General features: G+C 36.0%; 8 protein-coding genes, 2 long non-coding RNA genes, 1 other non-coding gene and 1 pseudogene across 26 annotated transcripts in view; 4 read left to right on the top strand and 8 right to left on the bottom strand.

Annotated features, from left to right (window-relative positions):
• Nucleotides 1-4,272: 4,272 nt before the first annotated feature.
• Nucleotides 4,273-4,929, top strand: LOC126731471 (uncharacterized). Its single transcript, XM_050435091.1, has one exon. It carries the CDS (start codon nt 4,273-4,275, stop codon nt 4,927-4,929), a length of 657 nt encoding a protein of 218 aa, XP_050291048.1.
• A 2,165-nt stretch (nt 4,930-7,094) lies between these two features.
• Nucleotides 7,095-10,875, bottom strand: LOC126717705 (xanthine dehydrogenase 1-like; annotated as a pseudogene).
• Nucleotides 10,876-14,074: 3,199 nt separating this feature from the next.
• LOC126717714 (extensin-2-like) lies at nt 14,075-27,663 on the top strand. Its single transcript, XM_050419568.1, has 2 exons — nt 14,075-15,574; nt 25,194-27,663. Exons 1-2 carry the CDS (start codon nt 14,104-14,106, stop codon nt 27,242-27,244), a joined length of 3,522 nt encoding a protein of 1,173 aa, XP_050275525.1. The 5' UTR covers nt 14,075-14,103; the 3' UTR covers nt 27,245-27,663.
• A 19,401-nt stretch (nt 27,664-47,064) lies between these two features.
• Nucleotides 47,065-47,148, bottom strand: TRNAL-CAA (transfer RNA leucine (anticodon CAA)). The gene has a single exon. It is a non-coding gene; the product is annotated as a tRNA-Leu (tRNA).
• Nucleotides 47,149-51,277: 4,129 nt separating this feature from the next.
• LOC126717639 (uncharacterized) lies at nt 51,278-60,732 on the bottom strand. Of its 3 annotated transcripts, none has more exons than XR_007652683.1 (4): nt 60,236-60,732; nt 59,113-59,172; nt 52,887-53,036; nt 51,278-51,600 (listed from the first exon to the last, which is right to left on the bottom strand). It is a non-coding gene; the product is annotated as an uncharacterized LOC126717639 (long non-coding RNA). The 3 variants fall into 3 exon arrangements; XR_007652682.1 differs by having other exon boundaries at nt 52,970-53,036; XR_007652684.1 differs by having other exon boundaries at nt 52,970-53,036; nt 60,347-60,732.
• A 6,475-nt stretch (nt 60,733-67,207) lies between these two features.
• LOC126717619 (extensin-2-like) lies at nt 67,208-68,843 on the bottom strand. 3 transcript variants are annotated; one of them, XM_050419457.1, is made up of 3 exons: nt 68,077-68,843; nt 67,884-68,010; nt 67,208-67,749 (listed from the first exon to the last, which is right to left on the bottom strand). In XM_050419457.1, exons 1-2 carry the CDS (start codon nt 68,747-68,749, stop codon nt 67,910-67,912), a joined length of 774 nt encoding a protein of 257 aa, XP_050275414.1. In that variant the 5' UTR covers nt 68,750-68,843; the 3' UTR covers nt 67,208-67,749; nt 67,884-67,909. The 3 variants fall into 3 exon arrangements, with proteins under 3 accessions (XP_050275414.1, XP_050275422.1, XP_050275410.1); XM_050419465.1 differs by having other exon boundaries at nt 67,884-68,103; nt 68,182-68,843; XM_050419453.1 differs by having other exon boundaries at nt 67,884-68,842.
• A 9,583-nt stretch (nt 68,844-78,426) lies between these two features.
• Nucleotides 78,427-79,933, bottom strand: LOC126717573 (extensin-2-like). 9 transcript variants are annotated; one of them, XM_050419440.1, is made up of 4 exons: nt 79,621-79,933; nt 79,549-79,569; nt 78,897-79,494; nt 78,427-78,753 (listed from the first exon to the last, which is right to left on the bottom strand). In XM_050419440.1, the coding sequence occupies exons 1-3, from the start codon at nt 79,838-79,840 to the stop codon at nt 78,923-78,925; spliced, it is 813 nt and encodes a 270-aa protein (XP_050275397.1). In that variant the 5' UTR covers nt 79,841-79,933; the 3' UTR covers nt 78,427-78,753; nt 78,897-78,922. The 9 variants fall into 9 exon arrangements, with proteins under 9 accessions (XP_050275397.1, XP_050275350.1, XP_050275372.1 ...); XM_050419393.1 differs by having other exon boundaries at nt 78,897-78,984; nt 79,033-79,933; XM_050419415.1 differs by having other exon boundaries at nt 79,549-79,933.
• Nucleotides 79,934-85,436: 5,503 nt separating this feature from the next.
• On the bottom strand, nt 85,437-99,829 carry LOC126717558 (xanthine dehydrogenase 1-like). Of its 2 annotated transcripts, XM_050419368.1 has the most exons (14): nt 99,423-99,823; nt 97,747-97,846; nt 97,507-97,615; nt 95,238-96,740; nt 94,608-94,850; nt 94,150-94,464; nt 92,701-92,940; nt 91,209-91,493; nt 90,869-91,090; nt 89,027-89,188; nt 88,184-88,318; nt 87,688-87,924; nt 87,113-87,286; nt 85,437-85,969 (listed from the first exon to the last, which is right to left on the bottom strand). In XM_050419368.1, the coding sequence occupies exons 1-14, from the start codon at nt 99,550-99,552 to the stop codon at nt 85,727-85,729; spliced, it is 4,098 nt and encodes a 1,365-aa protein (XP_050275325.1). In that variant the 5' UTR covers nt 99,553-99,823; the 3' UTR covers nt 85,437-85,726. The 2 variants fall into 2 exon arrangements, with proteins under 2 accessions (XP_050275325.1, XP_050275334.1); XM_050419377.1 differs by lacking the exons at nt 85,437-85,969; nt 87,113-87,286; nt 87,688-87,924; nt 88,184-88,318 and adding an exon at nt 88,623-88,957 and having other exon boundaries at nt 99,423-99,829.
• A 4,174-nt stretch (nt 99,830-104,003) lies between these two features.
• Nucleotides 104,004-108,908, top strand: LOC126717553 (uncharacterized). The gene is made up of 3 exons (XR_007652646.1): nt 104,004-104,593; nt 106,126-106,187; nt 107,580-108,908. It is a non-coding gene; the product is annotated as an uncharacterized LOC126717553 (long non-coding RNA).
• Nucleotides 108,909-109,973: 1,065 nt separating this feature from the next.
• LOC126717545 (1-acyl-sn-glycerol-3-phosphate acyltransferase 2-like) lies at nt 109,974-116,427 on the bottom strand. 2 transcript variants are annotated; one of them, XM_050419343.1, is made up of 11 exons: nt 116,080-116,427; nt 115,064-115,186; nt 114,233-114,272; nt 114,048-114,121; nt 113,441-113,500; nt 112,377-112,454; nt 112,129-112,287; nt 111,665-111,790; nt 111,244-111,336; nt 110,657-110,743; nt 109,974-110,573 (listed from the first exon to the last, which is right to left on the bottom strand). In XM_050419343.1, the coding sequence occupies exons 1-11, from the start codon at nt 116,158-116,160 to the stop codon at nt 110,352-110,354; spliced, it is 1,143 nt and encodes a 380-aa protein (XP_050275300.1). In that variant the 5' UTR covers nt 116,161-116,427; the 3' UTR covers nt 109,974-110,351. The 2 variants fall into 2 exon arrangements, with proteins under 2 accessions (XP_050275300.1, XP_050275310.1); XM_050419353.1 differs by lacking the exon at nt 116,080-116,427 and adding an exon at nt 115,328-115,470.
• Nucleotides 116,428-132,600: 16,173 nt separating this feature from the next.
• Nucleotides 132,601-138,173, top strand: LOC126717540 (polyadenylate-binding protein RBP47B'). Of its 2 annotated transcripts, none has more exons than XM_050419329.1 (8): nt 132,601-132,877; nt 134,726-135,206; nt 135,417-135,487; nt 135,563-135,693; nt 136,082-136,178; nt 136,701-136,859; nt 137,456-137,556; nt 137,662-138,173. In XM_050419329.1, exons 1-8 carry the CDS (start codon nt 132,680-132,682, stop codon nt 137,750-137,752), a joined length of 1,329 nt encoding a protein of 442 aa, XP_050275286.1. In that variant the 5' UTR covers nt 132,601-132,679; the 3' UTR covers nt 137,753-138,173. The 2 variants fall into 2 exon arrangements, with proteins under 2 accessions (XP_050275286.1, XP_050275275.1); XM_050419318.1 differs by having other exon boundaries at nt 132,602-132,877; nt 135,408-135,487.
• Nucleotides 138,174-138,996: 823 nt separating this feature from the next.
• LOC126717533 (origin of replication complex subunit 1B-like) overlaps nt 138,997-144,179 on the bottom strand; it is an 8,558-nt gene continuing 3,375 nt past the window's right edge. The window contains exons 9-16 of the mRNA XM_050419305.1: nt 144,144-144,179; nt 143,792-143,970; nt 143,524-143,638; nt 142,212-142,282; nt 141,530-141,625; nt 140,870-140,946; nt 140,305-140,388; nt 138,997-139,347 (exon numbers count right to left, since the gene is read on the bottom strand). The exon at nt 144,144-144,179 is cut by the window's right edge and continues 22 nt beyond it. Of these exons, the coding sequence (XP_050275262.1) occupies nt 139,284-139,347; nt 140,305-140,388; nt 140,870-140,946; nt 141,530-141,625; nt 142,212-142,282; nt 143,524-143,638; nt 143,792-143,970; nt 144,144-144,179 (722 nt within the window). The 3' untranslated portion in view covers nt 138,997-139,283. The remainder of the gene's footprint in view (nt 139,348-140,304; nt 140,389-140,869; nt 140,947-141,529; nt 141,626-142,211; nt 142,283-143,523; nt 143,639-143,791; nt 143,971-144,143) is intronic.

Below are 144,179 nucleotides of genomic sequence, written 5' to 3'. Positions count from 1 at the left end.
TTTGGCTTGCTCAGAATAGATTGCATTATCTATTTCTCAAATGAAATGGTCAATTGTGTGATATACAAGGCATTTTATGGACATTTGGTTAAGCCAAATTGGGAAAATTTATTAGCCAGTTTTTACCTCTTAGATATAAGATCAAAGTTGTGTAATCGATACATAAGTGTGTTGGAAAGAAAATACTTACGTACTTTCGGAGAGTTAGCGAAATAGTGCTTCCTTCTTTCACATTCACGATGAATCTCACTATGAATTTAATGAGTAAACTTCACTATGAATATGAAAGGAAAGAACACTATTTACCATGTGCCAAGAGTACCTAAGAATTACTCGAATTGGTAGAGTTTGGTGTTAATTCTACAGAAATTATGGATTGGAGGGTGTTTTGAAATTAAATGCTTGAAAGAGTTATACATTCTCATCTATTCCACTATTCATGCAACTTTGGGAAAGGATTCCTAAATCCTAATGCACACATGCTTCAATAATTTCTAATGGACTTTGAGTGCACGCGCACACACATTAAAAAAAAAAAATAAAAATAAAAAAAAGGATTTCTGATGGCCTGAATATGACTTATTTTATAAATGAGAGTCAAAACTCAAAAAGGGCATGGATGAAGATATATTGTAACTTTTATTTTCAAAGTTTTCATCCTTTACATTTCTTTTTCATTCTTTATCCACATACATTGTATACGTTTTATTAATATATTCTCCAAATAATTGTTAGGTAATTGCTTTATTTTGTCCATATTTCCAACCATGGAACTTTGATTTTATGCCTTCTTGATTTCTTAGGTTACACACCTGTGGGATTTGAAACCATTAACTCAACTTTTTTTTCTTCTATGAAGAGGAAATTTACTTAATTATATAAAGGCAAAAAGTCAGTAAAAATCATTGGATAGCTAACACTCTAGGAATTCGCATTTGAGTTAAAAACTTATTGTTAAAGTTTGATTTTAAGTAATTGTACATGGATCATTGAAAGTTTGAAACCATGAAGATTAGCTAGTCAATCGGTAATTATTTACTTAATTATATAAAGGCAAAAAGTCAGTAAAAATCATTGGATATATAGCTAACACCCTAGGAATTAGCATTTGAGTTAAAAACCTACTGTTAAAGTTTGATTTTAAGTAATTGTACATGGATCATTGAAAGTTTGAAACCATGAAGATTAGCTAGTCAATCGGTAATTATTTACTTAATTATATAAAGGCAAAAAGCCAGTAAAAATCATTGGATAGCTAACACCCTAGGAATTAGCATTTGAGTTAAAAACTTATTGTCAAAGTTTGATTTTAAGTAATTGTACATGGATCATTGAAATTTTGAAACCATGAAGATTAGCTAGTCAATCGGTAATTATATCCTGTCAATTTTGAATATGATGTAAAAGGATTCGTGAAAATGAAATTCCATTTATTCCATGGCTCCGTTTGGTGGGGCGTTTTCTAAATGAAAACTAGCGTTTTTTTATCAAAAACGCTGGAAGCTATGCATTTGGCATTACATTTTTTGAAAAATTACGTTTTTGAAAACTCTGAAAATTTACGTTTGCAAAACACAATGGCAGATAGCTTTTTAAAAAACCAGGTAAAAAACGCAACTATCTTAATCTGTTGAAGCTTGAAATTCCTAAAATAACCTCACAAATACTGAAGTCTTGCCTGCTACCTTTCTATCATCTATCACCTCTAGGCCTTGCCACTATCTAATTCTGCTCGACTTTGATGAAATTTCTTCTCTCTAGCTTTTTTCATTAATTGAATATTCTAGGCATGCAAAAATCACTGTGGTATGGGATCAGGTTGTAGGTGACGCAAAGAAGATGAGTCTAGAGAAACTTGGATGCAATTGAATGAATTTTTTTTTTGAAATTACTAAGGTTAGATGCGGACCATGTGCTTGGCAGTAGAGGATTTTTGCCCAGCAATCCAGCAAGTGAAGGAGAAGCTTGAGGCAATAGGAGATAGACATTGGGAAAGATAAAAATTAGGTGTCCTTGTGTAATTTTTTATTATTATAATAACAAAAATAAATTAAACTATTAAATGGAACCATATTATTATTATTATTATTATTGTTATTATTGTTACTTTCTTTATTAAATTTTGTATGGGACGTCTTCTTATTATTAAATTATTAAATAAAAATATATATATTATTATCATTATAGCATAGCTTGTCATGTCCTTTTTTGTAATTTTTTCTGTGGGGGCCAGCCAATCAACAGGCCCATTAAGGTCAGGATCGTTGGGCCTGCGGCCCATCCGAGAATGCACATCCATCTAAGGAGACCAGGTCAGGTCATAAGGTTAATTACCGAGGGAGGGTGATGGTCAATATCACGAAAGTAGAGTTCCGTGTTCGTCCGAGGACGCCATACTCCTCGGCAGTATGCGTCCGAGAACGATCAGGACGCGGTCTTATTACAACCGGACCTCGGAATTACGTCACCACTAAAGATGGGATAACAGACCAAGGGTAAGAAAGAAAAGGCAAACAAATATCTATAACTACAGCAGCCTCCGCATTAATTATCTCTCAACCAACTCTCTGGCCGCATTAATGTGGAGGTGATGCCTGAACAGTAAGGAGGCAGCCTTACAGCTGCCCATAGGAAGTTCCAGGAGGTGCTAGATGGGACAGAAAGAAATCCCCCGAACCCAACCTACACGTGTGTGGTGAGGATGGAACACAGAGGGTGGTATATAAACTGAAAGAAGAACATGCAAAAGAGAGGATCGGAACAAAAGAGAAAAGAAAGAAAAGCATAGACTGAAGAAGGAGAACGTAAAAAGAAAAAGACTTGTATCGATTACCAAAACAAAACGATCGTTGTACCAGCTCTGAGCCTTCAATATACGTGAGGGTGAACCTTTTCATTCCAAAAAAGTTAATCTAGTTCTTAAACACCCACGCTCTATAAATTATATTGTTTGGGCCTATTTACGTGCGAATCCAGTATCGTTTTGGGTCGTTACAAATCAAGTCCTTACAATTGGCGCTGTCTGTAGGGAGAGCTTGTGTTAACTTAAAGGACTTCCGATGCAGCGTTTCTGATGGAGGAAGTGGGTCCACATCACCCCGCGGTGGGACCGCATCAGGAGGATGTCAACCTGCACCAGGCAGAGTCAAGGGGCTCCCAGCATGGTGATCCTCGAAGGAGTCCCGAATGGAGAGAAGGCCATGAGGGGAGTGTACATATAACTCATACCACCAGGAGCCACTCTTGGGGGAAGAGTCACGTCTCCTATGTGAAGCATGATAGGAATCTGCAACGTGAGATTGCAGATTTGAAGAGAGAGTTGCGCCATGCACGGCGGGAACGCTCCCTACCTTGCTCCGAACCATTATCTGAGGACTCGGATGGAGCTAGTTATAGGTGGAGATCGAGAACTCCGCCAAGCGAGACTTTCTCCTATGAAGAGGAGCACCGCCATCGACGTAAGCGTAGAAGTCCACCTAGCAGGGACTTGGGAAACGACGCCATGAACAAAGCCTTGAGTCAAATTTCCAAGTCGCCCTTTACGAGAAACATAGACGATGCGATTCATCCTCGGCGATTCCATCAGCCTACGTTCTCTCTATATGATGGTCATTCAGATCCGGTGGAAAATGTAAGCTATTTCAGTCAGAAGATGGCCATCTATTCCAGAGACGAGGCTTTGATGTGCAAAGTTTTTCCATCGAGCTTGGGTCCAACGGCGATGAGGTGGTTCAATGGCTTAAGGGCCAATTCTGTTGGATCTTTCAAAACACTGACTCGGGCTTTTGGTGCTCGCTTTATTACATGCAGCAGGACTCCTCGGCCCTTGGGATCTTTACTGACTCTATCTTTGCGAGAGGGCGAGACTCTCAAGAACTACTCGGATAGGTGCTGGGAAATGTTTAATGAAATAGAGGGAAAGAACGATGCTGTCGCTATAACCACTTTCAAAGCTGGCCTCCCAGTTGATCACGATTTGAGGAAATCCCTGACGGGTAAACCTGTCACCAGTGTGCGCCAACTGATGGACAGAATAGATAAGTACAGAAGGGTAGAGGAAGATCAACTTCAGGGAAAAGGAAAGGCCAAGGCAATCCCTCAGGAGATGAGGGATTTCAGGTCGGACCGTTATAATAGCATTGACCCCGGAGGGATTTTGTTAGGCAGTCGGGTTCGGCGGACGCCCAGGTGGTCAATGCAATATTTCGAGAGCCAGTGCAGTAGGTTTTGGAGAAGATAAAGAATGAGCCATTCTTCAAATGGCCGAACAAGATGGCGGGAGAGCCTAGGAAACGCAACCCGAACTTATACTGCCACTATCATCAGGATCATGGGCACACGACGGATAATTGCAGGAATTTATGGGATCACTTGGAACAATTGGTCCGTGAAGGGAAATTAAAACAACTCTTGCATCACTCCAGTGGAAGGGCGAGCCAAGCAGGTTCAGAGGTGCGTGGGGACGCTTCATTAAGACTCCCTCTGGGTACGATTAACGTTATCTTTGCGGCCCCGGGAAGGACTGGATCTTGCCCCTCCAGAGTATTGTCGGTGTCCCGATCCCCGGCCGAGGATCATTCCCAAGCATTGAAGAGAGCCAAGGTGCGTGTCCCCCTGATTCTAGGCTTTTCAGATGAGGATATGGTTGGGACCATACAGCCCCATGAGGATGCTTTGGTGGTAACGTTGAGAATTGGCGAGTACGATGTCAGAAGAGTGATGGTTGATCAGGGTAGCGCTATGGATGTGATGTATCCAGACTTGTACAAGGGGCTAGGTTTGAAGCCAGAGGACTTAACAACCTATAACTCTCCTCTAGTAAGTTTTGAGGGAAGGTTGGTCACTCCCAAAGGACTAATCAGGCTGCCCGTGCAATCAGGTACGGATGTGATGGAGGTTGTACACCCAATTCACATCATGATAGGTTAGCTTTAAGTCCATTCTCTTATTCAAAGCGTCTATACTTCCCAGGACCCTAAACATGTTTGGAGCACACTGGGTGGGGGATAGCCTAAAGAAATTGAGGTAACTCCTAGTGATACTACCCATGGGGATAGTCATCCCGCCCTCTATAAAGGCAATCATGGGAATAACTACTTCCCCAGTTTGTCTGGCATCAACCCATTCCCCTTGGGCTGCGTACCTCATCCCTACCGTTGAGGGGATTTTGTACTTAGAGCAAAAGTTTCTAATACCTTCCTCGGATTCAACGAGACATCGAAATGGATTCTTTTGTTTCCCCATTTTTCTAAAAGACTTAGCAGAGAAGACTGTTGGGTTTGAAATAAAAGTGGTAAAAACTTCGAGAAGACTTACAGGTTCAAAGGGAGGACCTCAGACAAAGTATGATTATTTGTAGTCGCTAGGAAAATAACGAAAATAGAGAAAGGCAGGTTCAATGTATGAACTCTGGAACCACGTAATCATTGAAGGTAAGGTACAGGGTTAATTTGAGAACGCTTTTGTAGTCATATGAGGATCGTGAGCGGTAAAAGTTCCTGCTCACAAAACAAGGGAGGCCCTCTACCATTTGATTTAAATCTCACCGTCGAACGTGGGAGACAAGGGCGTTGCCAAAATTTAATGCTGCCAAAATCGGGATGCTGAAGCGTCAGGGGCATGCCCCAAAACACGCATAGGTACGGGCTTATGACGTCAAAATCCACCTTCTCTCCCGAAGGGTCGAAAAGTAGGATTTTGAGAGGTTATTGTGGGGGCCAGCCAATCAACAAGCCCATTAAGGTTAGGATCGTTGGGCCTGCGGCCCATCCGAGGATGCACATCCGTCCGAGGAGGCCAGGTCAGGTCATAAGGTTAATTACCGAGGGAGGGTGATGGTCAATATCACGAAAGTAGAGTTCCGTGTTCGTCCGAGGACGCCATACTCCTTGGCAGTATGCGTCCGAGGACGATCAGGACGCGGTCTTATTACAACCGGACCTCGGAATTACGTCACCACTAAAGATGGGATAACAGACCAAGGGTAAGAAAGAAAAGGCAAACAAATATCTTTAACTACAGCTACCTCCGCATTAATTATCTCTCAACTAACTCTCTGACCGCATTAATGTAGAGGTGATGCCTGAACAGTAAGGAGGCAGCCTTACAGCTGCCCATAGAAAGTTCTAGGAGGTGTTAGATGGGACAGAAAGAAATCCCCCGAACCCAACCTACACGTGTGTGGTGAGGATGGAACACAGAGGGTGGTATATAAACTGAAAGAAGAACATGCAAAAGAGAGGATCGGAACAAAAGAGAAAAGAAAGAAAAGCATAGACTGAAGAAGGAGAACGTAAAAAGAAAAAGAACTGTATCGATTACCAAAACAAAACGATCGTTGTACCAGTTCTGAGCCTTCAATATACGTGAGGGTGAACCTTTTCATTCCAAAAAAGTTAATCTAGTTCTTAAACACCCACGCTCTACAAATTATATTGTTTGGGCCTATTTACGTGCGAACCCAGTATCGTTTTGGGTCGTTACAAATCGAGTCCTTACATTTTCAAAACAACAATTTTAGAACATGTTTTACCAAACGCTCAAATATAACTTTAAAAACTGAGTTTTCAAAATACTCATTTTTAAAAACACTATTTTTTTGAAAATGCACTTTTTAAAACAGCCTATCCAAACAGACCTCGTATTAAACAGAGAAAACGCATAACATTGGCACCAACTAAAGTCGGAGAACAAAGACAAGCAATAAATACATTTGACTCAGTACAAGGAATCATTGTAATGTTTTTCTTGTTTCATATCAATATCGTGGCCGATTAAATGTCTCACCAATTCAAGCCTCTCTGGACTGCAACCATGATGTAATTTGCTTGAAATATTCGAAAATAGAGCCATTGAAAACAATTTAGTGACAATAGACAATTTGCTTGAAAGGTTCCAACTAGAGCTAATTTTGAACACAATTTAGTGACAAGAGACAATTTCTACCAACTTCAACTGCCCCCTCCTTGACAATTCTCATGATGTCATGCCACTGTGTCCCTTTTCCCGGAGCTCGTTTGTGAGAATTTATTTGCATTGAATTATTGGATTAGAAAAATGAGTTTAAGCAAAAATATAGTTCTACTTAGAAAACGTAAAAGTTTAAAGTCGTATATAACTAGATAAGTTGAAATTTTCAGGAAAGAGATTGTAGCACCCAATACATATATATGCTAGGCTGTTTTGACTGATCAAGAAAATGACTGCTTGTAATTACATTTTGCAATTGTAAGTACATCTTGTACCATAGTAAACAATGAGAATACCATTATTTAACTTACAAAAAGGGTGTTCCCCTTGCTCTTCCCTAACTAGCAGAGTCAGTTTATTTTATTTTATTTTGAGGAAGCTTTGTTAAAGATAAGTAAACTGTACAAAGTGAGAATTTTAAGATATGCTAAATTGAAATAAGACTATTGCATCAAACACTGAGCTTAGGGTGGAAATCAGAGCTAATAAATGGTGCAGTGAACTCATCCAAACAAGCCATCCGGATGCGTTCGGGTGTTGCAGGATTATCCAGAGGAAACCAGTCATTACAACCCACTTCTGCTCTTGCAGCAATAATGGCATCTTTGATGGCAAAAAAGACAGCTGAGGCCAGAAAAAATGGAGGCTCACCAACAGCTTTAGATGAATGGATGGCCTTCACATTTGGATGACCCTGTTGATTAACACAGAAACACAGGAGCCAGAGAAGTAAAATGTAAGCTGGTATAGATTTAAGTGAATACCAACAGCAAACTCTAGAAAAGCAACTGAAGACAACAATTTACTTTTGACATAAAAATAACAATACAAAAAGTTAAAGCCCTAAAAAGTTACAGCCAAAGTTAATAACTTAAAATTATAAACTTAATTTACCAAATGGGAGTCATCATTATAATGGAGGCAATGCAAAGATGGTTTGAAGGCTAGGTAACAAGCAGTCTAGCATTCACTTGGTTTATTAAAATATGGTGTTTGGTTTAAGAATATGGTCTTCTATAGTCTATCTAGGGTTTTCTTATAAATAACTAATTTTCATAATATAACAAGGGAGTGTTTTCTTGAGGTTCAATTTAAAACAATTTACTATGGATTCAGTAGTTCCATACTGGTTATATAATTGATGTAGGAGCACAATTAGAAATTATTTCAATATTTTATTTTGGATTTTCATAGGATTATTTCAAACTTTAAGTTTTTACTTTTTAATTATTTATTTTTGAGTTATGATAACACCCAAGGGTTACCATGTGACTGTTCTAGATGGTGAAGCTGCATCAATAACTAGATTCATCCTTTCCTAACAACTTAAGCTTTTGGTACAAGTGATAATTTATAAATGTTTAAGTTGAATCATTAATAAATTTGAGTGTTACTCTTCTTGTTCTTTTTTCTATTGCAATCTTTCTCCATTGATTTTAAAAGAGCCAACACAATAGATTAATCAAAACGACATCACAAAATCATAGTTCTACAACCTTCCCTTGGACACCTTACCCACCCCCAAAGTGAAAGATAAGCCATGCCATAATAGCATCTCATTTTCTCTCTTTGTAATAAGATGCAGTAACTTCAACACCTATTTTTGTGTTGTTCAAATCATGTAAATAACCGTGAGCATTTTCATGTCTTAACTCATTTTTAAATCAAAATATCATTTCTTGTTAAATTTTTAATATTCATCCGAATCTCTATGTTCAAATAGGTTCTTCATTATAGAGGTGATTCTGAATCAAATAAAAAATAAAAAACGCAACCCAGCCCCCTCCCAACTCCCTAACTTCATTCCCAAAGGCATTTGAGAAGCAATTAGTTGAGTGTACCTTCAGAAGTGAAACATTGAATTTGAAGGGGACATCATTAATTCATAGAGGGAATTTTGTAACTTCCAGGTCCGCATGTGTAAAGGCATCCTGGTGGGATCCACTTATGAGCTGCATCTCCCCACTTTAGTTCTTCTAGGGCTACCCAACCTAAACCTTGTATAAAGGCTCCTTCAATCTGTTAGAAAAATCAAAGCATACACCAACTCATCAGAATATAAATTAAGACCATATTGGTTTCAAGTGTAACAAACTCCAACAGAAGAAAGGTTCAAAGTGCAAATAATGATCATAAAAATGTCCACACAGCAGACAGAATGTATGAATAATATCAGCAACTATCAAAGAAATGGCACTGGAGTTCAAACATCAGTTTCCCAAGTTTACAAGACTATAACATATGAAGCAGGACTGGCATTCACCTCGAAGTCCAGAACAAAAGGATTTCAGTACATATATTTAAATGACTTAAGTATTAGGAGGCTGAGGAACCGATATATATATATATATATATATATACAATTTAAAATATAATATAGGAGAAAATGAAAAAAGGAAATTAATTACAAAAAGAAAAGAAGAGTCTGTCCAAGGAAAAGCACCTGTCCAACATCAATTGCTGGATTGAGAGAATATCCAAGATCCAAGATGACATTTGCCGCCCTTGTGTGAAAATCTCCAGTCAATGTGTCAATTTCAACCTCAGCAAATGCAGCACCATATGTGAAATACTTGAATGGGTTTCCTTTACCAGTCTTCCAATCAAAGTCAAGTTCAGGGGTGATATAAAATCCATGTGCTGAAAGGTCTATTCGTACCATATAGCATGCATTCGCCAGCTGAGAATAAATGAAAACACAACATAATTTTCTCATCAGACTGCCCAAGAGAACAAAGGCTCTCAATAGCAAAGAACATTTATATATCTAAAATAGCATTCATGTTAAATAACATATACTCCTTTTTAAAAATTTGTTTCTTTCCTTAAAGAAAATATAGAAAAGAAAATATAGAACTCATTCAATCTGTAAAACAAATAGATCATACATTTGATGATTTGATCATCCAGAGGATAAGGCAGTTATACAAAACTATGAAAACAAAGGTACCTTAGCAAACGAGTCAAAATTATGTTCTGAAGCAATAGGCGCCATACGTGCCTTTATTTGCTCGCATGCATCCAAAACTGCTGATCCATATATATCAGAACTTGCAGAAGCAGCTGTTGGTGATGAATTAGGGACCTGATTTGACAGCATGACAAAAACAACATACATATATGTTTATAATTTTATACTGTATATGCATATATGCATGCAAGTATACATTTATGTATGAAGAATAAGATGATTCAATACCATTATTTAATACAAAAGAAATCCGCAATCTATTTCTAGTTTTCACACAGAATCTTGGATGGTTTCATTTCCACTTTAATGTTAAGAAATGTTACCATTCCATGATTCTAATGGAGACTGATGAGAGAACATTCCAGGTTGAACCACTGGCAATGTAGAGAGTTTAAGAATCAATTAGAAAGGACAAGCACTTCTTTTTCTTTTTCTTTTTTTTGAATTATTTGGAAAAGGAAAAACAGAACAAGTGGAAGGGGCTACTCCTCTCTAAATATGGGTTGCAGAAGATATTTTATGATGCTTGTTACCCATACAGCTGTCACACGTCAGATAAGTAACTATGCGCAAATCACATATGTTTGATTCCCTTTTCATCTCACATTAGTCAATGTTTTTGTTAAAAAAATATAAGAACAAGTATTTTACAAAACTTCCATTTTATTCATTTTTTCTAGCACTTTCGATAAAAGGATACAGCCATGCCAAGTCCCACCAGTGATACCAATGATTATTTTCTGCTGAACATGGTCTGGAGTAAAACTAAACAAGACGTAAAACCTTTAACAAAACATCACTTATTACCTTGTCAGTACTTGTCTCAGATATAAAGACAGAACTGAGAGGGATATTGAAGGCAGAAGCAGCAATCTGAGCAATTTTTGTGTGTAAACCTTGCCCCATCTCAACACCTCCATGTGTAACTAATACATTTCCATCGGTATAAACATGAACAAGAGCACCAGCCTACAGTTATTAGGCAGATTTACATAATCAGGATCTGATGACATGATTCTAGAATAAACATAAAATGCAAACCTCATAGCCCAAAAGCAAGAACGTCATAACAAATTCAACCAGTAATAATAGTTCAGCAATCTATAAATTTTCAAAACTGATGGAGTACCATGAAAGCAACCACTATAGACATATATACAGGGCATCCCAAAACAAATTCTAATATCCAAGCAGCTAGGAATAACTGAAACAAAGGGGAGAATAAGAATGTAGAAAGGAATTCGCAGTGCGTCACCCTCTGTGGGGAGAGAATATTGAAGCAAAATTTTGGAGCAGTAGCTACTCATCTCCCAGTTCATATCCAGGGGAGTTTAATCTTGTTGTGCTGGCAGAGGTTACATAAACTAAGTTACAAATATTGGAACTTCACTCTAGAATTATCCGAGGATTGTTAGCGCTAATCACGTGCTTTGGGTTGGCAAATGACTTCTGGATGGGATCGTATCCTAAGATTTTGTGAGCGGCTCTGACTTGACCATCCTCGTCATTTACAAAAACCGCCGCTTGAAGAACAGTCTCCAAATTCACCCGGTTGACCAAATGAAAGTGTCAGTGAAAGGCGTGTGGATCTAAAAAAAAAGGCATGTACATGGTTAGTAACCGAACCACACCAAATTAAAGACGGCGCAAAAGATTGGCACCCTCCTACTCTCTACACCCCACCTGGTTCTCCCTCCACGATTGGGCAAGGAAGGCCATCATGCTATTCCCCAGATACGACAAGAAAGTCCTTGTTCAAATCTTTGTTGGACTCGGGGAGGCACTAGATTAGCCGAATCCTATCGTCTCTCGTCTTCATGTAGTAGGATTTGCCCCTCAAATTTTGGAGGTTGTAGCACCAATTTACGTCATGATGGTTTAGTCTTAACCCCATTTTTTTGTTTAAAGCATCCACACAACCCAAAATCCTAAACATATTAGCAGCCATGGGAATTCCTAAGGGGTGGGAGCTAATCGGAAATGCCTAAGGTAACTCCTCATTACCGGCTCCATGGGAATTCTCATACCCCCCTCTACGAAGGCGAGAAGGGGAATTACTACCTCGCCTGTCCTTCTCTTAAGATGCCACTCCCCCTCCTTGCAGTGCCTCAAACTTACGTTGAAGGGAATCCTATAGTCGGCGATGAACTTTTCCATCGCCTCTTCGATCTCAACCAATTTTTTCAATTTAACCATCTTTAGGAACTACTGAACAGACTCAGAGGATGATGAGAGAAAGAGAGGAATAAGAGAAAAAGCACGAGTTAATGAGAGCAGAAAACTTACAGAAAGGAGAAAAGGTTCCTCGGACAGGCTTTTTGTGCTGGAGATAGACTTGAATTTGGATGAAAGTTTGACTGAACCTAGGATATGTGCGCTAGAACTCTTAAGTGTGAAAGTAAAGAGACAAATCAGTTCCAGAAATTATTTATACCTCCCATCAAAAGTAACTGCACGAATTTTCCCGCCCATAAAGGTAAGGAAATCTCTACCGTTAGATTACCATCGCGCCGTTGAACGTGGGAAGCACAGAGCCGCCCGCATTTAATGAAGACACGTTTCACCTTCCAAGGCTCCAAGAACGTATCTCGGGCAGACGAAGAGTCTCTGGAACTGATAGATGACAAGGATTGACAAGCTTTGGTAGAGGCCTGATGTCATCAAAACCCTCCTCTCCGTCCGAGGATCCGGACAGCAGGATTTTGAGGGGCTATTGTGGGGCCAGAGAGTTTGTGGTCCCGGCCCACTTTCCATTAAGGCCCAAGACCCGTGCCGAGGAGAGTAGTTGCCGAGGACAAGCGGCGAAAGTCCAAATGGCCTAGAGGTGCAGCCGAGGATGACCCTGTCCTTGGCGTCCCAAGGCCTAAAAGGGGAAGAACGACACATCATCAAAAGGCAGTCTCCAAAGCGCTCCCAGAAGAAAAGGTGAGTAGAATAGGACTCGCACGAGAGTACAGTGTGGGAGTGGTTCAAGGAAAATACGTCACATCCGCATTGAATGCGCCAGCAAACGTCCTAGCTCCATTGATGTGAAAAGACCCTTAAAAACATAATTGTTATTGTTGTTGTTGGTCTCTCTCAAATTAAAAAATGGTTAAAAAGTCGAGGAAAGTGAAAAATGAAGTTATAATTTCATATCACAACACTAATTGGTGTGAGTTTTACTTAGGTGTTTATCTCCCCAACAGTGACAATGAATATAATATATGTCATTTCACCAATATAATAGATTTGTTTGACTTTTTTTTTTCTGTAATCGGTGATACATTAGTTTAAATAATTTTTCCAACGAACAATGACATGATACTCACTCCCCTCATATGATAGCGGGCTTTACTAATTAAATTCATGAAATTATACAACATTAATGTGAGAGGAGTGAGAACTTCGAAAATACCTAATAATATTTTGTACTTATGCTAATCCTAAATTAGTATTTATGAAAAATGTAATATGAACTAATGTTTGTTAAATCAAAATTATTGCACCGACACTTTTGTCAACAAAACAATATTTGTAGAAAATAGCTATCCAACACAACCACCAAGACAGTAAGGTTTGTATTGTGCATGAAGACTGTTCAAGTCTTACTGAAAAACACAAGGTAAATATTTGCCAAAACACAATAATAAAGGAGCCGACGGCAGGTCAAGTAGAACAATATTGAAAGCTATTGCTATCTTTAAATGAAGGGGCCAGGTCTTATTAAGACAAAGTCTCTCTTAAGCCAACTTAGATTTTGACTTTAATTCTAAATTTTTATATACACGTTTGTCCTACCCTTATGTCTTACTATATCGTGGAAAGACAAATACCCTTTAGCTTTCAATAGAATGTGCGTATAAATTGATAAAAAATTGTATCTCTAGCCATCATCCAGCCAAACACCGCCTTTACCTACTCTGTACATCTGGACTACGTTCATGAAAATGAAATTGAGCTACGTGGTGGGAAACTTCTAAGCATATTGACTGTCAATATTTTAGATTTGATTCATTAAAAAGAGATTTGGAATGATGTTTAAATCATTGACACAGCCTGTAAATGGAATAAACAAAAACATCATTTTCAAGAATGATTGTGGAGTTCACTATATAAAGGGTTGGCATTCATCGTTAGCCATACAAGTCTAAAGGACTAATCCTTTGGCAACTAGAGTTGAAATGGGTACCTCGAGACATCTGGGGCAGTGGCCTCAGCTGGTTTATGCTTTAGCCTTTTGCATTATAGCTACTAGTGTAGTAGCTGATAAGCCTTACATTTATGCTTCACCTCCTCCACCAGAGCATTCTCCTCCACCGCCTTATTACTATGAGTCACCACCTCCACCATTGAAATCTTCACCACCTCCCCCTATCTACTACCATAAGTCTCCCCCACCACGATCTCCATCACCACCTCCTCCATATATTTACAAGTCTCCACCTCCTCCATCTCCTTCTCCTCCACCACCTTATGTCTATAAATCACCATCTCCTCCACCACCTTACATTTATAAATCACCACCACCACCTCCACGATATGTTTACAAGTCCCCACCTCCTTATGTTTACAAATCACCACCACCACCACCATCTTCACCTCCTCCGCCTTATGTTTACAAATCTCCTCCTCCACCATCTCCATCACCTCCCCCTCCATATGTCTACAAATCCCCACCACCTCCATCTCCATCTCCACCTCCTCCATACATCTATAAGTCTCCACCACCACCCCCACCATCCCCTCCTCCTTACATTTACAAATCACCACCACCACCATCTCCATCACCACCTCCTCCCTATGTTTATAAATCTCCACCACCACCATCACTCTCACCTCCTCCTCCTTATGTCTATAAATCACCACCACCACCATCTCCATCACCTCCTCCTCCATATATTTACAAGTCACCACCACCACCATCTCCATCTCCTCCACCTCCATATGTTTACAAGTCACCACCACCACCACCACCATCTCCATCACCTCCTCCACCCTACATTTACAAGTCACCACCTCCTCCATCTCCATCACCACCTCCTCCCTATATTTATAAATCTCCACCACCCTCACCACCTCCTCCTTATGTCTATAAATCTCCACCACCACCTTCACCTTCACCATCCTCTCTTCCTCCTTATGTTTACAAATCGCCACCACCACCATCTCCATCACCCCCTCCATCTTACATTTACAAGTCACCACCTCCTCCCTCTGTCTATAAATCTCCACCACCACCGTCACCCTCACCTCCTCCTCCTTATATTTACAAATCACCACCACCACCATCTCCATCCCCTCCTCCTCCATATGCTTACAAGTCACCACCTCCCCCATCTCCATCCCCACCTCCTCCCTATGTTTATAAATCTCCACCACCACCCTCACCCTCACCCTCACCTCCTCCTCCTTATATTTACAAATCACCACCACCTTCATCCCCATCACCTCCTCCTCCATATGTTTACAAGTCACCACCACCACCATCTCCATCCACTCCTCCTCCATATGTTTACAAGTCACCACCTCCCCCATCACCATCCCCACCTCCTCCCTATGTCTATAAATCTCCACCACCACCCTCACCCTCACCTCCTCCTCCATATGTTTACAAATCAACACCACCTCCATCCCCATCACCTCCTCCTCCATATATTTACAAGTCTCCACCTACCCCATCTCCATCCCCACCTCCTCCCTATGTTTACAAGTCACCTCCTCCTCCATCTCCTTCACCTCCTTCTCCTTATGTCTATAAGTCAACACCTCCTTACGTTTACAAATCACCACCCCCACCTTCTCCTTCACCTCCCCCTACCTACATTTATAAATCTCCGCCATCCCCATCTCCTTCTCCCCCACCTCCATACGTCTACAAATCTCCCCCACCCCCATCTCCCTCACCACCACTTCCTTATTACTATAAGTCACCTCCTCCTCCATTAAAGTCCCCACCACCTCCAACATACTACTATAAGTCTCCACCTCCTCCTTCTCCATCACCACCACCTCCATACTACTATGTTTCTCCTCCACCCCCATCTCGTCATCACTGGCCAATTCCTCCATACTTCCATAACTCACCACCGCCATTTGAGCATGAACATCCACCATACTTCCACAAATCACCTCATCCACCTTCTGATGAGTCTTCCTCACCCCCATATTACTACAAATCACCCCCACCTCCAGAATACTATTAAGTTTAAATTTACCCTTTATTAAATGATCAATTTGAATTGTTTGAATAATAATCAGTTTCGTTTGGATTTTATTTATCGTACAATTCTTTTTGCAGATTTGAATTTTATATAGGAACAAGTGTCTTCTATACAATAAAGGCATGAAATGGAGAGTCCAAATGATCTCTATGTATGAAGAACTCAATTGTATTATTTTCTGTAACCAATGAATGACTGAAATTCAAGTTCTTTAAGAAGTTCTATGTATATTTCTGATTTGCCCAACTACATGTAATTTTTATTACAAATGTCATCTAAGCATTCTGGTTCTTGTTGCAATATGCAAGTTTTAATATATCTTAAATCCCAAATCAAGTTTGTTTTATACAACTGCAAGTGATTAAGATTCAATCAAGAAGACCCTGGTTTGTATAATTTTTATCCATGCATTCTAAGTGCGTTCATTTGAGTTTAATCCACCGCCTTATGATAATGTATTTCCTAATGCTTTTAGCTATAAATCTTGCCTATCGATCTAGAGGACGTGCATGTCTACTTTTAGACGAGGAAAGACTAACTTATTTTGATTTTTATCTTAGCAAGTTTAAAGTATCATGAAATAGATTACTAACAGTTATGGTTTCATGTCAATGGCAGACTATACACACAACCCTAACTCACTTTGTATCTCAAAAATGATCGTGTGATTGGTGACTTTCTTTTTCAGGCAATGTGGGTATTGTAGCAGCATTACATGAGGTTCTTTCCAGTATATTTTTTTTTTCCTTAAGATAGCGACCAGTCGTGAAGGGTCTTCAGTGATAATCCTATTGCACAAATGGCAATGTACCCTCACTCCAAACCACGGAAAATTTGTTTGTGTTTCTGAGATCTTACAATATGTTATTAATCTTGCAGTACAAGTTTTTCTTCCCTAGACCTCCAAAAATTTTGTGCATGGAAAGATGTCTGTTAAATTATGAGACTCAGGGCAAATAATGTGTAAATAAATATGATTAAGTAGAGTGCTTGCACCCACTGTCCATCGCGCGGGGGGGGGGGGGGGGGGGGGGGGGTGTCTTTCTCCATAACCAACTACCATACTCTCTCTCTCTCTCTGGTAATAAATGTTTAACTCTTACACTAAATATAACTTGAACTCATATATGTGTGTGTGTGTTTTTTTTAGAAGAACTCATATATGTGTGTAATTGTTTTTAATTTTACCATGCATATGCATGAGTTATATTCTAATTTATTTTTATATATACTACCTCATAAGTTTTTTATTCAATTATTGTTTTAAAAATTCAACAATTAGAATTGTACATTGTTTTCGTTCTTAACATATACGTCAATTTTTGTGCTAATATGATGTTATTTACTTATTGATCCATAAATTCACCAAGTTTTGTATATAATTTTAATAGACAAAAAACTAAGAATATTAACATAGGTTAATTGCACTTTCCCCCCAAACTGTGGGGCTATTTTCAGCCATTAACTATAAAATAATGTTTCTAAAAAAAAAAAAAAAAAAATCTCCCTACTGTTAATAATTTCAATTACATTCAAGTTATCTCACAAAAAATTATGTCCATGAAACTTGCACATGACCCCGCTGTCATTTATAAAAATGTTGTTCTTAATCTGTACATCAAATATTTCCCCTTATTTCATGTCTGTTTGGAAACAATTTATTTAGCTGAAACTGAAAACTTTTTGCTAAAAGTACTATAGATAAAACTAAAATGTAGTTGAAATAGTACAATGAGACTCATAAATAGTACCAAAAAGTGTAATGGTACCCATAAATAGTAAAAAAAATAAGTTGAATAATAAAAAAAAGCTGGCCTTTTAAGCCACTGCCAAATGCATAATTCGTATCTATTTATTTTTTATGCATGAAGGAAATGTGAGAATGTAAATTTAATTCATTGAGTCACATATTTCGAGAAAACTGTATATTCCATTAAAAAAAATTTAATTGAAATTTCTAACCGTTAGCGGTAATGTATATTTTATCAATTAATCAAGAAGACATTACTCGATTATATAGTTTACATGAGTGGAAATATAATTATTGATTTATAATTATCTTGATATTTTGTATCTATAGAGGATATAAGGAGACAATATAATTTAAATAGAATTTATTGAAAAGCTCATCTAAATAATTATTAATTTATAAATATCTTGATATTTTGTATCTATAAAGATATAAGTAGACAATATAATTCAAATATAATTTATCGAAAAGCTCATCTAATTGAGAGACATTAAATGAAACTAGAATACCTTTGGTATATTATATGAGAATTTTAAAATTATCTTATAAAAATTCATTAATAATTATCACCAAATCATTCAAAGTAAAATTCTTGTTATATTATACACTATATGTTAGGGTTCATAGATATGTTAGCCAATCCTAGTGCCAAAACATAGTTTCATTTAAGCCATATATCAATAAAATTGTGTTAGGGTTGAGTCGAATTTAAAAGCTATTTAAGGATGATAAGTCTATGATCTTTTGCTTGTATCTTTACACTATAACGAACTTTTTTTTATTGAAACTTATTGTATTGGAAAGTAAACATCCATAGCTTCAAAATAGATAAAATTTGACACAATTTGGATGTTAAATGGGTTATATATGGTTGTTTGAAGTTCAAAAAATTGTGCAATCTCTAGTCAAACAAAAACTTTGTTCAACATTTGCGGCAACTGCTTCTATGACCATTGAGAAAGCCTTTTTTTCTCTTAAACCTAAATTGTGAGAAAACTCTCATCGTGAGTTGGTCGGTCAAACTTCAAACCATATAAATTCTTAAACCTCTACAAATGTGTTCGTTGATGTATTAGAGTTCTTGGTTGACGCAGACAAGTTCTTTTATGATGGAAATTGCATAGAAGAGTTCGAAAGTTCTAGAGGTGGGAGGCAAATCGGTCGCTTGCTAAGGTTGTAAGTCGTGTCTAGTCTACTATGGTCTTGTGTGTTAGGTTCTACATGTGTATAGATACATTGGCAATCATGTGAGCACAAATTTGTCAAGATATAGGTTACTAAATCTATAGATATGATTAAACGATACTCAATATGCTGGTATTTAGTGTACAAGAATAGGAAAGAAGCTGATTCAAGGATTTGGATTTTTCACAGCTTCGATCGATCAAGAGAATTTTCAATTGATCGAAGATCGCAGATCATCAAACATAAAAAGCCCATAACTTGTCCGTTTAAAACCCAAATCATAATCTGTTTGTTGCAGTATTTAAAGGACATTTAAGCTAACCCTAGAGAGCTTTTTGATTGAAAGAGAAATGTCTCTTGTGCCTCCTATTGTAGATCTAGGGTTTTTGTATCCAAAACTCTTTCAAATCTTCTACCGGTGTTATTCTTTGAAGAAACTCAAGATTTGGTGGTGTAGAAGTTGCTGCCTCATTCTAGTCATCAAGGGTGCTAGAGATGTAAATCTTCAAGGGTGGTCTTAGAGTCATAGACTAGAGGTCTATGTGAAGAAAAGTTTCAGATATCAAGCGTATTGAAGATCAAAGTGTGGATTGGAGGTTCACATTTAGAACAGATCCATATCAAAGAAGACCGAAGGTTTAAGAGCTAGGTTTGATAATCATAGTTAAGGTTACTACAAATTAAATATTCTTGACTGTAAATTTCTATTTGATAGCGGATTGTTCTTCTTGAGATTGGCCCCCCTAGATTTTTTACTTTGAAACTAGTTTGTTTTGTTACTTTTTCTAGGTCATCATATCATTATCTTATTAGAGGTGGCAAAATCTGACCAGACCCGTGAACCCGACACGACTAACCCATTTATAAATAGGTCATGGGTTAAGACTAAATGAGTTCGGGTCATATTCGGGTCGGCATGGCTGACCCGTTTACTAAACAGGTCGTGTTCCTGTTCAACATATGAACACGTTTGACCTGATTAGCTTATAAAGGTAATTTTACCAATTTACCCTTATAAACCTAGGTATATAAGATTACCTATTCTCTTATTCTCCTCCCTCACTACTAGATCTCAGTCACACCTCTCTCACTCTGTCTCTTCGTTTTTATCATCAGCCTTAACTCTCTGACTTTTCTTCTTCTCCTCAATACTCCAACCGCTCCTCTTTCTTATCTATAGATTCTACTTTATTTAAAATCAAAACTCTAGCCGTCCCCATGTCTCTCAACCCTCTACTCTATTTTCCCTTCAAATCTCTAGCTGCCTCCACTACCATCTCTTCTCCTCAAAACTGTAGCTACCTCTCAGCTCTCTCTTCTCCTTCACGGGTTCACAGCTTCACCAGTTCACCTCTTTCTTCAGCTTTCAACAGACGAGTCCACTAGCAAGGTATATGAACAATGTCTATTTCTCACACTCATTTACAATTTTACACACACCACTTTTGCAAAAAAAAATTGTTACTTTTCCAAGTTGAAAATCATGAATTATTTTAGTTCAAAAAAACAGAGTGAACGGTTCTATCATTGTCAAAAGTTAAAGCATTAGATATTAGATCTGTCATTACTAGATCAGCTTGATTAGGAAGAGAACTGAAATGGGAAGGGAGATTTGCTCAGTTCTATTTTTTGTAAGAGAGACTGAGAAGTGAGATTCTCATAAAGGAAAAACAAAAAAGAGACAAAGAAGCGGGGAGGGAGATGAACTGAAAAGACTAAGAGAGCTATGTTGTGTTTATGTTATCTATTTGGGGAAGAGATTAGAGCATGAGATATTTTATATTTTTTATACAAAAAAATTCCACAGCCATACACCTGTTTCTCATCACATGACTTTCTCTTGTTTTATTAGATGAATGTCTACCACATTTCAAACTTTAAAGTATCTTTGTTTTGTTTGTATGAAATAAACTTTTTTGTGTTAAACTATCATGTTGATTGTTCAGTACTACTATTAGATCTGTTTGTTTTTTTTTTTTTTTTTTTTTTTCTAAATGTTGATTTTAAAATAATTGGGTCTTGCTCTATGTCTATGATTACTTTTCTGGTTTTTTTTTTTTTTTGTCCTCTTAAAATAAAATAATTGAAGATCCATTCGCTTTTTTTTTTTTTTTTTTTTTGGTGTTAATCACTATACTGTTAACCATTTAGTACTAATATTAGACTTGTTTCTTTTTTGTTGATTTTAAAATTATTTGTCGTGATTTATGATTTCTTTTCAAGTTTATTTGTTTCTGTCATCTTAGAATTACTAATTTTCTGCTTAATAATTTCTCTTTAAATTTTTCTAGATGGAAAAAGATGAGATGCAGTGTATTGACACTAAAAATGAAGGTGAAGACATTGACTTAAAAGATAAACTTGATGGACTGGCTGAATTTCCTCCACCAAAAAAGTCTAAGTCTAAGACTAAGACAAATAATAAAAACAACAAAAGGAGGAGGACTGCAAGTGTTTGCCATTTCTTTCAGATGCTTCCTACAAAAGATGGAGAATGGCCTATTTGCAAATGCAAAAGGTGTGGAAAGGAATATATTTCTGTTGGAGTATATGGTATTGGAAATTTGATGCGTCATTCGAATGTATGTTGAATAAGAATGAGCACAAAGAAGACACCTCTTCAATGGAACCCTCAATCTCTTCTAATACAGTCTCTTAATTTGGATGTCTTTTAGTTTTTGTTCTGGCACTTGGATGGTTGGACTTAAATTTTGCCATCATGTGTATTTTGATATGCCATGTAATCATTTTGGTTTTTTAATCTTAAACTATGATTTCTTTTAGTTTTTGATATGGCACTTGGATGCCATGTAAAAATTTGTTTATTTTATTTTATATATTTTATTATGGAACTTTGACATATTATTGAATTTGATAGAATGGATTAGAACCTTTTGGACTAGTAATTTGATTTTGAAGGAAGAAAAGAATTATTTGCTTTTATTATTATTACTAGATTTATGATTGTAAGTTGTAATGGAATGTCTAATTATTACTTGATTTATGGTAATTATATAATTTTTAGATATATGAGATTTTTTTTTTTTTTTTTTTTGAAAAAGAGATATATAGGAATTGATAATAGGTTATTTGGGTTAGGCATGACCTATTAATCAAACAGGTTATTCAAGTTAGTTATGACCTATTAATTAAACAGGTTAATAAATAGGTCATTTGTGTTGACCATAACATGACCTACTAATTAAACGGGTTAAACGTGTCATGTTGGGTTACCTATTTAATAAATAGGTCGTGTTAGGGTTGAGGAATCCTGACCCATTTACTAAACGGGTCGGGTTCGTGTTGACCCATATAACATAATACTCACAGCTCAACCCGACACGAACCTGACACGTGAACATGAATTGCCACCCCTAATCTTATTTACTTCTCCGTTGCAAGATATGTTTGATATGTTTAACCTGAGGCTTGTCTAATTGGCTTAACTAATAATTAGACCATAAAATCAGGTTAAACATTGTTTGTTTAGAGGTTTAAAAACTAACATTGTGATTATAGACTATAGATTGATCCAATTATTTCTTATACAGTAAATATTCCTTGTGGGCTGGGGTTGGTTATCCCAAGAATGGTTTTTTCTTTGAAGAGTTCTTCAAATGTTTTCCACTTCATTATCAAATTAATCTCTCCCTTACTTATTATAAGAAAAAATATATATCAACATTTCTTGAGATTTTTTTTATGGGAACATTTATAGAGAATTTTAAATAATTTTGTATGAGATTTGACATTGGTAGGATAATATAAATGAAAAGTGTAGGGGGGGGGGGGGGTGTGGGGGAGGGGAAACGATCGTTTATTTTCAAAGTAGATCCGAAAGAGCAATAACTTGCGGCATCTTTGCGAGGCATATAGACTAATATGGAGTACAGATTCAATGGGGAATAAAAGATAAACAATTTTCTTTTTGCAAAATACTAAACAAACTTTCGAGATTCAATGGGAACCAGAGAGGGCAGCTATTGAAGAAAATAATATACATCTTAAACAAATTAAGAACATATTTTTTTTTTGTTTCTTGTTGGTCTCTCACAAAGTCAAATTTGTTAGAAAGTCGTAGGACAAGTTGAAGAATAATGAAGTCAGAAGTCCAGATCACAACTGTCTAGGTATGCACTGCACCACTAGCTAGGTCAATGGTGATTCGTAGGTTCTTTCAGATTCTACAAGAATTTCAGAGAAATTCCATGATACCTTGGATACGTAAATCCTAACTTATCGTAATCTTTTTAACTTCTATTTTTGCTGAATCATTTTTTTTTCTTCACTTGATAATTGAATGAAGTTATTAAAAGTTATGGAGCACTTTACAAAATGTCTCCTAGCCCATTCTTAGGCCTCTAAATTTCAAGCTGTTTATCTGATAATGAGAAGCTCTTTGGAAAATAAGAAAAAAAAATTATTTACTCTAAAATGTTTCACTAATTGCACTTTGCTATATATATTTTTTCTCATAAAATAATAAATGTATTAAAAAAAATTAGATTGCAATTGATGGATCATAAAGTGAAACGTTAAAACTTAAAAGTGAGACAAAAAAAACTTTTATTCAACAAACAACAAATAGGATAAACCAAGCTATCTAGTTTAACAAATTTGGAATTTCACCATCTACACTAAAAAAACTGTGCTTATGACAATAACAAAACTCCAGCCTAGTAACTAAAATTAATTCTTGCGATCCGTATAAACATCAGCTGCTTTTCACCTTCCCAATTTTAATTTATGTAAAAAATTAATCAAGAAAAAATCCTTCATTTTTTTTAAAAAAAAAACTTGGCATAATCAATAATGCATGTAAGTTAAAGCAAAATCATTGCACCGACATTTCAGCCAAACAAAAATATTATTTGTAGAAATTGCCACCTAACACACCCATCTAAAGAAGTTAAAGTTATGCTTTGATTGTGCATGAAGACTGCTTTCAAGTTTTACTTAAAAACTTATCATAAATTTTGCTAAATCACATTTGTGGAACCGACACAGGATAATGTAGGAATTTTTTTTTTTTTTTTTGAAATTATTGATATGTTGCGTACCCATCTGGATAGAAAGTTAAGCAATGTGCATGAAAGGTTTAACTCTTAGCTGAGGAATTGAAAGTCTGTCTATATTCTATAGCAACTATTCCATCAAGGAAAAAAAAAAAAAAAAAGGTCTCTGTCTATACCAAGGTTGCATATTGACTTTAGTTCCTTTCATGAGTCTCTTTCATCCAATCCTCTTCTGTCTTCCTACAGGTTTGAAGGACGTGCTTTAAATTAAATTGATAAGAGGAATTTAAAAATAGAGATTACCCAACCATAGCACGTTCCTCATGTCCACTTTGACTTCATTCGTGGGAATGAGATTCAGGTACTTAGTGGGAACCATCTATTGGCAGCACGTAATAAAAAACACATTGCTAAAAAACAAAACCATGTTGACATAAATAATTAATTAGAAAACACAAAATCATTGAAATATTTGGGAAATTATTGTTTTGAATCATTAACACAGCCTGTTAAAGGATTAAACAAAATTATCATTTTCAAACAATGATTAATGGAGTTCACTATATAAAGGGTTAGCACCCATGCAAGTCTCAATAGGAGTTATCCTTTCACAATTAGAGTTGAATTGCAAGAAATGGGTACCTCGAGACACTTGAGGCATTGGCCTCCATTGATTTACGTTATAGCATTTTGCCTCATTGCAACTAGGGTAATTGCTGATAAGCCTTACATCTATGCTTCGCCGCCACCACCAGAAGAAGACTTATCACCATTACCACCAAAGCATGAAGACCGCCCACCACATAGTCACCATGACGAGTCATCACCTCCGCCATTGAAATCTCTGACCCCACCCCCAGCCTCGTACTACTACAAGTCTCCCCCACCACCTTCTCCATCACCTCCTCCTCCATACATTTACAAGTCCCCACCTCCTCCCTCAGCATCTCCCCCACTACCCTACATTTACAAATCACCACCCCCACCATCACCCTCCCCTCCTTCTCCCTACGTCTACAAATCACCACCACCACCATCACCTTCACCCCCTCCTCCTTATATTTACAAATCCCCTCCTCCACCATCTCCATCACCCCCACCTCCTTATGTCTATAAATCGCCACCTCCACCATCTCCATCTCCACCACCTCCATATGTCTACAAGTCCCCTCCTCCACCATCACCATCACCTCCTTCTCCATACATCTATAAATCTCCACCACCACCCTCACCATCACCACCTCCTCCTTACATTTATAAATCACCACCACCACCATCTCCCTTATCTCCTCCACCATATGTCTACAAGTCCCCACCTCCACCACCACCATCACCTCCTCCTCCATACATCTATAAATCTCCACCACCACCCTCATCATCACCACCTCCTCCTTACATTTATAAATCACCACCCCCACCATCTCCCTCACCTCCTCCTCCTTATGTCTACAAGTCCCCTCCTCCTCCATCACCATCACCACCTCCTCCCTACATCTATAAATCTCCACCACCACCCTCACCTTCACCACCTCCTTACATTTATAAATCACCACCCCCACCATCACCATCACCTCCTCCTCCATATGTTTATAAGTCAACACCACCACCATCTCCATCACCTCCTCCTCCTTACGTCTATAAGTCACCACCTCCTCCATCTCCTTCACCCCCACCTCCTTACGTCTACAAATCACCACCGCCACCATCACCTTCACCTCCTCCTCCTTACGTTTACAAATCCCCTCCTCCACCATCTCCATCACCTCCTCCTCCTTATGTCTATAAATCCCCACCTCCACCGTCTCCTTCACCCCCACCTCCTTACGTCTACAAATCACCACCTCCACCATCACCTTCACCTCCTCCTCCTTACGTCTACAAATCCCCTCCCCTACCATCTCCATCTCCTCCTCCTCCTCCTTATATCTATAAGTCACCACCTCCTCCGTCTCCTTCACCTCCACCTCCTTATGTCTACAAATCACCACCGCCACCATCACCTTCACCTCCTCCTCCTTACGTTTACAAATCCCCTCCTCCTCCTTATGTCTATAAATCCCCACCTCCACCGTCTCCTTCACCCCCACCTCCTTACGTCTACAAATCACCACCTCCACCATCACCTTCACCTCCTCCTCCTTACATCTACAAATCCCCTCCCCCACCATCTCCATCTCCTCCTCCTCCTCCTTATATCTATAAGTCACCACCTCCTCCGTCTCCTTCACCTCCACCTCCTTATGTCTACAAATCATCATCACCACCACCATCACCTTCACCTCCTCCTCCTTATATTTACAAATCCCCTCCTCCACCATCCCTATCACCTCCTCCTCCTTATGTCTATAAATCTCCACCTCCACCATCTCCATCTCCACCTCCTCCTTATGTCTACAAGTCCCCTCCTCCTCCATCGCCATCACCTCCTCCTCCCTACATTTATAAATCTCCACCACCACCCTCACCATCACCACCTCCTCCTTACATTTATAAATCACCACCACCACCATCTCCATCTCCACCTCCTCCTTATGTCTACAAGTCCCCTCCTCCTCCATCGCCATCACCTCCTCCTCCCTACATTTATAAATCTCCACCACCACCCTCACCATCACCACCTCCTCCATATCTTTACAAGTCACCACCACCACCATCTCCATCGCCTCCTCCTTCTTACATTTACAAGTCACCACCTCCCCCATCTCCATCACCTCCTCCTCCATATGTTTACAAGTCACCACCACCACCCTCTCCATCTCCTCCTCCTCCTCCTCCTTACATTTACAAGTCACCACCTCCCCCATCTCCATCCCCACCTCCTCCCTATGTTTACAAGTCACCTCCTCCTCCATCTCCTTCACCTCCTTCTCCTTATGTCTATAAGTCACCACCTCCTCCATCTCCTTCACCCCCACCTCCTTATGTCTACAAATCACCACCCCCACCTTCACCTTCACCTCCCCCTCCCTACATTTATAAATCTCCACCACCTCCGTCTCCATCACCTCCTCCTCCCTATGTCTACAAGTCACCACCTCCTCCATCTCCTTCACCACCACCTCCTTACGTCTACAAGTCTCCACCTCCACCATCTCCTTCACCACCCACTCCATACTATTACAGCTCTCCTCCACCCCCATATCATCTCTAGTCACTTCCTCCAAACCTCCATGAGTCAGCACATTCACCAGCTTAGTCTCCACCGCTGCCTCACTAGGTTATTACTATAAATGATTCTCGCCTCCAAAAGGCTATTTATTTTAAATGCACCTATTAAATTATCAGTTTGAATTGTTCCAAGAATAATCACTTTCTTTTGGATTGTATGCATGGTAATTTCTTTTTTTAGAATTGTAGCTTTTATGAAGTGTCCTTATGTACAATAAAGACATGAAATAGATATCCTATGTGATCTATATGTAAGAAGCACTGATTATATTATGTCATGTAACCAATGTAAGTCAGGAATTCATGTTCTTAAATATGTTCTATGTATTGTGGCTATTTTACGTGACTACAAGTTATTGTTACTATACTACAAAGGATATCTAAACATTCTTGTTCTTTTTTTTTGGGGGGTGCTGAGTTAAACATCTTGCTCTTGCTGTTGCAATGTAAGTGTTAATATATCTGAATTTCCCGAATGAAGATTCTATTGAACAACTTCTGTCGATCAAAATTCAATACAAAACACCCTGTTAATGTGATTTATATCCAGCCATTCTAAGCGTGTGCATTTTTTGAGTTGAATCCACCACATTATAAAATAGTATTTACCAGTGCGTTTAATTCTAAACCTTGCCCAACCAAAGGATGTGGCTTATTTTACAAGAATAGTGGCTAACTAGTTTGTTTGTTATCTCTTCAAGGATAGCATATTGTGAAATAGATATTGCAAACCATTATGGTATCACGTAAGGGAAAAGATCGATTCCTCTCCATTTAAAATGGATTTATTTTATAAATTTGATTAAACATTACATATTTTACATATGGATTTATTTTATAAATTTGATTAAACATTACATATTTTACATTGTATCTAGTGTTTTGTCACTTAAAATTTTAAATTACGTGACATTTTGTACACTGTTATATTTAAAAATAAATAAAGTTATCTATAACATGGACTGTCTCCACTACAACAATAGACTGCACACATGATTCTAATTCTTTGTATAGTGAAAACAATGTACCATACAGTTTACAATTAATGATCCAAATGTTCTTACAAAAATTATTATTATTTCAAATATAAATTTCAATGGAAAAGCAAACCATGTTCTAAAAAATTGATTATTAATAGCTTATTTGAAAAATGTATACATGAAATAAATCTATTGCACCACAATGACGAAAATGATGAAGTTAAGGAGTAACAAATTTTTTTTTTCTAAAATAAAACAATTAAGAATGAATAATTTGCATAAAATCCAAATAATAAACTTATAAGGTTTTTTTTTAAGAGTTGACAAAAATTGATTAGTGTATTATTTTGATGATAAAGAGAAATATATATATATATATATATTAATAGCCAAAATTGAGAGAAAATCTAATTAAATTCTTAATATATTGGAGTCTAATTTTGAGTCATGTGTCTCATCTAATTTAAAAATTTGTGTGTCAAGTGAATTATTAGGTGTAAAAATCAAAGAGTCTATATTCAATTAGATTTTAAATTGAATTTTAATTGGAGTTCAATTTTGCACTATGTGTCCCATTTAATTTTTTTTTTTTTTTTTTTTTGTGGCAAGTAAATTATTAGGTACTGTGGGGGTAAAATTCGCCAGTCAACGTTGGGCCATGGTACTCGTACTAAGCCCAACCACAATAGGAAGCGAAGACACGGGCAGAGGACCCCCCAGCCCAATCATGTTGGGCCGAGCTTGCTTAAGGGGCGTCCGAGGAGGAGTACCTCCTCGGACGCACCAAATGGGAGTCCAATTCACACCCTTTACATGGTGAAAGGTCATCCAAAATCAAGGGAAAATGCAGGACGTTCAAGGAGCAACCACAACTGCCGCGTTAAATGCAAGGAAACTACTTTTCCAGCCGCATTAATGTGGAAAGGACAGGAGAACAGAATTATCTTGGCCAATGCAACTCACAAAAAAGGAGGATGTCCTATGGGACAGGCACTCAAGTAGAGACCCAGATGATTAACAAGTGTAGGGTCATTATCGTTCGAAGGATGCTATATAAGAGAAGAAAATCCCCATGGCCAGAGGATCGGAAGGGAGGGGAAAAAAGAGAGAAAGAGAAAGGAGTTCTGTAAACAAAGCATAAGATACAACCCCACGGACTGTTATCCCAGGAAGCTTAATGGAATATCCCCACGACCAAATGGTTGCATGGCTTGCTTATAACTACGTTTACTCTGTCAAAACCTAGTTCTGTGACCTGCTCTCTATAAATTCATTGTTGAGGGTCTTTTGGGCCAAAATCGCTTGCCTGTTGGGCCTGGGCCCCAAAAACCGCCCTTACAATTGGCGCCGTCTGTGGGAAGAACTTGTGTCTCGACAAGTGAAACAATAAGGGATGGAAGGATCAAGTCTGCGCCAAACCGGACGTGCAGAATCTCAACGACAGGACAACTTTCTAAATCTCGAACGAGCGAAGGACCAAGATAATCAACGAGAGGGCAGTGTGAACACCTCTCACACGAATAGAAGCCGCTCAAAAGGGAAGGATCACGCGTCCCACAAGCACAACGAGCGAAAGGCTCTACAGCAAGAGATTGACGATTTGAAGAAGAAGCTGCGTCGAGCCCAGCGAAAACGTCCTTCACCCGACTCGGACACTAGCAGTGGTGAGGATGGCGAATACAGACGAAGGTCAAGAACCCCTCCGAGCGAGACGTTTTCCTATGAGGAAGAACGGCCTCGCAAACGCGGCCGCAAAAGCCCGTCTTACCAAGGCCTGGCCAATGACGCCATGAGCAAGGCCCTAGATCGCATCTCCCAGTCGCCATTCACACGTAGGATAGAGAGGGCGGTGCTTCCTCGGCGGTTCAATCAGCCAACGTTTGCCATATACAATGGTCGAGGCGTTAATGTGTAAGGTGTTTCCATCCAGCTTGGAACCCCTGGCAATGAGATGGTTTGATGCCCTCCCGCCGAATTCCATAGATTCCTTTAAACAGCTGACACAGGCTTTTGGTTCCCGTTTCATCACCAGTACTAGAGTCCCTCGGCCCCTCGACTCCCTCTTATCCTTATCCATGCGAGAAGGAGAAACGATGAAGGCCTACTCGGACAGATATTGGGAAACATACAACGAGATAGAAGGAAACTACGATGACGTCGCCATTAGTACATTCAAAAGGGGCCTGCCGACAGAGCATGGCTTGAGAAAGTCTCTCACTGGGAAGCCAGTCACCAACGTGTGGTAACTCATGGACAGAATAGACAAGTACAAAAGGGTCGAGGAGGACCAGCAGATTGGGAAGGGAAAGGCGAAGGTTGTCCCTCAGGAAAGGAGGGACTTCAGGTCGGACCGCTTTAGCAGTAGTAACAAGCCGAGAAGAGATAACATGGAACAGTCCGGACCTACTGGGGCTCAGATGGTCCACGCTGTGTTCCAAGAACCATTGCACGAGATCCTGGAGAAAGTAAAGCGTGAACCTTTCTTTCAGTGGCCGAATAAGATGGCGAGCGACCCCTCAAAACGCAATTAGAATCTATACTGCGCATACCATCAAAAGCCCGGTCACATCACTGACGAGTGCAGGAACCTGAAAAACTATCTGGATCGGCTTGTCCGAGAAGGAAAGCTAAGGCATCTATTGCACCGCCCTAAGCAGTCGAATGTCGAAACCAGACAAGGCGCATTGAGGCCACCCATAGGCACGATAAATGTCATTCTTGCCGCACCAGGGAGAACCGGCTCCGGCCCATTCAGAGTAATGTCAGTGGGTAGGTTCCCGACGGAGCCAGGCGAAAGGGAATCCAAGAGAGCCAGAGTGGGGGCCCCGCCATTAATCGGGTTCACGGAGGAGGATAAGCAAGGAACTATTCAACCCCATGACGATGCCCTAGTCGTGACGCTCAGAATAGGAGGTTATGACGTGAAAAGGGTGTTAGTTGATCAAGGTAGCGCCGTGGAGATAATGTACCCAGATTTGTATAAGGGGCTGAAATTGAAGCAGGAAGACCTGTCGCCATACGATTCACCCCTACTTAGCTTTGAAGGAAAAGTCGTCATCCCGAAAGGCATGATTAGGCTGCCTGTGCAAACAGACTCAGAAGTAGTGGAAGTGGACTTCATCGTCGTAGATGCATACTCCCCCTACACAGCTATTATGGCCCGGCCATGGCTTCATGCACTAGGGGCTGTGTCGTCAACCTTGCACCAAAAAGTGAAGTATCCGTCAGAAGGTCGAATCAAAGAGATAGTAGGGAACCAAGGAATGGCCAGACAATGCATGGTGTCGGCAATTTCACGACGATCAAGCAGCGAACCTTCCACTTCAGCCGGGAATAGCTTATAGCAATCAATGACCCCGGTCCCAACTGAGGGTAATGGAGGACCGGCCATGGAGGTGAGCTGTGAGGAGCTGGAGAAAGTGCTCGTCGGATCAAACCCTGAGAGGTTTTTTCAGATCAGCTCGGAATTACCAACACAGGAGAAGTCAGTGCTAATTAATTTTCTTCGACGAAATGAGAACGTGTTCGCCTGGGATCCTTACGAGGCCCCCGGGGTTGACTCAGACCTCATACGCCATCACCTTAATGTTAATCCGACTATAACACCGAAGAAGCAACCTCCTCGGCGCCCGTCAAAGGAACACGCAGACGCTGTGAGAGAGGAGGTCGCAAAGTTGAAGAAAGCTGGGGCTATCAAGGAAGTATTCTACCCCGAATGGTTGGCAAACACAGTCGTGGTTAAGAAGAAGAGCGGGAAGTGGCGGGTCTGCGTGGACTTCACGGACTTAAATAGGGCCTGCCCGAAGGATCCTTTCCCAATGCCGCAGATAGACCGACTGGTAGATGCGACTGTCGGACATCCCCGAATGAGTTTTTTGGACGCTTTTCAGGGCTACCATCAGATATCCCTGGCTGCCGAAGACTAAGAAAAAACTGCTTTCGTCACCCCAGTTGGCAACTATCATTATAAGGTGATGCCCTTTGGCCTGAAGAATGCTGGGTTGACCTATCAGAGGATGATGACTAGGATGTTTGAATAGCAGATGGGCAAAACCGTTGAAGTGTATATAGACGACATGGTAGTAGAGAGCAAATTGGTGGCCGACCACATCAGAGACCTCGGCGAAGTGTTTCAAATCCTGAGAAAGTACAAGCTGCGACTGAACGCATCCAAATGTTCATTTGGGGTGGGATCAGGAAAATTCTTGGGCTATATGGTAACCCACCGAGGAATCGAGGTTAACCCTGACCAAATAAGAGCCATTCACAGCATGCAGCCTCCTCGGAATCCCAAAGAGGTCCAGAAGCTTACCGGCATGATAGCTGCTTTAAATTGTTTCATCTCCCGCTCAGCGGACAGATGCAGGCCTTTTTTCCTCCTATTACACAAGTGGAAGGGTTTCAAGTGGACTGAAGAGTGTGATTTAGCCTTCCAACAGCTCAAGGAATACCTCGCTCGACCACCGATCATGTCCAGTCCCGACGCCGACGAGGTGTTGTTTGCATACATCGCAGTCGCCCCTCATGCGGTGAGCCTAGTGCTAATCCGAGAGGACAATGGCACGCAGCGGCCCGTGTATTACGTAAGCAAATCGCTGCAGGAGGCAGAGACCCGGTACCTCCCCCTCGAAAAGGCTATATTGGCCGTCGTACAAGCCACGCGGAAGCTCCCCCACTATTTTCCGGCACATACAGTAGTTGTGCTAACCCAACTTCCACTGAAATCAGTCCTCCTTAGCGCCGACTACACAGGAAGAATAGCTAAATAGGGAACCATCCTGGGCGCCTTCGACATTAGATACATGCCTCGCACCGCCATAAAGGGTCAGGTCCTCACCGATCTGGTAGCTGAATTTGCGGAGCCCACCCTAGAAGGGGTGGAAGTGTCGAGATCACCAAGTGCCGATGGGAAACTGGTCGGCGCGGTCTCTCAGCAAGAGCACAATAGGTGGAGAGCATACATCAATGGTGCAGCAAACCAAAGGGGCTCCGGGGTGGGACTCATTCTAGTCTCTCCCGAAGGGATAACCGTAGAAAAGTCGTTGAGGCTCGGATTCTCGGCAACGAATAACGAAGCCGAGTATAAGGCACTGTTGGAGGGGATGTCTATGATCCGAAAATTGGGTGGGAAATGCGCGAGCATATTCTCGGATTCAAGACTCATAGTGGGACAAGTAAATGGGGAATTAGAGGCGAAGAATGAAAGAATGCGAGGGTACCTTGCCCTGACTAAACACCTACAGACCCATTTCGACGACTTCCGTTTAACGCATATACCCAGAAGTGGGAACACCCATGCTGATTCTCTTGCAACACTAGCCACCTCCTCGGCTCAGCCCCTTCCACGGGTTATTTTAGTTGAAGACCTCTGCCGCCCAATGGAAGAAGAGCCCAACGGTATTCGGGTACACAACATCGGGGTAGGACCTAGCTGGATGGACCCTCTGGTGCTGTTCTTAAAGCACGACTCCTTACCGGACGATAAGGTTGAGGCTGACAAAATCAGGAAAAGAGCTTCTCGATTCTGGCTGTCCGAGGACTCCAAACTGTACAGACGCTCGTTCTCAGGGCCATACTTGCGGTGTGTGCACCCAGGGGCTACGGAACTCATCCTGGAAGAGTTACATGAAGGGGTTTGTGGAAGCCACACGGGGAGCCGGTCCCTCTCCCACAGGGCCATGACGCTGGGTTACTGGTGGCCGAGCATGCATAAAGAGGTTCTGGAATATGTGAAGAAGTGTGACCAATGCCAAAGATTCGCCCCGAACATACATCAGCCGGGCGGAGTGCTTAACCCGTTGTCCATCCCTTGGCCATTCGCACAATGGGGCCTAGACATACTAGGGCCGTTCCCCAAAGCGGCTGGGAACAAGAAGTTTCTTCTCGTCGGCACCGATTACTTCACGAAATGGGTCGAAGCTGAGGCGCTGGCAAACATCAGGGACGTCGATGTCAAGAAATTTATCTGGAAAAATATTATCACTAGGTTCGGGACCCCGCACACCCTGATCTCGGACAACGGCCTCCAATTTGACAGTAAGGCTTTTAGAGAATATTGCAATGAACTGGGGATTGTCAACCGATACTCCACACCAGCCTACCCGCAGGGTAACGGACAGGCGGAAGCCATCAACAAAATCATAGTGAATGGACTAAAGAAGAGGTTGGACGACGCAAAAGGGAGGTGGGTTGAAGAGCTAGCCCACATCTTGTGGACGTACCGCACCACGCCTCGCAGGTCCACGGGAGAAACCCCCTTTTCATTGACCTACGGAGCCGAGGTCGTCATTCCGCTAGAAATAAACTTTCCCACCCAGAGGACTACTGCCTTCAACCCCATTGCTAACAACGGCCTTCTAGAGAAAAGCCTGGACCTCCTCGAAGAGAGAAGGGAAAGTGCAATGGTGCACCTAGCTTATTATCAACAAAAGCTCAAACAGGGCTACGACGCCAAGGTGAAGTCAAGGCCCTTGACGCCCGAGGATCTAGTGCTGAGGAAAGTCCTAGGTACCGCGAGGAACCCTGCATGGGGAAAGCTTGGACCAAACTGGGAGGGCCCATACCGTATCACATCCATGGCCGACATTGGAGCGTACTTTTTGGAAGACTTGGACGAACATGTAGTGCCACGTCCGTGGAATGTAAATAACCTGAAAATGTACTTTTATTAATGAAAGACACCATGCTTGATGTCGTGTTACTGTACAGCTATTTGGGATAAGTGTTAAACAGAACCCAAATCCTGCATGGCTTCTCGGACCAAAGGTTTGGGGGAAATTAACCGCGATACGATTCTCCCTAAGTGTTAAACAGAACCCAAGTCTTGCATGGCACCTCGGACTACAGGCTTGGGGGAAATTAACCACGGTACGATTCTCACTAAGAGTTAAACAGAACCCAAGTCCTGCATGGCTCCTCGGACCACAGACTTGGGGGAAATTAACCGGATACGATGCTCACTAAGAGTTAAACAGAACCCAAGTCCTGCATGGCTCCTCAGACCAAAGGCTTGGGGGAAATTAACCGCGATACGATTCTCCCTAAGTGTTAAACAGAACCCAAGTCCTGCATGGCTCCTCAGACCACAGGCTTGGGGGAAATTAACCACGGTACGATTCTCACTAAGAGTTAAACAGAACCCAAGTCCTGCATGGCTCCTCGGACCACAGGCTTGGGGGAAATTAACCAGATACGATGCTCACTAAGAGTTAAACAAAACCCAAGTCCTGCATGGCTCCTCGGACCAAAGGCTTGGGGGAAATTAACCGCGATACGATTCTCCTTAAGTGTTAAACAGAACCCAAGTCTTGCATGGCTCCTCGGACTACAGGCTTGGGGGAAATTAACCACGGTACGATTCTCACTAAGAGTTAAACAGAACCCAAGTCCTGCATGGCTCCTCGGACCACAGACTTGGGGGAAATTAACCGGATACGATGCTCACTAAGAGTTAAACAGAACCCAAGTCCTGCATGGCTCCTCAGACCAAAGGCTTGGGGGAAATTAACCGCGATACGATTCTCCCTAAGTGTTAAACAGAACCCAAGTCCTGCATGGCTCCTCAGACCACAGGCTTGGGGGAAATTAACCACGGTACGATTCTCACTAAGAGTTAAACAGAACCCAAGTCCTGCATGGCTCCTCGGATCACAGGCTTGGGGGAAATTAACCGGATACGATGCTCACTAAGAGTTAAACAGAACCCAAGTCCTGCATGGCTCCTCGGACCAAAGGCTTGGGGGAAATTAACCGCGATACGATTCTCCCTAAGTGTTAAATAGAACCCAAGTCCTGCATGGCTCCTCGGACCACAGGCTTGGGGGAAATTAACCACGGTACGATTCTCACTAAGAGTTAAACAGAACCCAAGTCCTACATGGCTCCTCGGACCACAGGCTTTGGGAAAATTAACCGTGACACGATTCTCACTAAGTATTAAACAGAACCCAAGTCCTGCATGGATCCTCAGACCATAGACTTGGGGGAAATTAACCGTGACACGATTCTCACTAAGTGTTAAACAGAACCCAAGTCCTGCATGGCTCCTCGGACCACAGGCTTGGGGGAAATTAACCACGGTACGATTCTCACTAAGAGTTAAACAGAACCCAAGTCCTGCATGGCTCCTCGGATCACAGGCTTGGGGGAAATTAACCGGATACGATGCTCACTAAGAGTTAAACAGAACCCAAGTCCTGCATGGCTCCTCGGACCAAAGGCTTGGGGGAAATTAACCGCGATACGATTCTCCCTAAGTGTTAAACAGAACCCAAGTCCTGCATGGCTCCTCGGACCACAGGCTTGGGGGAAGTTAACCACGGTACGATTCTCACTAAGAGTTAAACAGAACCCAAGTCCTACATGGCTCCTCGGACCAAAGGCTTGGGGGAAATTAACCGCGATACGATTCTCCCTAAGTGTTAAATAGAACCCAAGTCCTGCATGGCTCCTCGGACCACAGGCTTGGGGGAAATTAACCACGGTACGATGCTCACTAAGAGTTAAACAGAACCCAAGTCCTGCATGGCTCCTCGGACCACAGGCTTGGGGGAAATTAACCGCGATACGATTCTCCCTAAGTGTTAAACAGAACCCAAGTCCTGCATGGCTCCTCGGACCACAGGCTTGGGGGAAGTTAACCACGGTACGATTCTCACTAAGAGTTAAACAGAACCCAAGTCCTGCATGGCTCCTCGGACCAAAGGCTTGGGGGAAATTAACCGCGATACGATTCTCCCTAACTGTTAAATAGAACCCAAGTCCTGCATGGCTCCTCGGACCACAGGCTTGGGGGAAATTAACCACGGTACGATGCTCACTAAGAGTTAAACAGAACCCAAGTCCTGCATGGCTCCTCGGACCACAGGCTTGGGGGAAATTAACCACGGTACGATTCTCACTAAGAGTTAAACAGAACCCAAGTCCTACATGGCTCCTCGGACCACAGGCTTTGGGAAAATTAACCGTGACACGATTCTCACTAAGTGTTAAACAGAACCCAAGTCCTGCATGGCTCCTCGGACCACAGGCTTGGGGGAAATTAACCACGGTACGATTCTCACTAAGAGTTAAACAGAACCCAAGTCCTGCATGGATCCTCGGATCACAGGCTTGGGGGAAATTAACCGGATACGATGCTCACTAAGAGTTAAACAAAACCCAAGTCCTGCATGGCTCCTCGGACCAAAGGCTTGGGGGAAATTAACCGCGATACGATTCTCCCTAAGTGTTAAACAGAACCCAAGTCCTGCATGGCTCCTCGGACCACAGGCTTGGGGGAAGTTAACCACGGTACGATTCTCACTAAGAGTTAAACAGAACCCAAGTCCTACATGGCTCCTCGGACCACAGGCTTTGGGAAAATTAACCGTGACACGATTCTCACTAAGTGTTAAACAGAACCCAAGTCCTGCATGGATCCTCAGACCATAGACTTGGGGGAAATTAACCGTGACACGATTCTCACTAAGTGTTAAACAGAACCCAAGTCCTGCATGGATCCTCGGACCATAGACTTGGGGGAAATTAACCGTGACACAATTCTCACTAAGTGTTAAACAGAACCCAAGTCCTGCATGGATCCTCGGACCATAGACTTGGGGGAAATTAACCGTGACACGATTCTCACTAAGTGTTAAACAGAACCCAAGCCCTGCATGGATCCTCGGACCACAAACTTGGGGGAAATTAACCACGCCACGATTCTCACTAAGTGTTCAACAGAACCCAAGTCCTACATGGCTTCTCGGACACAGACTTGGGGGAAATTAATTTCGCAGCCATTTTTGTCTAATTATGAACTATCGTTATTTTCACGTATTCATTCATTTATACTTAACTTTCAACAGTAAATGACAGAACTGATATCCATTCATGATGAAAACGAAAGAGAATAAAACAACGATATCTGAAAAGGAATAACCTTTATCATTCAATCTTAAAAGTGGTTCGGTTCACAAACATTAACAATGCAAAACAGAACAAAACACGAAAAGCAAAACAAATAAATTCCTATACTACTTTCCTAAGAGCCCTGAGTCAAAGCGGGCTGATCATCTGTTGCTTGGTTCTCCGAGGCAATCTCCTTGGCCTGTGCAAGGATCTCGCTGATGCGAAGGCTGTCCTCGGGTGACTTGCCCTGCGCGGCCTGCTCCGTGCCCCCAGCCTCGGGAATAGAGGAGTCTGTTGGAAAGAGGCTCGGTGGAGGCAACCTCGTCAGGAACCTCACGTATGTCCTCCGGGAAAAAGATGTTCTCAGCCTTCCTAAGATCAGAATCTACTGGGACGGCTGCCCGATCCAGGGCTACACCCCAGGACGTGGTGATGTATTCCCTGCAAATGGTGGCAACTTCCTCGGCTAGCCTAACCTCAGTATCATGGACTCCACGTTCATATGAAGCCGCCACAACCTTCTTGGCAGCTTCCCTGGCCAAGCGGGCCTCCTCCTTAGTCCTTGCAAGCTCAGCCTTGAGCTTTGAAACCGCCTGCTGCTCCGCGGTAAGTTTCTCCTCAGATTGGCGGAGCTGTATGCGCAGATCGTCAGCTTGCTTTTCGGCATTCTTAAGGCCGGCTTCTACACTCGCATGGGCCTTCTTCACCTCCTTTATTTCATTATTCTGGCGATCAAAATCCAGTTTGAGATCGCCAGCGGCCTTCTCGGCGGCAGAGCGGGATTGAGCCTCCCTATGCAAATCCTCACGAGCCTTCTTGGCCCACTCCTCAGCAACAAAAATTTGTTGAGTGACCTGCGCTCGGAAGGAAATAAAACCCTATTAAAACATGACGATAAGAGGGTACACAATATAGAGACGAGATAGAAGATCTCACTTACCATGGCCATGTCCCTCTTCAATGACATGAAAAGTTCTGGCTGACGAGTCTTTCTGAGACCCTCCATATCACGAGGCAAGAGAAGAGGCTGCTGCAGGGCCTCGGCCAAGAATGATGCCTGCCCTCGTTGGGATTCCCATAAGGTTGCATCCTAGGGGATCGGGGCGCCGTCTAATTCGATCCGAGGCGACCATGTTCGTTGTTCCCTACGAATGGCCGCCTCGTCTCGGCTATCAGTGGACCTAGTCCTCTTCTCTCGGGGCTCTTTCGTCTCCTTACCCTTCTTTTTAAGCCCGGCCTTTTCACGGCCAATCTCTCCCTCCTCCGTTTCTTCTACAGGCCTTTTTCGCCTTAAGTTAGGCATAGGCTGCAGCGCCGCATCCGACGAGAGAGGGAGAGGAGGAGCAGGAGCCTTAGGGGCAGTTTGTCCCTTCGAGACATCCTTAGAGGATTGCCCCTTGCTCCTGTTAGATAGAAGGCCCCTGAGGCCAGTCCTTGGCTGCAAATCCATTCTTTCTTCTTCAGTCTCTTCGCTGATATCAGGTTGTGCGATGACTAAACCAGTATCAGGAGCCGCTGAGGCACGGTCTAAATCGGCATCGGAGTCCGAGAGCTTTACTACTCTGACCGACACCTCTCCTTCCTCGGTAAATTGGAACTGGTCTATTTGTTCCTCTAAGGATGAATGCGAAGAACCAGCCTCCTCCTCCGGGATAACCACTGGGGGAAAGGCACGTTGGGGAGGCAGCTGAATAAGAGGTAAGTCTGTTGCAGCGAGGAACCCTGGTATGGATACGTCAATGTGTGCCAATCTCGGACTGCCAGCCCTTATAACTTGGCCGGCGTCTACCAAGAATCGAGTGAGGGGAACGTAGTCCAAAATCAAAGGAGCCAACCGTAGTTGTCCGTCCTCGCTTACGAAGATCTCAGACCTCAGGAGGTAATTCAGAGCCTGGATGTTGACCAAGCTCAGCCGAGGGGATGTTCGCTCTTTGTCTGCAAAGGCCGTTAAAGGGTTTATGTTAGTCCGAGGAGGCATGAAACCAAACCAACAAGTTTAAAATAAAAAGAAAAAAGGGGGGAAGGGAGCTCAAAACTAAGGTCCTCCCCACAGAATCTAGTTCTATGACACCCCACCTGGCGTTCCCGCCCTAGTCGGACAGTGAAGGCCGTCATGCCATGGTCCGGAGACGATCAAATGGTCGTCCTTTAAGCCTTTGCTGGACTTGGGAAGGCAGGATATCAACCTCACTTCGTCAGTCCTGGACTTTAGGTAGTATGAGTCGCCGAGCTTATGGCATTCATAAAGATGAACCACGCCGTGCCATGAAAGGCCGAGGTTCATCTGGTCGTTTAAGGCGTCGGCACACCCCAGGATCCGGAACAGGTTCGCGGTGCATTGATGGGGGGCCAATCTATGACCACGTAGGTAGTCCCTAGTTATTCTCCCCATTGGAATCGTCATTCCTCCTTCAACGAAGGCTATCATTGGAATTGCGACTTCCCCTGTTCTCCTCTTGAACAAAATGTCCTCCTGATAGCAATACTCTAAACCTACCTCTGGTGGAATACGATACTTCGCCCTGAAGCCCGCCATACCGGCCGGAAAGTCTACCATTTTTTCAAGCCTACCCATCCCCTCTAATCCTAGACAACGTGAAGGCAGTTTGACTAATGAAGAATAACGAAGAAGAAGCGCGCACTTATGGGTAAGAAGCTCGATGGAGTCTTCAAGAGAATGGCGGCGAAAGTAAGAACGGGCTGAAGGAGAAGGCTCTGAGACGTTCTGGATACTGGAGTGTTCGTCAAAAATGAGGAATGAACGCCTTCAAAACATTATATACTCAGAGGGAGTTGGACAGACATACTCCCATCTAGAGCAAATGAAATGTTGATCACCATTGATCCGGTTTCCAACCGTTGGATTGAAAGAGTGTAAAACCCCAAAAAGCTGCAATTACCTTCCCCCGGGTCATTAAACGTCGTCAGCATTAATGAGGCACGTGAGGGCGCGCCCCCCACACGTGTGAAGCAGGAATCCACAACGAACTGTCCAGTAGGCATCAAAATCCCGTCTTTCCTCCTCGGACCAAGAAGAAAAAGCCGGAATTTTGAGGGGCTATTGTGGGGGTAAAATTCGCCAGTCAACGTTGGGCCATGGTACTCGTACTAAGCCCAACCACAATAGGAAGCAAAGACACGGGCAGAGGACCCCCCAGCCCAATCATGTTGGGCCGGGCTTGCTTAAGGGGCGTCCGAGGAGGAGTACCTCCTCGGACGCACCAAATGGGAGTCCGATTCACACCCTTTACATGGTGAAAGGTCATCCAAAATCAAGGTAAAATGCAGGACGTTCAGGGGGCAACCACAACTGCCGCATTAAATGCAAGGAAGCTACTTTTCCAGCCGCATTAATGTGGAAAGGACAGGAGAACAGAATTATCTTGGACAGTGCAACTCACAAAAAAGAAGGAAGATGTCCTATGAGACAGGCACTCAAGTAGAGACCCAGATGATTAACAAGTGTAGGGTCATTATCGTTCGAATGATGCTATATAAGAGAAGAAAATCCCCATGGCCAGAGGATTGGAAGGGAGGGGAAAAAAGAGAGAAAGATAAAGGAGTTCTGTAAATAAAGCATAAGATACAGCCCCACGGACTGTTATCCCAAGAAGCTTAATGGAATATCCCCACGACCAAATGGTTGCATGGCTTGCTTATAACTACGTTTACTCTGTCAAGACCTAGTTCTGTGACCTACTCTCTATAAATTCATTGTTGAGGGTCTTTTGGGTCAGAATCGCTTGCCTGTTGGGCCTGGGCCCCAAAAACCGCCCTTATAGGTACAAAATCTGAAGACCTAAGAGTCTAAATCCAAATAAATCCTAAATTTATATTGTAAGGACTCGATTCGTAACAATCCCAAGATAATATTGGGCTCGTACGTAAAGAGGCCCAAACAATATCATTTATAGAGCGTGGGTTTAAAAGGCTAGGCCTTCGTCACCAGACGGTGGTTTGTCGTGGTGTTCATATATAATTAAATCGTGTTCGCTCTAGGAGTCTTTCTCCTGGAGTCGGGCTGGGAGGCTCTGGTTTTTGGCCATTTTTCCCAGCCCCTTTCTCTGGATTGCTTACTTTTCCTTTTATACTAGCCTGTATCCCTTATCCAACGTCCACGTGTGGGTTCGACTTTAAAAGACTGATACTTGTCCCATCAGCCCATACCCAAAGTGGTTGGGGGGTGGTTGTAAAAGCTAAAGAGTATGGCTCTGTTAGGTGCAAAGTATTGAATGGCAGTAAGGGCAGTTTTCCCTTTGTCCTTGGTCGTTATACTATCCAGCGTACCCTTCTCTATTGACATAGATATTTTAGATTTTTTCCCAAACTGTTCCTATACCGTTTTTGCCCTTCCTTCCAGGGGGGCCTCGGATATGCCGAGGACAGAATCATCCTCGACTGTGTCTCAAGACTATTTAGACTTTTATTACCTACCCTCGGCTATAACCTTCCTCGGCTCGGGCCTTGGGCCCCAATGTAAAAATGGACTAGGGCCACAAATTATTGGACCCCACATATATATATATATATATATATATATAATGAGAAACCATTACATATTTTAGAAATTCATGGCTTAATGTGTAAGTTGTAATTTTTATACTAAGTTTAATTTGAATTTATATATACATGTAATTGTGATTGTTTTTAAATGTACATGTGCATACGCACAGAATTACACACTAATTATTATAGAAAGTACACCATAAGTTGAAATTCTATTACCTTTAAAAAAAGAATGAACAATTTGCATACACAATCAAATAATATCCTTATAAGATCTTTTTAAGAGTGGACAAATATATAGAAATAACCATAAGTAATATTCAACTTAGGTAGGAATTTTAATATGTATTAAGTTATGTTTATTTTTAAATGCATCCATCTATGATATGCATGTGGTTACAAGTCAGTATGATATTTATGATCTAATACACATATTTAAATAAAATAAAATAAAATCAGCCAAGCAATTTTTTAGCTATAAAATTACCATATTTAAATATAGTAAGAAAACAACTCGACTTTGTCTAATGAAAAAAATTCATTTTATCTATTCAAAAGAATTGAATACCATGGCAAAACTCCATAATGCGTATAAAAACCAAGCAATTGACTCAATTGAAGTATACAAATTCCAGCTAAACAATCGAATTGATCATGTGGTTTGATTAATTGAGAAATAGGAAGTTGAAGGACTTCAATTAATTATAATGTCATCTTTTAATTTAATTAAAGAAAAAGATTATTAACATTCATCTTATTTCAATCAATACAATTAAATAAACTAAGTTAACAGTAATGATGATGAGGTAATCTTACTTAGATGAGTGAAGTATCCATTTGAACCTAATTTTGTATTGAATATTATGAACAGGTCACTTGATATCAAAACTAAGAAAATTAAAATGGAAACTTGGCGTAAAATTAGATTATAATGAAAACCTAATTTGGATTTGAATTGAATTTCAATGGTGTTTTGAATTTAATATATTATATATGATCATTTCCAAAAAAAATTGTAAAATTTTAAACCACTAAAGATGATGAGTAATTGAAAGAAAAAGAAGAAAAAAAAACGGAAGCAAGAATTTAACATTATTGGTTTGATGATTTATGTTCATAGTGGAAAACCATTGATGATGACATTCTTACTATATCATTTATACACATCACAATAAACTCAATGTAGGGTTTACATAGTAAGAACCCTAAATTAATCATAGACTACTAACCCTAAATTAATTCACTTGCTCTTTATATAAGTTTTTGGACTTTTTAGACCATAATCTCTAACATAAACTACGTACTCCCATGTTTTTTTCCAAAAACAATTCAACGGGACAGATTTCTCCACTCAAATGCATGTGGCTCTGCCCTTACTCACGGATTAAGATTCGATCTTAAAAACAGGAAAAAAAAAATCATCAGAAACTAGCAAGAACATTCTATTCTCAATTTAAAATAGGTAAATTGGAGCAAGTCTGACACGGTTTAATTGATGGAAGGCCAGCATTTTGACTTCGAATTTTTCTTTCATGCAGTTTCTTCATATCTTCTCTCTCTGATCAATATAGTTAAACGATAATTTAGAGCTGTTTGCACAAAACAAGCTTTCTTGGGTGATGAACAAGCGAATGAGTGCTTAATTACCAACCATACAGGACCCTCTTCACTCTCCGTGTTAGACTTGTTCAAGGTTGACATGCCTGCGTATCGAAGACACTAAATTATGGGACAGCACCACTGCTCCAGCTAATAGTTGAAAACAGAAGACGTAATATTACTAAACAAATAAATCAATCAGTATCAGCAATGATAGAGCTAATTATATTTTATGAGGGTGTACGTGTGTGTGTATTTTAATTTAATCATTCAATTATATTCTAACAACTATCATAGAAAATGTCACTATACACAAAGGGTTATTGCCAATCCCACCATGCAATTAGGCCCAAAAGGGTTAGATTTGATAACAGGAACAGAATGTGACACACCAGGAACAGAAATGTGAAACCCTGGGCATGGGCCTCGGGGAGTCTATATATGCTATGGTATCCTATTCCTGCTTCAATTTATAGTTCAATGCCACTACTAGTGTGGTTAGCTAATATGTGCTATATATATTTATTGCTTCATCTTCATCACCACACACTTGTAGTACGCTACCACAAATAACACTGGCCTTACAAGTCCTTCAATATATATATATATAGAAGCATTTAGGGTTGTAAATGAGGTCATTTTTCACTTGTACTCAATCTTATAAAATTAACGCAATTGAGTGAATTTATTGCCATGGTTAAGATTTTTTTTTTTTTTTTTTTTGAGAAGATGGTTAAGAAATATTTGATTTATCTAATAGAATTTTAATGTTTCCATACCCTAGAAAAGTTCAATGTGAGTCCATGGATTATTATTTAGTTTTGTCATGGAGTCCAATTTAACTTCGAATCTCTTCTTCTTGGCTTGTTGTAATAAAAGAAACTAATATTATTAGGTAATGAATCAATAAGATAAAAATAAAAATTATTTTTTTTAGGTATAAAATAATTACTGAGAATTATTTCTAATAAAAAGGTTAAAATCAAGCTTTTGACATCAGGCCCAAATAAGGCATAATTACATAAGATCATGAAGAAACGATATGTCGATCCCATTGGTTAGAATATGATGTTTAGCTCATATGTTATCTTTTACACTTTAATCTTGATCAAAGGAGAGAGTTGAGTCATGAGTGTCCAAAAGTGAAATTCAAGGGATTTTATGTTTTATGGAAGGGTTGAGAATATCTCAAGTTGAAATTCAAGGGATTTGTGGATTTGTGTTTTTTGGATTAACTAAAGGAGGGAAAATGCATTTCTCGTAAATTTAATAATAAACTTTTGAAAATTTGGACCTCTAAAAGACAGCTATGAATTCATATTATTAATTAAATTGTAGGTTCACATATTGTATATTATATAATAAAAATTATGTGTGACTCAACGTAAATGTTACATGTATGATGATGTATTTGGCTGCTTTGGCCATATGTTCAAAATAAATACTTTATTAATATAATTTACTTTGAGTTAAAATTTCACGAGTTAATTGTAACTTCTTATATTTAATACTTTAATTTAAGATTAATTTGCAATATTAGTATCCAATGAAAGGATTAGTACAGTGGGTTAGGGTGGATAATATAAATCAAGATGCAGTAATCAAAAAATTTTGACAAATTAGTGCACTCCACCACCCAATATCCACAATTTTTTTTTTTTTTCTATGGGACTAATTTGTTAAGTGGAGATCAAAAATTAATCTCAAACATTATAATTTAAGGTGAAAAATTATGATTAAACCTAATTGACTAATTACTTATTTATTTCAAATCTTGCACTGATAGAAAAGGAGTTCAGATTCAAGCATTCAAGTCCTAGAACTATGAGCTCTTAGACCATCTTCTTCCATTCATAATAAAAATTCTTGGAAATGGGACCATGGGTATATATGCCATAGTATTTGCCTGCTAAACGCTGATGATCAAAGGAGCAGAGGGAAAATGAAAACGACTCCTTGTGACGGTGGTTTACAGCTTGAAGAATTGAATCTTATCAATAAAATAAGGAAAACACTTTTCTTTACAAGAATTGTTTTCATTAGCTGTTAGCCTGTTACTATTACTGTTTTCCAATGGGATTTTATTACTTCCAAAATGACAACAATTTAGACATATCAAAAATTTGGTACAATGCATGACTTTTTATTTATTTATTTTAATTATGACACTTGACTTAAATGTATTACAATTAAGAAGAAGTGAAAGGACAATATTTTAGGCATATCCTTTTTCTTTTTCTTTCTTTAGAAACCCATTTTAGGCATATCCCCAAAAAAAAAAAAAAAAAAAAAAAAAAAAAAAAAAAAAAAAAAAGGTAAACGCATATCCAAAAAAAGTTGGTAAATACTATACGATACAATACTTGACTTTAGATGTAAAAAAGAATATATAAATAGAAATCCCATAAAAGAATAAATAGAAAACACAAAACGTCAGAAGTGGGATTTTCATTAGCTGTTAGCCTGTTACTATTACTGTTTTCCGATGGGATTTTATTATTTCGAAAATGACAATAATTTAGACATATCAAAAATTTGGTACAATGCATGACTTTTTATTTATTTATTTTAATTATGACACTTGACTTAAATTACAATTAAGAAGAAGTGAAAGGACAATATTTTAGGCATATCCTTTTTCTTTTTCTTTCTTTAGAACCCATTTTAGGGATATCCCCAAAAAAAAAAAAAAAAAAAATGGTAAACGCATATCCAAAAAAGTTGGTAAATACTATACGATACAATACTTGACTTTAGATGTATAAAAAAGAATATATAAATAGAAACCCCATTAAAGAATAAAAAAGAATAAATAGAAAACACAAAAAGTCAGAAGTGGGATTTGAACCCACGCCCTCTCTCGAAGACCAGAACTTGAGTCTGGCGCCTTAGACCACTCGGCCATCCTGACTGTGTGATCAGGTTGCACAATTCAATTTATTAGCTAATTAATTGTGTTTAGAGGGTGAATTAGATTGAAGTTCGGGGTTCAAAGTTTATTGTGTGATCTCTTCAATCAATAAAGCAATTGTGTGATGGAATATGGTGATGGAGTGTCCAATCTGTAAAGCCATAATTTTTTTTTTTTTTTTTAAAGATAGAATTTTTTCCATTTCATTTCAAGTATTAATTAACTTTGGATGATGGGCGGGAGCCCTCTAGTTGAATCTAGTATTTATGCCTTGAAACAAGAACAATGCATGATCCCCATCCACCAAGAATGAATGAAGAACATTTCTAACTTTTTCTTGGGGAAAAGTGGTATGAATTATGATTTTTTTTTCTCGAAAAAAAAAAAAAAGAATTATCATCTAGGTATGCTAGAATTATTTTCCTAAAAAAAAAGTATCCTATAATTAAATTTTAATTTTATTCGAAGTCAGACCAATGAACATGGTCGCTTTTATCATTGATCAAATGAAAAAATTATGTTTCTTCTCAAAAAATAAAATGAAAAAATTATGTTGAATATATGAAAGTATTGGATATAATATCCCAAAAGTGACATGGAACATTGACTTAATAGGAAAATGTTCTATTATATTTTTTAATTTTTCCTGCATAGTTAATAATTATCCTAAATCAAGTTAGGCATTTCCAAAAAAAGTAGGCATTTGGTTCTCCAAAAAAAAAAAAGTTAGGCATTCAGCACGTCGGCAAATTGATATTGCATTTTCAGATTTAAACATTTTAGTCAACTTATGAAACCCAAAAATCTTAACTTTATTAAACCCACCTACCAATCATGTATTCATGGTCTTATAAGATAATCACCGCTCTAATAAAGGTAAAATTTGACTCTTTCTTTTTTATTCAAGAGAGAGACACTACAAAAAAAAGGTTCTATGGCCGCATTTTTAAAACGTGGCTATATGTCAAAAAAACGTGGCTATAGCCTATAGCCGCGTTTTTTTAGGCCACGCTTTCTAGTGTGGCCTAAAACCTGTGACTATAGGACTCACGGTCCTATGGCCACACTTTTTAACCGCGGCCCAAGACCGGGTCCTATAGCCGCGTTTAAAACGCGGCCTAAGGTTGTGGTCTTGGGCCGCATTTTAAACGCGGCCTAAGGTTGTGATCTTGGGCTGCGTTTTAAACGCGGCCCAAGGTTTAACCTTAGGCCACGTTTAAAACGCGGCTATATACCCTTAAATTTTAAAAAAAAAAAAAAAAAACCTTTGATTACCAAAAATTAATTTTCGGTAATCAAAAGTTTTTTTTTTTTAAATTAAAATTAAAATTTTTAAAATTAATACTTTCAAACTTTAAAATTTCAATTTTAAATAAATAAAGAAATTCAAAACAAAAATACAAACCCAGCAAATTCAAATTCAAACAAAAACCCAGAAAATTTCAAAATTAATCAACCACCAATAAAATCAGAACAGAAATGCCAAACAGTAATTCTAAGCAAAAGGGTATTTTTTTTATCTGTACACACCAAGTGAAGACCTCTCCAAGGGAGGTGAGAGCAACAGAATGAACCCCACCAAGAGCAACGACGAGTGGAACAGCCCACAAGAAAGATCGCGATCGACGGCGGCCCGGTGTCGCGATCGACGGCGGCCCGGTGTCGCGATCGACGCAGATCGCGACGCTTGAGCGTCGCGATCTGCGCAGATCGTCGCGATCTGCGTCGCGATCGTCGCGATCTGCGCAGATCGTCGCGATCGACGCAGATCGCGACGCTTGAGATCCATTGCCGACAATATAGAAGCTGGTGCATTTAAAAATTACTTGTCATCAAGATGATAACAATGTACATATATCCAGGAAAAGAAGCTTTCAAAGACGTACGTAGCATGTGTTGAATATGTCTTATTTGACTTCTGTTTCAATAAGATATCTCTTATAATTTAGAGCATCTTTTCTTTTCACATTCTACTAGTTTAATACATGATATAAATGATGTTTTTTTTAAACATTATCAGGTTGTACCTAATATAATTATTTGTTAATGTTATATAATTAAATAACTTATTATCGAATTAATATTTTTCAAATCATGTTAAACTTCTTACTCATAAAATATTATTTTTTATATATAATTTGTTAGGGCAAAAATGTATCGACCCCTTTGCAAATTAATTAATTACCCAATTTATTTAATTAGGTTCAATTATACATGCAAAGCGTGAAGGTACAAACAAATCACCAATTATACTAAGTGCAGCAGAAAATAAATTTGACACGAGTGATTTGTCTACGAATGGGAAAAACCTCCGAGACAAAACCCCATTGAGTGAATTTAAGGTCATCACTCCCAAGAATCTACTATTATCAATCACAAGCGGTTATAAGTATAAGAAATCTTACCAAACCCTTTGGGCTATCCCGAAATACCAATCTACAATTGAACTCTTACCCCAATACTCAATTGGACTTGTATTGTAGCGGCAATCTTTCTGTTCAATGCACAAATCTCAGTACATGATTAACCAATGATGCACGGATCCCAGTATGTAACTAACTCCATAGCAACCCTTTGATTGTCGTAGTTGATTTGCAACAACTCCACATAGAAACACCAATAAGATCTTCAATGATGGTGTGAGTGATTTTGCTTGGTTACAGAACCCAAAGGCATACAAGAAACGCAGTAAGATCTCTTTCTTCTGTAGGAGGAGGCTAGGGTTTTAAAAAGAAAATCTAATGAAACTCTCTAAGGTTAGGTTTTTCTTTTTCCACCTCCTTGCTTAAATAGGAGCTCAATGGGCTCTCCTATTCCAAATAGGTATACACAAACATTGGGCATTCCTAGTCCAATAAAGATTAAACAAACCCTTAAACAAATAGCATTTTAGAATAAAAACGAAGCTGACTAAAGTCTAAATCCTGTAAGTTCGATAAATCGAGACGTGTGTCAAGCTTTAATGAATCTCAACAGATCGAACTTCTGTCGAGGAGGTATCAAGACTTGTAGATTGCATTTTTCTAAGCAGTTCTTGAGTAATCTTCATGTCTTCAATGTAACCACTTGTAATGATCATCTTGAACCTACTTAAATTTACCCAAATACAAGTAAAATGCGTTTTATCAAAAAATATGTCAATTCCATAAAAATATGTCCCTTATATAATTAATTAAGTTTTGTACATACTTTTGAAATATAAAAAAAAATTAAAATTTAAACATTACGTAAATTGCATACCTAGATGACGAGATCTTCGAGGTTAAAAATTAAATTCATTATACCAAATTTCAAGAAAAAACACAATACCCTCAAATTATCAAAATAATTAACATGTGCTCCCCTTGGTCCCTCATGACGCAGAGTATTCCCAATAAAAATAAATAAATTTAAACCAGAGAATTTTTGCCGACGATAGTTAGGCATGTATATATATATGGTTGAACATTGAAGGGCTATGAACGATAACTTTGTGGTTTTGTTTTTATATATGGATATATGAGTGGCACTACAAGAAAAACGGGCTATTGCGGCGGTCCAGAACCGCCGCTAAAGCCCCAAAAACCGCCGCTAAAGGTACATTCGACCTATAGCGGCGGGTGCTATTGCGGCGGGCCGTCCCGTCGGTGCTGCAGTGCCGCTATAGGTATATTGCGGCGGTCGTTAGAAGCGCCGCTATAGATGCACCTTTTAGCGGCGGGTGAAGGTTTACTGCGGCGGGCATAAAACCGCCGCAATATGTCTTCAGAATTCATGAGATGGACTTTTAGCGGCGGGATAATGCCCGCCACTATTGGTATACTTGTAGCGGCGGGTAGATACCGCCGCTATAGAGAATCGATGAGAAGAGCTGAATGTACTTTTAGCGGCGGGTGCATGCCCGCCGCTATATGTTTAAACCTTTAGCGGCAGGCTATAAGCGCCGCTATAGGTATTTATTTAGAACGTAAAATGTGAACCTTTAGCGGCGCTTTTTGACCGCCGCTATAGGTTTTTTTTTTTTTCCCAATAGGTTTTAAAACTGCTGTTTGCTTGTAAATAAGTTCACAAACCTGTTATAAAAGACATGTAATAGTTTTAACTCTACTAACACAATATCACGAATGTAATTAATTAACAACACCATAAATGTCTTGAAACTAACATAATATTGACATAAAAATATATTATCAAATACATAACATTGTCTATAACCACCATCTTTAAATTAACAAAAAAAAGATGTGGTCATTTGAATAAAACAACCGCTGAAATTAATCTAATACTATAATCAAAATTCTAAAGTGTTTAAAAATGTCTTTCAACACTTGCAAGAAATGCGGTTGTTCTTCCATAGTTCTCTGTACACAAAAAAGCCCAAGAACTCCAAGATAAAACTTATAAGCTTCTTGGTTGATAAGATGCGGCTGATGATTTGGGGAGAGCTGGAGATTGTTCGATCAGAGGAGCATCCTACATACAAAGTATGATTACTTAATAAGTGCATATAAATGAAATAGAATGACAAGAAAATATTATGAAGGTAAAAAATGGGAAGAAGTTAAATGAAGACATGTTTCTTGATCTGGGGTAAAAAAAAAAAAGCTATTTAAGCTGACAGTGTTTAAGATGATAGAGGAGATAAGGTTGCTGATGGTCTCAATGACAACAAGCAGTAATAGTGATAACCATGTAAAGAACAACACACTCACACTTAATAGTGATTGTTAAAGGTGGCCAAACCATGCTCATGTTGGTAGTAAGGACAACAAAAAGAGGACAACCATGATTGTGACAATGTTGGTGGGAGAGGCAATTGCCAATGGCATTAGGCTTGCAATTGAAGCACCAATACTTTTAATTGGGATTGCATTTTCATGACGAAAGACTAATGAAGTTTACTAATAAGCAGTTAATTGTGGGGGGGGGGGGGGGGGAAACAGTATATTTCAGATTCAAATTTTAGGGATGATGGATCCCATTTGGTCACCATGGTTGCCTTGCGCATGTTCCCAATTAAGTAGTGTAAAATTGTTCTATAATTGTAATATATATCTATATCATACTTTACAGGCAGCAACTATACTTTAACCTAATCAACTATAATGTGATTTCATGAAAACACAAATCAAGAGTTAACATACATTTTATTTACATAATTTCACATCAATTTAAGAAATAAATCATCTTTAACCATTCACTTTTAACTATGTTCCAAATCAAACAATGAATTTAAATGCATAGAGAAGTTATCAATACATTTGGTAACTATAACATCATTACTAGCAATATTCTTTAGGAATGGACATCTCTTTAAATATGCAATTCCATTTTAGCATTCCATATGTGTGAAAAAGATAGAGAGAAGCCCCTAAAATGAATTAATCAAATAAAACAACTCAACAACAATCATCTTTACTCATTCACTTTTAGCTATGTTCCTAATCAAACAATGAATTTAAATGCATAGAGAAGTTATCAATACATTTGGTAACTATAACATCATTACTAGTAATATTCTTTAGGAATGGACATCTCTTTAAATATGCAATTCCATTTTAGCGTTCCATATGTGTGAAAAAGATATAGAGAAGCGTTTAAAATGAATTAATCAAATAAAAACAACTCAATAACAATCATCCAACATTACACAAAATAGTCAACACTCCCAATATCAGCTAAAACCACCTTATTACTCCATGCAAGCCACCTGCTTGCCCCAATTCACACACACACACACACACACAGAGAAAGAGAACCTTAAGTTTTTCACCAACTTCACTTGTTTTGATCACACAAACTTATAGTGCCTCTTCTTTTTGCACACAGAGAGAAAGAGAACCTTAAGTTTTTCACCAACTTCACTTGTTTTGATCACACAAACTTATAGTGCCTCTTCTTTTTGCAATCTGCCAACAAGAAAAGAATATATATATATATATATATATCTAAGTTAATTTTCAAACAAGACTCATTTCAAAGCAATTTAACTGAGAGTGAGTCACAAAGGAAGCTTATCTAGATACAACACACAAGTTTATGCTAGTATATTTGCACCAAAATGATAAATAAATAAATAAAAGAATTTGGTATGAAATTACAGCATAATCTCATTAAATGAAATTACTAATTATCTCATTAATAGCATCCAAAATAAAATTACAACATAAGTGCTTATGTGTTGATTCTTTTTGTAAGTGTGTATATCCATGATGATTGTAGAATAGTATTGTGAGGGATTTTCCTTTTATAGTTCCATAGTGAATGTCCCTTTTGCCCCATCACCCTATGGATCAAACAAACAAAGTGAAGCTTCTTTCTTTAGATCCTTTGAGTTTTGACTAAAAACAATGGATCTCATTGTAAAATCAAGGTCCAAAGTTAGCTTCTTTATAGACAAACAAATATAAATGAATTTTTTATCAAGCCAAGTGCAAGATATTTATGAGCAATTTGGTGCATTTACAATCCTAGAAAGTTAATGGATCTCATTGTATTGAAAAGTAACAAAAGCAAATAAATAATCATTTCTTTAACTAACTCATGTATAGCTTTCCAATTGAATATAATATATAAAAGGAATGATTTGAAGATTTATTTATAGAATAGCATGATCTTGAATTTCTATTCGTCCCTGCCTCTTAACAGTGCTGAAATCACTCTCTATTTCAGCAAAGTTGGTTCCCATTAAAAAATAGGAATAAATCCAACCAAAAGATGTGCTATAAATAAAAATATAGGAAGTGGGATCACACAGCCTTGGTGCTTGTCAATTAGTCATACATTAGAAATTGATGATAATAATAAACAAATGGAAAGGAGGGTGAGAGGCAAAGAAAAAGAATTGGCTTTATGAGAAAGTTCCAAATTTGGATATAATTTTGATGGAGATAATTAAATAAATAACTTTCTAACAGCTTTTTAATTTTTAATTATAAGAAGAAATCATATCATTGATATCTCAACAGTAGTGCTAAGTACCAATGCTTTAACCTTCAATCCAAAAACCAACCTCCTTTTAAGAATATCAATACTATTGGTTTCTAAGATGAACTCAAGGTCACTGATATAGTATGTTCTAATTTGAAATATATTATTATGATAAAATGCATAATGTCATTTAAAAATAAAAGCTAAGGGGCATGCAGTCACTAGTCAAACCTATGAAACAATTTATGCCACTTACTATTTTATTAAGGTTGGTGGATTCAGCAAAAAAACCCATTGGAAGAGCCCAATGTAGAATGCTCTAATATAAACTCACGCCCAAAAAAAAAAAAAAAAAAACCAAGGCTTTGGGATTTTCTTTTTGGGTCGTCGAAAAAGGCCCAGTTAGACTACAACAAAAACATTTGAGGGAAAAATTCCAGCCATTGGCATTTCTCAGAGTTCAACATACTATAAAAAAGAAAAAAAAATGAATTTTGGGTTTGAAGGAAGGAAGGAATTCATGAAGGGATTTTTAAGCTCTTTCACTGTAAGTCATATCATGGTTTGGTCAGCTTCATATAGACTCCACTCCATATATTTCAGACTCAAATTATTAGTAAAGAATAAAATATATAGGAATTCAAGCTTATTCAGCATTTAAAAAAAAAAAACCTAAATAAAGAAGAATGAAATATATTAAAAACCTATAAATTATGCATACAACTAATAGTAACAGCATTTTCAATGTATTTCAAAAAAAAAATAAGACCTATGCTTATCCCAATTCCCAAACCCTCCCCAATAGAAAACTAGTTTAAAGCTCAACTACATCAACCTTCATGATTAGGAAGCTAAAATTTGAAGCTTTTAGGGAAAGAACTCTACAATTCACTAATCATGCTTCATTTGATTGTCAAAATTTCTTAGTGGAATAGCAAGTTAAAAGTTCAACATTGCAGACAGATCATATAAAAAGAGGTTAACTTTTTAGAAAAACATTCCAAAAAAATCAGTGAATAGAAAAATCCAAAAAAATAAAACCACTGTGAATGATCCAAAGGCACTATACCAATTGCAGCAAAAAAAAAAAAAAAAAAAAAAAAAAAAAAAAAAAAAAAACCCCTATAAATTATAAGCTCTAACTTCCCCCAGTCTAGTAAAAGAGAATGCTTGTTCCACTAAATGAGTCCTCATAAACTCTCATGATTGAAGTCAGTCCAGAAACCTTACAGCTACAATACTCTCTAAATATGCTCAAATTACTCCAAAAGGCATACTTTAAAATTATCCAAGAAATTCCTCATCATCTAATAATTCTATTGCTAATACTTTCGGGTTCAGATGTAAAGCTGGCTGCTTTTACATTATCATTCATGTAAATATTTCATGCCATATTTTTACAATACAAACATGAAACCAACACATATATTAGAAGTATTAAAGTATTACTTAGCCTAGGTGGAGCCTAGCAAAAATTATTTGATAAAATAATGAACATTAACCATGGGTCACAGTGTCAGTGGAGCCCAGAAGTATTCAAGACAAACTTAGTGTCGAGGTCTAACTCTTACTTTTATCATGACAAATATGGACCTAACATGAACTAGAAATTTTGGAGGTTTTCTATTATCTTAAATATGCAAGGATATTGGTTGATTTACTGAATTGGTGTCTAAACCAGCCACAACTTAGGAACATTCATCATTAATAATGGTCAAGTGACTGAGTTTAACTGAAATTTTGGTCATTAAGAACTGTGACAATAAGCTTATACTTCTCAAAATTGTAGTTCACAAGGCTAACTGGCTTATGAAACACTCTAGAATTTAAGTTGACAGGAACCTTAAAATTTTAAGAACCAAAGATCAAATCAAAACAGAGCACCCATGTTCACTTTTTGTTAGCTTTTACACAACTGTGTTGACAATCTTATGACAAAATCAAACTCATTATATGCTACACTAGTATTTTGAGCATTCAAATGCAATGGACAACCCCGCATACTTGTACCAAGTAATGCTACCATTGAAGCCATGAGTCTCACAGTAACAGCCATTGTCCCCAATAGAAAATTTTACTGACTCCCTGAAACCAAAGATTTAATCTTCAGCCCCGCTAAAAAGAATTGTGAAAACCAAAGATAGCATATTTCAAAAAAATGTTAATTAAGTTTGTTAAGAAATATTTTGCTTCATGTGAAGAATAATAGTACTTAAAAAAAGATAAAAGTTTAAAAATTAGTTCTCAAGGGTCCAATAACCTTTTTCCTTTTTTTTTTTGGAAAAATGCTTGTTTATTATTATTTTTCCCACAAATCAGTGAAATAATTTTAAAATCTTGGTTTTATTTTAGTATCTTGAGAACCATGTATAATATTTTAAATCTAATAGAGTTTACTCAACTTAATTGGTAGACCGAAATTATTAGTAGTTTTTTAGAAGGTTTGTGGCCTGTGTTTTGACAAAAGTCGTCTTAACTTGTGAAATTTACAAAGCAAATAACTTGTAACTAGAGGAAAATGGGGATTATAAAAAATTATATATTAGCTGAAAGATGATAAATTTTGAATGCAAGAGGATTTTGCCATTTTAGGTGTATGTGTGACAGACAGTGTGAGGAAATTGATTGCAAACTCAAAAAAAAAAAAAAAGAAAAAAAAAAAAAGCGATGATAATCCAATCAGACTATTTTACTGCAATAATATTTTACATACATACATACATACATTATATTCATAGATGGCGTTGGGTACTTCCAACCATACATTATATTCATAGATGGCGTTGGGTACTTCCAACCATGCGTAAATAAGCTAAATTCTATTCTCGAAATTTATTAGTAAACAAAAAAACAAACTGACACACATTCTTCTTTTTTTTTCTTTTTTTTTTTTTTCCTAAACTTCAATATCATCCCTAAAATTTAACAGAGATTTATTAGAGCACTTTATTAGAGCACTTGGTATGACGGAAAATGCAAGTTAACAGAAATGTTTTTTCAACTGACAAAATTCCCAATAGAGTGAAAAAGTTAAGCAAAATCACCAAATAAAAATTAACAAAGCATTATAACTACCGAGACAGATTTAACCAAATCACAAATTTTTCCAAATTAACATTTAACAACCATTTAACTTGGATTAAACCCAATTACAAGAGTGTCCAATTTTTTCAACGTGCCCATGATTCTTAGCTTATATAACACTAATAAATAAATAAATAAATAAATCAAAACTAAAAAAAATAAAAATAAAAAATAAAAATAAACATGCTGAAGATGGTAGTACATTAGGGTACAATGAGTGAGAATACATACGAATTTGGAGAGGGACCCTAAAAAGCGAGGATTTGAAAACCCAATTGAGCTGCCATGAAATTTGGCAGTGGCAGTGGCAAAGTGAGAACCGTTTGATGGTAGAGCACTTGGTAATAACTCATTACCAGCCCTACCGTTTGATGGTAGGGATTGACCCTAAACATTTTCACTCTATTGCTAATAATACTTGCATTTATTGGAGAACTTTTTTTAAATAACTCATTCCCTAAAATTTTTTTAGTAGCATCCATGGCTTAATAAAGTATCTTAGTGTCTGTTTGTTACTTATTATTATTTTTTTGTAAGTGATAAAAATTTCACTATAGTACCAATGGAATTGACTTGCTAGCTCTAACAATAGTGTTCCATAGAAAAGACTCCAATCCCTCCACCCCCAAAGAAAAAAACATGATAATGAATAGCCATTGTTTTGACTTAATCATTATAGTTTAGCATAAATTCTCATAATGACAAGCTAGCAGAAATTAGTATAAGGACGAACAAGAAATTCAACTGGTAGTGGAGGTTTGAGAGAATTTACTACGTTGCATTAGTGGAGAAGATTAAATTTGAATAACAAAATTTTATTCAAAAGTTGAGTCATAAATCCAAAAAGGAAAAACCTAAGATTCAGTGAGAAGAGAATAAAGTTAATCTAATTCAAATTATTCACTGGAAAATTTAAACTAACACATAGAGGACAAACACAAAGATGTCAATAACAATGAATCAAGACAAAACCTTCAAAGCCACATACCTATACCAATCAAACTCATTACAAACTAATTGTATTTTATACAATGAATTCACTTCAATTGGAATTCCTAGAACACCAGGTTGAACCATAGAGACATAGAACCCAGTCCCTAAATTCGTATGGCTTAATTAGGGGAAAAGTAACCCCAGTTCAATCTTAATAGATTCTTTGTTAGTAACAATACGATATTTAAGTTCACTATTGAAATAAACAAAAAATCCACATTATAGAATTTCCATGCTTAGCCCATTGTACATCACTTTCCTCTAAAATAAAATCAGGTAAATACGTAGTTATAGTGGGGGTAACAAAACATAGGTAATAATACTATGTTGACTACTTTGCAAAAACTTGTAGGTTGAAGTGAAGGTACCAATGTCAGAGGCTGAATTCATTCAACTACATGAGACAGCCCAAATAGTAACTTCATGAATATTGCACAAAGAACATATCAGCTATTCGTAACTTGAAAAGAAGTAAGAGAAGCTACCAAATATATAATTTTAGTAATTTAAAAAGATACTTTACCTATTTTAATAATTTATTTTACAATACACTTTCAAAACAACTACATTTTATAAAATCCACGTTTTATATTATTGATCCTGCCAAAACAGGGCCCTGAGAGAGGTGACTTGGTGATATCTCCGTCCTCTCACCATTACAATGGTCACTATTTTTTTTGGTGTAAAAGCACCAATAATCATCAATAAAGCATACAAACATGAGAAATTTGATCAGTTCATCAGTCACTATTCACTGCAGAAGCAAGTATTGCAACAGAAGTGAATTAACATCTGAATAGCTATAATACCAAACACAGCAATGTTGAAAATTAAAAATAAATAAACAAAGAAAAAGCTAAGTTCAATATCTATCCTGTAGCCCCATAGGAAACTGCACAAACATCAACTTGGAGTAAAAGTTTCAGTAATCATGCATGATTGTGACAATGCACCAAATGAATTTTGAACTTATCATACTTTATTTAAAGAGCCAAGCTGTACAACTCCATGCGGGGCAACAGAAACAACAACGATAGTCTACAGGACAAAACAAGAACAATATTGTTAAAAGGATATGAAAGTGGATTAGTGAAAACCAGAAACCATAAAAACAAAGAAAAACAAGATACATCAATGGAAATGTTGGACCACCTAAAACCATATCTCCTACCATGCAGCCATCAACTTATCACAATACAACTATTAATAAGTCATCTGTTTATTCATCTCTGTTGTCCAAATGTTAATAAATTGTACCTCAGGTTATGATAAGTCAGTAACATACGTAGCAAATTAGGAGTTGAATGAATACCTTATTCTAATTGATATTCTACAAGGTAAGGTTAGTTTAATCTGAGTAGCCTATCAGAGTGGCATGCACCACTACTGTTAGTCCAAGCAGAATAAAAGCATGCATTGGTCCAATGGTTGGAACAGATTCAGACACTTAGGTGTGGCACATGGACAAACAAATAGTATCTTGTGATTCACAGTAATATATATATATATATATATATATCAACATGCTTTAAGTAAACAAACTTCAGTAAATTAACTGGTTGTTCCATTATCAATCTCACAAGCCAATTAAATACTAACGCAACAAATGAACATCAGGTCCATTGTATTTCTCATAGATAATGCCACCGTCACCACCACCACCACCACCCACAACCGCAACCCCAACCACCAAACCCACAACTGCATCACCACTACCAGTCGGGAAAATAAAAACAAAAACACCACCCCCGTTGAAATCAAAAAGCCATTAAAATGCACACAACCATGCTTAGCCCATTGTATACACTGTTTGACTCAAAATTGAAACAAAGCTGATATAAGATCAGTCATTATCATCAACATAAGAATTTCCAAAGAAACCCAACTAAGTTCAAAATTGTAAACAAAAACAAAAACATCTAAAAAACAAAACACCTAAAAAAATAAAAACAAAAACACTACCCCCCATTGAAATCAGTCTATAACTTTGAAGAAATGGTAAAATGCAGATACCCAGAAACCAAAACATCTAAAAAAAGCAATCTTTAACACAAATTGAAGCGATAAATGTACAAACAAAAACAAAAACAAAAAGCCAGACCTGGAACTCTGCGAACCAAGTTGGACAAAACTGAGTGGTCGAATTCAAAGCTCAAAGGAATGTTGATCGGAAAGGCCAATCAAGGTCTAGAGGGAGAGAGAGAGATCGAACCTAGATTAGAGAGATCTCGGTAAGGGTTTTTGATGAGGAGCAACCCGCCTCTACTGATGGCGGTGCCGGTTTGAGGCGATGAGATCAGGTTGCTCAATCCATTGGTTTCTGTCAAGAGGGAAGGTTCTAGATTAGGGGCATGAACCGTTAGGGTTAGAAAGGATAAGAGAAATGGGTCGGGCTAGACCTAACCCATTTCTTTTTGGACCTAACTAGGCTCGATTTTTGGGTGGTGGTGGTGGTTGTGGTTGGGGGTTGGGAGGTGGTGGTGGTGGTGGCTGTGGCTATAGGTTTGTGGGCAGTGGTAGAGATGAGACAGTGAGGAGATTTTCAGTGTCTGAGAGAAAGAGAGAGAGTGTGGGAGACAGAGGGAAAACGAAGAGGTTCTAAAATGAATAGGGAAAAAAAAACAGAGGGAAAATTTAGGATCGGGTGTGGGAAATGTAAGGGCCTATTGCGGCGGGTCATTGACCCGCCGCTATAGCTAACCTTTGGGCCGCTGAAACACGTTTATTACGGCGGGATATTGGCCCGCCACTGTAGCGCGCCGCAATAGCTATAACTATTGCGGCGGGCTATTGGCCCGCCGCAATAGATCTCCTGTACAGCGGCTGGCCCAATTCGCGCCGCAATAGGGCGACCTATAGCGGCTGTTTTGGCACCCGCCGCAATAGGTCCGCCGCAACTGCTTGATTTTCTTGTAGTGTGGTGACAATGTAGGATATTGAGTGTATTTGGACAAGTCTTGAATGGGTTGGATTCAGCTTTATGTGGTTGTATCACAAGGAATATGATCATATGATAGAGAACCCTTTGGCTATGGAGGTGGCATTGCTTTGTCATATGTGTAGATGTGTGACACGAGTGCATATATGTTTACTAGTTCCTTTGGCTATGAGAACATGTAAGTTTTTTTTTTTTTTTTTTTTTTTTTTTTTTTTTTTTTTTAACCATTTGGTTACAATTTACTTTATATAATTTTAAACTCATGTGACCTAACCAGAGTTAAGGTATTAAAATGTGTTTTACCTCTTTTTTTTTTAATTTAGAATATTACTAAGAAAAGATATGTTTGGTTTCTTATTGTATTGACTTCAATCATCAAAAAAAGAGCAAAGGGGGAGTATTAATTATTTTGATAATTTGGGGCACAATGAAAATCAAGTAGAACTCGTTTAGTTTTGTAATAGACCTTGGAAGTCTAAATGCAATTTAGATTTAAATATTTTATAGATGAAATAACTATTAATTTCTAATCATTTTTTAATTTTGTATTAATATTAGCATTGATAAAATTTACATTAATTAAACATATCTTGAGCCAAACCTAAAGATTTTCTATCATACAAAAAAGTATTCACACTTACAGTTACATATAAGATTGTAATTAATCATATTGAATACACAGTTAAATATGAATGTACAAAACTTAGATATAGGGGTGGCTTGATGCATTTGGAGGCCTAAGGCAAAAATTGATTATTTTATTTTAGATGCAAAATTACTACTAATTAATATGAACTACGTAAAATTTTTTCTTTTTTTAGAAATTTTATAGACAAAAAAAAATTTGACAAAATTTTTCATACTTGTTGATGTGGTAGATTGATAGTGGTAAGTAAAAGAGTGGTATTAGTGGTAGACTTAGATGAGAACTAGTAAAATTTTGCTAAATAAACTTTTATTACTATTTTTTTTTTTTAAGAAGTGCAACATTCACAATATTTTCTACAACAAATTCTAGGTTTTAAGTTGCTTTTTGTTTTCTATTTGAAAATATCACTATAATTATTTTTTTGCAATCAATAACAGGCTGTAACAACCTGCTACTTAGCATTAGTTCTAAAAGTGTTGTGAAAAATATTATGAACATTGCATTTTTTCTATATTTTATTTGTTTTTCATTTGGTAAAAAAAAAATTTTTTTATTGATTATAAATAACCCTATTGGACAAAATTTGGGGGCATTTTTTTTACTTGGGGCCTTAGGCGACTGCATCTCTTACTCCACCATTCAGCCGGCCCTGCTTAGATACAATACCTTAGGTTCCCCTTCTAAAATTCAGTCATATGACTACTTAACTAAAAAATACATTTTCAACTCATGAACAAAAATCTACATGGCAGAATCTTAAAAGAGAAACTTAAAAAATAGCACCTAATTACTGTACTTAAGTCTTGCCCAATATAAATACTCCCTATACTAATAACTAAGATGGGAAATATTATCTGAATTAAAAGTTAAACACTCATTGGCCCGCGAGAATAGAAGTGATTTCTTTAGGCAAGGACTTGTGTATAAAAATAGTTTTGACAGACCATTGTAGAAGCAGTGGATTTTAAGATATCGTTTAAAATATTGCTAATCATTTTTAATAATATGCATGAAATTTTGGAAAAAGAGTGAGAACGAGATTGTTTTTGTCATTTATTGCCGGTGGATAACTTTAAGATTAATGTTAATATATATAGTTCTTAACTTATCATGATATATTATTGGAGGCCAGTGTTCACTTCACAATCAGTTAGATATTATGTACCCTTCATTAATCAGTACTTGAAGACAGCTACTAGGTTGGAGGTGTACTAATAGAGTCTAACTGGTGAAGGTCTTGGATTTGTTGGTCTTGGTCAATGTGTGCCTAACAACAAAATTATGAAGAACAAGTTTAATTTAAATTTTAAGATACTTGTCCCACAACTTATTTAAGCAATTTAAGAGCTACTTGCTTCCCTTCATCCAATCCTGAATGTGGTCCATTATTTTTAGAAAATGAGAGCATATATGCAGTGGCAGAAGGATCTTTCCATTTACTTGTGCTAAACTAATATACAATAATTCAACCAATTTTCTATAAAAATTCTACAAAACTCTGTATACGACTTCAAAATTTTTTTGAGAACATGGAATCACACTAGAAAATCATACAAATATGCAATATTAACAAATAGACTAATGTTAATCATGTGATAGCCTGACTTGAATGGATTTGGGTTGGATAGGAATGCATGTGTGTTTTGAGGGCATGTGATGAGTCTCAAATTAGGTGTTTAGTAAGTAGAAATGAACTATATAAGTGATTATAAGGAGCCTTAAATTATAACTTGACTACTCTATTTTTCAAATATAGCTTATGCAGAGGCCTACATTCACGTACAATACCAACAAAAATCTATTATTACTTATTAGTAGTACAACTGCTCTCATACTCACACACTAGTCTATACCAAGATTCATATATAGGTATTAATTAGGTAACACCAAAAAAAAAAAAAAAATCGACCATACTTAACAAAGTCAAAATCAGATTTGTACTTCTAAAATTTTCGAGTAATCAAGTAGGTGGCATAACTAAATAAATGATTATAAGAGGCTCACCCTCAGGGAGAGGACTCATGTTACGGAAATAGAGTGTATTTTTCCATTGTCTATTTGAATCCCTTGACTTCAAAAAAAATATTTTTTGTTAGTTTATTTTACCCTCAAATATTTTTGTACACTCTAATCATAGATCAGTCCAGTCCAAAACCATATAACAATTAAACACTTAGGGTGTTATTTATGTTAGTTATTCAAGAAAAAAAATAATAAAGTTAGTGATTGTTCGAGTATTTCATTGGTTGAGTAAAGACTTAGTATAATATTTATATATGAATAAGTGTCGCTATGTGGATCAATAAATAATATAGTCCAAGTGGGTTGCATTTTGTCATTTAGTTTAATATATTTTTATAAAAATAATAACAACTTCATAAAAAAATGTTATACAAACTTAAAAAAAATAAAATGGAGACACCTGACCACATTAATAATAAATAATGACAACTGATAATGAATTATAATGTAAAGATTTCCAAATAAATAAATAAAAACTCATAGAAGGAAACAGGGGTGGCTCTACTTGTTAATCAGGGTGGTCAGGTGACCACCTAACTTGAACTTTTTTATTTTATATACCTTAAAAAATTAAATTTTAAATTAATATTGGTTGTTGATCACCCTAAAAAAAAATCTTGACCACCCTAAGTAAAAACTTGAACACCCTAAATAAAAATTTTAGCCCATTAAGAACAAAATTTGCATATTTTAAAATTGCTATTTTTTTCTAAAATAAAAAATTGCTATTTCTCCAAAATTGCAATTTTCTAAAATAAAATTGCTATTTCTCCAAAAATTTTGGTCCATTGAAGATTGAAACAAAAAATTGTGAGAAATGTTATGTTCACAACATTTTCACAACACTTTCACAAATAAATTCTAAGTGGTAGATTGTTACTAACTATTACTAATGGATAAAAATGTAATTTCAGAAGCAGTTTCAAATTTGTACCAGTAATAACTTACCATTTAGAATTTATTGTGATAATATTATGGGCATAGCACTTCTCAAAAATTGCCCAAATATATACAAATTAGCCCAAATCAAATGTTTAATTTTGATTTTTAAATTGTGATTTCAAATGCATATCTTAAAATTGCTTTTTTCCCCCCATAAAAAATGCACCTTTTCAAATAATTAGTCTGTTAGTGTTTGCTAGATGAATTTATGTGACATTTCGTACACACACATATGCACTAAAGTAATACCTAAATGCTTTATTAAACATGATTAATATAATGGCTGAATGCTTATGTTGAATATATTAAAGGATGAACTTATAGTTTGCCATTTATTCTTTTGCTAGTACTATGAATAATTTTCTTACGAGAAAATCACTTCTATGACAAGATTCATCTTTTAAGCAAATTCGTATTGGCTTGAATAATTTTCTTTTAAATCCTAGGCTATGAGCAAATTTCTCATCTTACAAAGAGGTTCTTGACAACCTCTTGGCCATGATTTCCCTAAAAAAGAAATTAGTAGAACATTGAGTCGATTAATCCTAATTTGTTTAATGAATACGAAAATTGGTTGGAACAAATCATAAAAAATGATGATGCATTTTGTTTATATTATTACATATTTAAGCAAGATGTTAGAAATTAAATGGGAGATCAATAGTTTAATGATTACTTCGTTGTGTTCATTGAAAAAGATGTAGCTAATAGTATTGATAATAAAACTATTATACAATGATTTCAAAATATGAAAACTCGTAGAAAGAAAATTTAAAACTTTATATATCTTATGGGTTTTTTTTTTTGTGATGTCAATATATTAAAATTTTATTTTTATTAAATTTTTTTTAATTCAAGTTTTTTAATGACTACGCTGTAAAAATTCTTAGAGCCTACATTAGAAGGAAATTATAAAACTTAATGTATTTAAGTGTTTTTTTATTTTTTTTGCATAGACAATTTGATAAATTCAAGTTTACTTTTTATTATTTTTTTTTTTAATTTATGTTTCTTAATAATTAATCTCCTAAAAAAATTTTAGAGCCAAAATCCTAGCATATATATATTTTTAAAGACAAAGTAGCTTTCTATTGTTTTTCTCTCTTTTTTATGTTTTTAAATTCAAGTTATAGAATCATCTCTCTCTCTCTCTCTCTCGTTGATTTGAGCAACTCAACACAAATCTTTGATATCGTTTAGAAGAACTCCGAAATGTCTCTTTTGATCAACCTCGCCTCCAACACAGTCATTATCAGCACAAATTAATCACAGCATGGGAGGGTTCGAAGTAGATTTGTTGCTTATACCAAGCATGTGAGGAGGAAGAGTACTGCTACTGCCTACACATTTTTCGCACACATTTTTTAATTGATACTCTTAGGCCTTAGCTTGATCAGGACTTGAGTAGAAACTTAGTGTGTTGTTTATGTTATATTAATGTGTTTTGGGTGTGGATTTTGATGAGATTTTTTCTTCTCTTTGTTCAAGGCTTCAAGCTCATGACCCGCCTAAGGCTCAGCCGTGGGGGTGTGGACAATTTTGTTTTTGTCCGATTGGTTAGCTGTCATGTTATCGATAAAATTCTTTGTGATAAGGTTTCTGAAATCGAATCAATCTATTCTGAAATGAATGGATAGATAATTTGCTCACGTTATTAGTGAGTTAAATAGATCGATGCTATACAGCAATGAATAATATCGCATCCACAGTAAATCCTACGACCTATGTGGCAAATTCTTACGGGTTATAATCTAAGTCTACTATTGAAATTATTTTTTTCTCTACAAATAACAACTTATAACTTTGGATTTGTAGTAAAATTGTTGTGAAAATATTGTGAACTTAGTATTTTTCATATTGTAATAATTAAAATTTGTTAAATATTGACCATGTGCCAAAATCCGATTCACTTAATTCAAAATGAATAGATAGGATTTTATAAATTCTACCGCATAGTTATACTAAAAACTCTAGAAAATCTTAATACATAATTTGTAGTTAAATTTTAAAACTAAAATTTATATAAACTGTTGATGTGATAAGTAATTATTGGTAAGTGAAAAAGTGATATTAGCGGTAGATCCAAATGGGAACAAGTAAAAATTGGCTACAATAATAATTTGTAAAAATGTTGTAAAATAATTTATGATTGTAGCATTACTTGTTTTATTTTTTTAAGGAGTAATGCTAAATATACAAAAAAATTTACAAACTACTGATATAGTAAATGAAAAAATGATTTTAGTTGTGAGCCTAGATAAACATCAGTAAAAAGTTGGTCATAACAAAATTTTGTAAACATATTGTAAAATACTGTAATTTGTAGATGTAGTATTATTCTTTTTTTTTTTTTCTTTTTTTTTTTTTTTAAGTAATCATCCCCGCTTCCCCCGGGATTGTGCTCGAGTTTCCCAAATCCATACAACTTATTGATCTTGATTGAGAACAAGACAATTGCCCATTACCTAAAAATGGTATAAATATGAGAGAGAGAGAGAGAGAGAGAGAGAGAACACCTCAAGTCAACCACAAATGGAATGGAAGAACGTGATCCAATTATAGAAAAAGAATTGCAAGAGACATTATTATTCATACGTGCATGGAACTCATGCTGAATTAAAGAAAGAGAGATGCTACGTCTACAACATTTTTATAACATTTTTACAACAAATCATGGGTGGTTAGTTGTTATTGGTTCAAATTTAAAACTAACACTAAGATTACTTTTTTGTCCCAACAAAAACAACCAGTAACAACTTGCCACTTAGGATTTGTTGTAAAAATGTTGTAGAAATGTTGTAGACATAGCATTTCTCTTAAAGAAATGACAATTTTACATATTATCAACTCATTAAAATTAAATCATATATATATATATATATTTTTTGCACAAGTACATGCCAAAGCATCAATGTCCATCGAATTCAGCCTCTGTTTTATTCCCTCCTGTCTCAACCGGGTCGCCTTGATTGACACAAAACCAAAGTACATAATAATAAACCAAACCCAACGACAGTATTTGATTACTTCAACAGCAACTATTTTTTTTTTAACAATTTATAATCTGCAAAACAAAACGGAACAAATCATTATTATAAATTAATGATGAGAGAAATTAAAAGTAAAAGAAAGAAAAAAAGAGAAAATGTCAAAAGTTAGAAATGAAAATAAAAAAGTGCTTCCATCTAATATACTTACGTAAACCTCTAGCTAGTATACTTGAACTAGTAACCAGTGGGAGGTGGTGGAGATTTGTAGTAGTAGGAGGAACGTGGTGGTGGTGGGGATGGTGGTGGAGGTGACTTGTAAACATAAGGAGGAGGAGGTGATGGGGAAGGTGGTGGAGGTGACTTATAAACGTAAGGAGGAGGAGGTGAAGGAGATGGAGGAGGTGGTGACTTGTAGACGTATGGAGGAGGTGGTGGAGATTTGTAGACATAAGGAGGTGGGGGTGATGGAGATGGGGGAGGTGGTGACTTGTAGACGTAGGGAGGAGGTGGTGAGGGTGATGGTGGTGGTGGTGACTTGTAGATGTAAGGAGGTGGGGGTGAAGGAGATGGGGGAGGTGGTGACTTGTATACGTAAGGAGGGGGAGGTGAAGGTGATGGAGGTGGAGGTGACTTGTAAATATAAGGAGGAGGAGGGGATGGTGAGGGTGGTGGAGGAGATTTATAGATGTAAGGAGGAGGAGGTGATGGTGATGGAGGAGGTGGAGACTTGTAGATGTAAGGAGGTGGGGGTGATGGAGATGGTGGTGGTGGTGACTTGTAGATATAGGGAGGAGGAGGTGAGGGTGATGGTGGTGGTGGTGACTTGTAAACGTATGGAGGAGGAGGATATGGAGATGGTGGTGGTGGTGATTTATAAATATAAGGTGGAGGAGGTGATGGTGAAGGCGGTGGTGGTGATTTATAGTAGTAAGGAGGTGGTGGAGGTGATGCATAAACATAAGGCGGTGGAGGTGGAGAAGCATAAATGTAAGGCTTGTGATCGTCAGCAGCTACATTGGTAGCTAATAAGATTAGTGCCAATGCATAGACTAGGTGAGGCCAAAGATTGGCCATTTTTTGAGCAACACTAGAGAAGTCTCAACGCTTTGGCGACTTCTATGGCTTAGAAAAGATTTAAGACTAGTTTGTGAGTGAAAACTGAGGCAAGGCTCACACTTTATATAGCCATCCCTTCAATGAGTAATTCATTTGTTTAATATTATAGGTTGCTTCCAGCCTAACTAATTATGAATTAACCCATTAATAAAATTTTGAAAGTTCCGTACCTTTTTTGTAATTGAAAATAGAGGCCAATGGATCCCAGTAGCTTCTAAATCTATCTGTACTTGTGCTCTGAAATAGTCCAGATGAACAATAAGGAAAAAATATATATACGACTATATTATTATTTGATCTGGTTTTAGAAGAAACTTTCTACCGTTGTTAAAGTCTTTTTGGTTGGTATTTTAATGAAAATTATAATGATGATTGGGACCATTTAGACTAATAAAATATTGGCGTCGATCTTGGACTTTGAACATTCCCTTATTTGTGTTGCAGAAAGAGTCATATATGATAGTTTCAGACCAAGCGCAAGCAAAAACTCAGTGCAAACTATCCTAGCAATATTAATTGCCTGATCCATGTTATTATAATCAGCACCAATATCACGCGTAGACCATATGTAAATGATGTCTACTATACGTTATTGATCAATTTCTGGACAGCTTCTTCTTCTTAATTAATTCATTTTTTTATAATAAAATTTTCATTAAAAAAAAAAAAAAACTAATTAATGGTTTGTATAATTGTAAATGTACATTGGCCAATTCTTACGGGTGCTCACCTGAACTTATTACTAACATCATTTTTTTCACTTAACAATAATGTGGGGCCAGAGAATTCGTGGCCCAGGCCTACTCTACATTAGGTCCCAAGGCCCAAGCCGAGGAGAACCATTGCCGAGGACGCATAATGAAATCCCAAAAGGAGCATAAGGATATTGCCAAGGACGACCTCATGCTCAGCACCTCACGAAATGCCTGAAGAAAGGGGCAAACTCAGTGTAGGGGCAGGGCAAGGGAAAAAGCTGCCAACATCATAATACAAAACCCTGTATCTGACAAGCCCATACTCTAAACCATGCTCTTTAACTTTCCCAACGACCCCTAACCACTCTAGGTATGGGTTGACAGGACAGGTCTGCACCCCAGAAAGTAAAACTTACACGTGGACCCTAAAGGGGGAAACGAACACTAGTATAAAAGGGTAAACCCCCCGGAAGAAAAAGGGGCCCCCTAAAAAAAGGGAGAAAAGGAATGATACAAGGCTCCTCGGACGCCGTCCGAGGACTTAAGTTCTACAACCCGTACTAATGGAGGGCTTAGCTAGTCAAGCCAAGCCCGCCCATATAAGAGCTTCCATAGAAGTCACGATTAAACCGTCCACCTGTGCCCAAGGTCATGCCTTTCAAGCCCACTCTCTATAAATCATATTGTTGGGGCCCTTTGCATACGAGCCCAACTTCATTCATGGGTCATTACAAATCGTGCCCCTACAAATAACAACTCACTACATCAACAATTTGTAAAAAAAATTATTGTAAAATAGTTTTTATCTCTAGCATTTTCCATAAATTTTTGGTCAAAGACAATTAAGCTATGAAATTAATGGAATGAAAATTGATGTATATTTGTTAGGAAATTTAAATCCTGGTTAATAGAATTAACAAGTTTTAAAGTCAAGTTGTTAATTAGATCTATTATAAATAATTCTTGATTAAACAAACAAATATCAATATCATACATAGTGGAAATAGTAAATAAAAAAAGATATGATGACTCAATAAAACCAAGGAAATAAACTAGTATCACAATAAAAAATTTGAGAGAAAACCCTCCCAAAAAGCAATCAACTATAGTAAATTAACAGAAGTTTAAAATCCAGTGCAAAACATTTGTCTCTAAACTCTACAATTCCAATAAATGAACTTACAACAGAAATTTTCTACTGCTTCAGAACCTTTGAACTCTCTAATATATGAACACTCCACCCACAATCACAATTGAAACCTCCAATTGACTTCAAGAACCTCTTGAAGAGCAGCAAGTCTATGATGGTTGCTATGACTTCAGCTTCTTCACCAAGATATTTTCATATTTTCTTTGAAACTTTTAGGTATAGTAAAATAGAGAAAAACTTGATTACAAAACCCTAGTCACATAAACAGAGTGCTTCTCTCTCTCTAAAAAAGTCTCTTAATACATGACTTATAATGTCCTTTAAATATCGGTTCAAACATATCTCAATTCGAGTTTCAAACAAATAAGTTATGGGCTTTTTCATGTTGTTGATTTTTGCCGATTTGCGAAGCTTGATGTATTGAAGTAGTATCGAGCTTGTATCTAGGAGGCAGTAGGTTTTGAGAAGCTATTGAGCTTTTATCAAGATACATGCTGAAAATGTGATAGAAAAACACTTTTCTTGAGCAAACTTTGCGTCTTCAATTACAACTTTAAGACACATCAAAACTCAATAAAAGATACACAATTTAACATGATTTAACAATATCAAAACACATAACCCTAACAACATTAAAAACTATTATTACTTAGATTTGATGTATAATAAAAAATATTATTATTTAGATTTGAATTCTAAGTTTGAAACGAAAATGCTATCAATGATCGTAAAGCTAATTTCATATATTCACTTAAATGAATGTTTAATAAAAATTTAAAATAAATTATAATACATTTTATAAAAATATTTCAACATTACGTAAATTGCACACTGAAATCTTTGAGATTAAAATAATTAGATTCGTTATACTTGATCTTCAAGAAAATAGACAACACCATCAAATTATCAAATAAATAAATAACACTATAATCCCTTTGGCCCCTCATGACATACGACGTCAAAATTCGTCAATATGCTATGAGGATCGTAGTAGGTCATTTAGGTTGTGAATTTGCCGACCATAGTTAGGTATATATGGTTGAACATTGAAGGGCTATGAAGTATGTATGAACAATAACTTTGTGGTTTTGTTTTTATATATGGATTTATGAGCGGTGATAGTGTGGAATAGTGAGTGTATTTGGATTTTGAATAGGTCTCGAATGGGTTGGATTCAGCTTTATGTGGTTGTTAGCACAAGGAATATGATCATATATATGACAGAGAACCCTTTGGCTATGAAGGTAGCATTGCTTTGTCATTTGTGTACGTAGATGTGTGATAACTAGAGTGCATTTATGTTTACTAGTCCCTTTGGCTACGAGAACATTGAGAAGATGTGAACTTTTTTTTTTTTTTTTTTTTGACCATGTGGTTACAATTTACTTTATAAATTTTAAACTCATGTGACCTAACCAGAGTTAAGTTATTAAAATGTGTTTTTACCTCTTTTTTTTTTTTTTTTAATTTGGAATATCACTAAGAAAAGATATGTTTCGTTACTTGTGTTGACTTCAATCATCAAAAGAAGGGCAAAGGGGGAGTATTAATTATTTTGATAATTTGGGGCACAATGAAAATCAAGTAGAACTCGTTTAGTTTTGTAATAGACCTTGGAAGTCTAAATGTAATTTAGATTTAAACATTTTATAGATGAAATAACTATTAATTTCTAATAATTTTTTTAATTTTGCATGGGACATAAGAAAACAATATACCTAATATTTTAAAAAATCATATCCAATAGAAAATAATTAAATATTGTATTAATATTAGCATTGACAAAAATTACATTAATTAAACATATCTTGAGCCCAACCTAAGTATTTTCTATCATACAAAAAAAGTATTCACACTTAAAGATACGTGTACAATTATCACTACAAACTCTTTGTGCGATGGTTACTCCGTAAATATAAGTGATTGTGAGGTGTGAGAGGCAAGAGCTAGGGTTCAAGTTTCCAAAAGAGAGTTTCACACACATATACACTTAGATTATGCTAGATTAGAATTTATATCTTGTAAAAAAAAATACATATAACAATTGTAATTAATCATATTAAATAAATAGTCTCTCTCTCTCTCTCTCTCTCTCTCTCTCTCTCTCTCTCTCTCTCTCTCTCTCTCTCTCTCTCTCTCTCTCTCTCTCTCTCTCTCTCTCTCTCTCTCTCACACAGTTGTGTACAACAAAAGTTTTGACATAGACCATTAATTTTAGAAGCAGTAATTTTTAAGATATCATTCAAATACTAACAAGAGCTCAACGGTGATTAAACTATTGCTAATCATTTTTAATAATATGCATGAAATTTTGGAAAATGAGTGAGAACGAGATTGTTTTTGTCATTTATTGCCGGTGGGTAACTTTAAGATTAATGTTAATATATATAGTTCTCAACTTCTCATGATATATTATTGGAGGCCAGTGTTCGCATCACAATCAGTTAGATAGTAGTATGTACCCTTCATTAATCAGTACATGAAGACGAAAGGCTAGTTAAGAAAAAAAAAAAAAAAAAACATTTTGATTATTGATGGACTTGATGAAGACAACTACTTATATGGTGTCTAGCTAACTGGTGAAGGTTTTGGACTTGCTGGTCTTGGTCAAATTATGAAAAACAAGCTGGTAGGTCAAGTTTAATTTAAATTTTGTGGTACTTGTCCCACAACTTATTTAAGCAATTTAAGAGCTACTTGCTTCCTTTATCCAATTCTGAATGTACGTGGTCCATTATTTTTAAAAAATAAGAGCATATATGGGCAGAAGGATCTTTCCATTTACTTGTGCTAAACTAATATCCAATAATTCAACTAATTTTCTGAAAAAATTCAACAAAACTTTGTAAACGAATTCAAAATTGTTTTGAGAGCATGGAATCACACGAGAAAATCATAAAAATATGCATCATTAACAAATAGACATATGTGAATCATGTGATAGCTTGACTTGAATGGATTTGGGTTGGATTTAAGGGCATGTGATCAGTGACGGAGCCAAGATTTGAGTTGAGAGGGGACAGAATTTATATATGATGCATGCACTTACACACATTATGTGAATATATATATATATATATATATATATGATACTAAGTGATATTTAATGTAATTATACAAAGACAAAACTCTACCCAAAAAAAAAAAAAAAGCTTATTCATAATATTGTATTTATCTATATATTGAGATATTTCTCACATGAGTGATCTATTTTTTAATTTTTTTAGAGACAAAACTCAAGTTATGAATGAAACTATTAGTTAGATAAATACTGAGTGTAATATATGTAAATTTCATATATTTTGGTTAATGTGGATTCATAAAAGGTTCAAATTATAATATGGTAGGGATAGACTAAAAAGGTCAATGTAAGGCATGCAAATGGAGAACTTAAGGTTCTTCAATGGTTCGTTTAGAAGTTGTGCTCTGTTTCAAGACCAAATAAACAGAGTGATATTTAATAAACCCAAAAACAAAAAGTAGATAATAATATTTTATAAGTATTAGCTATAATAACTAAAGGTATTTTTTGAGTGGGTCAAGGGGGCAATTCCCCCCCCCCCCCCCCACCCCCGACCCCCCTCGGCTCCGCCTCTGCATGTGATAAGTCTCAAATTAGGTGTTTAGCAAGTAGAAATGAACTATATAAATAATTATAAGGAGTCTTAAATTGTAACTTGACTACCCTATATTTTTTAAGTATAGCGCATGCAAATTAAGGCCTACATTCACGTACAATACTAACAAAAATCTATTATTACTTATTAGTATTACAACTAGTGCTCTCATACTAACACACTAGTCTATGCCTACATTCATATATGGGTATTAGGTAACACCAACAAAAATCGACCATACTTAACAAAGTCAAAATCAGATTTATACTTCTAAAATTTTTGAGTAATCGAATAGGTGGCGGATCTAATAAAATTTTACCCGACCAACCCAATCAGGCCATTTAGGACACCTAGTAGGGGCGGCGACACTTGTTGTCTAGGGGTTCAACCCCTTGACTTCAAAAATATTTTTTTTATTAGTTTATTTTATCCTCAAATATTTTTTACACTTTGATATATAACAAATCTATCCAGTCCAAAATCAAACAATAATTAAACACTAAGTGTATGCCAGTGATTCAAGAAAAAAAAATTATAAAGTTAGTGATTATTCGAGCATAAGATTGGTGAAGTAGACACTTAATGTAATATTTATATTTGAGTAAGTGTGGCTATGTAGGTCAATAAATAATATAATGCTAGTAGGTTGCATTTTGTCATCTATTTTTATAAAAAGAATAGCAATTGTATAAAAAAAAAATGTTATACAAACTTAATAAAATAAAATGGTCACACCTACCCACATTGACAATAAATAATGACAATTAGTAATGACTATAATGTAACAATTTCAAAATAAAATAACTTGTATAATGAAATTATAAAACTTCATGAAATTGAGTTTTTTTTTTTTTTTTTAATCGAAAATTTGATAAATTCAAGTTCACTTTTTATTAAATTTTGTTTAATTTAAGTTTCTTAATAACCTCTTTAAAAAAAAACTTCTAGAGTCGTCACTAACACCTAGTATTTTTTTTTTTTTTAAGACGAAGTAACTTTTTTTTTTCTTTTTTTAATTTCAAGTTATAGAATCACCTCGATCTCTCTCTCTCTCATTGATTTGAGCAACTCAACACAAATCTTTGATGTTGTTTAGAAGAACTCTGAAATGTCTCTTATGATCAACCTCGAGTCCAACATAGTCGTTATCAAGACAAATTAATCACAGCATATGGATTTGAAGTAGATTTGTTGCTTAACACACCAAGCATGTGAGGAGGAAGGCTGCCGACACAATTTTCACAAACATTTTTTCATTGATACTCCTAGCTTGAGGACTTGTGATACAAATTTTGTGTGTTGCTTGAAGAAAGAGTAGAATTAAGACAAATACAGATCAAATTAAAGATATTAAGCATAACAAACATTTTTTTTCTTTGTTCTTAAAGATATTTGTATTTATTTTGATTGAGTAATTATAATCTCTTTTTTTCTTTGAATTAACCCAATAAAAAATCCTTCAATTCTCAAACCGAAAGAGAATAGAAAAATATCATTATTTCATACAATATCTTAATTGAATTGTGTGTAATGATCAATAAATGTCCTTTAATTCTCTATTTAAATGTCTCAAAATCCTCATTTTAAAGAATTTACACTATACATTGAGACAATCATTTCAAAGATTGAATGATTCCTAAAAGCGGATTCATTCCCCTTTTTTCCTATTTGTATTTGCAGTCATTTTATTTATTTATTTGGTAATAGTAATAAAAATAATAAAATAACAAATAGAATAGAAATAAATTAAGGGTAAACTATATATTTGGTTCTTAATTTTTATGATGTTTGTCAATTTAGTCCTTAACATTTCAAATGTGTCAGTTTAGTCCCTGGCCTTTTAGTATTGTGTCAAAATGGTCTATACCGTTAAGTGATAAATGGAAAATGCTGACATGATTAACGGTAAAAATATAATATAATTTTCATGACACATAAACTGCCACATGTATTGCCACATCAGCACAAAAAAAGATACTAAACCTTGTATTGCCGTATGTCTTTAGTATATTTTCAGATTTAAAATTTTCTTTCATTTACTTTTCCTTTGCTTTCTTGGGAACCAAACGGGGGTTAAAAAATCCAAAGTTTAAAACTCAATTTCCTTCATTTTCCCATATTTTTCCAGCAACCAAACGAGGAAAAAATAAAACAAAATCCAAAACCCAGAGAAAGAGATGTAGAAAGGAATCACAATGAAAGAAAAACTTCAAACCGCCTAATTAACTCGTATTGGGCTTCCAAGTTCAATAATATCCACACCCCACTTCAAAAAATTTCAAACCTATCATTGCCATAAATCAACAGCTGGGTTGGGTTCAGACAATTTAAAACCTTCGACCTTACTCTAATCCCAACTCTAACCATTCAACAATTCAAAGATCCTTCCCTCTATTCCTCTGTACATTCTCGAAACTCCCAATCGGGTGAATCCCATTTTCTTTAAATGATAGATCCAAAATTCCAAACAAAAAAAAAAAAAAATCAAAAACCCCTGAGCACCTAAACAAAATGAGTTCTGAATCTAATCAAGCGCACTAAGCAAAAACAACTGAATCTGATTATAATTGTGATTGTGATTCTCTCTGCATCTCTCTTTGGGTTTTGGAATTTGTTTTTATTTTTCCTTGTTTGGTTGCTAGAAAAATATGAGAAAATGAATTAAATTGAATTTTCAATTCTGGGTTTTTTTTTACCCCGCGTATGCTTCCTAAGAAAGTAAAGGAAAAAATGAAATAAAATTTTAAATCTGAAAACATAATAAGGATAGGTGACGGAACAAGGTTTAGTCCCTAACTTTTTTTTTTATTTTTTTATTTGTTTAGTTTTTTAGTTTGTGCTAATGTGGTAATACATGTGGCAGACTATGTGGAATGAAAATTTTATTTTATTTTTATCATTAGTCATGTCAACATTTTCCATTCATCACTTAATAGCAGGAACCAATCTGACACAATATCAAAAGATTAGAGACTAAATTGACACATTTGAAATATTAAAGACCAAATTAATAAACAATGTAAAGGTTAAGGACCAAATACGTAGTTTACCCATAAATTAATTTTAATAGCTTGAATCATGTATCAACAGTCAATATTTGTTAATGTTAGATTTATATATTTTGGGTGTGGATTTTTCTGAGATTTTTTCTTCTCTTTGTTCAAGCTCATGACCCCGCCTAAGGCTCAGACGTCCACCCGAATGTGGGGTGTGGACAGTTGTCCGATTGATTAGCTGTCATGCTATCAATAAAATTCTTAAGTATAAGGTTTCTGAAATCGAATCAATCTATTTTGAAATTAATGGATAGATTGGAATTGCTCACATCCACAGTAGATGCTAAATGGTAATGAATAATGTCACATCCACAATAAATATTTAAGCCCACTATTAGGGAAAATTATTAGGTACTCCCGGAGTACCATAAATGCGTACTATCTCCTCTCACATTAATGGTGGATCCCACCATGAATTTATTTAGTGGGACTCACCATTCATGTGAGGAAGGGAGTACACATTTATGATACTCCGGGAGTATACAATAATTTCCCAGTATTATATGCTAAATAATCCTACCGATGTAGCAAAATACTACCAGTTATAATTTAAGCCCACTATTGAAAAAAGAAAAAAAAAATTCTCCCAAAGTAACAACTTTTCACTTAGAATTTGTTGTAACATTTTTGTAAAAATATTATGAACGTAGTATTTCTCAAATTGTAATAGCTAAAATTTGTTAAATGTTGACAATGGGTCAAAATCTGATCCATTTAATTCAAAATGAATTGATAGGATTTTATAAACTCTACGGTGTAGTTATACTAAAAACTTTAGAGAATCTTGGTAAATAATTTTTTTAAAATAAAATTCTTAAGTTGCTAATGTGATAAATAATTATAGATAAGTGAAAAAGTGATGTTAGTAGTGAACCTAGATGAGAATCAGTAAAAAATTGTCACAAAAATAATTTGTCAAAATGTTGTAAAATATTTTGTGATTGTAGTATTACTTATAACATTTTTTAAGTCAAGAATAATCATCCCCCTTTCCTGGGATTATGCACATGTTTCCCAAATTCATACATCTTATTGATCTTGATTACGATTATGGCAATTGTCCATTACCTAAAAATGGTATAAATATGAAAGAGAGAGAGAGAGAGTCAACCACAAATGGAATGGAAGAATGTGATCCAATTATAGAAAAAGAATTACAAGAGACATTATTATTCATACGTGCACGCATGGAACTCGTGTCCAATTAAAGAAATCACAAACTTATACTATTAGTAGCTCATTACAATAAAATTATATAAATATTTTTGCATAAGAACATGCCAAAGCGACAATGTCCATCGACGTCAGCCTTTGCTTTTATTCCCACTTGTCTCAACCGGGTCGCCTTGATTGACACCGAACAAAAGTACATAATAATAAACCAAATCCGACGACAGTATCTGATTACTTCAACAGCAATTATTGCTTTTTAACAAATTATAATCTGCAAAACAAAACATTACAAATCATGATTATAAGCTAACGATGAGAGAAAGTAAAAGTAAAAGGAAGAAAAAAAGAAAAGGTCAAAAGTTAGAAATAAAAATAAATAAATAAATAAAAAGGCTTCCATGTAAATATACTTACGTAAACCTCTGGCCAGTATACTTTAACTAGTAACCAGTGGGAGGTGGTGGAGATTTGTAGTAGTAGGGATGTGGTGGTGGTGGGGATGGTGGTGGAGGCGACTTGTAAATGTAAGGAGGAGGAGGTGATGGGGAAGGTGGTGGAGGTGACTTATAAACGTAAGGAGGAGGAGGTGAAGGAGATGGAGGAGGTGGTGACTTGTAAACGTATGGAGGAGGTGGTGATGGAGATGGGGGTGGGGGAGATTTGTAGACATAAGGAGGTGGGGGTGATGGAGATGGGGGTGGTGGGGACTTGTAAACATAGGGAGGAGGTGGTGAGGGTGACGGGGGTGGTGGTGACTTGTAGATGTAAGGAGGAGGAGGTGAAGGAGATGGGGGAGGTGGTGACTTGTAGACATAAGGAGGAGGAGGTGAGGGTGATGGTGGTGGTGGTGACTTGTAAACATATGGAGGAGGTGGGGACGGTGATGGGGGAGGTGGAGACTTGTAGACGTAAGGAGGAGGTGGAGATGGAGATGGAGGGGGTGGGGACTTGTAAACGTAAGGTGGAGGAGGTGATGGTGAAGGTGGTGGTGGTGATTTATAGTAGTAAGGAGGTGGTGATTTGTGATGTGGAGGTGGTGGTGGTGGTGATTTATAGTAGTAAGGAGGTGGTGATTCGTGATGTGGAGGTGGTGGTGGTGATTTATAGTAGTAAGGAGGTGATGATTCGTGGTGTGGAGGTGGTGGTGGTGATTTATAATAGTAAGGAGGTGGTGATTCGTGGTGTGGAGGTGGTGGTGGTGATTTGTAAATGTAAGGAGGTGGTGGAGGAGATGTATAAACGTAAGGTGGTGGAGGTGGAGAAGCATAAATGTAAGGCTTGTGATCATCGGCAGCTACATTGGTAGCTAATAAGATTAGTGCCAATGCATAGACAAGGTGAGGCCAAAGATTGGCCATATTTTTAGCAACACAGGAGAAGTCCCAAAGCTTTGGTGACTTCTATGGCTTAGAATAGATTTAGACTAGTTTGTGAGTGAACACTGAGGCAAGGCTGATACTTTATATAGCCATCCCTTCAATGAGTAAATCATTTTTTTAATAATATTTGATGCTTCCAGCCTAACTAATTATGAATTAGTCCATTAATATAATATAATTTGAAAGTTCTGTACCTCTTTTTGTAATTAAAATTAGAGGCAATGGGGTCCCAGTAAACTCTAAATACATCATGTACTTATGCTCTGAAATAGTCCAGATGAACAATAAGATAATATATATATATATATATATATGTGTGTGTACACTAGTAAATTACTATGTGATCTAGTTTTGGAAGAAACTTTCTACTGTTGTTAAAGTCTTTGGTTGGTATTTTAATGAAAATTACACTGAAGATTGGAACCATTTAAACTAATTAAATAGTAGCATCAATTTGTGGACTTTTGAACATTCTCGTATTTGCATGTGTTGCAGAAAGAGTCATGTATGATTGTTTCAGACCAAGCAAAAAATTCATTTGCAAACTATATATCCAAGCAATATTAATTGCCTGGTCCATGTTATTATAAGTAGCACGCGTAGCCCATATGTACATGTCGTCTGCTATACATCATTGATCAATTTCTTGGCAGCTTTTTTTAATGTGGTAAATTAGGTTTCAAACCACATGTATATTAAAACCAACAAGAGATTTTGAGGCCATGTTTAGTACACTATTTTAAACACATATTTTCAGTTTTTAAACAATATTATATGTTTTTAAAAAAATTGAAAACTATTGTTTAAACAAATGTACCAAACGGACTCTAAGTTTTTGAAACTAATTAATGATTTGTATCATTGTAAATATGTGTTGGCCAATTTCTTTTTTCTTTCTTTTTTTCTTTTTTTGAATGGATTTATAATTGGCCAATTTCTTGACTACTTTAGTTTTTGAAATAATGGTTTCTATCATTGTCAGGACCTAATTATCTGCTTCTTCTTCTTTCTTTTTTTTTCTTTTTTTTTTCTTTTATTGAAAATCTTATTTATCTAACCCCACTGCAAGGTTGTCAAGTTGATGGCCTAACAGCTCCTACTCATAATGCACTGGGGTCTACGTACAAATCACACTTCCGACAAAGGTTACCATTGACAATGTGGTTTTTATGATTAATTAATATAAGGCCCAGTTCATATTAAAACAAATTTATGGGGACTAAAACCGCGTGGTTATGTGTGAAAACCTTGAAATCCATGTCAATTTAGTTATACATTATTCTGCATATTACGTGTTTTGAGTTTATTGCCAATTGCATCTCATTTTCATGTGGAAAATTCCAAGTCATGGTGAAGTTCAGTCTATAGTTTTGATTTGCCGCCTAGGCTGACTCCAGCACATAGGACATTTTGTTGGCTTGCTCAGAATAGATTGCATTATCTATATCTCAAATGAAATGGTCAATTGTGTGATATACAAGGCATTTTCTGGACATTTGGTTAAGCCAAATTGGGAAAATTTATTAGCCAGTTTTTACCTCTTAGATATAAGATCAAAGTTGTGTAATCGATACATAAGTGTGTTGGAAAGAAAATACTTAAGTACTTCTGGAGAGTTAGGGAAATAGTGCTTCCTTCTTTCACATTCACGATGAATCTCACTATGAATTTAATGAGTAGACTTCACTATGAATATGAAAAGCAATAACACTATTTACCATGTACCAAGAGTACCTAAGAATTACTCGAGTTGGTAGAGTTTGGCGTTAATTCTACAGAATTTATGGATTGAAGGGTGTTTTGAAATTAAATGCTTGAAAGAGTTATACATTCTCATCTATTCCGCTATTCATGCAACTTTGGGAAAGGATTCCTAAATCCTAATGCACACATGCTTCAATAATTTCTAATGGACTTTGAGCGCACGCACACACACACATAAAAAAAGTAAATAAATAAATAAAAAAGGATTTCTGATGGCTTGAATATGACTTATTTTATAAATGAAAGTCAAAACTCAAAAAGGGCATGGATGAAGATATATTGTAACTTTTATTTTCAAAGTTTTCATCCTTTACATTTCTTTTTCATTCTTTATCCACATACATTGTATACGTTTTATTAATATATTCTCCAATTAATTGTTAGGTAATTGCTTTATTTTGTCCATATTTCCAACCATGGAACTTTGATTTTTTGCCTTCTTGATTTCTTAGGTTACACACCTGTGGGATTTGAAACCATTAACTCAACTTTTTTTTCTTCTATGAAGAGGAAATTTACTTAATTATATAGGGTTTTGCTAACGAGTGCCCTTAGGGCACTCCTTAATAATCCACTTTAGGAAAGTTTTAATACCACTTTTATGGGAAATGAAAAAAGCTGTCAAAATATTAATTACTTTTTTTTCATTTCCCATAAAAACTTTATTTATATGGATTATTAACCAGTGTCCTAAGGGCACTCATTAGCATTTCTCAATTATATAAAGGCAAAAAGTCAGTAAAAATCATTGGATAGCTAACACCCTAGGAATTCGCATTTGAGTTAAAAACCTACTGTTAAAGTTTGATTTTAAGTAATTGTACATGGATCATTGAAAGTTTGAAACCATGAAGATTAGCTAGTCAATCGGTAATTATTTACTTAATTATATAAAGGCAAAAAGCCAGTAAAAATCATTGGATAGCTAACACCCTAGGAATTAGCATTTGAGTTAAAAACTTATTGTCAAAGTTTGATTTTAAGTAATTGTACATGGATCATTGAAATTTTGAAACCATGAAGATTAGCTAGTCAATTGGTAATTATTTACTTAATTATATAAAGGCAAAAAGCCAGTAAAAATCATTGGATATAACACCCTAGGAATTAGCATTTGAGTTAAAAACTTATTGTTAAAGTTTGATTTTAAGTAATTGTACATGGATCATTGAAATTTTGAAACCATGAAGATTAGCTAGTCAATCGGTAATTATATCCTGTCAATTTTGAATATGATGTAAAAGGATTCGGGAAAATGAAATTCCATTTATTCCATGGCTCCGTTTGGTGGGGTGTTTTCTAAAGGAAAACTAGCGTTTTTGATCAAAAACGCTGGAAGCTATGCGTTTGGCAATACATTTTTTGAAAATTACGTTTTTGAAAATTCTGAAAATTCACGTTTGCAAAACACAATGGCAGATAGCTTTTTAAAAACCAGGTAAAAAACGCAACTATCATAATCTATTGAAGCTTGAAATTCCTAAAATAACCTCACAAATACTGAAGTCTTGCCTACTACCTTGCTATCATCTATCACCTCTAGGCCATGCCACTATCTAATTCTACTCGACTTTGATGAAATTTCTTCTCTCTAGCTTTTTTCATTAATTGAATATTCTGGGCATGCAAAAATCACTTTGGTATGGGATCAGGTTGTAGGTGACGCAAAGAAGATGAGTCTAGAGAAACTTGGATGCAATTGAATGAATTTTTTTTTTGAAATTACTAAGGTTAGATGCGGACCATGTGATTGGCAGTAGAGGATTTTTGTCCAGCAATCCAGCAAGTGAAGGAGAAGCTTTGAGGCAGTAGGAGATAGACATTGGGAAAGATAAAAATTAGGTGTCCTTGTGTAATTTTTTATTATTATAATAACAAAAATAAATTAAACTATTAAATGGAACCATATTATTATTATTATTATTATCATTATTGTTATTATTGTTACTTTCTTTATTAAATTTTGTATGGGACGTCTTCTTATTATTAAATTATTAAATAAAAAAATATATATTATTATCTATATATATATATAAAACCGAAACCTTTGCTGATACCACAATTTTCCACGTCAGCACAATATTTAAAAAATAAAAAATAAATAAAAATTATAACTCCTCAAAACCCTAGCAACCTTACCCCTCTCTCAAGGTAAGAAATATAAAGTCACGGTTTCTGCAAACTCTCTCTCTCCAGACGTAGGAAGCCCTAAAGCATTCAAGATCTACAACGCACGGTATAGATTTTAGCTTATGAAGTTCAACTTTTGTAAGGTTAGTTTTGTTTATATATTAATTAATACATAGTACTTTGTTCACCATTGAATACTCATATAATCAATTTCCAACTCAGTGTTCAAGAATTAAACCAAAATTCTAACTGCGCTATCATAAAATATTATTATTAGTATGAATTTTATGGAGTTACGGTATTCAAGAATTAAATCAAAATTCTTTTAAATTATCTATAATATTTTGTCCTCTGAAAATTTTATCTCTTTAATTTTAGTAAATTGTGTTTCTTAAGCTATAGAGAGATTTTCTTTGGTTTCTGCAAACTCTCTCTCTCTCCAGATGTAGGAAGCCCTAAACGCACAGTATAGCATTCAAGATCTACAACTCATGGTATAGATTTTAGTTTATAAAGTTTAGCTTTTGTAAGGTTAGTTTGTTTATATATTTAGTCTTTACGTTTAGGTTTAGGTTTAAGTTTAGGTTTTAAGAGATTTATATATTACTACTATGTGACTGAATTTCCCGTGACATCAGTTTTATGTTTTTAACCAAATACATCAGGAAAGCAAGAGAAAGCGCATAAATATTTAGTCCTTACATTTAGGTTTAGGTTTAGGTTTAGGTTTTAAGAGATTTATATATTACTACTATGTGGCTGAATTTCCCGTGACATCAGTTTTATGTTTTTTTTTTTTTTTTTTTTAAATTTGTTTTATGTAAGGTTAGTTTGTTTACATCAGTTCTTTATCTCAAAGATAAGGTTTTTATTTCTACCGCAAGAACTATTTAGGTATGTATCCCTTGCAAGCACACATGAACTTAAATTGTCTTTTAATATATGCATGCTTTATTATTTTCTAATAATTTTCCCGTGCATCGCACGGGTTAGCGACTAGTTTATATTATTATCATTACAACATAGCTTGTCATGTCCTTTTTTGTAATTTTATCAAAACAACAATTTTAGAACAACATGTTTTACCAAACACTCAAATATAACTTTAAAAACTGAGTTTTCAAAATACTCCTTTTAAAAACACTATTTTTTGAAAATGCACTTTTTAAAACAGCCTATTCAAACAGGCCCCATATTAAACAGAGAAAACGCATAACATTGGCACCAACTAAAGTCGGAGAACAAAGACAAGCAATAAATACATTTGACTCAGTACAAGGAATCATTGTAATGTTTTTCTTGTTTCATATTAATATCGTGGCCGATTAAATGTCTCACCAATTCAAGCCTCTCTGGACTGCCACCATGATGTAATTTGCTTGAAATATTCGAAAATAGAGCCATTGAAAACAATTTAGTGACAATAGACAATTTGCTTGAAAGGTTCCAACTAGAGCTAATTTTGAACACAATTTAGTGACAAGAGACAATTTCTACCAACTTCAACTGCCCCCTCCTTGACAATTCTCATGTCATGCCATTGTGTCCCTTTTCCCGGAGCTCGTTTGTGAGAATTTATTTGCATTGAATTATTGGATTAGAAAAATGAGTTTAAGCAAAAATATAGTTCTACTTAGAAAAAGTAAAAGTTTAAAGTCGTATATAACTAGATAAGTAGAAATTTTCAGGAAAGAGATTGTAGCACCCAATACATATATATATGCTAGGCTGTTTTGACTGGTCAAGAAAATGACTGCTTGTAATTACATTTTGCACTTGTAAGTACATCTTGTAGCATAGTAAACAATGAGAATACCATTATTTAACTTACAAAAAGGGTGTTCCCCTTGCTCTTCCGTAACTAGCAGAGTCAGTTTATTTTATTTTATTTTGAGGAAGCTTTGTTAAAGATAAGTAAACTGTACAAAGTGAGAATTTTAAGATATGCTAAATTGAAATAAGACTATTGCATCAAACACTGAGCTTAGGGTGGAAATCAGAGCTAATAAATGGTGCAGTGAACTCATCCAAACAAGCCATTCGGATGCGTTCGGGTGTTGCAGGATTATCCAGAGGAAACCAGTCATTACAACCCACTTCTGCTCTTGCAGCAATAATGGCATCTTTGATGGCAAAAAAGACAGCTGAGGCCAGAAAAAATGGAGGCTCACCAACAGCTTTAGATGAATGGATGGCCTTCACATTTGGATGACCCTGTTGATTAACACAGAAACACACGAGCCAGAGAAGTAAAATGTAAGCTGGTATAGATTTAAGTGAATACCAACAGCAAACTCTAGAAAAGCAAGGGAAGACAACAATTTACTTTTGACATAAAAATAACAATACAAAAAGCTAACCCTAAAAAGTTACAGCCAAAGTTAATAACTTAAAATTATAAACTTAATTTACCAAATGGGAGTCATTGTTATAATGGAGGCAATGCAAAGATGGTTTGAAGGCTAGGTAACAAGCAGTCTAGCATTCACTTGGTTTATTAAAATATGGTCTTTGGTTTAAGAATATGGTCTTCTATAGTCTATCTAGGGTTTTCTTATAAATAACTAATGTTCATAATATAACAAGGGAGTGTTTTCTTGAGGTTCAATTCAGAACAATTTACTATGGATTCAGTAGTTCCAAACTGGTTAAATAATTGATGTAGGAGCACAACTAGAAATTATTTCAATATTTTATTTTGGATTTTCATAGGATTATTTCAAACTTTAAGTTTTTACTTTTTAATTATTTATTTTTGAGTGATGATAACACCCAAGGGTTACCATGTGACTGTTCTAGATGGTGAAGCTGCATCAATAACTAGATTCATCCTTTTCTAACAACTTAAGCTTTTGGTACAAGTGATAATTTATAAATGTTTAAGTTGAATCATTAATAAATTTGAGTGTTACTCTTCTTGTTCTTTTTTCTATTGAAATCTTGCTATTGATTTTAAAAGAGCCAACACAATAGATTAATCAAAACGACATCACAAAATCATAGTTCTACAACCTTCCTTTGGACACCTTACCCATCCCTAAAGTGAAAGATAAGCCATGCCATAATAGCATCTCATTTTCTCTCTTTGTAATAAGATGCAGTAAGTTCAACACCTATTTTTGTGTTGTTCACATCATGTAAATAACCGTGAGCATTCTCATGTCTCAACTCATTTTTAAATCAAAATATCATTTCTTGTTAAATTTTTAATATTCATCCGAATCTCTATGTTCAAATAGGTTCTTCATTATAGAGGTGATTATGAATCAAATAAAAAATAAAAAACGCAACCCAGCCCCCTCCCAACTCCCTAACTTCATTCCCAAAGGCATTTGAGAAGCAATTAGTTGAGCTTACCTTCAGAAGTGAAACATTGAATTTGAAGGGGACATCATTCATAGAGGGAATTTTGTAACTTCCAGGTCCGCATGTGTAAAGGCATCCTGGTGGGATCCACTTATGAGCTGCATCTCCCCACTTTAGTTCTTCTAGGGCTACCCAACCTAAACCTTGTATAAAGGCTCCTTCAATCTGTTAGAAAAATCAAAGCATACACCAACTCATCAGAATATAAATTAAGACCATATTGGTTTCAAGTGTAACAAACTCCAACAGAAGAAAGGTTCAAAGTGCTAATAATGATCATAAAAATGTCCACAGTTCAAACATCAAATAAATGGCACTGGAGTTCAAACATCAGTTTCCCAAGTTTACAAGACTATAACATATGAAGCAGGACTGGCATTCACCTCGAAGTCCAGAACAAAAGGATTTCAGTACATATATTTAAATGACTTGAGTATTAGGAGGCTGAGGAACCGATATATATATATATATATATATACAATTTAAAATATAATATAGGAGAAAATGAAAAAAGGAAATTAATTACAAAAAGAAAAGAAAAGAAGAGTCTGTCCAAGGAAAAGCACCTGTCCAACATCAATTGCTGGATTGAGAGAATATCCAAGATCCAAGATGACATTTGCCACCCTTGTGTGAAAATCTCCAGTCAATGTGTCAATTTCAACCTCAGCAAATGCAGCACCATATGTGTAATACTTGAATGGGTTTCCTTTACCAGTCTTCCAATCAAAGTCAAGTTCAGGGGTGATATAAAATCCATGCGCTGAAAGGTCTATTCGTGCCATATAGCATGCATTCGCCAGCTGAGAATAAATGAAAACACAACATAATTTTCTCATCAGACTGCCCATGAGAACAAAGGCTCTCAATAGCAAAGAACATTTATATATCTAAAATAGCATTCAAGTTAAATAACATATACTCCTTTTTTTTTAAAAAAAATTGTTTCCTTAAAGAAAATAAAGAACTCATTCAATCTGTAAAACAAATAGATCATACATTTGATGATTTGATCATCCAAAGGATTAAGGCAGTTATACAAAACTATGAAAACAAAGGTACCTTAGCAAACGAGTCAAAATTATGTTCTGAAGCAATAGGCGCCATACGTGCCTTTATTTGCTCGCATGCATCCAAAACTGCTGATCCATATATATCAGAACTTGCAGAAGCAGCTGTTGGTGATGAATTAGGGACCTGATTTGGCAGCATGACAAAAACAACATACATATATGTTTATAACTTTATACTGTATATGCATACATGCATGCAAGTATACATTTATGTATGAAGAATAAGATGATTCAATACCATTATTTAATACAAAAGAAATCCGCAATCTATTTCTAGTTTTCACACAGAATCTTGGATGGTTTCATTTCCAATTTAATGTTAAGAAATGTTACCATTCCATGATTCTAATGGAGACTGATGAAAGAACATTCCAGGTTGAACCACTGGCAACGTAGAGAGTTTAAGAATCAATTAGAAAGGCCAAGCACTTCTTTTTCTTTTCTTTTTCTTTTTTTTCTTTTTTTGAATTATTTGGAAAAGGAAAAACAGAACAAGTGGAAGGGGCTACTCCTCTCTAAATATGGGTTGCAGAAGATATTTTATGATGCTTGTTACTGATACAGCTGTCACACGTCAGATAAGTAACTATGCGGAAATCACATATGTTTGATTCCCTTTTCATCTCACATTAGTCAATGTTTTTCTAAAAAAAATATAAGGACAAGTATTTTACAAAACTTCCATTTTATTCATTTTTTCTAGCACTTTCGATAAAAGGATACAGCCATGCCAAGTCCCACCAGTGATACCAATGATTATTTTCTGCTGAACATGGTCTGGAGTAAATAACTAAACAAGACGTAAAACCTTTAACAAAACATCACTTATTACCTTGTCAGTACTTGTCTCAGATATAAAGACAGAACTGAGAGGGATATTGAAGGCAGAAGCAGCAATCTGAGCAATTTTTGTGTGTAAACCTTGCCCCATCTCAACACCTCCATGTGTAACTAATACATTTCCATCGGTATAAACATGAACAAGAGCACCAGCCTACAGTCATTAGACAGATTTACATAATTAGGATCTGATGACATGATTCTAGAATAAACATAAAATGCAAACCTCATAGCCCAAAAGCAAGAATGTCATAACAAATTCAACCAGTAATAATAGTTCGGCAATCTATAAATTTTCAAAACTGATGGAGTACCATGAAAGAAACTACTATAGACATATATATAGGGCATCCCAAAACAAATTCTTATATCCAAGCATTAATTTGGCACATGTCAGATAATGCCAAGGGTACTTCAATTTGGGCTCAGTAGTAATTTAGTCATCTATTTATATGGATGTAATGCTTTCTATTCAAAGGAAGAGAGTAATTTTTCTAATTTTCAGAAACAAAGAAGCTTTCTATTCAATGGTAAAAAGTTAGTTTCAATTAATCCTATTCCCTTCTTCAAAGAAAGAAGCTTTCTATAGGGAATTTAATGATTGGGAGTTGGCTGCTTCCTATTCCCTTCTTCACTTCATTCAAACTTGAATTCCTAGGTGTGAAGGTAGTGACAGACATTTTTGGTGTCTTAATGGAAGTGGGAAGTTTGATGTTCGGTCTTTTTATAATAAGATTCGAAATGTAACTTTTCCTACTTTCCCTTGGAGGGGCATTTGGAAAGTAAAAGTTCCTAGAAGGGTGGCATTCTTTATGTGGACAGCAGCTCATGGTCGAATCCTTACTTTGGATAATCTTATGCTCCATGGCCGCATTTTGGCAAATCGTTGTTGTATGTGTTGTTGTAATGAGGAATTTGTGGACCACTTGCTGATTTCCTGTCCAGTTGCTCATTCTCTGTGGATGTATATGCTTCAGCTGTTTGGGATTGATTGGGTCATGCCAAGTTCCGTTGTAGACTTATTTTTCTGTTGATATCATTGGCTTGGGAAACATAATTCTGATATTTGGAATCTGGTTCCAGGTTGTTTAATGTGGAATATTTGGACTGAACGGAATCAGCATTCTTTTTGAGGATACGAGGAAGTCATTGGATCAGTTGTTGGAGTTATGCAGACGGACCCTTTTTGATTGGTCTCAGTGTTGGGGCCTTTCAGATTGTTCTACTATCACGGATTTTCTTTTGTCTCTTAGTATAGCTTAGTGTTTGTTTGCTTTTTTTTACCTCTTTTTTTCTTCTCGTTCACTATCGTGAACCTTGTGTTTTCTCATGCTTATCTTTTTTCAATAAATCTTTTTCTTACCTATCAAAAAAAAAAATAGTTTCAATTAATCCTAATTGTTTTCTACCAAAAAAATAATTCCTAATTGTGCCACCTCATGCATAACTACTATTCATTTATGTAGTTCAAGCAGCTAGGAATGACTGAAACAAAGGGGAGAATAAAAATGTAGAAAGGAATTCGCAGTGCGTCACCCTCTGTGGGGAGAGAAAATATTGAAGCAAAATTTTGGAGCAGTAGCTACTCATCTCCCAGTTCATATCCAAGGGAGTTTAATCTTTTTGTGCTGGCAGAGGTTACATAAACTAAGTTACAAATATTGGAACTTCACTCCAGATTTATCCCTGAAAACCACTCCCCTCCTCCCTTGCAGCAGTAACATAATCTCCCAAGTTCATTACTTCTTTCAGAGCACAAACCAAACTGATCCTCAAAATGCCAGTAAAGTCCATATTATTGTAGAATCAATTACACATACAGAAAACATGTTACCTGGTTCATGAACTTTGCTGTAAAGGATATGCCAAATTTGGTCGGAACAATAGCAATTCCACGCTTCCTCCACCGGTTATTAACATTGAACTGGTTAACTTCTTTACGAGCATTCAGAAAGTCACAAGATATTTTCAATTCATTCCAGACCTGGGACAATGTACAGTGTTGAAGTTGTTGGCCATAGTGCAGCACTGAACCTTCGCCTTGAAAATTAATTTCCTAAAAATAATTTCAAATGATGAATTTAATAGGAAGAACAATAACAACAGCATGGGTAGTTATAATAAACTGAAGCCATAACAAAAGAACATCAAGTTGGGAAGATAGTGTAACTTACCTTTATCTCTTCCGGGCTTTTCTTGAGTTCTACTGCAATTCTTTGAATCCAATTTTCAGCAATAAGCATACCTTGAGGACCACCAAATCCTCTAAAGGCAGTGTTACTGGGGTAATTAGTGAAGCAAACCCTTCCAACAATCCTCATATTTGGTATCTCATAGACATTATCTGAGTGAAACATAGCACGTTCGAGGACAGCAAGAGAAAGGTCCATTGAATTTCCAGCATTATTGTAAATTTCAAGATCCAGTGCAAGCACTTTCCCCTCATTTGTGAACCCAACCTAAGCCAAGTAATGACCTTTCATCATTTTTTTGTTCCATCACATAAACTTTCAAAGAAAAGTTGATGAGTGCAATCATAAAATACCCATTAAATCAACGGGAAAATTTTATAAGACAACTATACCACCAGCTATGCCATGGTATTAAAGACTGGAGTATTAAGAAGCAAACTTCATAAAATGAGTGTAGCAAAAAACAAGAACTCAGATGAGTGGAAACTAGAGATACTTTTTTTTTAGTGGAAACTAGAGATACTTAAAAAGATAAGTTGATGTTGGAAAGTATGTCACTTTACAAAAACTGAAGACAAAATCACAGAATTAATTTCTTGGAGTAAATCAAGGGATTGAAAGAATCAATTATGTTGATATGAAATTCAAATTCAAAATACATGTAATAACCTGATAGTTGACCTAATTTCTAACTCTATAAATCCCATTATAAGTCTAGGTTCCTTTGAAATGTGCTATCAATCAATCAAGCTCTTAGGCGTTTGGTGTTGGGGACATAGGTCTTAGTGACCAGGCCACTTTAATATCTTCAATCTTCCATTCTCATCTTCTCTTTATGTTTCATAATATTTCAAAATTTGACAATAAAAATAAGAATGAATTTGTGAACCCCTTAGGTGAAAATAAATAATGTGGAAGATTCACTTAAGATGGTTTGTATAGGTAAAAGTAAAACAAAGACCAAAAGGTGGCAGTGAGAACGGGTAGAAGGAAGCTTAAAACAACATGAGTAAAAATGTTGAAAAAAAGTGCTAAGAAGGTCGCAAACAGTATGCTATTGCAAAGTCTAAAAAGACACAGAAACTTTCATTTTCCAAACCAAGTTTGGTTGGAAATAATCCTTAGTTACATTGAGATAATAACCTTAATGAATAGGTTTAAAAAAACAAAAACAAAAAATAGAATGGAAAAAAAAAAAAAAAAAAACTGAAAAAAATTGGAGTAACAGAAGTGTATCATAAATTGAAGAAGTGAAGGAGGTGAAGGAGGTAAAGCCTTTCTTTACTTCCCTCTTCTTCTCCATTCTCTTCCCTTGAACCTAAAAAACTAAAACAAAACTGAAAATTTCAGCATATATCTTGCTCAGAAGGCACCTTAAACATTATATCAAGTGGACTCATGGCAATATAACTAAATTGCCAAACTTAAGTATACTGAAATATAGCTAATCCAATTAGAGTACCAAATATAATACCTTGTACTTTCCAAGAAAGCTATGCCGCTGTCCAGTTATCATCATGTCTATATCCCTGTCTAACGTTATTTTCACCGGTCGATTCAACAGATATGATGGAACAGAAGCTGCAGCAGCAAGGAAAGCTGATCTTGTCTCCTTCCCACCAAATCCACCACCAATTCTCTTGGTTTTACAAACCACTTTTGACATTGGAAGATCAAGAACATGAGCAATGTACTTCTGGTGCTTCTGAGGGGCCTGCACAAAGCGTCACATTGTAATCTTAGAATAGAAAAATGTCATGCCATAAGACTAACAAGCATCTAGGCAGTGAAGTTTGCAACTGATAGGTCACCATTTGTTTTAAAAGCTTGAGCATTGTTATAATACCATGATAGATTACCACTTATCCCAAAAGCTTAAGCAAATAGAAAATAGTAAAAAATGGATTAGTCGACCCAGTCTACAAATCTATTCTAGTTATCAACTAATTCCTCAAATTTTAAGTGAAATGGGGATTGTAATTCTTTTCTTTTCATTTTTTATATGTAAGTATACAGTGAAATGGGGATTGTAATTCTTTCTACCTGTCTATTATAATGACATGTCAAGGTGCCCAACTAGAAGGAATTGTCAGAGAAATTTATGTTATATATGGAAATTTTTCATATATATAAATCATGATATAAAACTATACTAAAAATACTGTACCCAGAGCACAAAGCTACCATTTCTATGGGGTCTGGTAAATTTCAATGGTAGGTAGACTTACCCCCAATTTCATTATAGAGGGGGGTAGATTCCAAGACAAGATATGGAACTTAACCATTTGTGTAAAATGGGGAAGAGTGAGAGGATTTCTACCCTGACTCTCCAACGTTAGTTAATACATGCAGATGAATTTTTAGTCCCTACGTATGTACAGATATATGAATATTCAATTAACTGCAGTACAGAACAGACATGAGAGATGTTTTCATTTTAAAGTGATAACTAGGAGCAGTAAACAGTATGGCATCCAGTAAGATTAAGGGAGATATCAGATGGATGTATACAGGAAAAAGGATTGGACCAACAAAGACCATTACATCAACCCATGTTAAACTGACACCAAATTATGATTCACCACATGCATTGCAAAGAAAATTCTGTTGTGCCCAATTAGTCCAACTCACAAATTCAGTAAACGCAATTTTGAAATCTTATTTATTCTTCACATATCCGATCCTAAATAAAAAAACCTCATCTCATATAAAATCCCTTACTTTCCATAAGAACCATAAATATTCCCAATGGCTAAATATATCCAAAATTTTATAATAATAAAAAAGCAGCTAAAAAACAGTAAAAAGTGGCTGAATTCATATTCTATTTCACTTTACATTCAATACTCCTATTAAATCTAAATTGGTGTGGAGAAGCCCATGGCTAGGATAAGCATGCAGGAGAGGTGACAAGCTAACTTACTTGAGTGGATGAGATCATATGAACCTCGTTGCCACAATCCATTGTCCATATCAAGCTGCTATTTGGCTCCAAGTAAAAGTGTTCCTGACCTCCCACTTGAACCTCCCCCTCCAAGATCTTGTCACATTGCCCTGATTGAAAACAAAGATCCACATTCCCTTTTCTCAAACACTGCTCCGTGTTAGGATGGAAACTTTTAGCATTAATGGCATCCTGTATTGATAATATGGCTGGGAGCTCTTCATAGTCAATATGGACTTTTCTGGCTGCTAATTTTGCATTTTCATGTGTATCACCAACAACCACTCCTATAACCTGAATAAATTATACACACATAATTCCATGGATTAAGAAGGAAAAGAGTGAGGAGAACTGAAACACCCCACAGAAGGAAAAAGGGCAAGCATGCCAATGGAAAAAAAAATTGTAGATTAAAAATTTTACAGTAAACTTCATACCTGACCCACACAAGTGACAAATTCTGTAGCAAATAGTTCCTCATCTTCAATAACTGGTCCAATTTTATTATCACCAGGCACATCTTTGGCTAGAAATATGCCTGCAAACCCAGGAGAAGCTTTGGCTTCCGAGTCATCTATTGAAAGAATACGGGCATGAGCTTTTCTGCTCAATATTAATGCAGCATGCAAACTGCTAGGAGGAATTGGTACGTCATCAGTGTATTCTGCCTCTCCTGTAACCTAGAAACAGTCATGATATTAACAATAATATCATGATGATACTCTTGGGGGCCAAAAACATCTGGGAATAAGCATACAACAAATAATAAAGGAGTTCAACATTTTAAACATATTAAAGATTAAGATGACTGCAGCCAATTAACATATGAGAATATAATCTCCACATACACAGTCCAGATGTCCATTAGTGATATGGGAAGAAGCAAAGTAAAAGTTATGCTACCTAACAACAACAAGAACAACAAAGCCATAGTCCCAAAAGCTATGCTACCTTGATAACTTTAAATTTCTAATATAAAACCAATAAAATCCAAAAAACAATGCACATAATTTTATATATCAGCAAAGATAAAACTCAATCAACCATTACTCTTCCTATGTAAATACCTGAAGTCTTGACGAAAGATGAACCTCGGGAGAACCCACAGCAGTCCCATCTTTTATAACTTCATAATCCTGGCTTCCTATAACAGGTGGGCGGTGGAATGATTGTATAGCAGATAGATGTGATAATTCTATGCTCTCAACAGATTTCTTCCCATCCATTTGATGAGAAACCCATAGGAAAAATTTGAAGAAGAAACTAAGAGTTAAAGATTTCCGAAACTCAACCATCCCACCAGGAGCGTCTTCCTTTATGATGATATCCTTTTGTAAGATTTTCAGAGCATCCTGCAAGAGCTCCTGGTTCCAACACTTCCCAATGAGAAACTCTTTTGTTTTAAGTGCAGAAAGAGAGAGTGGAGCAACCCCACCATAAACAATGGATGCATCTGAAATCACCCACATTTCACCTTTTTCCTCAAGATGAACACGCATTCCAGCATTTACTATTGCAATATCATCATCTCGACGGTGAGCCTGCTTAAATTCTTTCACAAACTCAAAGGACCTAGTCCACGGTAAGAATACAGAAAGTAAGATTTCATCCTGTGTGAGATTCACCTTACGGTAACCCAGGAAGAAATTTTCAGCCAGGACTGTTCTGATGTTCCCTTTGCAATCAATAATTTGAAACTTTGCACCAGCAGCCATCCAGAGAGGGTTCAAGTCTGATATTGGACTTGCAGTACATATATTCCCACCAACAGATGCAACATTTTTAATCTGTGTTCCAGCAAACCACTTCAACTGTTCAATGAAGGCCTTACAAGAATAAGTTTCATCAACATCACGCTCTTTTACAACCCTTCTAAGAAAATTCAAGAGTTCGGAGAGCTTTACTGCAGCACCTATCTCTAAGCCATCATCCTTCACACTCAACACATTAAGTTCAGGCACATGTGTAATAGAGATCAAAACCTTATATTGCATTCTCTTCAACCGCATTTCAATTCCTACCTCGGTATTGCCTACCAATAACTTTGCATCTGGATATTTCATTTTTAACTCTAGGACTTGTTGAAGTCTTAAAGGTCGATACCATTTAAGCGCACCAAAACCACTCAATTTTAAATAAGTTGATTTTCTCAATAACAGCTCAGGGGGGAAAATAAGTTCTTTGTCTGTGTATCTGCTTCCATCTACCTCACTGTAAGAGACAGGTTCATACCTATCCCCACAAGTGACACTTTGTTTGTTGGTGTCTCTACCACTTAGACTTTTTGATCCACATGAACAAGGCTTCCCAGTTGAAGGACAAATAGAATCACCTCCTTGAAGGCTTAGTGAAGAGTCAGTGTACACAACATCATTTGTTTTGGCAAAGACACGAAATGCATCAGCAATTGGTCTGTATCCTGTGCATCGACACAAATTTCCTGCAAGGCATTCTTCAATCAGCTCTTCACTAGGTGGTGTTTGACATGACCTCAGCAAGGCATACATGGACATGATAAAACCCGGAGTACAAAACCCACATTGCGAGCCATGAGATTGTGCCAATGATTCCTGCAGAAAATTTTGGAAACATACTTGAGGACCACAGTTAGACAAACTCAGCACCACAGAAAGTGGCTATAATAAATGCAAGTAAACTACTGCAATCTCCAAAGCAGAGCAGATTGATCAACTAAAATATTAGTTTATAGGCTTTCCTTTTTTATTATCTGGATCTAGCTACTAGGTTTACAAGATCTGAATAACTCGATCCAGAGAAGAATAATTGTCCATTGAGGTGAAGAGCTAGGTTTTGCAGTTATATCAAGATGAATTGTCAAATTTATCATATCTTTAGCTAAAATTTATAAGCATTACATTCCGTTTTGATAATAATCATGCACATATATACTCAGTAACATATATACTTAGTTACTGCACATATTCAGATTTAATTCCACACGAATAGGGGAAAAAATGATATATTTTCACAGTATATTATTTGTTTAGAGAACATTGAAAAAAGGGAAGTTCTAGACTATATCTAAAAAGATTAAGCTGATTGCTGGAATGTGAAGAACAAGTTGCGCAATGCCATGTTAGATATTAAGGGGAGAATATTTATTTTTTGCAATTATTATAGACAAGAAAAAGATTTTCCTTCCAAAAGGTAATCAAAACAGGGAAAAAGAACCAAGTGTTGACACCCATGGTAGGACATATAGATACTTCCTTGCCCTTCCAAAATTATTTTTGAAATTTACCATAAGAACCATGGCCGTAATATTACTAACAAACTCAACAAAATACTAGAACCATAAAAAGCAAAATATATTACTTGAATTGGGTGCAAGCCATGTCTGCGGTTTCCTACTCCCTCCACTGTAATTACATGCATCCCTTCTACAGAATAAAGAGGAGCCAAGCATGCATTGATAGCGTAGTGCCTGAAAGAGGTTTGTCAGAGCTACATTTAAATTTCTGACAATTTTATGGGACACACCTCAGAGGAAGGAGGAAGCAGGAAGCAAGAGGCACTCATGAAGAAGTAGAGAGCAAACAAGAGAAAGAGACTCACATGCATTTCTTCAAATTTTTATCATAATGAGAAACCATAACAGTGCAAGCTCCACAACCACCTTCCCCGCAGCCAAGCTTTGTCCCCGTCAAACCAATATCTTTATTGCCAAAATTACAAAAGTATATTAGATCAGAATTTTCCCATAAGGGATGAGGAAGTAGATACTTAAACATTTTGGCCAATAACAAACCAATGTATCTTCAACAAATTTAAAGGAACAACAAACAATCAAGGGTTAAGAGAGGAAAAGACCAAGCAATTAAGGGATGAGAGAGGTCCAAAAAGGATTTAAAAACAAGACAAAACAAAAAACATTTAAGAAAATCTAAGATTTAACATATCCACTTGCAAAAACCTTTAACTCAACATTTGAAAGGCATATGACACAATGAGCTTAAGCCAGAACAATCAGACATGAAATTCAATGATACTAGAAAAAAATCTCTTTCAAAAGAAACACTGGTCACCATTATGAACAAATTCTTGTGGTAATGCAATTTCAGCTACCACGTTTTAAGATTTTGACCTCTATCTAGTAGGAAATTAAGGACAAAAAGACCACAATGCATTAAAAATTGTTACATGCTTATAACAAATGGACATGGTCTGGGTCCAGTGATCTGGTGCACTAGACCCAAGCCTTGCCCATAACAAATATCATTAAAAAAATATCTAAACAGAAAATAAAGGAAAATTATTAATGACATGATCCTTATCTTATATTAATAATTTGCTAGTCTATTGTGGATAAGTTGTGGGAAAAGTAAAAGATTGTTAAATCCAAAAAATATACTTTTTTTAGTATTGATGCATTGTGATTCAAAATTTCTTTTTTATTTAACTCCCTTCTTTTATCTTGCCAGAAACTAGAGGCAAACAAATCAACAACAAATTAAAAAAGAGTTCCTTTTCTCAGATTTCTTAGCAACCAAAAAAATAAAACTTACAGTTAACTAACTGGAGATGAGTTATGATTCTAAATTAAATTCTGAAGAAAAGCAAAAGCAGAGGTTTAAGTTCGCCAATAATAAACAGAACCCAGAAACAAATATCACTAACCCTTTTTGGTAGCTAATAAAAGATGGGGAAAGATTGGAGAACAAAATATTTAAGCTTAACGCACATAATATTGAGCCTAATTAAGGCTAATGAACTCTATCCAACTGGCACCTCCTCCCCTTATAAGTTCGACCGAAGGAGGGGGGGGGTGTGGGGGTGGGGGTGGGCCGGTGTGGGGGACATCATAGATTCAAGACCCACTAGGGGAGTGTATAATAATAAGGTAAGTTGACCTTCAAGAATGTCTTTCCCTCTCATTACTCTCTCCAATTTTCTTGGCAACTAAACAAACCAACTTCCAAGAACCCAATTCAAACCACAAAGAATTGAGTAATAAAGATAAACCAACAATAATAATATTAAGCCTAGTTAAAGTTGGGTCAAGCTTCAAACTTTCTCTTCCTCTATCTCTTTAGTTTCATTTTTTCCTGGGAAACCAAATAAAAAAACTTCAAACCCGCATTTTATCAAACAGTCAAAACTCATATTTTTCTCTCTTTTCGTTTCCTCTAATTTCTAAAGCAACCAAACAAACTAAACAAAACCCAAATCACAAAAAGTGTCCGAGAAAAACCCAAACCATCATAGATTGAGAAAAACCATGTCGTTTGTACCTCTGAGATACTCAAGAAGAGTCATGTGAGCCAACCCATCAGGCAAAACTTTACGAACTCCATTGACATACAGTATCGCCTCCTCTACCACCGGTTCCAGCTCTTCCTCTTGGTTTTTCAACGACCCCATTTGCTATATTCGAATTTCAATCAGATCCAACTGGTTATTACTATCACTGTGATTGTTATGCGATTGTCAAAGCTAATCAAGAACAACCTTAAAAAAAGATAATTCTTTCTATTTTAGTCTCTGGGTATAAATAAAAACTTGAAATGGAAAGGTTTGGAGGAGATTGAGTTAAATATACAATATTATTTTATAGATTCGGTTCCTTGAGTAACTTTGCTTCTACTTTTCTACTTGCACCATTTTCGTACTTTCATTTTCAGACTTTTTGTGAACTCTATTAAGATTTTCTCAAGTCGGAGTGATCTTTATAGTGTACGTTACCACGAGATTCTGTGAAAGTAAAAAGTTTTAAGATTTTTTCGGATTTATATTCATTTTCATTTCCCAAAACAAACCTTTTTTTCATAATTCAAAAACCCCAAAACAAGGGTTTTTTTTTTTTTTCAAAATAACACTGATTTTCAAAAAAATTTCTTTAATTATCAAGTTTTTTAAACTATTTAGGAAACTAACATCTCGAAGGTAATGAATTTGATTTTCAAATACCAAACTCAAGTCCGTCAGACTTGTTTTCTGTCGATTTGAAATCAAGCCTTATAGACTCAATTTTGATACTCGCTCAACAAAAACAAAAACAAAAAAAAACAACAAAGAGAAACAACCAAAAAATCTTCTTCTCAAACAATAAAAAACAACAACCCATTTCCAAAAACTCTTCTTCTCCAACAATCAAACACAACAACCAAGAAAAAACAACGAAATCAACAAACCCAAGCAAACCTAAGACCCACCTGGGGTTTTGCTCGGATCGGATCAGATCTGGGTTTTGCTAGAGTTGAGTTTTGCTGGAGTTTGTTGAAGGAAAGAACTGAAGTTGAATTATGAAATTTAAACGAAATCGAGTCCAATAGGCACGAGTTCTATGACGATCCAATGTTGAAATCGAGTTCATTGTACTCGATTTAGAACACTGAAATCGAATTTATTGCACTCGAGATATTAGTTTCCTAAATAGTTTTGAAAACATGTTAACTAATAAAATTGTTTTAAAATCAATGTTATTTTGAAAAAAAAAAAAAATCACCCAAAACAAACCTTTTTGATTCCATATTCTATATTTAGGTATCTCTATATATGTGTCATAACTTTTACCTTTTTTATTACAGGAAATCTATATCATGAATATTTATGTGGGTAACTTTTATCACATTATGAAATAGTCGATTGCTTTCGGATGGACTCACAATGTTTTCTCCACCGTTCAAAATGCTAGCAAATGTGATTTCAAAATTAAATCTATATTAAGAATATTTGGGTTGTAACTTTTATCACAATTTTGACATAGTCAGTCACTTTCAGATGGCCTTACAATTTTTTCTCCACCACTCAAAATGCTATTAAATGTGATTCCAAAATTAGAGCAAGTATTAAGTCCTTGGATTCATATTATTTTCAACTTATTAGGAGGCAACATTATTTGACATGATCCGTGAACACGACACAAAGTTAGCTAGTTAGGATTTAGGTCTTAACAGATTCATGTCAATATGAATTGACTTGTTTAACAAATAATTTAATTTGAGGAACCTCAATTGTAACTAGACTAGGTTTTTTGGAGAGTAGTGTATGTGTGGTTAGCACTTTTCTAAGTTCATATGGAATATTTACTAGGTAAGATTCTTGTACTACAAATATGAAAATAGTAAACTATAACTCAAATAGCTCTTCCTCCTACAATAATGGGATGAATGGTGAAGTTGTGAGCTTAAGACTCATTAGGTGCGTGTGTAATTCTATAATAGAAAAAGAAAAAGAGTGAATATGTTTGTAATCTATATATATATATATATATATATAATCAAAGCTTCTGTTAGCACCACAATTTTTTATGTTAGCACAACACAGTATTTAAAAAATTAAAAACACTATTTTTCTCTCCGAAACCTGATACTTATCGTCTTTTTTTGGATAAAGCCCAATATTTTAAACTGAATCTAATCTAAAGATGATTATTTAAAAAAAAAAAAAAATCAGCAATAAAAAGATAAGTATCCGGTTTATTACAATAAACCCAAAAACAAAGTTAATTAATTTTTTAAAAACCCTACTACCAAACTTCTTGAACTCTACGTTATAGAATATAAATTTTTTTTTATCAAAATCTTTTGATTATGCATTAATTTAGTTTTTGCTATTATATATTAGATAACAACAAAAAATTAAATATATATCACCATATGCCACACCCACACATACCATTATGTCTTGGTGCTATTCAAACTCATAAATTTATTTGGGACTCTAATTCTATCGTTTAATTTTTTAAAATAATATAATTTTCTATCAGATAAATATATATATATATATATATATGGGTTCAAGTTAAACCTGGTATAACTTTTTAGAGTTACACACTTTTTAAACCGTTAGATTTAAGTAGATCTAACGGTTAAAAAAAGACCCTCATTATTACAAATATTCTTATTAGGATCTCATTAATTACCCTCATTTATTACATTCTAAACTTATCTCTAAACCCAAAAACGTTTGACATCTCTCTCTCTCTCTCTCTCTCTCTCTCTCTCTCTACGTTTCTCTCTCTCTAAAAATACTTATTTATAACTTGATTAGGTTTCCGAGTTGTGACTTACCACGAATATAGGATTGGTAAGGATTAGAGATTCATCTAATATTGGGGAAAAAGATGCTATCTAAATAGTCAAGAAATTAAAGATATACAATGCGGTAGTGTCAAAATAATGGCTTCCACTGTTCATAGTTTTAGTTAATTTCATATATTTTCTAGCCACTATAGCAAATGCTAATTTTGTTGTTTTGTAGAGTCTTACAATTACAATGGTTAGCTACATGGGAAATCTGAGGGTTGCCGTTGGCTCAGAGAAAGGGTTCTTAGATCCCCACAAGTTCAAGTCGTGTTTGATCAATGCCTTTGAGATGACACTCCAAGCGGCACATGAAATTCCCACATGAAAATGTATAATTTGAAGTGTCAAATTACATTATTATTAGAGCTAATAAAGTTGAATTTGGTTTTGGATTCTATACGTAAATTTGTTGTAAAAAATTTCATAAGAAACTACCCCCACCTGGTTGCATTAAACTCAACGTTGATGCGGCCTTATCGAGCTCTAAGGCAGCCGTAGCAGTTGTTGCAAGGGAATGTTCTGGCACCGTCTGGGGTGTTTGGGCCAAAACCATCTCCCTCCGTTCACCGCTCCAAGCTGAAGCTGAAGCGATCCTATGGGCTGTCCAGATTGCTTTAAAGGAAGGGTGGAGCTATGTTTCAATCGAAGGGGACTCTAAGACCTGTATGGATTATCTATCTCTGCTTAAGACTGATCTGGAGTGGTCCATCCGAACCATCATCTCTAACGTGGCTGTGTTAGCAAAGTCTTTGGCTAATTGTTCTTTTGTTTGGGTTAGAAGGTGTTGTAATTCTGCAGCACATGTAGTTGCTAAATTTGCTTTATGCTCCTTTTTGTCTTTTCCTTTCTTCAAGGATTATCTTCCCCCAGCGATTTTAGCTGTTTGTATGGAAGAGTCCAAACTGTGTTCCTAGTTCTTTTTTTTTTTTTTTTTTCAGCAATAGATTGAAGCTTATCAAAAAAAAAAAAAAATGTGGAGGAGAAGAAATTATAAGGTTCTTATAGTGGATAAGTGATGTGGTCCACCATTCCAGTAAAAGACTCCCACTTGTTTAAAATTATGAAGTTTTAAATAAAAACTAAATACTAATTCAGCAATTTTAAATAAGTGAGAGTTTTTTATTGGAATGGTGGACAAATGACGTGATCTACCATGAGGACTGTATAATTTCTCGTGGAGGAGACAAAGAGTGAGAGAAACATAGAAAGAGAGTCAGACGTCAAACGTTTTTGAGTTTAGAGATAAGTTTAAAATGTAATAAATGAGAGCAATTAATGAGATCTTAATAAGAATATTTGTAATAATAAATGTCATTTTTTAATTGTTAGATCTACTTAAATCCAACGGTTTAAAAAATGTGTAATTCTAAAGAATTACACCAGATGTAACTTGAACCCATCTCAAGAGAAATTATTGTGTACTCCTGATACTATAAATACGTACTCCCTCATTTTACATGAATGGTGGGTTCCATTATGAATTTAATTAGTGGGACCTACTATTAATGTGTTAGAAGGATTATGCATTTATGATACGCCGAAATACCTAATCATTTTTCCCATCTCAGATATATATATATACATAAAACTATTCTTCTACGGTCAACTTTTTATCTTCAGCAGCAGTCAAGATAATTTACAATTGATAAAAAGTTACTTCAGTCTATATACTTAATAATAGGTTAAATTAAGAAAAAATCCAATTAGATTTAAATTCAATTCTCACCTTTACGTTACGTGTGTGCGTTTTTTTTTTTTTTTTTTTTTTTGAGTCAGGTGAGTTACTGCATAATTAAAAGTTTTCTTGATTTTGCTGCCAAATTGTGTAAACGAAAGAGACTACGATTTTTATACCGATGGAAGGTGTCGGCTCCTCCCCTGTTTGTCATTCTTCAGTTCTCTCCCATTTTAATATGGATGAATGCCGTGGAAATGAAACAATCCTAACGCCAAAAAAAGAAGCCACAAAATTCTCTCTTTACTTTCTCCACTCTCTCCGTCACTTCACCTCCTTTCTCTGATTATCTCTCTTTATCACTCTCTCTCTATCTCTCCAAACGGACCAAACCTTAGCATCAGACTATTAGAGGGCATCAAAACAGAAAGGAACGAAGGATATGAGTCTTTTGCTTGCGATTTTATCATTTCTGGCAAGAGTGGTCTGATTGGGTTCCTCCTAAGAGAAGATGGAGTTTAAGGACAAGGACAGTAATCTCACATCCACCTTGTACACCAGCATTTTCATGGCTTCCCCAGCCCTGTGAGAATATTTTTTTGGGTTATTGGTTTTGAAGGAGGTTGAGTGATGAAGAAAAGAAGGGCACCATGGAAGATATCTAAAACCGATTTTAGCTCAGATTTGATAGCCATTAAAGGTATTCCCTCTCTCTATTTCTCTTGCCTTCGTTTCCTTTATTTAACGGTTGGATTTACAACCATGGAAGGTTTAAGGTACTCTCTTTCTTCGTATTATTCTGCTCTTTTTTCATTTGTTTAAATTTTTTTTTGTTGCCGAGAAACAAGGAGTTTTCTTTTGCTTAAACGTTGTTTGGTTGTCGATAAAACAGGATGAGAAAAATTGAGCATTTATATTTTTTGTTTGGGTCATTATTTCAGCTTTCTTCTATTGGTTGAAGTCCGGTTGGTTGGTTGCCGAGAAAACAGAGAAGAGAAATGGGGATTTTTTATTTTATTTTATTTTATTTTTACCAATATATAAACGTCTGATTTCTGTTTTTTTTTTTTTTTTTTGGTAGAAAAAAAATGGGGGTTAGCTAAGCTACGCCAGACTCAAACCTAGGTGGGTTAGACGAAATACCCGAGCTTTACAAACTGAACCATCCTTCGTTGGCTGATTTCTACTTTTCGTTTGTATATATTTTATTTGCTGCATTATATATTGGTAATGGTAGTTGTAGTATGTATACGGACATATAGAGGTTCTGCCAACAATTTGTTTTATTATGTTTGGACATGGGCTTGCACTTTGCACTAAAAGTTATTGTTTGATATGTTACCAAGTAATTCTGTTGACCTATGGCATTTTTGGAGATAAGGTCCAATAGCATATATATTCAAGTATCTTCTAACTCTTTGGCTATTGATCCACACTTGACCGTTTCCCATGCTACTTATGTCCAAACTCCAAAGTCAAGAGCTTTTCTTTTTTGAAAAGTAAAGTCAAGGACTTTTCTTCCTCTGGTGCATCAAAATGTAATTGTAAGGTTTCAAGTGACAGGTAAACTTTTCAAAGATTTTGAATAAACTTTGGGAACACCCCTAACCCCAATAAATAGCATAAAGAAGGAAAAAGAAATGTTTAACCCTTCTAGCTGATCAGTGGTTATTGTTTTCCTGCCACTATAGACTTTTGCATCCGCTTAACTAATTAGATAGAGTTCTGATAGCCTAACTTCATGGATTTAGGCCAACAAATTAAGACTCTCACGGTCCTTATCAGTCTATTTCAAAATTTAGTCTTTCAAAATCTCTTCATTATTGTTGAAATCAAGCAACATCTTGGACATGCAAAAATTCATGAAAAAGTACCATGCAATCCTGGCCAATGTAAGCAGAGTATTATCAAATGGACCGTTTTACTATTTATTTCCATTCCATAGGCAAAAACCCAGACTATAGGAAACACATAACAACCAGCTCTGATAACCCTTGAACCTTAAATGTAAATGGTCTCTTCACTATTGGCAACTTCCTCAATCAAATAAAAGATGCAAATTCCAATAACATTCCTTATTCACACAAAAAGGGTCATGTTTATCTTAAGCTTACAATGCTCAAGTTGCTTATAACAATTATGAAAATCACAATTTTCTCTTATTCCATTGTCTAATTTTTGTTGTTTGGGCATTTAATTCCTAACATTTTTTTTTTGAATAATCCTTTATAGGTTGTTGCTGTTGCACTAAAGTGTGAAACAACCTAGGCACAATTTGATGACATGGCTACCAGGTGATGTCTTTGGCCATGCAATATCTAATATTTATCATTTTCATCATTTTCCCTATCTAATAGTGTTTTCTACAATAGTCTTAATAAATAAATAAAAGTGTTTGCAATAATTGTGAATTGAAAAATTACATGAGTTCTGCCTTTGTCTTCTTTGGCTCCCATACCTTCTCAGTTGGCAAAGGACTATGGTTCTGTATTTATTAGAATATTACATCTACACTTTTAAATCTAGCTTTCTATTAAGTTGTTCACCTCATCATTTAGATGTTATACTTATTTCTTAAAATCTACAATGTCTTTGATCTTTTGAGTGTGTTCTATATCAGCAATTATTGCTACTTTTTTTCTCCCCTAATCTAGGTGCTCCAAGAACTCTTTTGGTCTAAATTTATACACAGATCTGCCAATTAGGTATGTCAAGACTTTATTTGCAAATTCTTCCTTTTTGGTCTAAATTTTAATAACTATTACTTGAACCATACATGAGATAGGAAATGGTTCGATGGATTGTGGAGCTTGGGTAATTTAGATATTGTCAAAAAGGCAATTGAAAGGCTTGAGTTGTTTGTTATGAAATTAACAAACAATCAAAATACCATTTAGAGTTGCAAAATTGCCACATCATCAGCAACCAGCAGTGTCTTAATGACCAAAAACATACGCCCACCCAAAGAGATTGGACAATGAATTGAAACTTTGCCAAGCATGGAAATTGAAAGAAAGAGAATTGGTTTCATTGGGATTAGGCCATATTTTCTTAAGCATCCCCCCTCCCCTACCACCGGGAATCTTAGGTACTATGGTGGTTTGCATATCTTTTTCATCGTACTAAATCTTATTCCTACGAAAACCAATAGTTTAGGAATAATTGAAGGTGATTGGTGTTACCATTCAGCTTGAGTCCATCTATTTGAATGATAATATTAATTTTTGAAGCATTGACAGGAATATAAAAGTGACCATTAGTAATATATAACTAATTAGGTAGAAATTTTAATATGCATCTATTTTTTAAGTAATAATATACGCTCATGCATATTTGTGCCTATTCTTCTTTTCAAACATCTTGTTTTGCGCAGCATTATTTAAAAAACCAGATAACACTAACCATAAAACATCTCTATGTTCTTTAACTATCAACTTAAGAACAAAAAAAATTCTGATGGTAAGCCTAGAAAATTAAATTATGAGAATAAGAAGAAAATCACAATAGGCAGTTTAGGCAGCACACTGGGAAGTTCTAATTGCACCAAAGGAGCCCAATAATAAACTTTTCAGTTGTATTCCACTTTAATTTTGATATTTTAACCTTCCATTATCTTATTGATAATTGTAATTGGGCTAGCCAATTTTTTATCAGTAATATAATTTATGTGAATTGTTGCATTGTAGATCTAGAAGATATCCCAAATGCCCAAAAGTCACCTAGGATAGGATATAAAGAGAAAACTCATGGCGTTCTAGAAAAAAAGAAGACATTATTTGGAATTTTTATTTTAGCTTATTTGGCTTATGACGTTGTCTATAACTATTTAATGTGGTTTATTACATTGTCAAGAACTATTTTATGTGTTTTATGATATCTGAATATTGAAAAGGTAATCTTAAAATTTAGTAGATTCAGACTAGGTTATTAAAATTTATGACTTTTGTTAATGAATTTGTCACATGGCCTATGTGCAAGGTTTCAGTAAGTTCACTAATGAGCTTGTGTGATATTTGATAGTGTGCATCATCTATTATGGATTTGGTATACTAAACTTTGGTTGAAACAAAAATACTATGGTTATGCAGCACAACAAAGGTTCACTATAATATGCTTGAAAATGTTTGACGATAATTGAATTTGTTTTATGGGTGATTATTAAAGCTTAATTTTACTCACCAGATGGTCTACATGTAGTCAACTAATTTTGATCATATCATTTTTCAAACTTTTTGTATATATTTCTTTACTTACTGATTGTAAGTGGACTTGGTTTAACTTCATGGCAAATGTGTATAATAATTTTTCATGGTATAAAAAAGAAGTTTGAAATCCAGATGAGTTTCAAATGGTTTAATAATCCAAGTTAACATCAATAGCACCACTACAATTGATCATTCCCGTGTGTAAACACGGTTTACATACTAGTTTTTATAAAGAGTCCTTACATATTATTATTCCTTTTTCTAAAATATTATTCTTTTATTATTTTTCATGTGAGAGTTCTTTTACCTTATGTTACCTACTATGGTTGGTACTAGGAAACCGGCACTTTCATATGAAATGTGAAACTCAGAAACTCTAAGCAAATCAAAGTAAAACTCAACAACAAATGTTTAAAGAAAACTCTTTTTCATCCCAAAAACAAAGTTAATTAACTTTTTAAAAATCCTACAACCATGCCACAAAAATGTGAAACTCAAAAACCCTAAGCAAACCAAAAGTCTTTGAATTAACATGAAACTCAACAACAAACGTAAAACCCAAAAGTCCAAAAACCCTACACTTACAATCCAAAAACGGTCACAACATCCTTTCTATCGCTATTACCTAGCCACCCATGTGTGAGCCACACTAATAGTAGCTCCACTATTGCTATAGTTTTTTAGGGTAACCCATTGTTCTATTATATCTTTCTATAGTGTAATCATTTTTTTTCAATGTTTCAATAATTTCTTAGCTCTAAATATATTCTTTAATTTTTGGATTAATTTTTTGCTCTATTTGAATCTATTTGCCAGATTTCAATGACCATAACAATGAATTATTCTTTTGAAGGTATCTTTCTCTTATATCTCTCTGTGTAGTCACAGTTTTTTTCTTTTTATAATTTGTAGGCTCTAAATCTTTTAATTCTTTAATATTTTATTTCTTTTGAAAGTTTTAAAATTTGTAGCAGATTTCAATAGAAGATGACCAAATTTTCTCTTATATTTCTCTATTTTGTATCCACATATGTTTTAGCTTCTGAATTTTTTATTTTTATTTTTATTTTTATTTTTTTTTTCCTTTGGCATGTGTTTTCAACAAATTTCAATAGCTTTAGCCATGAATTATTCTTTTGAAAATAACTCATATTTCTCTTATATTTCTTTATTGTGTAGTTATATATATATATATATATATTTGTTTGATTTTTGTAATAATTGAAACTGTCTTGGAGATTTCAGCAACTATAGCTATGCATTATTCTTTTGAGGGTAGCTCATCTTTCTTTCTTTTTTTCTCTTTTGTTTCAATAATTTATAGGCTCTAAATCATTTGATTCTTTAATTTTATTTGTTGGCACTTTGAAAGTTTTAACATCTACATTTTTGCATTAGTTATTTCAATATCTGAACATATTTAGCAAATTTCAACAGTTACACCATGAATTATATATTCTTTTGAAGATAACCTATTTTTTTCTTATACTTCTCTATTGTGTAGTTATATATATATATATTCAAAAATTTCTTGGCAGTGAATCTTTTTGATTCTTTAATATTTTTTGGCCTTTCGAAGATTTTAATATCTAAAACCAATTGGTAGTTTTTTCGCAAGATTTTACACATTCAAGCAATGACTTCTTTATCAAATCATAACAAAAATTGAAGTGAAACAGGAGAAATTCATGCAATGGTATAGTTTCATAATGAATTTAAGATTTTATATAATTATTTTAGTGTACCACACAAATAGGTAGGCTCCCGTGCCTAGCACGGGTTTGCGACTAGTTGGAATAAAAAGCCGACACTAATTATACAACCTGAAAAAGGCATATAGTCTTAACCTCTTAGGAGAGGCCCAACAAACTCACATGTAAGCAATGCACAATTATATATTCAACAGTGGAATCTGCCCTAATCCAAGGAAAATCAAAAGAAGATCTCAAAGAACTTGCTAGGCAAATAATGTTTAAAGTCACCCAAATAAGAGATGATCAAGACAATGCTTCTCCGGCTTCTTCAGAAGCATCCTACTCCAGTAAACAAGCCAAAAGAATTGAGCCCAACCCATATCTCAATTCACCATATATCACACTTCCTAAGCAGCATAATAAAGCTATGCACATATTCTACATTTTCCAATCCAGTTAACTAATGAGGGTATAGGTAAAATTGTTGATTTCATGGACAATATCAGAAGATATTTATGATCACAGATGGACTAGACACCAATTACTGCTAAATCTTGAATTATTTCTGAAGAAGCTGCTCCTCCCCTGGAACTTGTGTCAGTATATTGACAGGTGTAGAACGCTCTGACTCTGAAGATTGGATGAGAAAGTGCATAAGAAATGTAACAAGCACCAAGAAGATCACTAAAAATGCAATGCCTTCCAATGAGGATAGGAGAGAAGACCATTGAAAGAATTTGACGAGGCCATAGACAATGAGACATAGCCAACAAATGACAACCTGCGTGTAGAACAGAGAGAGACTACAGATGAGAAAAAGGATAGTACATTAACTTTGTTCAAATTATTAGAATGTTGTCTTACAAACAAAGACTTCTTTGGTCGACCAATGTCTTTCTTCTGTAGGTCACTGAATGAGCCCTTATATGAGTATTTCTCCAACAAAGCATCCTGGTTGGTTAGAGAAATAAATAAATAAATTATATGCATCAATTAAAAGGAACAAAAAACTGAAGGCTGACTATGATTACAATAAATGCATCTTCTTATAAAGGCATGATGAATGGGGGTTGGAATATTACCAAGTAATGCAAAATATGTGCTAAATAAAAAATATACAAGGACTCTAGTAAAACAACTTGTCCAAAACCTCCTGTAGCTCTCTACATTATTTCCAAGTTAGCTTCATCTCTCTCTTTCTCTCTCTCTCTTCAATTTGATAGTGGGGTGGGCTGGCTTAGGAGCTTTCTCAAGTGTAAAGAAGCTAGTTATCTTCGCGTCTATATGGATATTGGCAATTTATGTTGAGCACAAAATCTTGAATGTGTTAATTGTATTTGGCAAATATATGTTTTTTATCGGTTAATCGAATACAAGAATTTTCCAGCAGCCCCTCAAAATTTATCAGGCACTTCTTCTTAGCAATCATATTGAGACATCAATACACATACCTTCGTAACAAATGCATCTTTACACCATTGTGAGATGCCGTCAGCTGTTTCTGGCAATTCCAGCATTGAATGTCTCCTGATGTGCACCTTTACCTGTATAGTAAGAAACAATGACACCTATTATTGATTTTGTGAGAATAGCATTAGTCCTATACATCAAGAACATACATTGGCCTCATTTTCATTCAACAATAATATTCATCTGGATTCTGGCCTGTACTAGTAGCTGGAAACAGACTCAGTTTGTTCCTGTCAGTTTACAGGAATTTCTTCTGGTTTCTATAGGGTTCAAATGAGCATAAACACTAAAACATTTCTCATACAAGATTAGGATTTCAGACTCAGTAAAATCAATCATTACAATACTACCAACTAAAAAATTATGCTGTTAAATGAAGTGGCCAGGGTTTTGTTTTCCTACCACAGAAGATTTCCCTCTAAGTATTCTCAACATTGTAGGTGGAGGTTGATCTTTTGGAACAGCCACTGTACAGTCATAAATTGCTGGAACAAATGAGCGCATATGACTTACTGCTGAAACAAAACCCTGAGAGCAATTTAAATCAATATCAAGGGTATGTACATCAGACGACAAGAAAAATTAAAAATATATACATGTATATAGATATATTGGGAAAAATCCATGCATGTGCTATTGATATGGCAATAAATTGTTTAGCAGTAATCAGATAGCCTCTACTATCCCACATAAGTTTATGCCTCAATCAAAAACTGGGATAGTTTTTATTTGAAAATTAAAGCACTTTCCCCACTCAAAACTGAAAGAAAATCCCCTTAAAATCTTTCAAACAGGAAACAACGTGCACTAATATGACCAAAAATAGGATAGTATGAAAATCTTACGAAAATTTCAACTAAATTCACCTTAGTACGAGGAATCAAAACATTCCTAGGAACCGGCAACCCTTTTGAAGCAGCATACTTCTGAGCTGCAAAAAGCTTTGCCTCTGTAAAGCGAGTTCCCTCCACAAAAAGCGCCAGCCAAAAAGGAAATGGAAAATCCTCTAGCTGTCGAAAACCTGACTGCAGCACAGAACCACATTAGTCATGAACGTGATAAAAACAATTAAACTATGATGCATTCATGTTTCTTTAAATGCATTAAAGGATACCTTCAATGTGCTTTCATCCTTGGCCCAATTTCTTTCCACAAAAACATAACCAGAAAACCACATTGACCAACCTATGACCTGCATAAATTTACCATATCATTTATCTCTTTATCTTCATAGAAATGTCAAATCTGACCTACAACTAAAAACAAGAAACTTAGACAAAAAATGACATAAACAAACCCCAGATGGAAAGAATTTCCAACACTCAGACTGGACTGTGAAGGTAATTTTTAAGCAACCTATCATTAGTAATTCCATTGAAAATTTTCCACTAGTGACAGTCTAGTTTCCTGATGTGATTTTTCACAACAATAGCAACAACAGTGATGATGATAATGAAAGTCATGATGATTCTAACATTTAGAAGAAGTTGGAGAAGAGTGAGCAAACATGTCAAAGCTAGCAATGGTAAAGAAATCTATCAGAAATTTGAAAAGAAGCCAAATGTCTTGCATTGGATAAGGAATAGTAAATAAGTGAGAGAAAGTGAAGCATGCATAAAAATACTATCAGTGGCATAGTAAAGTGTAAAAGGGCTGCAGAATACATAAATAAGGGAAAAACTTAAAGCTGTACTTTGTTGCTTAGAAAACATACAGAGATAAAAGGGAAATTAAATAACTTGGTATATTTATTCTTTCAGCCTCCAGAAAAGGGAGTTCAACTGAGCTAAGCCAAATAATTCACTTATGCTTAATTGGACTTCAGTGTAGGTTTTAGGTTCCACAAGTTGCAACAACTAAAACTTTGAAGATGCGGTTTTTCAAATCAATTTGATTAATAACATCAATATGTCAAGAATAAATTGGTTTTCTCTTTCACTTCAACAATTATGTCCTATCATACTTTCCATTAGGTATTCCTACTAAAATATAAAATTGTAGGGCTTGAAACCCTTGCATTAACTATCTTGAGTGCCACAACCTTTGTCAATGAAGCTGGTGTTGCAAATTGCCAGTGCTACTCCACTAAAAACCTTGAATATAGCATTTAACTAATAAATGAATCAATGACTCGCCCCATTTTACAAGAGAAGAATATTGGTTAGATTTAAAACTTACAGGAAGGCTTTTTACTGCTTTCTTCATGATGGCTAGTGTACTACCAAGGCAATCCAAGCGCTGTCATAGGTAAGACCAACCAGATAAAAGAAGCAATAAGCCAAGTGTTTAGTAAAAAAACACATTTTCTATATGAAAACAAAGCCTATTAATGACTTTAATTATAGCAATACACAATTATGTGCACTGTACTATAGAGTATACAACATGCACATTTAAGTTTATGAGTATTGATGTACACCCGATGGTTTTAAAAGCTCACCAGCTATTAAATTCAGGTTCAGCATGAAGAACCAAATGAGATGAAGGTACTTAGCTCAAATAGATAAAGCCAACTTTACCTGCCCTTGTGCTTCTTCAGACAAATGGAGAGTTTGGGAGTAATTTTCAAGAAAAGTGATTTCATTGTGAACAAAATTTAGTTAGGATATGCAGACAAAAGGTTACACAGTACTCAGCAGATCGCCTGAGCAGAAACTTCAAAGTTTATTCATAAATTCAGACAATTCATGACAGTCTTTTTATGAAAAATGTTAATCTTAAAAGGTATGGACACACAACATTGTATGAGAACTGCCTCTAAATTAGAGTTTGCAAAGGTAAGCACCTGAGCCAGGACCCATCCAACAAGCCAATCAATGTCACTCCTATGATTGCATATGAAAAGTGCATGTTCTTTACCTGAAAATATCTCAAATAAGATAATTTGATATATGTTAGATTCATAAGTGTTTTCAAGACTAATATCTTAAACCTTTACTATTACCAAAAAGGAAACCAAAAATCAATTACCCATCAACTGAAAGGTTTCTGAATCTGTGTACAGCTCAATCTGCAGCCAGAAGGTCTAACTAGTCAGACTGCAATGTGGATACAAAAATCCAAGTACACACGCATTTTCAAGGAATGCTAAGCATGTCACTGGGTCAATATGTGAAAAACTAACCGCAATTATGTCAAACAATTCAAAACAAACTAGTGTTAATAGAGAATACAAACAGAGTTTGTATACAAAACAAAACAATATATGAATTCCACAGCATACTTACCTTCAACATATTGGCAAATTAACAAATTCAAGAGACAAAAAAAATAAAAAATAAAAAATAAATTTAGGTACATATCCTTTCTCTTTTCTTCTGATTGTTGGCAAGGCCAGTCAAAATTTCCTTGAATCTGTCTTTTTGCAGAAACCCTAAAATTTCCTCTCTTAGCTTTTCCCCCTATATCCCTGGATTTAAGGAGCTCGCAGACTCCATTTCCACATTTAGGGATTTTCTCGCCTCTCCTACCTCAAGCCATGAAACCCATTTACAATTTATAGGCCTACTTTTTTTAAAGTATGGAATATTCTCAATTGGCTAGGAATGCTCACCTCAGCAAGATGTGGTAGCATGTTGAATAGAAGCAAACTATTTACTTATTCATGACAATTATGGAAGATTATTTTAGCTTTTTTTTTTTTTTTTTAATCATAACTATTTTAGTACCATACCATACCCCAAACAAGATTATAACTTTTTTTTATATAAGCAAACAAGATTATAACTTTGAAAACAGATCCTTGAAAGATGCATACAAACAAGCAATTGAATATACAGTTTTACAAAACAAATTCATCACCTTGACACCAGCCCACCAATCAACAAGACATATAAGCTCCAACCACAGTAATTCTGCAACTACTTTGTTGATCTTTCTGTACATATTTTTTGACAGTGGACGAACAAGGATGAAGAAAACTGCCTGAGAAAAGAAAATATGTGTAACAGTTGGACAAATGTATTCCATAAAGTAAAGCAAAAGTAGAAATATAACCAAGTGAGATAGTTCATTTGGAATAAAAGAAATTTTTTAATGAAGCAGTAGGTGTAGGCTACAATCTACTTGATGGATGACGGCCATTTCTCAACCCATGTGTTTAACTCAAAACCTCAGTATTAAAAGGGAGAGATACCAATAAGCTACAATGGTTAGTGATAACATTACAAGTTTCTTATAAGTAAACAAAATCCCATTGAAAATAACCAGCTAGGGAACTAAAGTCAGAGGCTTTGTATTATAGTATCCCCCTAAAATTACAGCAAAAAATGTAGAAGATCCAAAACATCCAGCAAAGACAGTGGACGATTGTTATCCTTAGACACAATGGCTCCACATTGCCTTGACAATAGCTTCAATTCTAATTGTTTCTTCTTGTTTTTTTTAGTAATGCCATGGACAAAAATAAATTTCACAGTTTTTTTTTCACATTCCCTCGACAATTTATAATTGGAGTAGTATCACTTTCACATGGATCCACTACTAACACAACTTTTATTAGCATCAATCACAACATGCCAACTCAACATTTGTGAAAAAGATTGCAATCAATTTTTATTCAACAACCATTTTGTCTTACTTACAATAATAACAATTTGAATTTAGCAATTAACAAACAACCTAAAAAATAAGAAAAATGGTTCTTCAAAAGAAACCCAAAAGGCAAGAAGCTGAAGCCAAAAAGCATGGCAAAAGACTAACATTGAAACATTGTTTGAAAAAAAGTATTGGAACAAAATTGACATTATATTTTATATATATATATATATATATATGCAATAATATAAAAAGACCAAATGGATTTGGTCTCCAAATACCTGAATGAGATTGACAAGAAGGCCTGAGAGAATGAAAAGTATGCCCACAGGAACTACAACAAGTACAGCCGGGATCCCCATGGCAAGCTAGCTTTTCTAACCAGCAATGGTGTATGCACGTAGAAAATAATGAAAAAGAAAAAAAAAAGGCAGAGACAGTTGCAATGTGTTTTGGAAGATGGAAAGAACTAACAAGAGACTGTTGCAAAGAGAGATAGAGAGAGGGTTTTGGGGGCTGTCAATGAACAAGACACTGAAACCATGCGTGTATGTTGGTGGGCCGTACGCCAGCTATGAGACCGATTTGAGCGGGTTTTAACGTTGCAAATGTTGCAGTTGCACGAACAGCTTCTTGATTGTCATTGCATAACATCATGGTTATTAGTAGAGAAATGCAGGTTGGTATTGGATGTTAGGAGTGGACAAAAAAGTAATTTAAATTGTGAATTCAAATTAGAACCTATAACAACTTACCACATATGATTTTTTGTAAAAGTATTGTGAAAATGTTGTGGATGTAACAATTCTGTTATTAGTTTCCCATGATATTAGGATCCTAAGATCTTACATCCCTAAAATGTCTTAGATCTCACTAGGATTTCTACTAAAACAAAATATGTGTGGGATCCCGATCTAAATTTAGGATTTTATAGGATATAGCGATACTAGAGTTCATGTGCTATAAAGGGAAATTCAAAAATATATTCTTATTTTAGGGCTTCAAATGGAGCCCAAATGCCTCAAACTGATTAAAAAAAAAAAAAAACTGATTAAAAAATCATATATATATATATATATATAATATAAAATAAAATTAAAAAAAAACACACACACACACAAAAAATAAAACTTTAAGGTTCACGTCGGTAGTACCACCGCACACCCTTTGTGCGGTAGTCACTTCACGAGTATAAATGCTTATGGGGTGTGGGAGATAAAGGCCGAGGTTCAAGTCTCCAAGAGAGAGTTTCACACACATATATACACTTATATTAGGTTAAAGTAGTTTCTCAAAAAAAAAAAAAAAAAAAAAATTAGACTAGAGTAGAATTTCTATCTTGTATAAAAAAAAAAAAAAAAAAAAAAAAAAAAAAAAAAAAAAAAAAAATCACGTCGGTAGTTAATCGTCATCTTAACCTTATAAACAAAATCATAAAAGACAGAAGGAAAAAAAGAGACTAGACTACTAAAGACAGAAGTTGAAAAATTTGATGATGACACCACTTTGAGAGAGACCATTGACAATGAAGGTGATTTTTTTTTGTAATTCCACTTACAATGACAAGAATTTTGTTTATGATAATCAACCGTACTTTGAGGAACTCATCTTAGATAACCAAAACTTTAGTCTTGATGAGTGAGTGTGTTTGTGGTGTTGTTTAAAACATTGTTGTTTGTTGTGTTGTTTATGTGAGACATTAGGTATTGACATTATTATTTGCTTTAGATTGTTTATGTGAGACATTATGTATGCTTCGAGTTGTTCAACTTAGAACTTGGTATTTATGAGTTGTAACTTTTTCACTTTATTTATGTATTTGTAATTTGGTACTTTGCCTTTTATTAGTAATTTCATTAATTTGTGTAAAAAAATTACTTTTTTTCAACGGTCTCTTTAATATATATATTATGAATTATAATTATAGGTACTTTAATTTTATTTTTTAATCAAAAAGTAGGATCTTATAATTCTCGTGCTGATCCTACGATCCAATCCCCAAACCTTCTCACCAATCTCATGTAGAATCAGAATTTTGAACATTCTTTGAAAAATATATGCACTTTAAATGTATAGAATTGTCAATATTTTTTTTTTTTTTAAATGTGTACATTGAATGTACAAAATTATGTACATTATTTGAAATTTTGTGTACGTCGAATGTACATTGTAGGGGTAATGGGCCCAGGAACTCATTATCTATGTATATATTGGGTCTGGGGTCCAATCTGAGAACATGAAATCTTTCAAGGAGGAGTAAACATTGTTAGGGGGGTCCGTGTTAATAAATGAAGAAGTTAGTTTTGGTCATAAGGGCCTACGAGGGTGGGCCGATGATGAATGTCTCCTCGGCTAACCAAAGCCGAGGTCCGAAGGGGTGGTCTGCCATCCAGGAGAACGTTTTAGGAAATTCTATTGATACGGATAAGTATTACAGAAACATAAGACAGGGGGAGTCCTAAAATATCTAAGGAGAAAGCTGCTACCAACGCAATGAATGCTTTGCAGCTAACCCTCTGGCCGCATTAATGTGGAAGTGATACCTGAACAGTAGTTTTCAGCTTTACAGCTATTACACAAAGACTTCAGGAAGGTGCTGATGGGACAAGTATCAACACCAACCATCTGGCCTGCACGTGGAGGGTAAAGATGAAAAGGAGAAGAAGGTATAAAAGAAGAAGGAGGCAATGAGAGAAGAGGATCAAGAAACTAAGAAAAAAACAATGTAGCAATCAAGAACTGAATCTGTAATCAAACTTGAAAGATATATACATATGAACTGATCTTCTCGGACATTATCGAGAACGATTTTCTTTAGTTCAAATCAATCTATCTTAGTTTTCTTTTCATCTGAATCCATTTTACTTATTGTCCCACTCATTAAATCCCAGTTTTCCAACCCACTTTCTACAAATTCATTGTATTGGGCTTTTTGGACCTAATTTCATCCATCAATTGGGTTAGGGACCCAAATTACGTTCGTACATACATAATTGTGTACACTCTATGAAAATGGTGTACGTTGAACGTAGAGATTTGTGTATATTATTGTATGTTGAATATATATAACTGTATATATTCTTTAAAAAAATGTGACGTTAATTGTACAAAATTGTTTACATTCTTTAAAAAATTGTATGCGTTTATTGTATAAAATTGTGTACGTTCTTTGAAAAATGTGTATATTGAATGTATAAAATTGTCTACTTTTTTTTGAAAAATATGTACGTTGAATGTATAAAATTGTCTACATTCTTTAAAAAATTGGGTACATTAAATGTATACAATTAGATATATTCATTGAAAAATTGTATATGTTGAATGTAAAGAATTGTGGGCATTCTTTGAAAAATGTGTTCATTTTGAATGTACATAATTGTGTACATTATTTGAAAAAAGTGCACATTGAATATATAGAATTATGTACATCATTTGAAAATTTATGTACATTGAATCTATATAATTGTGTACATTCTTTGAAAAATTATGTATATTAAATTTAAAAAATTGTTGTGGGCCAGAAAATTCATGGCCCAGGCCCGCCCTATATCAAGGCCCAGGGCCTGATCTGAGGAGACCTATTGACAAGGAGGAGTTTAATGCACGGATAGGATAAGTGAAAAGACTGCCCATACTGTAGTAGATAACTTTGTGCCTGACAAGCCCCTATTCTTGACCAAGCTGTTCAACCTTTACGTCTACTCCCAACCACTTGAGGTATGGGCGGATAGGACAAGTTTTCTGCCCCGAAGGTAAAGCTAACGCGTGGACCCTAAAGAGAGGAAGGAATACGAGTATAAAAGGGAACGAAAGCCAAGAGAAGAGGGGGGGAGAAAGAGAAAGAAGGGGAAGAACCTGATGCTCCTCGGACTAAGTCCGAGGAGTCCAACCCCTCAGGATACGACGCTGTAGGGCTTGGATGTTCAGGCCGGACCATCTTTTTTACATGAGTCCCCCTAAAATCAGGACCGGACCATCGCCCCGTGATCAAAGGCAAGCCTTTTAAGCTCATTCTCTACAACTCATATTGTGAGGGATCTTTCATGTGCGAGCCCAATATCCTCTTGGGCCGTTAAATAATCGTGTCCCTACAATTGGCGCCGTTTGTGGGAAGGCTTGCGCATTGGCCCAGGTGGCGGTGGAGTCAACTCTCTAGCAAGTAGAGGTTCGCGGGGTTCCCTCCATCTCCGGCGACATGCAGTTGTTGCTCCGACATAAATTTCTGCTGGGGGCTACGCCCTGCAGTGCCAACGGCGCGGGCAGCTCTAGAGGCTTCCGGCCTCAAGCCAACTCTCCCCGCCATGGTCTAGGGGCTGACTTTCGAAAAACAAATAAGTACATAAAGAAAAAATTACAAGTTTTGGACAGAACCAAGGCCTTGCATGGTCCTCGAACTCAAGCCTATGGGGAAACCAAGTACACAGAAAAAATTACAAGTTTTGGATAGAACCAAGGCCTTGCATGGTCCTCGGACTCAAGCCTATGGGGAAACCAAGTACACGAAGAAAAAACTACAAGTTTTGGACAGAACCAAGGCCTTGCATGGTCCTCGGACTCAAGCCCATGGGGAAACCAAGTACACAGAAAAAATTACAAGTTTTGGACAGAACCAAGACCTTGCATGGTCCTCGGACTCAAGCCTATGGGGAAACCAAGTACACAGAAAAAATTACAACTTTTGGACAGAACCAAGGCCTTGCATGGTCCTCGGACTCAAGCCTATGGGGAAACCAAGTACACGAAGAAAAAACTACAAGTTTTGGACAGAACCAAGGCCTTGCATGGTCCTCGGACTCAAGCCTATGGGGAAATCAAGTACACAGAAAAAATTACAAGTTTTGGACAGAACCAAAGCCTTGCATGGTCCTCGGACTCAAGCCTATGGGGAAACCAAGTACACAGAAAAAATTACAAGTTTTGGACAGAACCAAGGCCTTGCATGGTCCTCGGACTCAAGCCTATGGGGAAACCAAGTACACGAAGAAAAAACTACAAGTTTTGGACAGAACCAAGGCCTTGCATGGTCCTCGGACTCAAGCCTATGGGGAAACCAAGTACACAGAAAAAATTACAAGTTTTGGACAGAACCAAGGCCTTGCATGGTCCTCGGACTCAAGCCTATGGGGAAACCAAGTACACAAAGAAAAAACTACAAGTTTTGGACAGAACCAAGGCCTTGCATGGTTCTCGGACTCAAGCCTATGGGGAAACCAAGTACATAGAAAAAATTACAAGTTTTGGACAGAACCAAGGCCTTGCATAGTCCTCGGACTCAAGCCTATGGGGAAACCAAGTACACGAAGAAAAAACTACAAGTTTTGGACAGAACCAAGGCCTTGCATGGTCCTCGGACTCAAGCCTATGGGGAAACCAAGTACACAGAAAAAATTACAAGTTTTGGACAGAACCAAGGCCTTGCATGGTCCTCGGACTCAAGCCTATGGGGAAACCAAGTACACGAAGAAAAAACTACAAGTTTTGGACAGAACCAAGGCCTTGCATGGTCCTCGGACTCAAGCCTATGGGGAAACCAAGTACACAGAAAAAATTACAAGTTTTGGACAGAACCAAGGCCTTGCATGGTCCTCGGACTCAAGTCTATGGGGAAACCAAGTACACGAAGAAAAAACTACAAGTTTTGGACAGAACCAAGGCCTTGCATGGTCCTCGGACTCAAGCCTATGGGGAAACCAAGTACACGAAGAAAAAACTACAAGTTTTGGACAGAACCAAAGCCTTGCATGGTCCTCGGACTCAAGCCTATGGGGAAACCAAGTACACAGAAAAAATTACAAGTTTTGGACAGAACCAAGGCCTTGCATGGTCCTCGGACTCAAGCCTATGGGGAAACCAAGTACACAGAAAAAACTACAAGTTTTGGACCGAACCAAGGCCTTGCATGGTCCTCGGACTCAAGCCTATGGGGAAACCAAGTACACGAAGAAAAAACTACAAGTTTTGGACAGAACCAAGGCCTTGCATGGTCCTCGGACTCAAGCCTATAGGGAAACCAAGTACACAGAAAAAATTACAAGTTTTGGACAGAACCAAGACCTTGCATGGTCCTCGGACTCAAGCCTATGGGGAAACCAAGTACACAGAAAAAATTACAAGTTTTGGACAGAACCAAGGCCTTGCATGGTCCTCGGACTCAAGCCTTTGGGGAAACCAAGTACACGAAGAAAAAACTACAAGTTTTGGACAGAACCAAGGCCTTGCATGGTCCTCGGACTCAAGCCTATGGGGAAATCAAGTACACAGAAAAAATTACAAGTTTTGGACAGAACCAAAGCCTTGCATGGTCCTCGGACTCAAGCCTATGGGGAAACCAAGTACACAGAAAAAATTACAAGTTTTGGACCGAACCAAGGCCTTGCATGGTCCTCGGACTCAAGCCTATGGGGAAACCAAGTACACGAAGAAAAAACTACAAGTTTTGGACAGAACCAAGGCCTTGCATGGTCCTCGGACTCAAGCCTATGGGGAAACCAAGTACACAGAAAAAATTACAAGTTTTGGACAGAACCAAGGCCTTGCATGGTCCTCGGACTCAAGCCTATGGGGAATCCAAGTACACAAAGAAAAAACTACAAGTTTTGGACAGAACCAAGGCCTTGCATGGTTCTCGGACTCAAGCCTATGGGGAAACCAAGTACATAGAAAAAATTACAAGTTTTGGACAAAACCAAGGCCTTGCATGGTCCTCGGACTCAAGCCTATGGGGAAACCAAGTACACGAAGAAAAAACTACAAGTTTTGGACAGAACTAAGGCCTTGCATGGTCCTCGGACTCAAGCCTATGGGGAAACCAAGTACACAGAAAAAATTACAAGTTTTGGACAGAACCAAGGCCTTGCATGGTCCTCGGACTCAAGCCTATGGGGAAACCAAGTACACGAAGAAAAAACTACAAGTTTTGGACAGAACCAAGGCCTTGCATGGTCCTCGGACTCAAGCCTATGGGGAAACCAAGTACACAGAAAAAATTACAAGTTTTGGACAGAACCAAGGCCTTGCATGGTCCTCGGACTCAAGCCTATGGGGAAACCAAGTACACGAAGAAAAAACTACAAGTTTTGGACAGAACCAAGGCCTTGCATGGTCCTCGGACTCAAGCCTATGGGGAAACCAAGTACACAGAAAAAATTACAAGTTTTGGACAGAACCAAGGCCTTGCATGGTCCTCGGACTCAAGCCTATGGGGAAACCAAGTACACGAAGAAAAAACTACAAGTTTTGGACAGAACCAAGGCCTTGCATGGTCCTCGGACTCAAGCCTATGGGGAAACCAAGTACACAGAAAAAATTACAAGTTTTGGACAGAACCAAGGCCTTGCATGGTCCTCGGACTCAAGCCTATGGGGAAACCAAGTACACGAAGAAAAAACTACAAGTTTTGGACAGAACCAAGGCCTTGCATGGTCCTCGGACTCAAGCCTATGGGGAAACCAAGTACACGAAGAAAAAACTACAAGTTTTGGACAGAACCAAGGCCTTGCATGGTCCTCGGACTCAAGCCTATGGGGAAACCAAGTACACAGAAAAAATTACAAGTTTTGGACAGAACCAAGGCCTTGCATGGTCCTCGGACTCAAGCCTATGGGGAAACCAAGTACACAGAAAAAACTACAAGTTTTGGACCGAACCAAGGCCTTGCATGGTCCTCGGACTCAAGCCTATGGGGAAACCAAGTACACGAAGAAAAAATTACAAGTTTTGGACAGAACCAAGGCCTTGCATGGTCCTCGGACTCAAGCCTATGGGGAAACCAAGTACACGAAGAAAAAACTACAAGTTTTGGACAGAACCAAGGCTTTGCATGGTCCTCGGACTCAAGCCTATGGGGAAACCAAGTACACGAAGAAAAAACTACAAGTTTTGGACAAAACCAAGGCCTTGCATGGTCCTCGGACTCAAGCCCATGGGGAAACCAAGTACACAAAGAAAAAACTACAAGTTTTGGACCTTAGAATCTATCCGAGGAGAACTCTCCATTAACAGTTGGGTTAATTCCTAAACTGCATGGATTCTCAAGTCTGCTCTCGGATCCTCAGTACCAAAGGGACTGATGCAATATAGAGCAATATGTCACCAAAAACACAACCGGAGTCCCTTACTGCTCGGTTACCCCCTCGGATGAATTATTTAGAGTTTATCGTTCTCGGATGGTCTCCTCGCACTTATTACAAAATATTCAGCTGTTATCTCGGTTAGTTTCCTCAGTTTAATTTACTGTGAATTATCGTTATTATGCTTGGTAATGTCGGTAAATTAAAATTAGTTGGATTATGTTTCAAGATTTCCTACTCTAAGTATCATTGAGGAAAAACACACATGGAGCACACCCATTCACAAAGTAGTGTTGCGAAAAAGAAAAATATTCAAAACAAGTAAATAAACTTCCTTTTTATTAAAACAAAGAACTAGTACATCATACAATGAAAAGCTGGAATCAGCTTATGCTAAAGCTAACTACATAATCGAAAAGAAAGATACAAGAGAATAAGATAAAGCCGAGGAGATAGTGTAGAGGAGAGGTTGGCTGCTGCTTCAAGACTGTTCAGGGAAAACCATTCCTCAACACTTTTACATGCCCATAACTCGGGCAGCAAAAGAACCCGACATGGGGCCTGCACCATTGAAGAAAAGGTGCAGAGAGCGCCCAACTTCAAGCTAGCGCAGCTGAAGAAAAGGTGCAGGGAGCCCAACTTGAGGCCCACACCGTCGAAGAAAAGGTGCCGGGAGCCGGAAGTTGAGGAGCCTACACCAAAACTTGCCTGCGACAAGGCAGACGGCGCTGATGGCGGAGAATCTTTCTTCTGACACACCAAAAATCTGGCGTGACCAGAACCTGCTTCGGATTTTGACTAAAAGATGGGAGGGTACCGTTCCCATCATGTCCAAGCAAGAAGACACCTTAAATCTGTGCCTCCCCTGCCCAGACCACATCACTTTACGTCTTGGAAGGGTCCGGTGCCTCTGTGGCGGGTGAAGTTCCTCCATCTCCACCCAAGCCTCAAACATACGGCGCAAAGGGAAGATGACACCGGAAGAGGGAACTGGGTATGGACAAAGGGTTATGATTCTGAAGAAAGCGAAAGGGTTTATATGCCAGGAGAGCAACCACTTGCGCAGATTCCCAAGACGCGCTGCAGACAAGGCAGCTCTAGCTCAATTTCCTATACCATCCACAACCGTAGGATCTCAAGATCCTCGGGAAGGCACGCTTCGATTGCTGAAACTTCAGAGTACTCGCGAACGAAGGGATGACTCTTGACTTGGCACGTCTCCCATGCAGAATTTGAACGAGTCGTGATATGGGCCCAAAGTCACCAAAACCCTCCTCCCCAACTGAAAGTCGGGCAGCAGGATTTTGAGGGGCTATTGTGGGCCAGAAAATTCATGGCCCAGGCCCGCCCTATATCAAGGCCCAGGGCCTGATCTGAGGAGACCTATTGACAAGGAGGAGTTTAATGCACGGATAGGATAAGTGAAAAGATTGCCCATACTGTAGTAGATAACTCTGTGCCTGACAAGCCCCTATTCTTGACCAAGCTGTTCAACCTTTACGTCTACTCCCAACCACTTGAGGTATAGGCGGATAGGACAAGTCTTCTACCCCGAAGGTAAAGCTGACGCGTGGACCCTAAAGAGAGGAAGGAATACGAGTATAAAAGGGAACGAAAGCCAAGAGAAGAGGGGGGGAGAAAGAGAAAGAAGGGGAAGAACCTGATGCTCCTCGGACTAAGTCCGAGGAGTCCAACCCCTCAGGATACGACGCTGTAGGGCTTGGATGTTCAGGCCGGACCCTCTTTTTTACATGAGTCCCCCTAAAATCAGGACCGGACCATCGCCCCGTGATCAAAGGCAAGCCTTTTAAGCCCATTCTCTACAACTCATATTGTGAGGGATCTTTCATGTGCGAGCCCAATGTCCTTCTTGGGCCGTTAAATAATCGTGTCCCTACAATTGTGTATGTCTTTTTTTTTTTTTTTATAAACAAAATTGTGTACATTCTTTTGGAAAATTTGTATATTAAATGTACATGATTGTGTACATTCTTGAAAATTTGTGAATGTTGACTATACAAAATTGTGTATATTATATGAAAATTGTGTAGGTTGAACATACACAATTGTGTACATTCTTTTGAAAAATGTGTACATTGAATATACATGATTGTGTACACTATGAAAAATGTGTATGTTAAATGTACATAATTACGTACATTATTTGAAAATTTGTGTGCATTAAATCTACAAAATTATGTGCATTTTTTTAAAAATGTGTACGTTTAATTTATAGAATTTTGTATAATTCTTTGAAAATTATGTACATTCTTTGAAAATTGTGTGTGTGTGTTGAATGCATATAATTATGTATTGTGCACATTTTTTGAAAAATATGTGTGTAAAATCTACATAATTGTGTGCATTTAAAAAAAAATTGTATTTAGAATGTACAAAATTGTGAACATGTTTTGAAAAAAGAGATTAAATTCTATACGAATGTAGTGTAAAACTCAAGTTTTATCCGTTCAATCCCAACATGTCACATAATCATATTACATATTAAAGAATAAACACAACCGCAATCAATCAATTCTACCACTCATTTGAAAATTCAACTTAACTGTATTCATTTGAAAATCAATTCTAATATCCATGCGTGTAATGTTGAATGTACAAAATTATATTCATTGATTGGAAAAAATAGAAAAATATATAATGTTTTCAAATGTTTTAATATGATGTACAACACTATATCATTTTATTTTATTTTTTAGAAGGACTATATCTTATGGTTTTACCTAAAAAAAATAAAAAAATTGAAGTCATGTTTGCTTTAATTACAAGTTTGCCACAACTTAAATTACACAGTACTTTATATCAAGGAAACTAGATGTCGTGTAAATTGTTTAAAAAGCTTTAATTACAAGTTTGCCACCACTTTAATTATCATGTAAACACTGTTTTTTCTCTCTCTTGATCTCTCGGTCTTTTCTCTGTCTCTGTCTCTCTCTCTCTCACTCTCTCTAAGAATTAGAATGAGTTGTTACTTGAAATCTGTGAGGCATCACTACAAATCTCGAAGCTAAAGCAATCTTGATCAAGAGCCTTTCAAACACCGCTTTCAAGTTTGATAACTTTATGTAACATGGCTAAGATTTTCATTTTTCAACAAGGTTGTGCACACCAAAAGCAAATTATACAAAGTGTCTGATTGATAAATATTATTTTTGCCAACTTATTTTACTATTTGGCTTATTTTTGCTACTATTTATGGGTTTCACTGCATTTTTTGATATTATTCATGAATCTCATTATATTATTTCAGTTAACTTTTACCTTTATCTATAGTATTTTTAGCAAAAAATTTTCAATTTTAGCAAAATAAACGGATTTGAAACGGACCAAGAGTCAATTTGGTCGACTGTGGTTTTGCTGCTATGGTCACGTATAACATGTCGGCATTCTGATCCTAATTCCTCTTCTTCTTTTTGCTGAATTGTTCCCAATCCCATTTGTATTATTTTACTATGAGGAAAATCTTGTCCATATTTGACTTTTAATATGCTCCAAAGTTCATCCATTAACTTCCATGCAGTCAGGTCCTTGCAATGTATGTCATGGCTCTTGTCATTTTATGTAGACTGTCTTCTTTTGGATTCTGGAATTCTCTTTTTATGTTCTATATTAGTTGAAGAAGAAATTCAATCAAATATCTACTTTTCTTAAACTACTAGTGGGGAAGCACGTGCAAGGCACGTGCTTGCCATTATATTAAATAATAATTTATTGTTATCATATTCATGTTCAGTGCACAAAACTCCATTTTTTACAAGATTTTTGGAGGAATTATGTTACAATGTTTTTGGAGAGATTACGTTAAACAGCCTTACTCTTACCCTTACTCTTACCTCAATATCTTGTCATTGCATTAAATAACAATATAATTTCAAATATAGAAACTGTTTATAACACATCCAATATGTAAATCATTTTATATGTGAAACATCTAAATTTTTTACCATCAGTATTTTTAAAATGCGAGGAATGGAATATAAAGTTTTATTTTCTATAAATTTGCGAGTACAAAACACAATGGGGATACTGACTTAAAAAAGGGAAGTTTCACATTTCAAAACTCAATTACAAGTACAAAAAGCCTTTTGCTCTTAAGAATACATAGTTCATTCTGCAACCCACCCTCAACATTACCTTCATACACAGCTTTCTCCATATGTATGTGTCAAAATCTACCTCTCCAAACAAGGTAGAGATATGCTACAGGGAATTGCTTAAGAACTAATCATCAATGGCAAAGGACTTTTAAACAAATTATATTCATAATGATGGGACAAAAAATGAATTACATGAATACATATAACAAATTAAAACAAATCAGCAAAACTTTCTTAGGAAAAAAAATAGCAAGAAAGAAAAAAACAATCCACATGCAAGATGAATCCATCTGGAGAAGGTACATCTAAATGAAATAAATATAATTTCATCTAATAAAAAAAAAGAAAAAAAGAGATGAAATGAATAAGCTAAACCAAAACAAAATCTCCATCTTTATTAAAACAAACCACCAAGACTTTCTAAAAAAAAAAAAAATCAACAAGCAAGAAAGTAATAATCTACATGCAAGATGAACCCATGTGTAGAAGTTACATCTAAATGAGATAAATATAGTTTCATCAAATAAACAAAAAAAAATTAAAAAAATTAATGAGCTAAACCAAAACAAAATCTCCATCTTTCTTTCTCTCCAACCTTCTTCTTTTTCTTGTTTCTTCTCTTTCTCTCTCTTCTGATGGAAGCAGTTGACTCATGGGTCTTGGCTGACTCCCTTATTGGGCTTTGTGGAGTCTAATTTTGTTTGATCCGGTTTGACGACCCGACCCGAATAATGTTGCAAATTTTTGGGATCGTTTTGTGTAGAAAACGCAATTTTGTGATTAGGGTTTTATCGTATTGTCGTCATGTTTTTGAGTGTAAGGAAAAACTGTAGCCGCACTTTGTACTTCTTTTTCCCTGATAATAGTGAAATCCCTACAACTTCGTGGATGTAGGCAAAATTGCCGAACCACATAAATATTGTCTTGTGCGTGTGATTGTTTTTTTTGGCGTATGTTTTCTCTATTTTTTTTTTTTTTTTTGGTTTCTCACAGGTTGGGATTTCGGTTAAATTCCCTACAACCCTTTTTTTTTCCTTTGTTCTTATCTCTCACAGACTCACTATTTCTCTCCCTGACCGTGTTTGTGTCTATCAGTAAAGTGGTTGGGTGTGAAACAAGTCAAGCAAAGAAAGAAGATAAGAAAGGTTGACCGGAAATGACAAAACTATCTAGGCTTGTTCACTCTTTTGATTTAAAGTTTTAAAGGATAAAAATGTCAAAGTCCTTGTACATGTGTGCCAGCCAGCAGGATTTTTTTGCCATTTAGCATCATTTTAGCAACAATTTCTTTAGTTAGCATGTTTTTGAAACATTTTAGCAAACTATAATCTCGAGTTTTTTGAACTCGATTTCAATTGACGAAATCAAGTCTCACGCGCTCGATTTTGATGCTCTGGAATGCTAGTGTGGAAATTTTTATACACGTAGAACTCAAGTTTCACGCACTCGATTTAGTTTTCCTGATCTAAGAAACAAACAAGAAGAACAAAGAAAAAGAATGAAGCAAAAAGAAGGAGAAGAAGAAAGATAGAAGGAAAAGAAGAAGAGGAAGAAGAAGAAGAGACCCATCCTGTGAAGTCACTTGCAAAACCAAACCCGCCCACAGTAAAACCAAATCCACCCCTCTATTGCCATCTCTACCTACAAAACCAAACCCACCTACAAAAAAAAATCTTTCTTTCTTTTCTCTGTGTTTTCTTCTTCTCCAGATCCAAAGCTTAAATCAAGTGAATTAGATTCGAGATCCACATGTACAAAAAATCCACATCAGCCTCTGGCAGAGCATAAATCAAGTGTATTAGACGCGATTTCCTTAGTTAAAATCAAGTCTGACAAACTTGAGATGTTAGTTTGCTAAAATGTTTCAAAGATATGCTAATTAACGAAATTGTTGCTAAAATAATGCTGAAAAAAAAAAAAAAAAAAAAAAAAAAAAAAAAAAAAAAAAAAAAAAAACCCAGCCAGCACTATAAACATGACAATAAAAAGACTAAAAAAGGCCCATTACTATACTGGCTTGTTCACCCTTTTGATTTAAAGTTTTAAAGGATAAAAACGTCAAATTACTTGTACATGTGTGGGGTAGCCAGCACTATAAACATGTCAAGAAAAAGACTAAAAAGGGCCCATTACTATCCAAGCTTGTTCACTCTTTTGATTTAAAGTTTTAAAGGATAAAAACGTCAAAGTACTTGAACATGTGTGGTAGCCAGCGCTATAAACATGACAATAAAAAGACTAAAAGGGCCCATTTTTTATTTAGCTCACAAATGAAGGTAGGGGCAATTAAGTAATCTCAACCAAATGTTGATGTTTTTATAGAGTTCCAAAGGGCCCGTTTTAACACTTGAGAAGTCACTTGGGAAGTCGTTTTGTCAAACATGGGTAAGCCATCTACACAGAACAAACAAACCAACTCAACTCTCTTTTGTCCGTTGCGTGGCTGTAAATTTGTTAGACACAAAATAACCAAGCAAGGTGCTCGACAAAAGCACCATTCATAGGCGCATTTGCGCTTTTTATATAGGTAATAGAAATAATAAAAAAATTGTGATGCAAATAATTGCAAGCACGACTCCACGTTAGACTAGGTGGTCATAGGACAGCCTGATTTGAAAAAAAAAAAAATTATACAAATTTTTAAAATTTTATAATTTTTTTTTTCTTAAAAAAATTTGTGACCACTCTAAGTTTTTTTAAGCCCAACATAATTAAACTTTTGATAAATTTTGGCAACAAACTCAGTTGTAAACTAATATTACAACTTCATTCAATATTTTTTTTATTGGATGTGAATTTTGACAAATCTACAATTGAATTATATTTTCTTCTTATATCCTCCATACTTGCAAAATTTCAAGAATATCAAATATCAATTGCTATGTCATCAATTAAATGTTATGTCATCAATCAAATGTTTGAATTTCGAGTTTTTGTAGTTTAAAAATACATATAAAAAATAAGTTTATAGATCGAATCGTAAATAATATCTGATTGAGATGAAATTTGACATGTGTTTTAAAAACATAAAGAATATGTAATTCAAAAGTTAGATTTTCAAAATATGTAGTTGTAGGGGTAAGGGCCCAAGATTGTATATTGGGCCTTGGGCTTTATTCGAAGATATAGATAGGTCAAAGGAGGAGCAAATAATTATTAGATATTCCCAGTTCAGGTCCCATAAGTAGGGAGGAAATGAAAGGTTGTTCGAGGAGTAACTCTTCCTCGGACTTGATGAATATAGTTCAAAGTGTGTAATCTAACAATTAGAGTGATTTTCCAAGAAACTCCAATGATAGGGACATGCCTCATGAACATACGAGAAGGAAGGAAACCTAGAAATATCTAAGGGAAAGTTGCCATCACCGCATTAAATGTACTGCAGCTACTTTTCTAACTGCATTTATGTGGAGAAGGCTTCTGAACAGTGTTACTTTGGCTACCACAACTCACAGAGAACCAGAAAGAATGTCTAATGGGACAGGTACTCAAGTAAAGGTTCGGATGATCAACAGGTGTAAGATGAGGATAGTCTGGAGGAGGATATATAATGTGAAGGAATCTTCGTGAAGGAGGGGATTAGAAAAATAGAGAGAAAACACTGTAGCAATCTAAATTATCTCTATATCCAATTGTGATCAATATATATAATTGTGACTTCCTCGGACTGAAAGTCCATTGATATCAATACCTCTTATTTATGCTTGATTGTCATTTAATTCAATACTAGCCGTTGTTCAACTCATTAGGGCCTAGTTTTTTGACCCACTCTCTACAAATTTATTGTATTGGGCTCATTGGGCCGAAATCTCATACACTTTGGGTTTGGGCCACAAATCGGGACTCTATAGTAGTCATGTTAATTTTTTTAGTAAGAGTTGTAGTTTTAGGTTACAACTAAGTTTATTGCCAAATTTTGGTGCCCTTAATAATATATTAGGTTCTTATAAATAAAATGAAAATGCCCAAGAAAAAAAGTATTTAACAAATGTTTTGAAAGATATATAGTTTGCAGCATTGATAATATGACTATCATACAGCAATTTTAAAATAAGAAAATTCATAGAAGGAAATTGTAAAATTTATGTATTTGCATGTTTTTATTTTTATTATTTTTTGTCAATATATGAAGTTCTATTTTTATTAGATTTTATATAATTTAAGTTTCTTAATGACCCCTCTGAAAAAAATTCTTAGAGCCACTCCTAATTATAATTGGATAAATTCTTTAAAAATTTGTGTAAGATGAATGTATAGAATTATATACATTATTTGAAAAATATGTATTATTTTTTTAGAGATAGTATCTATCTATGACATCCGCTCATGATGATTGCTCTTTTATCATTAGATTAAGATATTAATTAATTAATTTTTTTTTTTATACTGGAATTGAATTCCAAATCTCATATTCAATTATAAGCGAGTTTACTAATGAGAAAGAAAAAAAAGAAAAAAACACTGTTAATGTACGAAATTGTCTTAGTTTTTTTTAATAAACATATTTCAAAGAGTACTATCTGCTGTTAAAAATTAAAATAATAATAATAATAATATTATGAAGAGGTGGAACAAAACAATTCAAGTGCTTACACACACAATAACAAAAACGACAGCGTTGTGGCGTCAATGTTTTCACTGAAGCTTCACCCTTTTTCAGAACCGAAGCTTTGAGAGAGAGAGAGAGAGAGAGAATAATGCAGTGGGTGACGAGCGCGCAAGCACAAGTGCATGTACAAGACGCATCGACAACACCAACGATGATGACGACGTCGCCTCAGCCCAGCTACCATCAGCCTACTTCCGTCGAAGAAGTCCGTACTCTCTGGATTGGCGATTTGCAGTACTGGGTCGACGAGAACTACCTCCATAATTGCTTTGCTCACACCGGCGAGGTCCTCTCTCTCTCTCTCTATATATATATATATATGTATGTATGTGTGTGTGTGTGTGAATTTGTTTATTTATGTGTTATATGTGTGTGAAGTTTGGTAATTGTTTTCAAATTCAGAGACCCAATGGAAGTTTGAAAGTGAAAGTTTCGATTTTGAGTTGCTTGTTATCATCTCTGTCGATTTCCTGATGTGGGTTTTTTTGGGTTTCTATTTTTTTAATGTATCCATGTGTATGTGCATGTATTTGTGTGTCAAATTTGGTAATTGTCTTCAAATTCAGAGACCCAATTGAAGTGCGAAAGTGAAATTCTCGGTTTTGAGTTGTTTGTTATCTTCTCTGTGGATTTCCTGATGTGGTTTTTTTGGGGTTTATAATGCTGTTTTGAGTAGGTGATGTTTATGAGTGATAGTAAGTGTAAGAGTGCTCTGATTGTAGAATTTTTCAGTGGCGTATTAGGTTTTCAATCATGCCCTGTTAAGATTGGTGTTTGAAATTTTTTTTAGTGTGGAGAAGGGAGCTTCATTGTCGTGGTTGTTCAGGGTTATTGGGTTTGAGAATTTGAGTGTTTGTAGTATATGAAACCAATTGATTAGGCTAGTCTATAAATTCATAATTGGGGTATGTGAATTATGTTTTTTAGATGAGTTGTGAATGTGTTATGGGGTGGCTTTGCTCTGCTTATAGGGTGTGTGAGCTTGATTCGAATTTGGAGTGCATTTATTCTTTGTCTGATCATGAAAAAACATTGTCAATAGAAGAAGAGAGAAGGTTTTTTTTACTTTTATGTTGTCATTGACTTAGAAGAAGGTGGGGGGGGGGGGGGGGGATCTTTGGTTGAATTTTTTTTTAATTGATTATGGCTGATTGCTGCCGTTTGTATTTGTATGTTATAAATATACACAGATTCTACTTTTTCTTACAAATTAAACACCTCTATTCTGAAAACTGACGGAGTTCACAACAAGAGGGATTTGTTGGTTTGAATGATTTTGGGAATATATTGAGTGTTAAATTATGACCGGAGCATACAAAAATTAATAATTAAATTGCTAGGGCAAGGTAAAGACTTTTTTTTTGGCTTTAATGTGGAGATACCAAAATCACTGTATCAAGTTGGTGCTTTCATGCATCTAGAAAGGAGAAGTATCAGAGTTTGAGTTCTTATCATACACATATGTACATTGAAGATCACTCACATGATTCTTATCTTTGAAACATTATAAATAAGGTGATGCAGCTTGACATTTGGGGGTACCTTTGGAGAGGGAGTCTAACGTTGGAATATTAGCTTCACATAAACTTTTCAGGATTTTGAGAGTTAGAGGCAGTTGGCTTTTGCACAATTTGTTCTTATATTCTAATTTGCCTTCCAGTAGTGGAGATGACAAGATGTGGTGGTGGAGCATGGTGACTCATGAATTTCTTATATTCTAAGTTTTTGCTGGTTTTAATGTGAATTAAGCTTCATTTTGGTTAACAGTGGGTCGGTATAGCATAGTGAATTGTGAGTTGCAAACAAGAACAATGAGTCATTGTTAAACACTTGCTAAATTTCCCACCTCCTCAGGTCTTTAAGTCTGTTAATGCTAGATTTTGGGGTGTTGAACTCTGACAATGTGGTAGTTTCTCATTCAAGCTTGTAGTTCTGTGAATCGTGAGTTGCAAACATGAACAATGAGCCATTGTTAAACACCTGCTAAATTGCCCGCCTCCTCAGGTCTTTAAGTCTGTTAATGCTAGATTATGGGGTGTTGAACCCTGACAATGTGGTAGTTTCTCATTCAAGCTTGTAGTTCTGTGCTGAAACAGATGTTATTAACTTTTTAAATGGACACTTCTCTTTACAGGTTATTTCAATAAAGATTATACGTAACAAGATCACTGGCCAGCCTGAGGGTTATGGGTTTGTTGAGTTTGTTTCCCATGCAGCAGCTGAAAGGATTCTACAGTCTCACAATGGCACTCAAATGCCTGGAACTGAACAAACTTTCAGGTTGAATTGGGCTTCTTTTGGCATAGGGGAAAGACGTCCTGATGCTGGGCCTGAACATTCTATTTTTGTGGGTGATTTAGCTCCTGATGTTACTGATTATCTGTTACAAGAGACCTTTCGAGTTAATTATCCGTCTGTTAGAGGTGCCAAGGTTGTGACTGATCCCAATACTGGACGCTCAAAGGGATATGGATTTGTCAAATTTTCTGATGAGGCTGAAAGAAATCGTGCTATGACTGAAATGAATGGTTTATATTGTTCAACAAGGCCAATGCGTATTAGTGCAGCTACACCAAAGAAGACCACTGCGTTTCAACCATATGCTACACCCAAAGGTTATTTATATCTTATTAACTGTTATAGAACTAATGTCATGTTACGGACTCAGATAAGTCTTTCTTATTGTCTGGAAAAGCCATTGAGATAAGAGACTTCAAATTCCTGATTAACATTCTTTAGTCTTCATTCTGAAATTAGTTTCTGATACTGTTTTAGCCTTAATAAGAGATCTTATGTATGGACTTTTCTGACAACAGTATATTCAGTTGCAGCAGCATATCCCACACCAGCACCCGCTGTGCTTCCAGCAGAAAATTATGATGTAAATAATACTACGGTGAGTCAGACAGACTAAAGTCTTATTGTGTTCATTTATCTCATCTCTTATTCTTCTTCTTTTTATCTGCTGCAGATTTTTGTTGGTAACTTGGATCCTAATGTCACAGAAGAGGAGCTAAAGCAAACCTTTTTACAGTTTGGTGAAATTGCCTACGTCAAGATTCCTGTGGGCAAAGGATGCGGTTTTGTACAGTTTGGGACGAGGTTTGTCATTTGCTTGCATGTGAAATATTTACTTGATTTTCCTGATATTTAACAGTGAATGTAAAACTTCTCCCATAATTTTTGTTTTGGTAAAAATGTCTCATAAAGATAGTGACCATTTTTTCTCTTTTTTTCCTTCTTCCTTTTACTTTCTTTTAGAAAATCATTGATTGTTGTACTAGAATGTTGACGTTTTAGGGCCCATACTACTTTTTGCATTGACAAAATGAATCATAAAAAAATGAAAGCATGGAAGAATGCAAGAAAAACCTGTAGTCCAAAAAGGGCAACTCCTTATTATACAATGCTTTTGTCAAGTCTTTTTATCACTTTACCTTTTTTGGTGTCCATGGGTTCCTGATTTCTTTTATTATAATTGTCTATATAGAGCATCTGCTGATGAAGCCATCCAAAAGATGCAGGGAAAGATGATTGGCCAACAAATTATCCGCATTTCTTGGGGTAGGAGTCCAACAGCTAAACAGGTGATTGCTTTTAACTCATCTCTATCATATGCTCACCTTGATATAGTGATAAAGATATTGTTTTCCATTTGTGCTTCCAATGTGATGCTCTATTTCAAAGCCAGGAACACCCGATTAGACAATTGAAGTCTGATGATGTGACAAACCTCTGGTGGAATGGTGGTAAATTAGCTATATTTTGTCTTAGTACTATGTATGAACAAAGAGTGAACTTGAAGGGTTTTTATCAAAGAACTCACTGACAGTCATACTGAATTTTAAACACATTTTATTTTCATCTGCTCACCTACCTGTTAAGGCATGGTTGATAGGTTGAGATGAACACAACATCTCTGGTTAACTTTCTTATATGGTTACCCATTTGTTTTGTACTTGAATTTCCCTTATATAGCTAATTTTCTAGATACATTAATCTAGATATGGTTACCCATTTGTATTGATACTGGAATTTTTCATTATATGGTTAACTTTCTAGATACAACAATCTAGCCTTACAAATTTTTTGATACGAGCTTATTGTAGGACGTACCTGGTAGCTGGGGTCAGCAAGTAGATCCAAGTCAATGGAGTGCTTATTATGGTTATGGACAAGGCTATGAGGCCTATGCTTATGGGGCTACTCAGGATCCATCATTATATGCGTACAACTCATATGGTGGCTATGCAAATTACCCACAGCAGGTAAATTGTTTTGACATTAGTAACACTTTTTGGCACTGATGCTATTCCAAAGCAATTTTTATTTTGTGAGATGGATGCTGTATTAGTCAACAGAAATAGAGCCACTGTTTCTTTTTTTCTTCGGCCTTGTGAGCAATTGTTTCTAGTATCAACTAAGTGAATATCATGTGGGAATAACACATATTGAGCACTGAAGTTCTCAATAATTTTTAGAAGATTTAATGAGACTTTTGAAATTGGAAAAAAAAGAAAGAAAGTTTTTTACTCCAAAATGGGGTTTTTCAAATGTGTGAACTCATATATTATTATTACCCTTCCAACACACAACAAACGGGCTTATTTGTAGATATGAAAGGCCATGCATCATTTTTACCCATTCTACAATTGCACACAGCAGAGAGAGCAAATATACAGAAGGTGCTTGAACTCTTCTAGATATGTTTGAGCATTGTAATTTGAGAGTTTGATTGTAATTCTCACTGAGTACACCCCCGGTGTACTTGGTTTGGTTTTCTTTTAATAAAAATATTTGTTACTTTTCAAAAAAACCAAAAGGTGCTTGAAAATAATTCTATACCTAAATGGTTCATTTACAGGTTGAAGGTGTTCAGGACATGGCAGCTATGACAGGAGCCGTGCCTGCTGTAGATCAAAGGGAGGAGTTATATGATCCCTTGGCTACACCTGATGTTGATAAGTAAATTCTCTTCTTCTTCTCACTTCTTACAATGTAATTTAGGAACCAAACTACCCAAGCCATATATTGATTTCTTTTTTATTTGTTTTAAATGTTGATTTCTAGGTTAAATGCTGCTTATCTCTCCATTCATGGAAGTACCATTTTAGGACGACCCTTATGGCAGAAAACCTCATCACTCTCACAGCAAACTTAGGCATCTCCAGCATAACTTGGTTGATATTCTGGTTTTGATCCATGTTTTCTGGAGCTCTACCAGATTAAGGTGTTCGTGAAGTTATGCAATCAGCATGCGGTCTGGAGAAAAAGCATCAAGTATATGTTTCACGTTGGTACACCATGGGCACAGTTGGACTATGATATTACAATCTGGAGTAAAAACATTCAGGATGCTCTTCAGCATACCATGCTTTAGTGGAATTTGAGAATTTTCTTTTTATTTACGTAGTTTTATTGTTATTTTTTTTACACTTTCATATTATGTGGGCTGTGGATGTCAATACAGGAGACTGGCCATTGGCAAATTTTCAAGTACAGATATACTTTGAGCCACATTTTAGACTGTTGCTTGCTGTATGTTATCAATTTCAGATTAATCGACTCCTTTTCTGCCTAAAGTTGTCCATTGTATCTTCCCAAGTAGCTAACATGTAGCTAACATGAAAATACAAGCTACGATTCCTAGTTTTATTTATTTATTATTTAATTATACAGATGCTTCATATATTCTTTTTCCTGGCACCTATTGCACGATTAATGTGCCATTCCCTCATAGAAAATTGAAAGCATCGGGTCACGACATCATCAATAGAACAAATAATACTTACACCATTGCAATTGCATGATTATATATATTTGCTCTTATAGCAACCAAGTCGAAGATTTAAGTGCAAATCATAACCCCAATCCTTCTCCAAAATTCAAGGTAAATCGTTCTTCATTTAGTTTTTGTTGCTTTGGAAGTTGGAACTCATGCAGCTTGTAACCAGAACTAAGGAATTTGGACAAGTTCGCATTTGGTTGGACAACATTCAATCTATGTATGAGGGGAAAAAAAGGAATTGCGGAGTGGCTACCAACCACCATGCTTCAGAGAACTTACACTCAATTGGTAGAATCTCGCAAGATTTATCATATTACTGAGATTTGGTAAAATAATTACAATACACCAAATCTATGCATTCATTGCAATATGGTTGCAATGTTGGTTATGTACTTCTGTCGTTCACAAAACCATCACTAACACTGGGACTCCTAAGCCAGTGGATATAGTGCGTCTAGAACTTCAAGATTTTATTCATATTGCACAAAACTCTAATCAAACCAAAAATGTCTCCAGATTTCCCCTTCACGCTATCCTTTATCAGCTCACCAAAGTAGTGATGTGGTGAGGAATGATAGGACATGTTTAAAATAGTACAGATTGACAAATGTCCCACAGATTCTAATTTTGTACTTCTCACTTATTAGGGAAGAAAAAAGAGATACAATTTAAGTTTCTTTGTCTCAAAGTTTCTAATAGAAAAATAACAGGGCCTCAGGAACAAGATACAAATTCTCCAAATGAACTCAAAGTTTATAATAAAGGAACAAAGGAAAGGAAAAATGACGTATCCAAGTCTGGAAAGAACATAAATCAATGGGGATTTAGAATTTAAAAAAATGGAGAGCAAGTAAAAATTTGTTGTTCTGAACTAAAAATTGAATGTGATTGTATGAGTCTTGAATTATAAATACTTGGCCAACCAAGGAACCTCCTTGCTGTCTTTCAATGCAAAAGACACATCATCGCTGCCACAGAACATAATGAAATTGTTCAAATTAGGATACTGTCTAAATTTTCTGATACTAACTTAGATGGCTAAATGAAAAATTTTATAAATCAAACATTAGCTGTTATACATATCTGACATTGAAACCGGGGATTATTACTCACAACATTACATTTTACAACAAAATGTAGTTTTAAGAATATAGAGTATGCAGTAATGGTTATTAGCTATTACTGCTGTTTTTTGTTTTTATAAGTTGATGACAAGTTATGGTGTTGTAATGGTAAAATCTCACGTGCCAATTGACATTGTAAGGATTTGAATCTTTGGAGTGGCTACTTCATGAAAAAGAAGTTGAAGGGTAGAACTGTATCAAGCCATCCTCCCAAGACCTCGCTTTTACTGGGGTTAGCGCTGGGTAATGAATCTTTTTTATGACAAGTTATGAGGCTAGAAAGAGACTCTTACTTTTGTGTACTGCAAATGTAATAAAAATCCTAATTAACCAAGGTTCATGCCCTGTGGTCTTCAAAACTTCTACTCAATATATCCACACACCACGTGCAATATGGTGGCAATGGCAATCCCAATAGTAAAAAAATTGTGTCCAGAAGGCTAACGAATTTTTAGGGATTGGACAGAATCCTGCAGGACTAGCTTAGACGTCAACAAGAAGCCTGTCTTGTCCTAGTAATTTCTAATAGAGACGCAAAATTTTAAGGACCAATTTAGGATAGACTTTGGCAAATCATTTTGGACCATCAGAGTAGACCATATTTTCTTTTTACAGTCACATATACTAGTGGCTCTTGCATGTGCAAATATATAGAGAACACCAAGAGAGTCATGCTTGGCATTAGAGTTCATATACAAGACACTTTCCAGTCTTCTATGATTAAATTGCTTTAATTGAGATCAAATGCCAAAGTCAACTGGGTCCAATCAACTATGGCAGTGGGCTTGTTAAAGAACTAACCTCGGAAAATTGAGCTGCAACTTTTGCAACCTGTGTTTAGAGCCTGGCTCACATACAAGAATTCTGCATTCACCAAGCTTACAGCTGCAGAAAAAGAAAGGAAAAAGGAAGTTCAGTCTTCACCTTAACACAGAATTTATTAGCATCAATTCAACTAAATGAGCTTCATATAATTTTATAAGTAACAGAAAGGGTCATCACTAATATGGTCAGAAAATCATCCTGAAATGCAAAGAGAAAAAAGGAGGAATATGGTTTCACAAACTATCATAAAATAAAGCAGGCAGCAAAACATTTCACACAGAAGGAGATGTATACATAATGTTTGTGTGTGTGTGTGTGTGTGTCTCTCTCTCTCTCTCTCTATATATATATATATTATTTTCACCATGGTTTCGATATTCCGTGGCAGCAAATAGGGCTTGGACTTTATTTTTGGTCCTAAGTGCAACCCATGCCTTTTACACCCTAATAGTTCATCGAAGAAAGGCCTCTGAAGTATAGGTCAAACTGAGACCATGTCTCCCATTGATGTCTATAAAATAAATAATAGAAAAAGTCTTACCCAACTTTCAAGAGTGTGTCATATCCAGGAAATGCTTCTCCATTGCTTGTACAGAGACATGAGACCGTCAGTGCCAACTGCAATAAAATAAAATTTCAAGATAAATATCTATACACATGTATTCTTAACATTAAATTTCCTGCACCATTAAGAAGTTTTTTGTAGTTCTGGATGATGGTGAACTAAAATTGTCCTCCTGCAGTTACTACTAGTGCTATCCAGTTATTACTAGCTGAGGATTTCACTTAATATTTTCATGTTTGCAGAGTCCTCTAGCTAAGCTATTATGCAACAAAGAAGCAAAATAAAGTATGAAGAAATCTTGAAGTATTCAGCAATTAATTCCTGCCCACACTTTATGTGAAAGATTCCGGGTTCAGTCCTTGCCATCTTCCATCAAGGAATCATTTGTGGGTGCCCACTATGCAATTAGCCCGAAAAGAATTACAGAAACAAAAAAAAAAAAAAAAAAAAAAAAAAAAAAAAAAAAAAAAAAACTTCAAGGTTTCCGCTAGTGGGCATGTTTGATGAGTTAAAAAGGTTTCTTAGTTTGAAATTGACAAAAACGTTTGTCAAATGTCAAAAACACAAAGAAATCTAAATATCACCAAACCAACAAGAAAGAACAAAGAGATTTAGAGAGAAACTTAAGAAGCTGACCTTTTCAAAGTTGGTTTCACCCATTCCTGTTTTATATAGCTCATGCACCATAGCCGTCAAGAAGATTTTACTTAGTTTGGAAAAACTTTTCATTACCTGGAGGAAAAAAAAGATAATGAAGACATATTCCAAGATCATAACAATATTGTTGTCATTGTGCAAGATGTACAATATGTGAACAGACATTCTTGTCATCCATGTAAGAATGATAATTGCTGAAGATAGTGACTAGACACTGGATCTTGTTTGTACACAGATGTGGCAGAAAAAAGCATGCAAACAGTGGTGGTTATTCAATATTTGTGCTCTGTGATAGTTTGGTCCTGTAAGAGTAGTTTTATTGCTGTGAGTTACAGTTCTTAATCAGGGAAGCACTTATATTAGTTCATAAAAACTCTAAGTGACATCATGTTTCACAGTTTCAGAACAAAAGAGACAGCTCCCCAAATAGAATTCTGTTTTCTCAATAGTTTCTTCTCTCAGCATAGTACTGTTTAGATAGTACGTTTATCCACATATAATTTGCCTTGTAGCAGGACATAACAATCAAAATATTACATGCCTCATTTATCAATTTGATATCTTCTTCCAACATGTTATCGTTCAAACAAATGGAGTATAAGTGTCAATAACAATTTAATCATAATTCAATGTTAACATATAAACTAAATTTCAAACTCACCTGAATATGAGGTGCCTGGAACATTTCTTGAATGGCTGCTTCAACATCAGCCATACCAACAAGTGATTTTCCTAGAAAGCAAAGATTTATTCAATTAAATTAGTGAGTAGAACAAACAAATGCTACTTCTCATGATGTAAGGTCTTACTTTAAGGCTACTAGTGAGGCAAGGTTCCATCTTACATTGGATGCATAATAAGGACTGATTACGAGTGATGGTTTAGATAGTTTGCCTAGTCTTAAACTCACTCTTTAGATTAGGGCCCTAGTTTAAGGATGATGATTCTGGCCTATCAACATAAGTTTTATGACAAATAACAGCCCTAAGTTTCAAATTCTGTAGACTCAACAGTGTATGACATTTTAAAATATAAAAAAGCGAGACTGCAAAACATACTTTGATGTTTTTGTCATTATTTTGAAGAAAATACAATGTGGTGACATGTTCCTTTGTAGCAAAAAAGGGTTTGCAACTTTTTGCAGCATTTCTTTGAAGTGAAATGCAAAATTTAACACCAAACATCACTAGGCCTTCTTCTACAAGTGTGTATATGAGTCCTTGGCCTTCATAGCTTTTAACCATAAACATTTTTTTATTTATTCATTATTTTTCAGCTTCTAAGCAATTGATAGTTAAAAGAAGCATATATTTTCAGTTGTTAGGCCTGCATGATTCGCTAAAAGGTTGTAACAAGAATAAGTTGGACAAACACCATTGAGAAATGAATAATATATTGTGGGTGAAAGTACTGTATAACATCTCATATATCATCATTATGTTAAAAAAAATAAAGATATCAACCTGGAGCGAGCTGAAAGCATGCAATCATTGGAATAGCTACAAGTATTGCAAACATGGGTTTTTTTAATAAAAAATAAAAAAGAAATTAAATTTTCAAGTAAAAGTGTTGCGATCATGTGAAATATGATTACAACTAAGGATGTGATACCCCGTTGTCCCTGTCACAGGGCATTCCTAGGCACATCCTTCTTCACACAGATTTACTAGTCCAATTGATACTGAATATTTACAATATCTAGGCAAAAGAAGAAAAGAGGGGAAAAGGAGAGGAATTTATTTATAAAAATATGAAATCAAATAGAGATGCATATAAGTGCCCTAAATAATTTCAACACTGGACAGATCAGATTTGGTATAACATTTTACATGCGTGCATGGGCGCAACGGATACAAAAACAAAACATTAACCAACGAATAAAAGTACAACCAAGTTTCCACTTCTCGAGGGATCTTCCACTGATTTTTTTATTTTCATTGTTTCAATATGTGAATAAATTAATGTGCATATACCTGAACAAACAGACTTAGGAGCTGATTTTAGGCTCTTGATATGATAATCTTTTATTTCTGCCGCACGCCTGCATATCTCTAGTGCACGTCGTGCATCTCCTGATATTGCTGCAACCTAAAGGTATGTACAGAATGTTAATATTGAGTTTGAAAAAAAAAAAAAAAAAACTCAGATTGGAGTGTTTATCACGTGCAAAAAATTTAGTAGATGAGAAATTATAGAAGCAATCGAGTTTCATGATTAAAAAAAAAAGAGAAAAATACTGACCTTTCTTGAAGCAAATTCTATAGCTTGTTTTTCAAATGCATCGATTCCTTTAAGGCGACTTGAAATGATTTCTTGAAGTTGCTGATAATTATAAGGGCCAAAGCAAAGCCTTTGCATACCCATCCGACTTGCAATACGAGGAAGCAACTTTTCTGGAAGATCCATGGTATTTGCTATACCTGAATTTATGTTCATTACAAAGAATGACATCAGTCATCAACATTGTCATCAGTATATTTAATTAAATAGATTGCCTTGGCATCTTATTGTGACAGATAATATCATTTATTTGCTAATTTTGTGATGATAGATCTGTCAGCTGGGAAGAGGCCTTATCAACATAAAACCATACCTATCACAATTAATTTGGAATTTGGCCTAGTAGGCC

This window comes from Quercus robur, chromosome 1 (genome assembly GCF_932294415.1).
Source record: "Quercus robur chromosome 1, dhQueRobu3.1, whole genome shotgun sequence".
NCBI classification, from domain to species: Eukaryota; Viridiplantae; Streptophyta; class Magnoliopsida; order Fagales; family Fagaceae; genus Quercus; species Quercus robur.
This window is presented reverse-complemented; position numbering and strand designations above follow the sequence as displayed.

What these genes read in the sequence shown, in the direction of transcription:
- LOC126731471 (XM_050435091.1), top strand. Translation starts at nt 4,273, where the DNA reads ATGGCGGGAGAGCCTAGGAAACGCAACCCGAACTTATACTGCCACTAT.
- LOC126717714 (XM_050419568.1), top strand. Translation starts at nt 14,104, where the DNA reads ATGGGTACCTCGAGACATCTGGGGCAGTGGCCTCAGCTGGTTTATGCT. An exon ending in CCCATCACCTCCTCCTCCAT is followed by an intron (nt 15,575 to 25,193) that starts ATATTTACAAGT and finishes CATCACCCCCAC; the next exon opens with CTCCTTATGTCTATAAATCG.
- LOC126717619 (XM_050419453.1), bottom strand. Translation starts at nt 68,749, where the DNA reads ATGGCCAATCTTTGGCCTCACCTAGTCTATGCATTGGCACTAATCTTA.
- LOC126717573 (XM_050419388.1), bottom strand. Translation starts at nt 79,840, where the DNA reads ATGGCCAATCTTTGGCCTCACCTTGTCTATGCATTGGCACTAATCTTA.
- LOC126717558 (XM_050419368.1), bottom strand. Translation starts at nt 99,552, where the DNA reads ATGGGGTCGTTGAAAAACCAAGAGGAAGAGCTGGAACCGGTGGTAGAG. An exon ending in CAGCAAAGTTCATGAACCAG is followed by an intron (nt 89,189 to 90,868) that starts GTAACATGTTTT and finishes TAATGACTGTAG; the next exon opens with GCTGGTGCTCTTGTTCATGT. An exon ending in CAGCAATTGATGTTGGACAG is followed by an intron (nt 87,287 to 87,687) that starts GTGCTTTTCCTT and finishes TTTTTCTAACAG; the next exon opens with ATTGAAGGAGCCTTTATACA.
- LOC126717545 (XM_050419343.1), bottom strand. Translation starts at nt 116,160, where the DNA reads ATGGGGATCCCGGCTGTACTTGTTGTAGTTCCTGTGGGCATACTTTTC. An exon ending in TTCTTGTCAATCTCATTCAG is followed by an intron (nt 115,187 to 116,079) that starts GTATTTGGAGAC and finishes TTCTTTTCTCAG; the next exon opens with GCAGTTTTCTTCATCCTTGT. An exon ending in TTTTGATTCCTCGTACTAAG is followed by an intron (nt 111,791 to 112,128) that starts GTGAATTTAGTT and finishes AATTGCTCTCAG; the next exon opens with GGTTTTGTTTCAGCAGTAAG.
- LOC126717540 (XM_050419318.1), top strand. Translation starts at nt 132,680, where the DNA reads ATGCAGTGGGTGACGAGCGCGCAAGCACAAGTGCATGTACAAGACGCA. An exon ending in GGAGTCCAACAGCTAAACAG is followed by an intron (nt 136,179 to 136,700) that starts GTGATTGCTTTT and finishes AGCTTATTGTAG; the next exon opens with GACGTACCTGGTAGCTGGGG. An exon ending in GCTACACCTGATGTTGATAA is followed by an intron (nt 137,557 to 137,661) that starts GTAAATTCTCTT and finishes GTTGATTTCTAG; the next exon opens with GTTAAATGCTGCTTATCTCT.